This window comes from Ruditapes philippinarum, unplaced genomic scaffold (genome assembly GCF_026571515.1).
Source record: "Ruditapes philippinarum isolate M1 unplaced genomic scaffold, ASM2657151v2 ctg530_1_1_1_1, whole genome shotgun sequence".
NCBI classification, from domain to species: Eukaryota; Metazoa; Mollusca; class Bivalvia; order Venerida; family Veneridae; genus Ruditapes; species Ruditapes philippinarum.
The window spans coordinates 1-133,190 of NW_026863984.1; the positions used below are offsets into that span (position 1 = coordinate 1).

The following is a 133,190-nucleotide window of genomic DNA, read 5'->3' on the forward strand; positions in this document are numbered from 1 at the left end:
TTTCGGTATTTTTTCCTAAATATTTCATGATATAGATAATGAGAACCTATGAATGATCTATGAACACAAACAAATTGCCCTTATTTGATGGAGAAAATCAAGTTTAGAAAGACTAAGGCTGCAGATTTTAGTGATACCATTGATGATTTTGAAAAATGATATAACAAATGGTAAGTGTGTTCACAAATGGAAACAGTGCTCATGTTCTTGGGTGATATCTATAAAAATGTTCATCAGTGGTGCAAACCCGTAGCGATTATATCTACATGTTTTGTGATGAAGGCCTAACAATATATCACTACTATAAATGTTGATTTTTATGATTGTTCATACTTAAATGAGACAGCACCGTTTATAGTCTCGTAAGCCTTATTGTAAAGAACAAAATTCTGACTTCATCAACCTAAAAAAACAAGGCTTAATTTTTCATTACTTAAACTGGAAAGGTCTAATACCAGAATGACTAACGATGTAGCTCTTTTGTGAAAAGTCTTCCACAGAAAATAATTGTTGAGTTTTTCGGTAGATTAATTTTTCGAACTTTCACTGTCGTGAGTTTCTAATGTTTCTAAATTGACAATTTTGACTTTCCACCGTCTTCCATTGTTATTACCTTTTACTCAGCAATACTTAATGCTCTGAAGTCATTGATACGAATATCACAGAAAATATTTGACATAACTTATTTCAAAAGTTTAGAGAACCCCTTAATAGTGAAGTTTCTAGATAACAGATATTTAAATACAATTGCCGTTTAATATTTATCTTATTTTAAACAGCCAACATATCAGTGTGCTTTAATGTGTATTTAAACAAAGTAAACTATCTGACACTTGATACATATATTGTGTTTAGTCTTTTTGTATGAGATCAATCGCATTAACTTTCAAGAAATCTTGAAATATTGTCAGAGAATACGTTTATGAAAAGGTATATTTTTCTTTGGACTACTTGTTAATTACACTATGAAACATAACTTTATCACTCAGTTAAAGCCGCACACATATTGTTGCAGGCTAGTGTTCCTAAAGTACTGTATTACAATTCACTTTAATTAGTTTCAGAGAAAAAGAAATCATCACTTTAAACTCTTATTTAGTATTTACTGTTTTTTTTTGTTTAATGAAATATCCAACTTAACCACACATATATTTCTTGCATCTTATCATAAGATAAACAATAAGACGCTTCATCTATTATAGGTGTACACCGCTATACATGTTATAAAAAAACAAGAAGAGTACGTGATATAAAATTTAACGAGCTTCTACATATAATCAAGGATAAACTAAGCTAGAATGATTCGTTGTAATACGATACTACCGGATACAATAAAGTATCACTGATAATATTTTGTTTATCATATTTTTTAAAATACAAGACCTGCTACAGAAAATAAATTCCCTTTAAACAAAAGTCATCATTTTGATAACGATGATTCAGAATAAAGTAGGTATAAGCATTTGCAATATAAACAATCCTAGAATAAACATCTTTTCTGCCTGAATCACTTGTTACAATGATGGGAGGTTAAGTGTTATTGTGGTGTCATTGCTGGAACAATTTAGAAACTTTGATGTTGTATTACAGCATTATGATGCATAATGTTTGAGACTACCGAAGGCTTGTTCATGTATTATGATACAAGAAGCTAGCAATGAAATATTGTAAAACTCTTTTTTTTGATTATGTTTAATTCGAGGATATTGCAAAACAAATGTAGTTGTTCCACAAATTTCAAGCCACGTATTTTTATAAAGGACATTTCATATAAGGTATTATAATAAAAAAACAAATGACATGATCTTGCAGATTATTGAACAAGCATGCCTTTATAAGAAAAATACCATCTAGGTACTCGAAAAAAATGTTAAGATATCATATTGACCGAATGTGGTGGAAAGGCATCCATTGAGCCTCATATAAAATAAACAAACCCAAAGTAAGATTATCAAGAAAATGTTCAAATCGAAGACAGCAAAAAGTTGTCTAAGTATCAGGTGCTTTGTTTTAAGGTACTTAAACTTATGACGTATAGGTTGCATAAAACATTTTTCAACAGTGTAAGTAAAAAAGGCACATTCAATACCAACGAGTTTGCTTTGTTTCGTGTGCATTTCATATAAATACTTAGTTATAGACTCACAGAATCGTAGAATCCAAGTGGTAAAAACTCTTCGTAATTTTTGCAGTGCAATGTAAAGTGCAACATTATCGAGACGTCATTATAAAGAAATAACCATTATAGTTTCTAGGAGATCGTTTCTAAGGAAAAACTCAATTGGTTTTGCAATCTTTTCAATTGGAATTTTGATGCAGCTGTGAATGACGCGCAGCATTTATATTAGCATAAGACAGATATTGTTCTTCGTTGTCAGTTTCAAAGTCCTCTCGTTCTTCATAATATGAAGTTATTAATTTACAAACTTGTTTTAACTGTCTTCTTAATGTGTTTGTCATAAAAAGCAACATGTCGTTGGAAAAAGGATATTTCAAGTATTGAAATACGAGTAATCATGACGATTATATAGAGAAACCTGAATAATAATAAGCATGCCTGAAAAATATAGTTCAACTTAATTCTATGATAATCGTACGTAATAAACAAGTTATACAAAAGTAATCCTCTAATTTGTGCAGAAATTGATTTTGGATACGTAAAAAATAATGTAGAAAATTATGAAGCTCCACAGCCAATTACTTTTTTAAATTATTACGTTATCTTTATCAGGGAAAATTCTCCTGAATATTTTATGATATAAGTGATAACTACCTACACAATATTGCAAACCTATAAATAATTCATAAAAAGTAATAAAACTGCCCTAGTTAACAACATACATAGCAAATGTAATTTTCATTAAGTATTCAAGATAATTATAGAAAATCAGATGGAGATACATAAAGATTCTAATTTCTAAAGAACGCACAGTACAACAAAACTGAAAATGCTGAAGGTAAAGTTTAAAACAGATGAGAAATGAATGACACTTGATACACGAAAAGTGTTTGCCCTGTTGCATTAGATCAATCGTATTAAATATCTAAAACAATCTAAAAATAATGTAACAGTAAGAGAATACGTTTTTGAAAACGTCTATTTTTCTTTGGACTACTGGATAATTAAACTATGAAAACTAACTTTAATGCATCACTCACTTTAAGTCGCATATATATCATTGCAGCTTTGTATTCCTAAAGTGTTTATTATTTTCTTATTTTAATGAATATCCAATTAAACCATGGTTATTTTTCTTAGATCTTTACAATACACCATATACAGACAATTAGATGCTTTCGTTATTTTATGTGTAAACCGCAAGAAATTTAAACAAACGCAGGTGACCAAGAATGCCTACGTGACAAAACTAACTGACAACAGTCTACATATTGACAAGGAAACTGCTGGCATTGAATCCCTACGTTATATAACTAATTAACGACTGTCTACATATTAACCAGGCTTAACTAAACTAAAATGATTCAGCATAATGCGAGGCAACCTGATATAGCAGAATAGCACTGATATTTTCGTTTGTTATAAGTATAAATTGCAAAATCTGAGAGATCCGTTTCTTCCTGTAACAATACAAATGCTAGAGAAAATGTATGTCTCGTTAAATTTTGATTGCGATGATTCACAATGAAGAAGATAAGCATTTGTAATATAAACAATCCTAAACGGTTTTACTGCCTGAATCACTTGTTTCAATGTTGGAAGGTGAAGTGTTTCTAAGGTGTTATAGCTGGTAATATTACAAAACTATGATGTAGTTTAACAAGATTATGATACGTCATAAATGAAAAAAAAAACTGAAGGCTTGTTTATGTATAACGATACAACGAACTATTAAAAAAATTGAAGATGTCTTGTAAAACTATATTCGTAATATAATTCTTTCGATGGTATTGCAAAACGAAGTTTAACTTTTTTTGAACGTCGTATATTCATTAAAAAAACATTCCATATTAAGTTTTTTAACAAAAACAAACTTCATGATTTATTTGAATAGTAAAAAAGCAAGACTTGAAAAACGACCCCTTAGGTACTCACTAAAAATGAAAGGAGAAAATATTATATATAGACTTAACCCTTTACTTCATATTAACGTGTTTTGACGACTTTTCGACCCCCCCCCCCCTTGAGGCCTCAAACAGTGACAAATTACCCTATTTAGGCCCCAAACATTTTTCGGCGCCTCCCCTATCAAAAAGGTACATCAGGGGATTGCGTCCTTCTGTTTCTGGGGTTTAAATGGGGGCGGCAGCCCCCCTCATCGCCAAGACAATTTTGGACATGTGACAGGCTAAAATGGCCTTTAGGTCGATCGTAAGGTAACGTGTAACCAACGCTGAAAAGCCGTTTACTCCACCTCAATCCATTGTGAAGTTGCAGCACTTCAAAATAGTGATTTTTGCAATTTTAAGATGTCAAGTTGCCATGGTAAAAGGAAATTTAAGATTAGGCATGCTGTTACAGAGGCTATGGTCTAGTCAACATTTGTGCCAAGTTTCATCAGTATTGAAGCATTTTTCATAGTTTAATAGCTGTTTGAACTTGTAACAGGAGGCTTTTCAATGAAAACGGCCATTTTTCACAATATGCTCATGAGGTAAATGGTTAAATAAATAGAAATACATCTCTTGGGCTCATATGCATGTAAAATACACTGTTCTCTATTTCAGTCATTAATATAATACGTCCATGTTTACATACTATTACGCCGACAATTATTCTAACTTCAACCATATCATACATTGCAAAATTATCATAATTCTTAAACACATTTGTGATCTAAACCACCAGTTGGATCATCAACCAAACGTATAAATCTTAAAAACAAAAGCTTGTCTAGCAAGTTCTTTGTTTTAATGAGTTAAGACTTATTACGTATAGGTCACACATTTATCTACGGTCAGTCTTAGGAAAACAAGCAAATTTGGCACACTATATTTCAAGCATAAATTAATATTCGCAATTTATTCAGTACAATATAACGTGCAAGATTACCGAGACGTCATTATAAAGAAGTAAACATAATTACTAGGATTTTGTTTCTAAGGAAAAACCAAATGAGATAATGCAATCAATATATTGCCGTTGACACTTAATGCAACTGGCTTGGAATGATGCGTATTATTTTATTGGCATAAGAAAAAAATTATAATCCTTTTGAAAAGATCTATCGCTTAGCGTTTATAATGAAATTGGAAGGTAATAGCTTTGTTCTCACACAAAATATGACTACCGGCAACTATCGATACCATTTTGTTATATTATTTCAACTGTTTTTCTTTTTTTAACAAGTCCAAACATTAATTCAAGGTGAGAAGTTCCGTTATAAAAGCACAATTATGGTAAATTTTCTTAAGGCTTTTCAGTATAACCATCTCAGAATTTGATGCTAACTTTAGTAAGCCATTCATTCCCGGGTATGAAAGTGTTGTTATTTTTTAATCTAAGGTATAGAGATATTTTTAACAGTTCGATTGATAGATATGTAGACATGTATTCTGTTTAAGGTAAATGGTGTGTTGAATGAATAATTTTACGGAAGTTCATTCTAACCATTGTTATTATATATTATTTGCAGACAGGTTCATATTACAGATGAAGAAAAAGCAAAACAAAAACATGCATTAACGGATATTAACATGCCAGCACAAGGTGCATTATCCCTCTATCATGTTTTATGATAAAGCAAGTAAATGTTGAAATTCATAAAAAATAAACATTCATTTAAAGAAAGTTTTATTATAGTAAAATACATTTGGCAATTCAATAAACGGTTCTTGAACATTTCATTATAAATTTCTATTCACATAATAAAAATTATATGTTCTCCGAAAAACTGTTTACAGTTAAGTTTAATTTATGTATTTTCAAGTAAACTATCAAACATTCATTGGTACACAAAATGTAAAATTTGCTACTCTTGATTCCAATTGCAAAAAAAAATAATTTTGCGCTATATAAATATGTTTTTTATGAAAGTAGTACCACAACAAGAACTTAATATTTATACAGAAACTCATAAAACAAAGGAGGTCAAGTGGGCATTATGCATTGAAAACATAAACAACAGCTGGAACAATTTTCTTAATCTTGCAAATATAATGCATTGTCGAAAATATCAATTGTATTATCAGAAAAAGCTGTAGAACATGGTGTCTATAATATTTAGATCGTTAAAATAATAATGGTTACAAGATTTCAATATATAATAAAGTCGAGTAAATATCATCGTTAACGTCTTTTTCCGTTTCAAAATCTATACATATATGACAAAATTTATTTTTTCTCTGACTTTGTTTACCATAGTAACGTGTCGTTTTGGAAAATGATATCACAAATATTAAATTACAAACATTGAGATAGCGCATAAAAATAGGTGAAAAGAAACGAAAAGCGTATAGTATGTTTCAAGAATAACGCCATGTAACTATTCTGCTGGAAGATATAAAAACTGTATATTTATTTGTTTATTTCGTGAATCAATATATTTTGTTTTCATCTATGTCTTTACTTAAACATAATACAGTCTATAAGAAGCATTTGTAAATCAGACGCGATAAAAGATTAATCACAGCTGCACATCATCGTTGAATCGGTTGTCTGATGAACCACTTAAACAGGATATAAACGCTTATCTTCTCTGGCCAACATCGCAAAGTGTTGCCAATGACAAACAAAATATATCATCAACTGCTGAATCATCTTAAGCTGTTTAAAAGTAATTTAAATACAGTATGTTACATATTGAATATCATTGACATTTGCAATTTGTTTGCATGTAAAAGCCAAAATGTGGAACAAGCAGTGAGTCGTATGAAATATAATTCCAATACCTTTTTGACATTTTGACTTGAGTGGTTACATCTCGATTTAAAACGAATCGTATTACACTTTGACACGACTGTAAGCTTGTATGTCAAATAATGCCCCGTCCCGTATATTTTTCTCAGGATATCCTATGCAAAAAGTATTTAACGACAATTTCTACGTACAAATTGATCGAATATATTTAATTTATTCCCATTGGTAACCATGCTTTTAACACTAACTTTCTAATAAGGTTGATAAATGTATTTAAAACACAATGTCTTGTTTAGAAAATTAATTTCTGATCAATTAAATATAAATGCAAAAAAGCATTACAATAAGACCGTTTCCGTTCTGATAAGCTTTGTTTATTCGTCACTTACATACAAAACAAATCCGCCTCCGTTGTCTAGGGGTTAGAGTCGATGACTTCTAATCCAGTTAACTCTCTGGCGCGGGTTCGATCCCCGGAAGATGCTTTGGTAGTTTATCGCGGAGGAAGGTAGTCTAGTACTGGTGTAACTCTCCAGGAATGATGGTTAGGAAACTACCCGACTATATGATTGAAATACTGTTGGGAAAAGGCGTAAAATGAAACAAACAAATAAAATATACAATACATATTATATAATACGATACTGTTTAATTGAAAGGGCTTTGTTATTTAGGTGTTTACTACAATTGAATTTAAAACTGTATGTTATAGTTGTTGTTGAAATGTTGCTATGACGTTATATTTCTATAACAAAACAGTTACAATTATATTGAAATCAATAAAATGTCAGGTTAGTTGCTGACAAAGCGATACAAGTACTGTGTTCTTACAGACGAGTAAGTTGTTAAGTTGATATTTGTATCAGATATTTGTTTTCAAATTTTGAATTTATATAGCTCCGAATTGCAAAAATTGAGAAGGAAAAATTAACTTATTATGCCCCCGATTACTGCAATTATAAAAGAAGATCGTTTCTTATAGGGGAGGCAATTGTATTTAATGAAATTTAATTAATTTGGTCCTATTGCATTATTTCTTTTTTCTTCATATTTTTTTTGTACTTTTACAACAACTACATGAGTAATTCTGGATAAGAAATTACACTGTCAAGGCTCAATAACTATTGTTATTTTTCTAGTAATCTTAGCTGTTCTAATCATTAGACACTAGCGATTTAACAAAGATGCCTATTCGCTGTGTATGAAAGCTTGCCAAAGGCTTTCCAAACATTGCTAGACTTATGTTTGATTATGAAGCAAAACATCGGGCTGATAAATTTCCAGAAGAAATAATCTAAAACCACACACGATATTTATTTTCTATGATTCTCATTTTCTTCATAGGTAAATGAATAGGAAAAATAACTTTCCTAAAGAAAAGTTTATACTTGATAAGTCAGAAACCAGCACAGGATTTGCACTTACAAATGTAAATTCTGAGATTCGAGACAAGTTTCAGAACATCCTAACTTATTGTAGTGCAGAAACATAAAGAAACAATAAAATATAAATATTATATGCCATAAACATTTTAACTATAGGGGCAAAGAAACGGCCGGTATCTTACAAAGACAAAATATTGCAATAAATTATTTCATAAATGTTTAAATATTAATGTTGTGAGTGTTGTATTGCGTTAAATAAATTCATTAATGTATAAATGTTAATGTCGTTATTGATGATGTTGATGGTATGTTTACTGACTGACAGTTTGTGAATGCAGTAACATAAGCCTATTGTTTAAATAGGTAAACCTCTTTTTTCAACCGGAATTTTTAATTAAGGAGTCAATACAAAAGAGCTTCTTTAATTCTGAGAAAGTTTTGGCAAAAAGGGTTTGATATTGGCATTATGTTGTAGCATATGATAGAAAATTAAGGGAATAATGTAGAATAATAGAAATGTTTTATTGATAATTTCTGAACTATCGTACAATATCTTAATACTTGATTCAATTAAATGTAAATGTATGAAAAGAGTTTGTTTTAAGTTTTTGTTTTCATCAGGTAGTAGACAGAAGACATTTTATACCCTCAAATTTTATTAACTCCCTCACAAGAAATGACATCCATCACGCTGCTCACCTGCATAGAATGTATTGCTGCTCATACACTAAAGCATGCGTCTTTTTTGTTATTTATTTACTTTCCTTGCTTAAGTGAAAAATAGATATGATTTTTAATATGCATTCCTTTTTGTGATTATGATTATAATAAAAATTAATATAAATGCTCTTTATGTCTTAGCGTCAAATATGCTGCCAAAAGATTAAGGAATTATATCTTTTTCACAAAAAGCAATGTCGTGCGTGCTCTGTGCGGATCTGGATATTTATATCTTATCGTCGTTCTTAGGCATTTAGATTCATAAGCTTGCAATATCGTTTATATGCAATTATCTGAACTGATTGCATATATTTCTTGTGGTGAAATGATAAATCTAGACTTGAAGGCATCAGTGGAATTGGTATTCTCCTATAATATCTTTATTGAATTTATGATAAAATTTATATTAAATTATGCTGATTCATTTGGGAAGGTAACAAAACATAGAAGTAAAATCATCACTTAAATAAAAAATAATGTTATTTTCACAAGGCCATACTTTTTTAAATAAATATATTCACCCAACCAATGCCATACAATGCAAAAATGTATTAATTTAAAACGTTTTGCTCGAAAAAACAACGGTTCATTCTTCAAAAAAGCAACAGAAGAAAATGATTGCTTAGGTAATTGGCCAATAAGTATCTTTTTGGTATCATGTATTAATGAATAATGCAACGTAGTTCGCGCGACCTCAAAAGGGTTTAAACAGAACCAAATATTCAATACTAACTTATCGGATAGTTAAGTTTTAAGAAACATTTAGATAAACTCTCGGATGAATCTTAAAAGAAATTGGCATCAATTACAGGTATCGAAAAAGCATTACCATTATCAGTAATATTTCAAGAAGACAACAAAGAAGAAACAATAGGAACCCCTTATAAATTTCCGACGGAGTTTCGGTGCCGGACCATGTTTATAAATAAGCATATCAAAGGTATTAGATTAGTTAATACCTATTCCAGAGTTTTCATTTTTTTCTGGTGTCACGTAACAAAACATTTTATTTTTTATTCTTTATTTTAGAATAACAAATATGTACAGATTTCTGTCAGGCATTACTTGTGATCGTTTGCAGTGTCATTGAAAATGTAGAAACTCATTTAACTAGTTTGATTATACTTTTTATTATTTCTCTTTTTTATTTTTTGAAGGTGAGAGGGGTAGGCGTCGTTAACGCCGGAGTTTCATCGTGGTCTGTGAACAGAGAACTTTGACCTGCTAACGTGATCTGAGGAATGATATATTCTATTTTTTTCTTTCTTAAGTATTATACTACAGAGAATATATATAAATAAATAGAACTCTTGATATGAACTTCAATCGTTCTTTATTACTTTAAAACCTTTATCACAGACATTAAAAATAACACAACATATTTATTTTTTATTTTAAGAAACAAACCATTTAAAATAGTAATTTCTTGCATATCAGACTGGCGTTTCCGTTAGTTTTACCCATGCCGGAAATTTCATCTGGCATGGGGGTTCCAGATGAGTCGCATGCTGTACAATGGCACGATAAAGATGACGTCATTTTACCGTTATGAATGATTTTGTAATTCATACGCTGTTGAATGAAAGTAGTTACGGTTGTAATGATATAAATTTTCATTGAAAATAAAGATAAAGAATTTAAAATATAATGGAATATGGTAGAATATGCAAGAAAAAATATCTGACATATGTTTGCGGTTCGGATCGGAATATCCGTCCCTCGGTCACCCGCCCATGTGCGGTAACTCGGCAAGCCTCGTTACCGCCCAATGGGCGGGTCACCTCGGGACGGATATTCCGATCCGAACCGCAAAATATGACAGATATTATTAATCTTGATGATATGTCTCGAATTGTAATGCATCCGAAAGGACATTTAAATATCAAATTACTTTTTTTTTCTTAAGGCCATTGTCATGTTATTTCATTTGTTTAGAATTTTACGATTTTAAAAGTAACTAAAGGACAGTCGAAACAACAAGAGGACCATGATGGCCCTGAATTGCTCATCAGTGTAAGTAATAACTTTAACATTGAACTTGCCGAAAGGCAAGTCCAGCAACTTAGCCCTCTGATTATATAGTTGCAGGACACTGATCGTTTATAATTAAAACGAAGCTTTCACAAATTGCCGAAGTTCATTGATACTGTACATCTGGCAATTAAAACATGTCAAATCGCTTTAATCTACTTTTTTTTTATACTGGAACATTTTTATAAAAAACAATACCTAAAAATGCTGCAGACAAAGTTTGGTGATCATCAGTCATTTAGTTCATGAGAATGTGTCTTTCCTATTTTAGCTATAGAGGCTCTTAAAAGAAACCATTTAAATTAATATGAGCAATATTGATACAAGACTGCCTAAGAATGTTACGGACAAAGTATTTGGCCATCTTACAATTAGTTCAGTAGAAGATGTTTAGTTTTTGTTCTATTTTTAGCTTAAGCGACACGTAAAAGGCGCCAATAAAATTAATATTAGAAAATTTGATATAAGAACAACTGTGGCGATCATTAATCAATTAGGTCAGTAGAAGATGTTCAACGTTTTTTTTTTCTTTTAGCCGTGTTGACCCCTACAAGGGCGCAATTCACATTATATGAGCAATTCTAAGAATGACTGTTACAAGGAGTCTACAGACCAATTTTGAAGTATCTGTCCAGCAGTTTCAGAGGATAAGACGACAATGACGGAGACCGACGGACGCCGGAGAATCCTTCTTTGATATTTATAGCTCACCCGAGTCCGGTTCTGGTGAGCTAAAAACAACAGCAAGTAAACAACAAAGGCATCGCTGCAAAATATTAGTCATTTTATTTGGAATGAGACAAGTAGGGACTTATAAAGTGCATGTAATATTTTAACATGTGCAGACATTTCATATGAGCAAATGAACAATTGTGTAAAAAATAATTTAAATGAACTAAAAGAGTACACGCATATTTAAAAATTATAAAGAAAAACGGCAACTTTAACAAAGATAGGAAAATGGACATGAACGTGAAAAAAGCGGAAAACGCATCAATTGTGTTACATAAAATAACAAGAAATAATTCAGAGACTTAGACAATGTTGGCAGATTATTTTGAGATATGAATTAAAAACATTTAACATCTTAAAGAATAACGTCCGTAAATAAATCAATCTTTTTTTCTTAACTTTATACAACATGTTACGCCCAAACCTTTTTTATAGAAATGTCTTCATCATTAACTTATCAAAGGTAAAACAATAATTAAATAATCTTAGGAACTCTGCCTCAAACAATAAACAATATTTGTCGTTTGTGAGATTATCATATGATGCGTTTGTAGTTCCATATATAAGTTTATTATTCAGGAATATGCAATGCAGTTAATAATTCACATTGATAAATCATGTGATATCGGCATTTATTTCATGGACACCTATGAAATAAACTAAACTATAAAACATGTCCATATTATCCTATTACATCAAAAATTAATTAGCAATGCTAGAACATGTCAGACATTTCAAATAATAAATTTACATTTTACACTATTAAAATATCATTTTAATTAAAAGAATTTGAATGGGAGTTACAAGGAAAATAAGTAAAACATACAGATGATTATTCATCATAAAAAAGCATTCTCTATAATGTTTGATACAGTTCTGCTGTTTTTGTTTATTCAGATGAAAATACTTTGAGGTAAGTTACTGATTCAATATATAGAAATGCTGCATCAAATGTTTACAGTTCTCATTTTAACCTACCAATACGTGATGCATTATGAGTTGCTTATTTAAATTCAACTGTTACGCAATAATTGAATGAATAACTGCCAAGTTCCGGGATTTCATACAATGAATTATTAGGAAAAGTTAGCTGTACTGGCAACAAAGTCATTAAGGTACATGCTTGTTTTTATTAATAAAATAGTCATATTTAATACATGATTGGGACTGAAACAATGAATGACAGATTCAACAAACATAACGCATTCGTAATAATGAAATTAGTGAAAAAAATGTATTTAAGTTGTTTTATTGGAACGCATCAATGACATCTTTGTCTTCTTTGTTTTATCAATTTTGCTTACAAAATGCAAATGATTTAACCTATAGTCGTAAATATAAATGTGCTGCGCAATTTAATGTCATTTCCTTAAACTCCTAAGTATTAATGTAAATACGCTATAAAGCTTTGTTTCTAAATCCCAGAAAACAGCCTCAACTTCAGTCTAATCAGCATTTATTTTGCTGGCATATTTCCATACACAAAATGTAAATGTCAAGAAAGAATAAAATAACAAAATGACAAATTCCTCACGTTATAAATACAATGCAAGGCAAGTCTTTTTTCTGAGCAATAACAATGTCTGCAATAGCAGGGAAAATACATTTTAGCAAATTACATAATTATGAAAAGCATCAAATGTTGGGTGCTAACCGCCATTACATTTAATATCTTTTTGTGACAGTAATCCCTATGATTTTGTTTCATATTCATGTGTAATAATATATTTACAATTTCTCCTCACATTATCTGATTTAAACCGTTCAATTTTCGTCATAAGTATTATCCGTGTGAATCGGTTTATTATAGCAGGCTTGAATCAGTGCGCTCTTTGGTTTCCTTCTGAACTTATCATCTGCCTTTTTTACGAACTTTGTTGTTTCTTCACTTATATTTGTCTTAATTCCTGAAATTTTCTCATCAGTTTTCTGCTTAAATTTTGAAGTTTCATCTGCAATTTTGGTTCTTAACTTTTTCACTTTTTCTTCAGATTTGTGTTTGAATTTTGACGTCTCGTCAGCAATATTTGTTTTGATATCGGCTACTTTTTCTTTAGCATTTCTATGTGCTTGCTTTGCTTTGTCTCCTATTTTCTTCTTTGCTTCACCAACTTTTTCTTTTAGCACGTTACAGCGGCAACATTAAAAAATTCAATAGCAACATTAATACACATAGAGACAAGCGACAAGCCAATGAACATGTAAATTGACGAGACAACGAAGAACTTTTGATGAGCTGGCAAAATGTCTCCAAACCAATCGTTGACAGTGATATAAAAACAAAATAAATAGCTTCGATGAAATCCCAGTCTTCCCAAATTGAATACAATCATGGCACCAAAGTAGAATATATACAAACAAGATAAGAATAGCGATCAGTGATAGGTACGTTGAACTCGTCATCCACTTCATAGCCGTATATTATCCTTGAGCCGCTTCGACTTCTATCATCGGATTTACCGTCTTCACTTTTGGGCTTCGTCATCCGGGAGATGATCCATTCATTAAGTTCGTATTTTCTCTGGAACGGATTTCGTTCCCTTACCTTTTGCAATAGCCGTAATAGTAATATCTTCTTACGAAGGCCCATAAAAATTTAAGTGCCATTGTAAAATCGCTTACCCAATTCTGCCAAGAGAAGCAGGGCAAGGGGAACACCAAATGCCAGCATAAATTATGCATAAAACTCTCCCAAGTCCAGTTACTGGAGCTAAATTCCATAACCTGGAAACCCATAAAATATATATTTTAGTAAAAGAAGAAATTCATTTTATATTTAATATTTATCCTTGATCTACATATACACTATACAAGCTGAACAAAGGCTTTAAAATATAATTTATGAACTTATTAAATTGTATCAATGTTGTTCTTATCAAAGTCTGTCATTTAAAAACGTGTATGGCGTTGTCTATGCAACAAAATGAAGAAACTACCTGTGACATATTAAGGCTGAAAATAATAATTTCATAACTTTGCAAGAAAGTTACTCTAAGATGTTGATTTAAAATATCCAAGACAATATTATTTTTATTTTATAACATTAATTCAATGCTACCAGAACATTCCTAAACAATCGAAATTCATTGGTATGTATTTCGAACGATCCATATTTGAAAAAAAAACAACCATGTAATTACGTAGCCTGTGTAAACAGACAGTAATCAACACAGTTACAGGGTACATTACCGATAGTTGTAAATTACTGTAAAAACAAAGAATAAGCTGCTCCACATTGTCCAAACCTCTACGGTAGAATCAGAAGGCACATGTTCTTAATAGCATCCCGGATTGGAAACTTTCGGTAGTTAAGTAACAATGCTTTTGTATGATTTTTCCAGCGTCTTTTTGTCAGTTATAGGGGCAGATTTTATTAATAATTCTTGAATCATGGTTGTCCGTATTCCTGTGATATTTTGATTTATTTCGTTATGTCTTGACTCAATCAACATAAATACAAGCGCACCAATTAATGCGTAATGCTATACAAGAATAATGGCCAGTCATCCACTAACGATCTAGCTCCTTTGTAAACAGCTTTTAAAAATTCTCTTTGCCTTCCAAAGGCATGAATTGTCAAGATTTTCAGTCGATTCATTATTTTCGAACTCTCACCATCGTGAGCCTCTAATGTTTCTAAACTGACACTCGTCGCTTTTCCCGTCTTCCATTGTTGTTAACTTTCTAAGCAATACTGAATGCTCTGAAAAAGAAAAGAAAATTTATTTGAGGAATAAAAAAAGCAACAGAGCTATATAATTATAAATCAAAATTTCTTCTGTTATCGTCCGCCTATTCATAGACTATAAACTGTAGTATATAAGATGAATTTTGAGATATAGTAGCTGTAGCTGTAAGGTATATTAATTATATGTAAGCGTAAGACGACAAAAAGTTGTTGCTTTCAATAAATATATTTGTCTTCAGAACGCTTTTCTGTGAGCTGTGAAAACCTCAATAACCATAGGTAATAATTTTGACAATAGATATCACAGACACATTGTTGCAATGTAACGAATTGTTGGCAAAGAATTTCTATTTGCCTCAAGGATTACATTCTTTGGAAGTCATTCATGACGGATATTATCTTCCTTTTTCTAGTATTTTTGCTTGTTTGCTCGCTTGGTTTGTTTTGTTTTTTTTTTCTTTGTTTTATTTTGTTGTTGTTCTTTTTTTTCTTTTGTTTAAAGTGCATTGAAAAGTACCTCATGCACACAATTATAAAAAAGAAAATTGCCCTTATGAAGTGTTTAATATTTCATATCATACAAAAAAAGAATTGATAGTTCTCGGAAGACACTCTTTTTCTATAAGACCAAACTTATTTTTAATAAACGCCAAAGTCATAATAAAAAGTAATACCAACGCACATTCATTAACATTTGAAAATTTAAAATTGAATGTTTTTGGTTTTTTTGGCTTGTGTGTGTATGCGCTCGCGTGTGCGCGTGTGTGCGTGCTTGTGTGTGTATGTCTTGCTTTTTTGTAACATAATATTATATGACACAATAAATGTTTAAATCTAGCAAAAGTACGTGTTCAGTTGCTAGACCTTTCTTAAAAAAAATGATCTGGCCTTTACTATTTATTGGTTTAGTTTGCAATGTAAAGCCAACATATCAGTCTATTTCAATATGTTTATCTATAAATCGTCTATTTGCTTAGACGAACGAATTTTTGTATGAATTTGGTTTAAACATATTAATTTGAGCTCGATTGCGAAACAAGTTCTTGCAACTTATATTAATCACTTTCGAGTCCGCTTCCTGGAACCAACCAGTACTGGTGTCAAATGGAGAAACATGGTCGTGACCCGAGTAGGGCTCGAACCCATGAGCCTTGGGTTGAGAGGCAGACACCTTAACCATTAGGCCACCGCTCCCCTTGTATGATTTTAATGACATGAAATATCTGAAAAATTACACATACTTTTATCAATACGTTATTCGAAAACATCTCTTTCTGTTTATATTACTTATTTAATTGTTTTATTTTACTATACAACATAATCCTAATTATATCGCTTACTTTAGGCCTACTACACATTGTTGCAGGCTAGAATAAGTTTGACCAAATTTACTGTTTTAAAGTATTGTGTTAAAACCTATAAAAACCGGAAAGATATTAACAAGCAGAAAATAAATGATGATGATGATGATGATGATAATATATTAATAATAATAATAATAATAATAATGATAACAATAATTAAATAAATAGATCAATAAATAAATAAATAAAAAACAAATAAATAGCAAAACCCAAAATAAAAACAATACAGAACAAACAAACACAGTCTTATGTACTTTCCAAAAAAAAATCATCTAAAACAATCCTTTTTAATTGTAATCAAATATCAAATTAAACAACACATATATTTTTCATATATCCTTAAGTTACATAACACTATAATTAAACAATTTAAATTAACTAAAATCTTACTATATTCCCCTAAATTAGAGTAAAATACATCAACATCTTATTTCTAGCAACGTTATTTTATGTTATAGCAAATCTGGAAATGCCTCCTCTTTTATAAGTGTATACCGCAAGGTAAATCAATACAGGTGACATTGCATACGTTCGTGAGATGACTGACTGACGAATTTTTACCTATAAACAAGGCTAAACTAGCTCACACTAGAATGATTCAATGTACTACAAGACTGCCGGGTATGATCTAATGTAACCAGAAACAAAATGAGAAGATACTACAAGTAACATCTTCTTTGTCATAAGTCTTAAATGCAAAATTCGACCAAACTGTTTCTTCCCATTTTTGAGTGATTGACAGTCAAGAATTGTAAGTGGCATTTATGATATAACTATGTTCACATAAAATAAAAGCCATCAAGTAAGTATAACTTTTCATACGATGATTCAGTAATGAGAACATAGTAGCATTGGCAATAGATACCTAGAGTAAACGTTTTTACTGCTTGAATCACTTGTTTCAATGAAGTGAGATGAAGTGCTACTAAGGTTTTATGGATGATAAAAATAAGTAATTCTAAAGGTTAATTTTTGCTGCATAATGATGCATAATGATACATTATAACAGACAAACCGAAGCTATGATACAATGAGATATGACAGATATGTAAACTATATGCCAAATACATTTATTTCGATGATTTGGTGAACAATGGGTACAATGGGTATGTTTCTTAAACTTGTAAGCTAATTACTTGCATACATTGACATTTCATTTAAAATATTGTTATTGCTATGTGACCAATAAAAAATCTTAAGGTATAAATTCGCTAAATATTACCAAAAAGTGTCACCGAAATTCTAGCATAAATGTGTTATTGGGATCTTAATGACTTTAACTAAATGAAATGCATCCTATTTAGTTTAAATAATAAACTGTGTTGTATGTTACATTACTTTTTATTATATAATGGTAAGTTAAAAAAATTGTAAAAATGGTAATATACCCCCCGGTTTAAATAAAATAAACCAAATAATGAACGTTAGTATTCAAAATTTAGAGTCTTGCCCTGATATGAATTCAAAAATAATATAAATCTAGGGCAAAGGCTTGTCTATTTAGATTTTTTTTGAGGTACTAAGACTTATTAATAAAGGTAACTGAACATTTACCCCGTGTCAACTTAGAAAAAAAAAGATACTTGGCACATTGGATCTATTTGCACGTTTAAAAGAATTAAAGTGGAATAATTAGATGAAGATATCTTACGATCTTTCACGGCAGAAAAGTACATTGACCTTTATGTGAGAAGAACATTTGTCCTAAAATCCCAATCTTGTAAATGATATATGGAGATAAACAGTATTTATTGACCTCTGGAATTGTTTTAATTAAATAATGGGCAAGTAAAATAAGCGATAACAATCATTTTTAATATATTTCTATGAGCTCTAGTCTTTATGTATTTTGAAAAAGTCGTTTAAATTAGTCCTAAATGTATAATACTGTATATATTTGTACTAAAGGGAACTTTTTGTATTAGAAATTGGTAAGCGTAACGTGTTTTATACATGTTTACAAAAAATAATATCATAATGTATATAATAAACGTAATGTTTTATTTTTGCGACACTTGGCGTTACGTTGTAACTTGGTGTCCCGTCTGTTACATTCTATTAGCGAAACGTATTAAAATAGATACTATTGTTGAAATTTTTATATATGGGGAAATCGTCTGAAACTGAGACTTGCGCTGGGTCAAACAAATCATTCAAGGAATATTGTGGGCTTGAGACACAGTATTAGCCAATCGTGAGAATACATTTCATCTCGATGAAATAAAAATATCCTTTTGCACACCAAAAATATCAGCCATTTTTTTTATCGCGAAGCTAATATGAAGTAAGCATAAGGTAAGAATATTTGAGGACATGTCAAGATAATATTGTATTCTAATATATTTTGACAGCTACTATAATGTTAATATTTTAAATGAAATCATAATGCTACGACTACGGGTGTTCTTTAATAAGTAGTAGAATACTCTTAAATTCGAAAGAACACATATTAAACTAAATGACTTATAATGATTGTATTTTGTTTTGTAAAAGATAAAGATACTAGTACCGAGATTGAAGAAAAAATTAATCGCTTACTCATCTTATATTACACATAATCTTTTCCCTTGTCAGCAATAATTCTTCTAGAATAGTATTGATTTTAGCATTGTTTTGCTTTTTTATAGAAATATTTATTTCACCATAGAAACACTTTGAAAATTTGAAAATAATTGAAAGGTATTGTATTGTATGGCTACTAAGGTTACAGTGTTTGATTTATTCATACGGGCATTATTATTTCTATTAAAAATAATGTTATTAAAGAAATAAAGGTTGCTTTTAGTCATGATCCTATATCAAATTTTTGTTTCACAATCTGGTATCTACTGGTTTTGTTTAATGTTTTCGTTTTGAGAAACTATTCTAGTTATATGCAATTAGCCATCCTCGAAAAGAATTTCATTTACATTATCAAGATTCAAAGTATATTGTTATTTTCCTTGTAAGCTTGACTGTTCAAATCATTAGACAATATCGATATAACAAAGATGTTTGTTTGCAGTGTATAATATCTTGCCAAAGGCTATTCGAGCATTGCTAGAAACATGTTTGGTAATGAAGCGTAACATCGAGTTGATAAATTCCCAGAAGAAATAATGTAAAATTTTACGAGTAAATAATCAAGAGTTGCTTAAAACCAAAACAAAGACTACTCTCCTTGATGTTGATTTTTTTCTTGTTATTATAGATATATTAATTGGAAGAAAAACTGTTACTCAAAATAGTAGATATCACTTCACATGGCACAGATTATTTACAATTTAAAGAACTTTAATGAAGCAAAAGAAAGGACCAGCATCTTGCAATTTTTGGCATTTTTGAAGGGAATACTTTTTTGAGTTTTCCCAATTTCGTCGTATATCACAACACTTGTAACTATATTATGGCTTTTTTGCCTCTAATTAAATATACAATCATACTATGAAAGATATAAAGTATTTAAGGGGTATTATTCTGTACTACAGACAATTAATAAATGAGAAAACTGATTGTGCATTGGATTCTAGTTAAAGGTATTCTGTCAATGAATGGCAATGGAATATTATTGTTTCCAACCAGAAAATACTACATTATTTCCTAATGTAAAATGTATTAAGTAAAGAAACAGTAAATCATATTCACAATTAAGCATACAACTATTTTTTTGCCATTTTGCCTGGTCTACAACTCCTTTATTATCATAATTATGATAAAGAAAGTTATATTTTTTTTCAAAGAAATTGTATAACAGTATATCATATGTATAATAGTATATAATATGAATGTCAGTCGGATGAATAAATAATGGTATCTAACCTTTACATTCAAGAACAATATATACATATTTTTGTTTTTGTTTTTTTGTTGTTTTTTTTGTTTATACAAAAAGATTTTAAATTATGTATAGATCTATTGTTTTATTCTTTGTTATTGTTAAATCAGAAGGCCATACTGAAAATAAATATACTTCTTACTGTGTAAACTTTGTATGTTACCTTCTATAAATAAAGATTTAACTATTGTTATTATTATTATTATTATTAAATATGCACACTTACACAAAAATCCTTCTTCATACCATCAGAAAAAGATATATTCTTACATGATTAAAATACTTAATTTCCCAGAAGTATAATTGTTTTCTTTGCAAATTCCCATAAGTCATAGGTATATCAGTAATATGCATGATAAATGAACACCGATATTCTCAATATTATTACATCTAATCAATTTTTCATAAACAAAATGTGCTATTTTATTTCATATTTTAACGTTTTTTTATATAAACGCCGTCACCAGAAATCAAAAGCGGTGTTAACAGAGAAAGGTTATTTAGTCATGACTTTTCAGTACAATTTTGAATTTAATAACGTTTTATTATAAAGTATAATACTAAATTTATATCCGGTATATAAAGACACGAATGCGTACAGAAATACTTGAACAGGTTAACTGTACACTGTAATAGAAACTTTCTGTTTCCGCCAATAAAATGTTATGCTAAATATGTTAAGGGAAATTACAATTTCAGAGCCTACAGTAAAAATGATTATTAACATTCCGAAGATAATCTTTTCTGTTGGGTTTTGTGTTTGTGTTGATTATTTAATGATTATTGTGTATATGTTGTTTCTAATTTGATATGCATCGTTCAAAAGATAACATAAAATATTATCATCATAAACGTTCAAAATGTGCAAAGTGTTTTCTTTGGAACTCCTTTTTCATATAATAGAAAAAAAAAATATTTGGATGTAACGAAGCGCATAAACCCAAACATGTGTGCATTTTTGTAATTTATTTTTATTCTTCTTTGCTTTAACGTCAACAGTATGTTCATCTAGAAGCTCTTATTGTTCTCAGATTCATTATAGAATATAAAGTGCTCTAGATTTTTGTGGCATGTACAATGCTGTCCAAATATTAAAACATTATAATTATTCCACCATGGAAACATTTTCATGCGTGCATCGTATACATTTTGCTCTTTATATTTAAACAATATGTCCTTGAGCGTTCAGATATAAATGCAGGCACTATCTTTTATCTGCATTAAATATTTTTACGATATAAAATGATAATGATTCAACACTTTAAGATATTAGAATGAACATCAGCAAGAAATACTTTAACTTCAGCAAATGAAAATTGATAATTGTGCTGATTCATTTTAGGAAAAGAAACGCAGATATGACCATCATGTAGCGTTTTGAAGATTCCTTACGCTCAAATTTTGTTTGGTTGGTTTGTTTGTTTGTTGGTTGGTTTGTTAAATGGTTTGTTTGTTGGTTAGTTGGTATGTTTGTTGGTTGGTTGGTTGGTTGGTTTGGTGGTTGGTTGTCTGTCATATTATGCTATATACTATAAGTATTTGCCTTATTTATTTTGAGACAAAATCAGACTTTTTCTTACAAAAATATCGATATTGCATTACCGGATATAATAATTAATAGCTACATTTTGCGTACGATTTATAAAAAATAAGCATTACAAATTACCATTGTTTTCTTATTTTATCATAAAATATTATAACCATTTAAGGATCATTTATAAAAAACGAGAACATTCTTCCTCTTTTATAAAACAAACGAAGTAACATTCAACATTAAAGCAACAATTGTATAAAATTGTTTCCTGTTGATCGAAACTTATTAATGCATGTTTAATGATTATTCTTAAGTGATCCTACTGTTTCAACAAGAGTCATACATCCCTGTGTCTTAACAATTACAATATAATGTAAAGAAATATTCTACGATCTTATAATTATATATATAAATATACCTTGTTTTCTAATAAATCACAATCCTTTGAAAAGGTAATTGTTATAGAACTTTGAAAATAATGTTTTGTTCCAACTTGTTTATTAACCATATTCACTTTAATTATTCTACGGCACTTGCGCAAAATGAATTAACGTTATATTGATTATTATTAAAAAATTAGAATTGTAACGCGGTCTGTTTCTGTAATATTGCAAACAGGAAACTAAAATATTGTTCATAAACTCATGATGGTAATTATTCTTTAGATTTGAATAATCTATAAAATACGTAACTAAAGAGAGGTGTTGAAACTTTCCTCATGTATCATGCAAATATCTAGGTTGCAGTAAGAGACATAAATGTATTATCATTTTTTTTTAACATTACTCTAATGTTTTCGTTGTAGAGGCAATTTCCTGTGTAAATGTAACAAAAAATGTTATTTTATTAACTTTTATTTTTTTTCTGAAGAAGTCTTAATGTCGAAAGCTTAAAAAGGCGTTTGTGTTTCATTGAACTGTGTAAACGTAGACATATTTAAAGATTAAGGTGTTTTTGTACCTAATGCTTTCCTCCTTTTGTGACATGTTGAGAAATAAGGTTTCTTTATATTTCAGAACTAGAATCAAAACCAACAAAATTGATTATTCCAAAAAGACATCTTAGATTCAACAAACTTGTTACAGCGATGCCAATGATATTGCCTCTCTTAACAATTATTTAAATAGCATTTTCCGTAAGACGTCTGGAATACTTTTAAATATTAAAGAGCAATAGAAACCAATATAGATATGTTAACAATGCAGATCTTATTTGTTTGTAACTCCCCAATCTTAATGTGACAAACCACGAAATGTCATGCCCACAAAATTTAGTGAATTCACAGGTACTAAGTTTAAACAACTATGTCGAAAAATTTTGAAAGCAGTGACCGAATGCACCGTGTTCCGTGGGTGGTCTTGTACTTTCGTAGTTTCTTACGGATTACCAACCCTAATCTTCACCAATAGGAACCAGCCTTTTTAAAATCTTTTATAATTCTTTTTAAATGGTATAAAACATTTATTTTTTAAAAAATATGAAAATTTAATCATCCGAGTTTTTAATTATTAATAAATAAGTGCAACACCGCGTCTTTGCATTTTTGCTGAAATTTAAATTACCATTGCAAATTTAGATAAATTATTTTTTGCAGAGGAAGTAAGACTTTTTCTAGAAATTAGTTTTTATTTTCATTTTGGACCTATACTGTTACAAAAAAGACTGTAAAAACAAAATCATTCTCTTTTACATTTCTTATCATTTAAAATAAAAAACATGCGAGTATAATAGATTCTCTTTTTAACAGACTCAAAACGACACATCTTTTCAACAACTAAAATCAGTGTTCATACGTATATACAAAATTTAATAAAAAGTAAAGAAAACAAATACATCTTCATATATATACATATATAAACAAGTTTCTGTTTTGTTTCTTTTTGTTATATTTGCATTTATAAATAGAATGCGATTATTTCGTCAGGATATGAAATCCTGTTATTTGTGCAAAGGTATTAACAGTTATGTGTTAGATATGTATTCCAGACAGAACACAAAGCAAATCAATTTCCAAAGCTATTAGCAAATCTTGCTTCAAACCATATGTGCTTTCTCTTTTACTTTCATAATATTTCCTGTTATCATATTGTTTGCGTCTTGAGTTAATAAGACGACAAAGATGTTTCAAAAGAAGCGATCATCATTAGCGCTAGAGTCATGGAATATGTTATTAAGAATTATCTTTAATGTCATAATCACTCTCATTACTTTCGCGTGTCAAGGTTCATCAAATTAATAAAAAAAATATACCGATAAATTTTATGAGTTACAAATACCTCTTCTACACCAACAAGTACATGATTTGCTTTAACATCTTTGTTCATAAACACACGAAGCTTTTGTTATTATAATTATACCAAAGGATTAATTATTTATTAGCACTAACACCTTACTGTTTTGCCAATTAATGACAATACAAATCTAATTACCAGCGACATTCATGATGTAAACAATATAATAAATATAGGAATGGAAGTATTTGCTACTTTTGTTCTGCGCCAAACGAACAATGAGTAATGGGTTGACTGATGAAAAGTGTAATATTACAACTTCTTGCAGGTCATACAGGATTGTGTACTACTTAAACCTTTGCTAGTGATTCTGATACTCATCTTACATCCCTAACCCTCTCATATGTTAGACAAATCGCGTGGCGGCGTGCATTAAATGACGTCATTTCGACGACGCGTGCTTATGGTGACTTCATTTTCCCGTTATGAAAGAAGTTGGAATTACATAGCTACTTTAAAAAAATGTTAAAAAACAAATTAAAAAAACACAATCAAAATGGTATCTTATCTTGCAGTGCACATTGCTTTTGACATGACATTTATACCCATTTATCATATAACACTCGTGTTGCCGCTCATTTGCCTAAAATATACGAGTTTTCGATATATATGTTCGTATAGTTGAGAGATCTTTGACAATAAACATGAATTTAAACAAGTTCAAAAGAAAAAACAAGAATTACAAATCAAAACATCAAAATAAATCTAATTCATTATTTAATATATATATATATATAATTATATAATATATTTTTATTATTATAATTTTTATTTGATTTGCTCTTCAATTAGTTCTTAAACATGCAGTTTACAATCACACCATAGTCATCTGATGCAGATGTTATTAAATGATTTCATTATGGAAATATGACTCAGCAGTTTTATAATCAAAAAGAAAATGATCAAAGTGTAAATTATGTAATGGATATTCATAAATATTACTGTGTACACTCCAGGAGAGATAGTTGATTAACCTGAAAATGTTGATGATGTAATGTTCGGACTGATTAGTTCTCTTATTAACAAAACTGAACTCAAATATAAAGTATATTAAAGAACATATTCAGATATTTTAAATTGAAACGAAAATGTCGAACTAACAGCTTTTGGAATTGTATAATGAATTGAAAACAAATTTGTAAATATATTTGATTTTGTTGATTTTCATTAAATACTCGCCTTTGTCTCATTAAATGTCCGATAAAGAGGTTGCATCGACCACCTTGTTACATGCATTAACTATTATATGATATTCGAAAGAACGGAATGATGTTATAAATGCCACTTTTGTCTATGGCTAAAATATGTATAAAAACCAACAACGAATAAAAACTTAGCATTTATAAAAATAGTTAAAGCAGTTTGCGAATAAATCAAAATTATCTTTTTAAATGCAACAAAACTCATTTATCGGTCACATATTCCTAAATAATTGAGTACACTGTATAAAAAAAGAAAATAAACGCTTTCAATTAGCAAAGCCGTACCATTCAGCCACCAAAATAAACAAATAATATACATATAGATAAACATACCTTAGAGACCGTTACGCTATCCTTTTATTACAGAGCAATTCACAAGTAACGTTATCAAAGCATGCAATTTCCATGTAATATTGTTTCTAAAGAAATCTGTTAGAAGCTCCTTGCAGAGAAATACAGGTTTATCGGACAACTGAACATTGATATTCTTGCTATATTTGTTAACGTAATTTCTTACACTAAATAAAGTATATTTGTTTACAAGTAGTCTACTTAAAAAATTCTTCTTAAAATTCTACTTAAAATTATAGAAATTTCGAACGTATTTTAGGATAGTATATTTGAGGACTTGTATAATTATGTATCATATTTGACGAAGTGCCTACTTCCAGGTCACATAGTTAGTACATAAGTAATGTAGTGATATGAGTGACATATTCGGAGTCATGTAATAAACTGTGATATAAACTTTGACTAAAATAACTAAAGATTGTGTATTGTGATTTAAATAAATTTCGATGTCCTTTAAAATAAATCACCATTTTCAATATACTGTATAAAATGATAACAAAGTTATTTTATAGCTAGTGTAAGATCATTATAAAATTCTTTCTTTCTTTTCTTTCTTTCTTTCTTTCTTTCTTTCTTTCTTTCTTTCTTTCTTTCTTTCTTTCTTCTTCCTTTCTTTTTTCCTTTCTTTCTTTCTTTTTCTTTTTTTTCGATTCGTTTTATTAATATGTAAAGTAAGGTGTTTAAGTGTATTATAGGTTTTTAGACGTCCATTATTTTCTCTCATTCCTTTTTCAAACTGAGCAAGATAAAGGTATCAAGGTGCAAATAGAAATACTACTTTAGAAACACTACTATTGATTCTTATTGATGTGAAAAGGTTTATAATGTTTTATATTTCCCTGACAATAGTTACCAACCTCTTGACACATGCCATCTTAAAGTTGATAATTACAACATGCATGTCAATATTGCCTATAATTGCTACACGCACATTTCTTCTTAAATTGAACACAACTTTCTTCTTTTATTGAATACTACTGTAAATTCTTTATTCTTTACAAAAAAAACAACAAAAAACATTTTGATTGGTTGTTAATTACTTTTATAAAAATGTTTTTTTTGTTTTTCATTTGCAGATTTGAAATTATGGAATTGTGTATAAGTACGGTGCATTACTAGATATCTTTTCGGTAGTCTTGTGTTGCAGGATGTTTTCAGGGAATAAATTCATTACGCGAAAGGCGGTCTGCCTTGTTGATCTTTATTTCGATTATTTCCATTATTACTATAGTGTTGAATAAAGAAAATAAAAAAGAAACCGTTCTGTTAAGGTCTTTTATGTTTCCTTAATAAGTTTTGTTACTGCCATGGAAGACTAAAATCAATAGTTATCACCATTTTATATACGATGTTATTCTTGAATGTTGACTTACACTCTCAATAGTAGACGATATGTTTGCAGATACGTTTACTCGGACTGGAATTTGCATTAATCTTTTATCCTAAATGCAAATGCATTTGAAATGAGCTTGTTTCGAAAGAGTGAATCACGACATTTATTTTCTAGGCATTCTTCTTTTTCACTATTCGTGCAAATAAATGTTATGATTCTCGTGAAAATTGCGCATGAAACATCAATTTGAAAGTAAATATCACACTTATCGAATGATATTACCGAAAATGTTACTAGGATTTCACAATTAAAGCAATTAAATGTTTCGTAGAAATCAGTACTTCATAAATCAACAAATATCTGAATATCAATAAGAGGTTTTAAGTTTACAACCTTGTTTAAAATCAGATGAAACCAAGATCATAGTTACAAGATAGTTACAATATCCGTGATCGTAAAATTTACGGTCCTTCCTTCGATATAAATATATGCTTATGTATGCGGAAAATGAAAATTGCATTTGATTAGTGATAGTGATATTGATTTCAACGAAATAAAGGTAGTAACAGATAAAATGGAATACATATTTCATAATTTTCAAAACTTCTTGTAACCGAGAACAAGTGATCCCCAGGAAGCATTAATCTCATAATAACATGAAAAGTACATAGTTTGATTGAGTCTGTACATGAAGGAAAATACAAAACTCCAACATCCCTACCCCCCTCCCTATCACAGGCTTGATAGGTACTACACGATATAAGCCTATAAATAGATTGAACAGTAAATAGAATCTATATATTTCATAACTGACTTTCAGGCACGACATAAACAAATACAATTTAATATACTTATAAAAGTCTACTTATGTCACATGCATTTGATAATTGATAATGTCTAGAAATTAAAATAAACAATAGGATTCCAAATGAAATGAAATTTGATTGTTTATAACCACTGCAATTCTCCGCCTATTCCGATAATAAGACTTAGATAAGTTTCAGATACATACATATATAAGTATACATTTATAAGGAGAATAAACCAGTCAACTTTACATGGACATTGGACAAATTGTAACAAATAAAAACGTATTTATTCTCAACATTCGTAGAGCACTCTTTTACGATCTGAATATTTGATTTACATGATAATTGTTATCATAAATCGTCGATGTGTAATTTATTATTCATGACCGTGTTTTAACGTAATGAATCAAGAAAACCAGATACAAAATTAATGAATGCAATTATCGGATGTATTTTGTTCATGAATACGAATAGAATCTAACAGTGGTTATCGGGTATCGCGTAAGTCTGTCTGATCATTTGCGTAACTTGTGTACAGGTAAATCTTTGGATCCTATTCAATGCCTATGTGGATATTGCGAAGATAATTATGTTTGATGGAAACACATAATGCTTTGGTTCGGTCATATTCAAGCCAATGTGTTCGGGTAAAGTTTAAGGCGTTGGCTATAGCAAATATATGCAAGATTCAATTCAATGCCTATGTGTTATAAGAAAATATTAGGCGTTGGCTATAGCAAATATTGTCTTGAAATTTTCTAAAATTCATTTACTATGCAAAGCAAACTTAATAATGAAAACATAGAAACTATTAATAAGCAGGGGAAAAAATAACGTGCTTATCTCATCTCATTAATTGATCTATGTCGTTTCGTCCGATAAAATATAATGCCTTAAACTATAATAGCATTTCATAGTTAAAGTGACAAAATGTGTCTGAATCAATTTTGTGCTCATTGACTTATATCATAAAACAGTAAGACAATTGCTAGTTATTTCTTTGGATTTGGAACAAACCATAAAGGTATTGCAAGTAACATGTGTCTTTAAAAGTACTGCATTGAATAAAAATCTCCAGAAGTAACCTTTCTTGCAGATTTGCAAACTAGGCGTTTATCAAGACACGAAATAGCCGCCTGGAAAAAGAAAATATATGATAAAAATGCATCAATTTTGAACAACACAATACTTATATAGCGTCTACATGGTAAAACATTAATGTTGGAAAAGGAATTTAGCCTGTCATATGTTATACATGTGCATACCAAAAGAGCAAATATGCATGAACGCAATTTTATCAATTTTATCTTGAATATAAATGACAACACAAATGTCATCACCGGTACTACTATGACGTAAACATAGCTATAAAGAATGCAACACAAGAATGTCTTTCTTCATGTGTTCCAAAAAATGACTTTTCGAGCGACTTATACGACAGCCTAGCATCTATATCTAGGAAATCATGTATCTAAGCCATCACTGTCTTTATTCCAGAAACGATAAATTGTACAGTCATAAGGCATTTAACTGTCGTTTCACTGTTCAGAAAAACTAATAGACTTTTAGAATACCATTGGCTTATATCAAATACATGCTTATTTAAGGTTTTATTAAACATATCTAATCAGGCGATTGCAACTGTTTCAATGCGTTTGTGTCAACGCAATTCAACTGTATTTATTGTACCGTTCTTTAAATTAAATATAACTTCAATATGATTTGTATATCACCATCATCATCTATTTTATTTATTGACTGATTTATTGAACTGTAATGTAAACGTTTACTACCTAAATAGTATGCAAATAAGAAATATTCCCTTGTATTATCAATTTATATCGACTGAAATGGAACCCGTACTATACAGGTTTTATAACACTTTCATTATAACTCCTTATTTAAATGTTAAGTCTATACATTATAAAAAAAATCTTCTGTAAAATATCTGTATGTAACACATTTAGAGAAGTGCCCATTTACAAATTGCTTTTGTAAGATAAAAAAGGTAATACAATAAGTGATACAACATATAACTAGTTATTCTAATTTATTATATATTATTCACGAAAACCTTTGTTTTTTTTTCATGCACAATGTTAAAATCATATATAAATCAATTAAGTGTATGCGCGGGGTGGAGGATGTATAAAACGAAAGAAAAAATACTGAATATATTTAAAAACTGGATCTTCAAACTTTAAACGTAAAGCAGAACATTATTTAAAACAAATGTTACAGTATAAGATACTTTTTATTTTAACAGACAGTTGTGTGAATATATTGATATGCTCTTCGATCAAATTACTGTAACAAAATACTTACCTGAAACAAAACCCATTGGGGAAACGTAACCTGTTTTAATTCTGATGAAATTATAAAATAAATGAGAGAAAATTTCTGGAATTATCAGTCTTTTCCAGTGAGTTTAATATGTGAAATGCTGGAGTTAAAAATACAATTTACATAATCATAATAAAATTCAACTGTTGCTAGAAATAAATATTTTTGTCAAATTTATAAAAAAATGATCGATTTAATTTTCAAGATAATAGGTCTCTGCAATTATTAGAAAAGATTGACATAACGGCTGATAACGTTTCGTGCAAGACACATTTATTTGACGTTAAATCAATACGACCTCTTGCTAAGAAATCGCTTCGTTTAAATCAATACGTTTTGGAAAATAAGATAATATCAGATGAGTGTTTCAGTAATGAACAGCCAATTAGCAGATAAAGTTGTGACAATAGAAACATGCATAAATAGTTATTCCAACAAGTACAAATGTTTTCACACTAAATATATTACAAAACGCTCTAATATATTATCTCTTACGATAATCTCTATCAAATAGAGAAGATAAGAAACCGGGTCTGCAAGTTTTATTCATTATAAAGATGTTTTTGTTCCTGGAACTAGTGACATACGTATTTTTATTCATAATCGTATTTGTAAGCAGGCGACATAATATAAATGCAGAAACAAACTATTAATGCCCAGCTATATGACTTTAAAAAATTAGGTATCTTTATTTTTTTATTTTTTAGATGAATTTAAAACTCAACAGACGGAGAAACATTACGTAAACATTTCGCATTGAGTAATTATTCCATTTTCAGAACTGTATTCGAAAATAAAATTTAACATTTATGGATATTTTACAACAGATAGAAGTTAATAAATCTCACTAAGTCTTAAGTATTCATAACGTTCAATAATAGTGTCGCATCAGCAGTAAGTTCGCAAGCGCTTAAGGTCCGTTACTAATAAAATATTATTGGTATGATTAAAAACGTATTGATAAAATAACGTATGATGATTGTTTGTGCAATGAAAATGGTACTTTATTCGTCTACAGAATATTTTAATATGTTTAATAACAAAGAAGCTGCTATATTCAATTTATGAAATCTTTGTAGGATAGAATGTGAACTCGAAGTGTTCCCTTACAAAATCTTATAGTCGAATTATGGAAAGTTGAGGTATTTGATAAAAAAGATCTAACGCACATTATCCTCAACAGTTATCTTTACCAGAGAATTGGACAATCATGATGGCTATATTAAATATCCCGAACACTTATTTCCAGTATGATGGAGAAAAGATTTACGGGCATCATGTATCACCGTTTAATACACTTGTTACTATATATAGTAACAGAATTGCCTATGATTTCAACTGATTATGAGTGTCACGTGACCTATTATGAGTTTGCGGCCCGGGGCCGAGAACTAGTTATCAGCCCGCAGAACATGTGCACGTGCACAAACTGAAACAATGACGTCATATTTTACGTCATCAAACAGTTAACTGTGAAAGTGAAAGTAGGTTGTCAGCACGAATCGCTTTATTTTTATTGTGAGAGCTTAAGCGTATTTAGTACAAACACATATTTGTTACTATTGAAATTTGAAGAAATAATACGACAAATTCATTCCGAAAAAAAAAATGAAAATAAAACTTGCTTCTAGATTCTACTGCTTTGAACACACAAACAGTAAACATCTCTGTATAGAACAGTAGAAGAGTACAGTAGACAAGAATTTCAAAAGTAGATCCTATTTGTTGTTGTTGTTTTTTTATTTTTTTTTATTTTATTTTTCTTTTAAATGCTACTAGATCTATTAGATTTACCAAGTGTATTAAAGACATTAATACACGTCAGAGTAGGGCCAGAAGGTGATAATCGGCCCTGAATGAATAATGGCCCTCGGGCTAAAGCCCTCGGGTCCATTATTCATTTTGCGGGTCGATTATCACCTTCCGGCCCTCTCCTGCCGTGTATTAACCTCTTAGTATTATCATCACCTTAGTGCAGTAACGTGTTAACTCCTATTGAATTCTGTAAGGAGTTAACCAGTTACTGCACTAAGGTGAGGTAAATTATCCGTTTGGCTGATTATGTACTTAATTATGTGAGCATATTATATAAATAGGGAGGTGTTGATACAAGAAATTGTTAATTATAAGGCATTGTCATAACTGGTGTAGTGATATGCAGCTCTTCATAAGCCAAACTGTGTAACAATGAGAGTAAGTTAAGAATTAATTTGCCTCTGACCTTTCAATTTAGTAAGTAAGCAGGCAAAATATAATTAATATTAAAAAATAATGATAATAAAGGAAATAAAAATATGTGACAAATGTCCAAGTGTAAGAGTATTCAACATCAAGTAAATAATTAATTATGATGAAACTAAAGTTTCATGTATACTAGAAATACAACATGATGTTATTTCACTATCTCGGTTGTTTTCAGGAAGTTATATATGCAGGAAATGAGTTTTATATGTATTGTATTAAAGTCCCCAAGTGGATAATGTTATCTGCACAGCAGATCAAATATTTAATCCTGTTTTTTATTTGGTATATCATGTTTCACAATAGAGTTTGAAATAAGAACTTTATGATTATATTTTCAAGCGAATATGTAAATTGTGATACCGTCGCTGAAGATAAGATATGAATCGTATACTCCAATCTGGATCGGAATAATTCAAAGGCAGACACACATAATTGCAAGAATTCTTGTCCTCAAATAAAGCTTATTTCTATTTTCTAAGTTCAGTCGTATCAATACATAATTTGCTATTCTGTTTCAACGGATTGATTTTAAATAATTAAGTACCAATAAAGTAATAACAGATGCTATCTGAAAAAACAAACTTATTGCATAATATTGACAAATAAAAAATGCGGTACTGAAATTACTAAAGATTGAAAGAACGACAATAAGACCATCTTATAAATCAGACAGCAATATTATTCAACCAGAAAAAATGATTAAACAATCTCCCATAATGTTTCTATGTAATGTGTTGACATTTATGTCAGTTTGTAAAAGGATATACGAAATAACCAAGTACGTGTAAATTCATTTGCATGTATAGCATTATGCTCTACTAGAACTAGAATTGAATAAAAGACGGGTATAAGTGTTTTTCTCAACTTTTTTTATCGTAGGTAAAAGACTGTTCAGATGTGAAACGAGTGGTTTGAATAGTACGAGCGCATCTTTGCCAATGACCGGTAATGTACCACATTCCTACTGCCAATTATACGACCGGAAATTGTGTATTATATGTTTGTCTCAAAATAAACAAAGATATGATTACTGTCAGGTCTAAATGCAATATATTCGTTGTGTAACTAAGGTTAAGTGAACATATTTGCAATGCTGATGGGACTTTACAAATACGATTTTCACATTTCATGAATAAAATGGTATCGGGATATAAATCAGTCAACACTTAAATTGTTTCATATTAAAATATGTGTTTGAAAATTATTTTAATAAATAAACAGATTATTATCCAGTTCTAAAACCACGACTTACATGTTGCACTTATTCATTACCCCTTATGTACACACTCAATTAAACCGAGTCTGCAATTCTTATGTTATTTTGTTGTGATTAATGCTTCACAGGGATCACTTTGTTTCCAGAATTTTTTACAGAAAATCGCAAAGGTTTACATATTCAACATCAGTCAGTTAAATCATAAATCCCAAATAAGACTAATGATGTTGTACAAATGTCTCGGACTAGAAAAGTCCTCATTAATAACAATAAAACGTTACTGTTGACAAAGTAGCTTCTTGAATATTTGTTTTTTTTTGTTTTTTTTTTTTAATTTAAATCCCGTGCATTTATGTTGCTACTGGGGTTAGCATTTCTTCTTCTATTCCTTTATTACAATAAAAGTTTCAGTGAGTATGCTTAACTTTCATAAAACTGCGACAAAGACACGACATTGGTGCAAACCTCTTCAGCTTCAAATTAAAGTTGTTCAAAGTGATTAAGTTTCATGCAAAATATAAATATCGTTTGCGTTATTTTGCTTGTTTAATTAACCAGTATTCTGATATTAATAAACGCTGTCAACGACTTACGTTCTATTTGTATGTTATTCCTAAGAGGTCATCCTATTAACTACAAATGGCATACCATGTTCATATCAAAGGCAGACAAATTATATATTATGTATTTTATGATATGTGTTCCCACGAGACAGCAAAATCTACAACTTCTTCAATGTACAACATAGAAAAAAACACCTAACACTTGCATAGAATAAATTGTTTGATATAATGTTCGTATAAGTGTAAGTTCAGCTTTTCATTATACATTTGTAGTACAAATTGCATCGTACTTGCTTACTACTCATGTTAAATTACAAAACAGTCAGTGCAAGGGTTATTGTCGAGTTATATAGTATGTGAACTATTTAAATGAATATGAAACAAAGAAACAACTATAAAACAAACGGCTGCTTTAACTGTTATCAAATAAGAAACCAATTTAGCATGTACTGAACATGCTTTCCAGCAACATTTCATCTTTACCTTTTCCTAACTTATCAATAATTTTTTCTATAAAAGCCGATCTTATACTCATTTTTAAACTGTTATTTTCTCCGTCCTGGCCTAGTCCAAAATTGTTACGCTTTACTGTGTAAAAATGCATGTAGATTGTTCCTATTTCTTTCCAATGATCATAAATACAGTCTGTCCAGACTTGCTGACATGCGATTACATTAAAACCAATTAAAGTATGCCAAGGTGTAAAGCTCACATGTTTTGTTACCCTAGACATACTAAACATATTAAATATGCATTCAATAATCAAAATGAAGGAAAAATCATCTATCGACTATCGGCAAAAAATTCAGATTTTTCGTCTACTTTGTACAATTGTTGAGAGCAGTAATCCTGCAGTAGGACTCGTGCTTTTGTATCTAGAGGTGTGCAGTTCGAGTTCTTTCAAGGACACTACCTACATATATTACTATAATGTCGAAAGTTACTATACTATGAATTGTTAATTTTACACATGTGTTAATGGATATATGAGGAGCTTATACAATTCCTTGGTACCATAATGCAGACAGATTCAATATTGGATTGATGGGATTCTAGTAGCCTAATGGCTTGGGATAACTGCAGACAAATCAGTGAAAATACCATTTTGCCTTAGACGTAGACTATTCAATTTTTTATAATCAGTTAACGATACTAATATTTCATTTCAGAGAATACCAAGCAATATAACCGGTGCTGAAGCATGATGCATTCTTAACATACCATCTTGCACAACTATAGACAGACAAAGATTATCAAATACTACCCTGTACAATGCATGCAATGCTCATTTAATTCGTGTTTTTCAAATGTCAAAAGATAAGAGGATCCAGGGTTTTGAGAGTAAAACATGGATAATACATTAATGAAATTATTTTGTATTAAGAAGCCTTTGATTTTACCTCTATTCATAAATAAATAAATGTAAACTAAACTGCAGTCCACAGAAACTGTAAGCGTAAGTGTAAGCGTAACTTTAAAAATTTTAAATAGTTTCCACATGATTAAGCATTGAACTTCACATTGAAATATTTATAACTAAACTTGCACTTATGTGTTTAACTACTTTGATTTATTAGAAAATTATCATGAAAACGTAGTTTCCATCTGCAACATTTGAAACAATAACAAAAAGTACTATTTTTGAATTTCTATATTTTTTGACCCAGTGTATACATTTATCAAAGTAATTTTACAATCTGTAAGCAATAATTGATTTTAGATTTCATGGAACATTCATTGATAACGTTTTTGTTTGGAATTTGCAATGAAACAAATCTGCAACAATTAAATGAAATTTTCTTACAAAATCGATGTGATATAGAACTAATTTACTAGGTACCAATAATAGGATATAAAATGTAGTCGTTAGAGAGGTCTTAAAAACTTTAGGCAAATAGAAGTCTGCGTAAACTATCGGATGTGATAGCTATATTCAAATATTTATTGAGTGCCCGATGAAACGCTTTTCAGTTTTGGGTCATTTTTCATGATTAGAATAATTATTCCGGTGAAACGCAGTAAGCGAATGATCTGAAACTTTGCACACGGCAGTAAGCGAATGATCTGAAACTTTGCACATGGCAGTAAGCGAATGATCTGAAACTTTGCAAACGGCAGTAAGCGAATGATCTGAAACTTTGCACACGGCAGTAAGCGAATGATCTGAAACTTTGCACACGGCAGTAAGCGAATGATCTGAAACTTTGCACACGGCAGTAAGCGGATGATCTGAAACTTTGGACACAAGTTATTCGTTTAGACCTTCATAGAAAATTAATCTAAAAAAATATTTCCAGTCTCGTTATGTAAAACAAGCTCAGGGGAGTCCCTTTAAATGTCTTAATTACAGTCAAAACAAAGTACTTGAAACCCGTTATCTTACCTACCGCAAAATTATGATAACCATAAATCCATGATGAAATTCCTCCTCAAATTTATCATAAATTCACTCATAAAGTATAAATATATAATCATAACACAAACTTTAAACGTGCATTCAAATAACAATAATGATACTAATAAATAATTGCAATTTTGACACAATCCGTTATGTTCTAAACAAAATATCCTCCAACGTTCCTATCAGTTCAAAACGAGATACATTCAAAGATATTCAGAACATCAAAAATAAAAAAATAAAAAGAAAACACGATCAGATAAAGCTCCTCAGATAGGCAGTAAAAACATTTACAAGTATAACAAGATAAATTCACATGATAGCATGTATGTTTTTTTTTTCCAAGGAATATCATAAGTCTTTGTAATACTTACAGAATATATAGTTGTTTTTTAAATACAAAACCGATTTCCCGTAGATACACAATTGATTATTCGATACAGTTGTCTCTTTTTTACCTTCTTTTAAAAACGTTTGCCTTGAATCAGTATACCTCCAGACTAATGCTAATTTTCATAAATATATTGACAAAATATAATCTAAATTTAAAATATTGTGAAGTGAGTAAGGAAAGTATTGTTCGTATTGAAAACGACACTTTCAATCGACGTTAATAACCGAACAGAGGTCAAAATCTGAAAAAATAGGCCTTAATGTGTTCGTCAAGCAGTAGAAGGTTCATAAATACTGCAGAATTATAATCCACAATCATATAAATCATTACTTGAATCTTGGTTCTTTTACTTTTCTTTATATCAATGAAATATTTGTACATTGTCTTCAAGCTTGGTGTTCTTAAAATATGTTTTGGCTCATTTTGAGGTATGCAGCTTTAACCATACAACATTTACTGTATAATTAATCATCAGGTATATGTGTAATAAAAATGAGACACAAACAGTTTGATAGTTTGATATTAAAGCATATTACAATTATATTATAATGATGACGGAAATATTGACATTATATGTCAATGTAAGTGTTATCACAATTGCTTTACAATTGAATATGTATGTAATGCGTAACTTAGTTGTTTTGCATTCCGTACGACTTTTGATATAACGAGCAAACAACCATACAGGTACTTCATATCAATGATAATAAAAACTGTAAATTTATGGTAATTATAAGTTGACAATAAAATATTCATGCAACATAGATGTATGTTTACACACTCATATAAATCACTTGAAATGTAAGCAATAAGTTTTTTCTTAATGTTTTTTTTTTTTTTTTTTTTTTTTCGATTTGTTTAAACGACAACACCGGGATTGTTTTACATGCTCAGCATATTATTAAATATTTAATATTTTGTTTTGTTTCATATAATCCAGTTTCTCATTATAGACCGACCGTTAATTTAGAATAGAAACTTAATGAGCAGTTATTCCCATGAGACAGTGGTACAAAATGAAACAAAATTGCCCTGTCCTATGAAAGTAAGATCGGAGAAAATTGCCACACAAATAGATAATTAAAATTAATTTAAAAATGCAAGATGCTTATCATTTCACATGCCTAAAGCTCATATCATATTTGTATTTAATAGTTCGGTCTTTTCCCCACTGTGTTTGGACATTTTGCCTGAAGAGATTCGGTTCATACTAATTTTCTATTATATTAATAAGCTGTTTTTCATATCAGCTGTAAATCTAACGATGTGAATAGATGACTTTTACATATCAACATGCATTAGTTACACCTTTTGCCATAATGAAAGTAATTTCAAATACATTTTATGCATCAGATTAGATATATATTGTATATTCATATAACCTGATAATTTTTTTTATTTTAGATATTTGTGCTAAAATGATTTTCCTTCATATATACTACATTGAAAAAAATTATATTACACCTTTTTGCACTGATGTTTTCATATTTTGCCATTTCATATGCAATAGCTTATAATCATAAACAACAACAAAAAAGTGATTTATTTAATATTGAAAAATACCTAAGGATGCATGAAATATTGTATTGATACAGACATTGATGAAGTATGACCGGCTATTGTTTCAGAGTGTTATATAAACACGAAAACATATGTAAATATTATAGTATCTTTAGGCATTATACAGTTGTAGTGATGTGTATTTATAAAATGAAAATGAACAATACTTTATAATGTTTACTTGTATTGTTAGTTTGCTTGTTTGTTTTTAATCTGCTTCTACAGCAATTTAAAGTTATTGTTTGGTCATATCACTTCGGCCGATCCACCTCTTCACACGCATGCCCGAATAACTAACCATTAATTACAAATTTCTCCGTAAATGTGAACGACTTCTTATCATTCATGCATCTGTGAAAATTACACTAAATGACCGAGATCAGTTTTGCATTTGATACATTCAAGTAAGTGGTGCAAATACATTTTTTTGTCAATGACCCATTTTTTACTTTATCCAGCTGGCAGCCTATAACATGTTAAGAATAATGAAAATAAGTAATTGCCTATCGTAAGTTGTTATCTTAGCGAGTGTAGCGATATGTACTCCTGGACATAAACAAAACAATAATTATTTTCAGGTCAGATAATTATGTACCGAGACCTTATTTTCGCATACCATTTATATAATTATGTATTTCACATAATTTGAAAACAACGCAGATAGATAATGGATATAAAGAAGGCCATAATATTGTCACCGTGCTGATGGCATTTATACACTTCAAGCGAATAATTCTGTACAGACGTGACATTGAAAGACAGTGACGTCTAAATGATCATTGCCTGGTTCTAGCAATTAGCCCAAAACTAACAAATAAGATACATGTAATTTCATTGAATAGACTAGCTGGGTTCAAGATGTATTCCTTTGTGTTTCATCTGTATAGCCACGAAAACATAACGTTGTTAATTAAATTATCAAATATTCAAATGCACATTGATTTATATAGATTCAAGATTCTATTTCAAAAGGCATAAACATATTACAATGTCCGTCGCCACCAACAAAATGACGAAATGAGAAAAGTAAGAGGTAAACTGAATACAACTTATTTATACAATAACTTTTTTATATTATAAATTACCATATATACATTGTATTTCAATATATGTTTGTAAATATAACAATGTCATATAAGCAAATATATCAATACATAATAAACCAATCATTCGTGTTATCACGTAAAACATTTGCGAAGAAGATATACTTTGATAATCTGTTAACATTTTCATGCTTATAAATTTCATTAAAAATATTTTATTTAGAGCAATAATTGTTTGAATGAATAGTGTTTCAATTATAAAAGAAGTAAATGTAATGCATAACACTGCACTATCAACATTGCCTGAAGCGAGGACACATGGCGACGCTTAAAGGACTAGGTATTAAAAATAATAACCCTTATGGAGCCAGATACCATCAGAATTCACTCTACTTTTATTTTGTGTGGGCTAGGTTTTGCCTAAAGAGCTTAATTTTCGTGCAGTTGTTGGAATAATATACATATGCAAACAGCAATAATATTGTGATATTAACACGATTCTCGTGCAAATCCCTTCAACAACAATTTTATAATTTATGCAACTGATAAAATGTCAAGTAATAAAACAATTTTGCGCTTTCGTTGCATATTAACCAGTTATCTTAAACTTATAGTAATAAAGGCAGTAAAATTCATTACTGTTGATAAGTACATCCCAAGAGAAACATGCTATTTGCGCGGTTGATTGTAGATTGAAAGTTTCATTTCACGTGATATATCATGTTTCTTATAAAAGGCAGACAGTATACAGACATATTATGAGAATTGCCTCCCACAAGAGAGCAACAAACTGTACAACTGCTACTACAAAGCAAAACAATTATTTAATACATACTCGTCTCGTTTGTAAATAAACAAAGTTTATTTTTGCAAATTTGTTAAGAGATAGGAATGAGGTTAGTTATTACATGTGCATGTGTTATTATACCATTTTCATAGTTCTTCCTCGTCCATATTTAATTTAACACATGTGAATATTAGTATATCTTTTGATATTATACTTACAGGTGTGGTGATGGGTATTTATTGCATATTTGAAGTTGTTTTGTAGAGTTAAACGTTTGTTTAATTTCTAGCTTTTACAACGATTTAAACTCTTTTATTTTAAAATTTATATCCCGGCAGAATAACCTCACTAACATGGATATCTAACAAGTAATTAGCAATTGCTCCCCAAGTGACCGATGTCAAAACTTATGCCGGAATCAGCGGTGAAAGAAAATTACACTCAATGACCGATATTATGTACATCGATACAATTGGTGTGAATACATTTCTGTCAACGGTTAGCAAGTTATTAACTATATCCTGGCAGCGTGTTATATGCTAAGAATAATGGAAATAAGTAATTGGCTATCAGAAATTGTTATCTTTACGGGTGTAGCGTTATGTACTTTTGGACACGAACAAACCAATGATTATTTTCAGGTCCCTAGAAATTATGCGCATACCATTTTATGTATTTCATAATAAAAACGCAGGGAGATGTTGATATAAAGCAGGTCATGATATTTTCATTGTGTTTATAGGTACACAACAAGTGAATACTTCATAACAATGACGCCAATGTTATGTGACGTCTAAATGGCACTTCTCTGGTCCTAGTAATTAGTCCATACCGTACTAATAAGATTATAACATTTATCAGACTAGCGGGTTAAATATGTTTTGTTTTGAGTTACATCTATTACACAACATGAGCAGCATTCGTTGTTCATAACATATTTTAAATTTTAATTGCGTTTTGATTCATACGAATAAATACGGTTCCAAATTTAGATAAAAAAATCTATAAGAAATTGCATGGATAAAATATAAATCTGAAGCGCTAACAAATGTCAAAGTTTGTTCACAAAAATAATAATAACAACAACAAACAATAAGACTGTAATGGAGCCAGATACCATTAGTAATATTTAAATTGTTTTAGGTGGGAGACTCATCATAAGTTTCCATGCATTAGTTTGAATATTTTATGTACTTAAACTACAATGAAATATTGAAGACAACATGATTCCCGAGCAAATCTCTTCAACAGCAATTGTGTAATTTATTAAACTAATAAACCGCGAAGTAAAATGCTCTCCCATTTAGCATGCTCACATAACTATGTATCTGAGAGTAATAAATGCAGTTAACAAATTCATTTCTGTTGATCAGTAAATCCCAAGGGTAACATATTATTTTGCGTGGTTGATTGAAGATTGGAGGTTTCATTTCACATGATATATCATGTTTCGTAGTTATGCAAGGCAGGATATAGAAATTTTATGAGACTTGTTTCCCACGAGACAGCAACAAACTGTACAACTGTTACTGTAAAAAGTACAATCAAACAAATTCCTACTGAATGAACATTGTCAGGTTCTTGTTTTAAGATAAGAACGAAATTATTCTTTATTCATTTAAATACATTTTTTGTATACGCATACGTGCAAGATACCATTGTATTTGATGAGCAATATTTCAAAAATAGCATCAGTGTGAGTTTAAAAGAACAGAACCCAGTTTCTCTCTCTCTCTCTCGAAATATATTATCATTTAAGCGATATTAAAATAAGTGTTGAACACGAACTAATTGCGTTGGGCCCTTTGTGTTTAGATCAAATAATACAAATGAGATACAAAATTTACAAACTAAACCTTAAACAGTCAGCAGCATAAGTTAAGTAAAGATAACATATTATATAATGTATATATACTAAATCTAATCGTTTTAAACAGTTAGTAAGCTACATTGTTCTCAATTATCGGCAATGCTGAATTTACGAAACACCCTCTTTACCAAAATTGCTAATATGTAATATACTTCATCAAACACAATAATACAAATCAAATATCCCCTGTATGCGATATAAGAAAGCAAATTTCAAATAAACCTGACCTGAGACATTTGCCACAAATATGCAATTCATAATCCAAGCGCTGAGAATATGTCTTAAAATGATCAATATCACAGCGTTAATTTGTCTGGACCAATGTTAGCAATTTAGGATGCTGATAGTGTCAGTTAATTCTAAGGAATACTATATTACTCCATGCTAACAAATGTTTTATCCTGCAATATACGAATTACTTGTACTTTTTAAATTATCTATATAAACAACAACAAACACAAGACAAAACATACACATGACATGTTGTTTGTTTTTGTTTTAGATTTTAGGTATACCATATGTTTTATTAAGTACAATAAACACATCTCCAAAAGGCATTTGAAACTTTATATGATTAAACTATACTATATTTTGGACATAAATACAAAACATTACAATAGTTTGCCATCTTATTTTAAAAATATTGACAATTGAAGAAGAACTTTTTTATCAGTTTTTAACAGCAACGAACAACAACAAAAATATGCTTTCATTATCTAAGTTTTAATAGTTTCATATTTTTTTTAATTGAAAAGTACCAATTTTTAAATAAAGAACCATAGTTTTTAAATAACTAAAAATTAAACCAATGACAAATGTCTATGAACAGATTTTTTGGGGGGTTTATTGAGACAGGTACTTGTTACTTAACATCAAATAAGAAGAGGGTGGGGTAGGAAAATCTGTTACATTTTGTCATATAAAATAGAGGCATCAAAAATTATTGAATAATGATTATCTTGATACAAATCTAAACATTTGTAAAAAATATAAAGAAAGTTAATCATGCCGATTTCAAATAATTATCATTTTAAGTTGTTAACCTATCCTATTTCAGACAATTCAGTGTAAAATAATGCATAAAACTTTAATTTATTCTTAATTAAAAATAAGAAAAATAAATCAAAATCTAGCTAAAAAAAGAAGAAAAAGAAGCAAAAAGGGGGAAAAAACGCCTCTTTTTGGGTTTGAACCCGTGCCCTATCGAAAGTGTTCTCGACTGAAAATGAATACTCTTCAGAGAGGACATACTGCATTAGGCATCTCATACCTTAAGTTATGTTCATTTGATCAGTGTGTATAAAGAAAGATCCCATCCCTGAAGAGATAATTATTGACACAGTAAACCATTTGCAGAGCGATCCCCTGTTAAACAATCACATCATTACAGCAATATTACTTTAATCCCAAAGTAAAACATCAAACACATTTAACCCTTGAAATTAACACCATTGCTGTGCCAATATGCTATGCTATACATTAGGTATAATTTCGCTGTGTCATGTGTTTTCATGTATGCAACAATAATGATATAACTAATGATAAACATTAATTGCCTTCAACAATATTGTTATGTTGCGCAGTTTGACAAAATCTATATCAATATGCAACAATAATGATATAACTAATGATAAACGTTAATTGCCTTCATCAATATCGTTATGTTGTGCAGTTTGACACAATCTATATCAATTAGATAAATGTAAGCTTAAAGTTATTGATATCATAGTTAGTCAAATCGAATACGTATTATATTAAACAAATTAATACAAGTCACACCGAATACGTCTCACTCGAGTTTTGAAACCTGTTGGGACTAGGTTATGGTAAAATGCGCTCTCAAGACAAATATGCATTACAACAAAACATGCTCTTTCAAACAAAAGTAGTACGTTACTGTCTTTTTCAACTGTTTAAACATTTCTTACTTTATTTTGTAGAACACTTCGATTAAAATTGAAAAAACTGTGGTTTGAGATTATATATAATACAATTACAAAACTTGTAAAAAAAGGTTAACTTAGTCGATTATCTTAGACTTACATACATATTTTACACTTTTAAATGGTTTCTTTTTTTCATTAAAACATCTTTTAATATTAGAAGCATACATGAATTGTTTATATCTACTTTTTACATATACATCGATTGATTGAAAAACAAACAAGGGAACTTACTTTTAATCAGCGACATTTTTTGAAAGCCAATTTCTTAAAAATGACTCGAAACACAGATTTGTTAGTTTTATGTCAGCAATGATATATATTATTAAATCAGTAATAATATTTTTTCAATAAAATCAATCATTTACTTAATATATAAACCTTTTTCCTCATTCGCGCTTTACATTTTGAAATTTGATACAGTAGCAATGACGCATGCATTAAAAGTACTACAATAATTGTTCTATTTTTAATCAATACTATTTTTCTGTTTGGGCTTTACATTTGACAAAAACCGTTACGTGTTTTGGGTTATACCCTGTTTATCGAAACCCAATCTTTTCATGTAGGTATTTTTGTACTAAAATGTAAATTGGGTTACAAACTTTGAATACAGTTGTGTTATATATGTTCAATTCAAGACTGGCGGTGAGCTAACAAATGTTTCTTTGTTTTGCACGAATACAAATTTCAAACAATTTAACTTTATCCGTATTACAAATATGAATTCAAGTATATTGTCTTTGAGAATAAGTATTTGAAAATCTTGAGTTGAACTATTTAGCCAAATACATAAATAAATAAGTGAATGAATAAATAAATAAATAAATAAATAAATAAATAAATAAATAAGTAAATGAATAAATACATAAATCAATAAATAAATAATTTAATAAATAAATAGATAATTAAATAATTGAATAAATAAATAAATAAAAAATAAATAAATATAAGCATCATGTAACACATATCAAACATTCAAACCAGCTACATGGTTGCGTTTCGGAGTTTTCGCTTTATTTTTTACACATTTGAAGTTGTTTATCTGTTATTTGAAAATTGATGTCTTTGTGTTGTGAATCTAAGAAATACGAATATGTGGTTTAATGATATAATTTTCAATCATAGTACATTAGCGATTTAGGATATTATAAATAGTTTATCTTATACACACGCAATGAAAAAATATTATAAATTCAATTGCTTCTATGCATTTCCTCGAACATCTTGTTGAGCGACATAAATGGTTTGTGTGATGAGTTGTGATATAGTCATAAGTGAAGGAATTAAGTAAAAAAGGGAATACCTTAAGGGAAATATAAAAGGTACATACGATCCCGGTGCTCCAAAATATCAAAAGTCCATTTATCACACTCTCTATATGGTATGTACTTTTAGCAAGTAGTCTTTCTAAGCATGTGAACTTTCCTTGACCTTTATGCACTATATAATGATTATATAGATGACATATCTATTTACTTTGACAGATGGCTAGTCAATGCATATTTTTGCGAAAGAATACTACCTCCGTGAAATATGTACTGTCACTATTATCTTTTCATTTCAACATTAATATACTGAGAAAATTTAAAGAAAAAATACCACTGCTAATTATTAATTATATTCAGAAAAAAAAGGTTTATAATGTTAACAAATACTTTGTAGTATACACATCGTCATATTCGAATAGCTGGTTATATATTCAGTTAGATGTACACAAAATAATACATTTCGTTACTGACGTATCCAAAATTTATATAAATTTCATGGCTCAGAAGAAGTAAAATTTGTTTGTAAACTGAATTAAGAACTAAAAAACAAAATTCAACATTTTAAGTTTTAATCTTGACTTAATATGCGTAATAAATGTCTGACAAAAACCAACGCACGAGTTCTAGAGACATTCGTGTCGACTCGCGTGCTCGTTTTATATATTTAAAATGTTTATATGCGTGCGGTAAAATTTAAACAAATGATTTCTCGAGAACTGTTTCAATTAGTTTTAATTCTGAATTATTAACAAAAAAAATCCATTCACCTTTAAATCATTATCACGCATAAATGAAAATAATAAAAAAGTGAACGATAATTCAACTTTACCGTGAAATTAATCCAGCCAACGATCAAGTTATAAATCAGTAATATAATCTTAAACTTTGGAGACCGCAACATTCACTGTGATATCACTTTTCAAAACAAACAAAAACTTACCACAAAAAGATGAACCTAAGAATCCATAATGCAATTAGAATATATACAACACTAACTGCAAATCATGTATGTCCAAGAACTAGTACAATATCTTTGTCCATAAAATAATGCTGACACGTAATTTAAATGACACAAAATTTTCAGCAGCCGACCCCTATCAGTTCAAATCGAGATTCATTCCGCGCTTTACGGCATAAGAAAAAAGCATATGTAAAACCTGAAAAGCAGTGTAAACAATAAAAAAACAATTGCATGTATTTATCTAGTTCTCACAAGATAAGGTTGGTATTTTTCTTCTTCGTATGATAGTGATTACCAACGTCGCACGTGTATATGATAAGGCGTTGCGTATATACACATTCCGCTTACAAAACCAAGTGACTGTGTTTTAAAGGGATACTCAGGCAAAATAATGACAAAATATTAAAACGATCGTACTGAAATCACACTAAAATGACATTTTGTAAAGTCCCAGCATGAATTTCTGTATAAATTCTATATAATTATTTTGGGTTTGAAGCGTAAATATATTTATATATGTTAAACGAAATATAAACGCCAACAGTATCACCGAATAGTTTTAAAACAAGCCATGTGACTTAAACAAACCTTGGAAGTTACATTTACAAATATTGTGGATATTGTATGATTAAAAAGTCTAAGTCTTTCATTTGACATGTTCTTTAACGTTTCCAGAGTTCACTGTGACAACTATTGTGAAATCTTAGCGCTCTAACCTGACCCACGCGGGTCAAGTTAGGATTTTATTCTTTATATGAAGAAAAGTTGTGTTCCTTTGACTATCTAGTGTATTCATTTTGAGGACAATTACAGAATAATGAATGAATAATTCAAAACTAAGACATGAAAATTTCGCCTATGTCTCCCTTTAACTACATGTATTCATGCAGTGTGAACACAGTTACATTTTTATAGTGTTTAGTTATGTTCATATTGAGAAAACCAAATACGATTTAATAAGATTGATTTCACTTTAATTTCCAAAATAATTTTCTATGGCTTAAAAATTTATAACAACTTATAAAATCTGATAAAGAGATGAGAAACATTTTGATTGACGGTTAAATGTAATATTAATTAGCCTACAAATATTGATTGTGAAACAAAAATAAAACTAAGAAATGACTTAGATTTAACAGTCAAATCATTATCATGACAATACTTTTTTTTATCTTAATCAGGCCAAATTATAGAAATCTCATAACAAGCAAGAATTAAAAAAACAATATTAATAACACTGTTTCATTTCGTTCACTAATTCAATTTCAAAGACCTCTGAAGATTCATCAATGTAGACCATCTATGATTAGCACGGAAAGATTATATCGTATATGAATAAGTTTGGCATTACTTTTGAATCAATCTAAAAACTTTTTTCAAAACCTTTCAAATTGTTAAAATTGCAGGTTTTGGTGTTGCTGTAGTTGAGTAAATTACTCGTTATTAAAATATCAACTTTGTTTCAGTTTTTGTTTTTAAACCATAGTCATCAGTCTTTTATACGATATAGATCTCAATAATTAAATTACTTCCATTTTGGTAACATCGATTCCGCAAAAAATATTGAACAATTGAAAGAATTTTTGGAATAACTTATTTGCAAAATGGAACAAAAATCTCCGTAGTTACTCGAAAGAAACTCACGTTGTAATTAACTGAATCTTAAGAAGTCAGTCTTAATCTAAAATCAAAGGAAACTATTGAAATGTTACTGATCAATGTGTAACTTTAATGAAGGAAAAGATCACGTTGGTCGAGATACAAACAAAAACATTTGTAGATAAACATGTTTCCTGGCAACAAGTTTCATTTTAACTATGGCTTAGCTTTGTAGAATCCTTCCATATCTAAAATTGCTTTTGTTACGTTAAACGACAATTGCATTTTGAAACTATTGGCGGGTAATAAGGACTTCATTTCTTCGGACCATCATACATTTGAAACACGAGAGTTCCTTTATAAAAATGTTATCCCTTTTAAAAAGTTAAACAAATTCATTTTATTTACATCACCATGCATATGAATTTGCAATGAAAAGCCCATGGCAACTTTTTCAAATATTTGATACGAAATTGAGTATTGAATTAACTTGAAATGTAACAGGTTAGCATTTCACCGAGTACTTTGTTTCTAATATAAATAATTTTAATTGCGAACATATGTTGTAATTAGCTTTACATTTGGCTCCCACATAAGTAGTTATCATTTTTGAAAAGTTATTAAAAGTATGCACTCAAACAAATTTTAACATTCTGACTATATTTACAATTCAATGACTAATTTAAGCATTTTACAGATCTCTATAAATATTTGTTTTTATTTTAGAAACAGACATATATCATCAAAAATTTCTTAAATATATAAAATAAAAGTTCGACTAGGACTATTTAGTAAAGTTTATTTACTAGAAGTAAGTCATTAGTATACTAGAATACAAGTTATTGTACCATCCACGGCATTTATAACTAAAATGAATATAAAACAACTTTCCATAAACCAGAGGCAATACATATAAATAGTTTAACCCATTGACTAATGATTATTATTTCTAAAAAAAAACTGTAGTGTGTATTATGTATTTTTTATGTTACAATGTCTGCATAACGTAAGTTTACAATATTCTACACATTCTATAGATACATAACCTAATAAACACAGATCATTGATTGCAATGAAAATTAATTACAGTAAATTCATTATACACTGCGCATAAACATGCTCTTTACTATTTATCAAATACGTATTGAACTGCTAGACCTACTTGCATGTAAGGTAAAGCACAGCTAATTACTACTTGACAAATCCGTTATTTATTTATTATACATTATCTATTGATTCCTTGCTCAAGAAGTTAAATCATAGTACTTTTAAAGAAGATTGTAATTTAATATCTTCATATTAATAATGGCGGAAGATAGATCATTATGTTACATTTTGAAAACATTATTATGGAAGACAACATTTAAAACTCAAGAATATACAAATGCATTCAATTTGTCAATATAAAAAGTAAGGTATACAAAAGTCACGTGCATAGTTATTTGCATTGTATAATAAAGAAACAACAATAATGAAACATGAATTACTGAATTCGATTTATTTATACACCAATTGCAATGAAGGGGGAACAACTATCTATATTTGATAACCTTTTCCATAAGAAATATGTTGCATGAGTAAGTACTTATGATTTAAATATCATCATCTGTTTTTCTCCTAAATATGAATAAGACACAGGTTGTACCTTTTTAAAACTCAATGTTTAATAAAACAACTTAAAAAAACATTGAATTTTGATATATCTTCTAACAATCAATACATAAATACATAAACCGTTTTTATTATAATTTTTTTTTATGTGGGGGGGGGGATTTTGAAAAAAAAGTTAATAAACATCTGAAAATAATTTCAAAGCTGATATTTCAAAGACATGGTAAATTATTCTGCAACAGGTTTCTTTATTTTCAAATTGAGATTTACCGTATTTCAAGAATCAGGCAGAAGAAACAACACGAAAAAAAACAACACAAATACTGGTTTCTCCTCGTCATTTTACTACAATCGCAACTTGTCTTGTTCATGTAATTAAACTGTTTACCTACAGAACACCCGCTTACATACTTTTTATTAATGTGTATCATAAGTATTTTAGTACATTCAAATTGTCACAAAATAATATGTAACATTATCCGTATATAAATTTTCATATCCATATTCATTATAGAAACAGTTACAATATTTTTGAAAAAGATGTTAACTAATGCACATTTCAATACAATACGATTGTCTCTCTACAAAACCACTTAATACATAACTGCATATTGAACATCCACTCTCTGATAACGTGATAAATTGCAGTTTGATTGTCGATACAATATAATTATTACAACAATTATATTAGAACTATTGCTAGTGACAAAGATTGTACAAAAATGTATTTTGTTTTGTTTTTGCATTTTGTCCTTAGACTGAAGTTGCGTATGTTATTTGTGATTTAAATATAAAGCTGTTCTTTTTGCAAGTAGTAGAATTTATACTTTAAATATTGTTGGAAAATGTTCACTTGCTTTAATCAATACCGTCAATAACCATTAATCAAGGGATTACTGAACTGACTCATTTTGCATAACGTCATTGGAACAAAGTGTTTCATCATTTCCTAAATTAACTTTAATATTCTCTTAAAATAATATTAGTTATTATACATAGCATTTTGTAATTACTTCATGCTTTCTCTTCATTAAACTTACTAAAATCATCTACACCAGCTCAATTTCTGTTGTTATCGTTTAACTTATTTTACGAACCAATATTCAAAAAATGAAAATTAATACAATTAAAACGATTGGCTATGAGGCTTATCCTGCTCATTCATAGTAACACATTTTTGTTGTTGTTTTGGTTTTGTTTGATCTCTAATGCCCTCGATGGACCTTACTGTCTAAGGTTTTGCCTCTTTTTATTTTCCTGAATTGGCTATGAAATTTCGCCCAGTTGTTATACGTGTTATAATTATCAACTGAATCTTATCTGACTTGATAATTCAGTCTTCATAATTAAATCATAGGAAACTATCGAGAAGCTACTAATTTACGTATATATTTAATAAAGAATAAGATCACTTTGATAACATTATGCGTCATACAAACAAATGTATTTGCTTATCACTTCTAGGGACAAAAAATGCTTCTCAGCAGCAAAATTATTGTATGTATCCTTAGTGCTTAAATAATTGCGATATACGACTTACATGAATTTTGTAAAATTAATGTTGATTGAAAAATATACAGAACTTTCATTTTGAAAAAAAACGGACTTTATTTTTTCGAGCCACCATTTATATACTACACATAAGTAACTTAATTTAAAATTTTAAAACGATTTCTTTCCGGTTACATCAACAGATTGCAAAGTAAAGCAGATGGCAATTACTTTTACTGACACTTGAAAATTTATCGCGTTTTGAATCCGTTTGAAATGTAAAACTTTAAAGTTTCATGACTACGTTGTTTCTTATATGCACACATTTAATAGCAAACATATGTTATAATTAGTTTTCTATATGTTTTCCACATAAGTAGTTATGCCTTTTATAACTTATTAAACTTAAATACTTTACAAACGTAAATTTCATAACATTTTAACATTTGGTCTATAGATAATTAAATGACTAATTCAAGCATTCTATAGTATCTATATTGCTGGATTGGAAATATAATATTTTTTAAGTTAACATAGATATTGTATATTTACTTTCTAAATACATTTGTATAATTATGAAGAGAGGTCCACTTTACTTAATTCCTAACATTTTTAACGACATTCAAATCACTGAACGAGCTACGACATTGAACACCTGAATGCAAAACAATTGTCAATAGTAAACACATATCGATGTAAATGTCACCATGTTTTATTTCTGAAATTATTTCGACTTTTTGAACTGGGTATATATCATATTGCCTTAAAATGACGTCAGTAGATTTGTTATAGCTGTTATTATTATCTAACATATAAATAATATAAAGGTTTCTGATCAACACCGATCTCAGTAACTAGTTGCCAGTGTGAAAAATCAAATTGTCATCAGCTTAATTATTTTCTACACCAATAATAATAATTTAACTTCATTCATATGAAACCTAATTTTATTGAGTAATCAGATATGAACTGGCAATGAAAGGAGAAATTCTCTCTGTATTCGATAATAAGCATGAACAATTTGCTGCATGAGTAAAAACACATGCTGTAAACATCAAACATCTGTTTTCCTCCTACACATAATTAAGATATACAAGAGGCTGTACTTTCTGAATATTGTTTACTATCTGAATCTTTAATAGAAAAAATAAAACAAAATAAAAAAATATCATTGAATTATGTTAAAAAATGAGAACAAATATCAACAAAGCAAGACGACGTTCACAGAATGAAGTCCCCGACACCACCAACCGCAAAAGCACGGCACGCAGAAGGCAACGACCCTAAAATACGGAAGGACACAAGAGTGGTGAGGAAGGGACATGTTTTTAGTGAGATGATAAGAACTTAAAGTTAATTAAAAGGAACAAGAATTGGGTGTAAGGAGGGTGGTTATAGCACAGAACGTTATACGAAGGGGACTGGAAAGGAACGCAATGCCATTTTGGCAATATGTTAACTAGTGAATGTAAAGTAAAACAAACATCAAGATAACCTAAATGCTTAACCTTTATCATCATGTCTATCAATACATTTTTAGCGTGGGAGTCTATTAGTTACTCTAAACACAGCTTAATGTATTCTTAGATAATGCATTGCCAGGCTAATACATAGAAACAGTAAGTGGACAATGCTTTTACGTGTACGTCAGTAATTGAATACATTGCAAAGCAATTCTCCAGAGAGAAAGTGAGGTGCGTACTGCAAATAATGATTAAAATCTTAACAATTTAAATACTTCAGTCTGTTATTTATTTTGACATGAACAACGGTAAATACTCTTTTGACGAAGAGTGGAAAGGTTAAAGGACATGTATTGAATCACTTTTTAGAAATAATCATTTTAAGAAAATACCGTTCAACATTTAATAAAGAATCTAAAATATACATAATTCCTAAACGAAATAATTTCAAGAAACTAGGAATCATTCACTAAAATTACCGTAAAGTTGTGATCAATGACGTCATCAGCACAAAAGATAAACAGTGGGCCAATAAATAGTTTTGTTTGCTCGAATATATTCTCCTAGATCATAGTACAGTCTTCGCAGCAAATTTTTAATGACTTGTATGTATTCTTTATAATATATAATATAAAATCACATATAATCTGATAATGAATTTCAAAGCAAAATCACAATATGTTCACAATCTGCCCCTCCCTTTGATATAATTTGTTGCAATATCCGATACTATTAATATAAATTGTTTTATTCATTGAAAACAGGATGTCAAACAGATTACCGAAATGTGTATTCAATACTTCTAAGAAACAAAAATCAGATTATGTGTTTTTGTTAATTACCGGAACTTATAATACTTTTAAATGATGCAATACCAATGTATTACTCACTTTTATGTTGTTTTTTTTGCAGCTCGTGAAATTCTGTATGTTTTTGTATATTACCAAAAAATAAAGAAACTGGCGTTAGATAAAGCTTCGCTCAAAGAGATAAAAACATCATTAAGAAACAATCATATTGCTTCCTTTGAAAAAAAAAAACAAAGATATTTTGAAATCAGTCGCATATGAGCACCCTCATTGAAATGTTGTAAGTTAATGACTCGATTTATTTTTCTTTAAATAAAGTTTACGATCGGATTAATATCTCTGATTTATTGTAGATTTACATGCTCATCAGATACTGTTAACTAAATGTTAAACAACGATAATCTGGCAAAAATGGCCCATTTTACCTAATTCCTAACATTTTTAACGACATTCAAATCACTGAACGAGCTACGACATTGAACACCTGAATGCAAAACAATTGTCAATAGTAAACACATATCGATGTAAATGTTACCATGTTTTATTTCTGAAATTATTTCGACTTTTTGAACTGGGTATATATCATATTGCCTTAAAATGACGTCAGTATATTTGTTAATTATTTTTGTTGTTGCTGTAAATTTGTGGAAATATTGTGTCCGATTGCGGTAAATACTCTTTTGACGAAGAGTGTAAACTAAAAGTAAAAGGATATGAATTTAACCACAATATAGAAATAATCATATTAAAAAAAGATACCGTACCACATTTTATAAAGAATTTAAAATATTCATATTAATTATTTAATGAAATCATTTCAAGAAACTAAGAATCATTCACAAAAGTTACCTTAGTGTTGTGATCAATGATGTTATCAACACAAAAGATAAACAGTGTGCCAATAAATAGTTTTACTTGCTCTTATAAATTCTCTTAAATCATATTACAGTCTTCACAGTAAAATGTTAATGCATTGTATGTGTTTTTATTATAATTATTATAAAATCACATTTAATCTGATAATGAATTTCAAAGCAAAATCACAATATGTTCACAATCTGCCCCTCCCTTTGATAATGAATGCTTTTACATCCGGTTCCGTAATATAAGTAATTTCATTCATTGAAAACAGGATGCCAAACAGATTACCGAGATGTGTATTCAATACTTCTAAGAAACAAAAATCAGATTATGTGTTTTTGTTAATTACCTGAACTTATAATACTTTTAAATGATGCAATACCAATATATTACTCACCTTTATGTTGTTTTTACAGCTGATGCAATTCTGTATGTTTTTGTTTATTACCAAAAAAATGAAACTGGCGTTAGATAAAGCTTCGTCCAAAGAGATAAATATATCATTTAGAAATAATCATATTGCTTCCTTTGCAAAAACAAAGATATTTTGAAACCAGTCGCATATGAGCACCCTCATTGAAATGTTGATAGTTAATGATGTATTTACTCGATTTATTTTTCTTTGAATAAATTATACGATTGATTTATTGTACATTTACATGCTCATCAGATACTGTTTACTAAATTTCAAACTACGAATATCTGGAAATAATGGCCAAATTTACCTAATTCCTAATTCCTGGCATTAAAATTACTGAACGAGCTACGACACTGAACACCTGAATGGCAAACAATTGTCCATAGTAAACACATATCGATGTTAATGTTAAAATGTTTGATTTCTGGAATTATTTAGATTTTTTGAATTTGGTATATATCATATTGCCTTAAAATGACGTCAGTATATTTGTTATGATTTTTTGTTGCTGTAAATTTGTGGAAATATCGTGTCCGATTGCGGTAAATACTCTTTTGACGAAGAGTGTAAAGGTAAAAGGATATGAATTTAATCACATTATAGAAATAATCATATTAAAAAAAAGATATCGCACATTTTATAAAGAATCTAAAATATTCATATTAATTATTTAATGAAATAATTTCAAGAAACTAGGAATCATTCACTAAAGTTACCTTAGTGTTGTGATCAATGATGTTATCAACACAAAAGATAAACAGTGTGCCAATAAAAAGTTTTATTTGCTCGAATATATTCTCTTAAATCATAGTACAGTCTTTACAACAAAATGTTAATGCATTGTATGTATTTTAGAATAATTATTATAAAAAGACATTTAATCTGATAATGAATTTCATAGCAAAATCACAATATGTTCACAATCTGCCCCTCCCTTGGATATAAAATGATTTTACATCAGGTTACGTAATAAAAGTTTTATTCATTGAAAACAGGATGTCAAAAGAAACGAAAAAAGTATGTGTTTTTGTTAATTACCTGAACTTATAATACTTTTAAATGATGCAATACCAATATATCACTCACTTTTTTGTTGTTTTTTGCAGCTTGTGAAATTCTGTATGTTTTTGTATATTACCAAAAAAAAATGAAACTGGCGTTAGATAAAGCTTCGCCCAAAGAGATAAATATATCATTAAGATATAATCATATTGCTTCCTTTGAAAAAAAAAAGATATTTTGAAATCAGTCGAATATGAGCACCCTCATTGAAATCGTGATAGTAAATGTTGTATTTGTTCGATTTATGTTTCTTTAAATAAATTATACGATCGGAATATTATCTCTGATTTATTTTACATTTACATGCTCACCAGATACTGCTTACTAAATTTCAAAGTACGAAAACACAGATAATGAACAGAAAATACTTGTTTACAAGTGTTTGGAAACATTAAAAATGTTAGACAAATCCTGATCATTTATATAAATGAAAGATTCCCCCCTGTCCTTGCGGGACTTTGTTATCCAAAGATTACATTTTTATCAATTGCATATCAGCTTTGTAAGTCCTGTTATTATATATACGGTCATGTAAATTGATAACAATACATTTACAAGTTATATGCAAATAAATACTGATTTCACATGATCCAAAAATGGATCGATAAAATCAGTATTAATATGCACTATTTTTCGTTCTGAACTCAAACGAAATTACTGAGAAGTGTTATTTATTTTTGTATAAAACTTATGCTTTTTTATACTAACCGGTACACGAGTTATTTATTGCAGCCAAAAGCACCATGGCAATTTCTTTATACAAACACTTTAAAGAATATCACATATTAAATCTGCTTTAAAGTTAAACATTTTTAATTTCATAACTACTTTGTTTCAAACACAAACAAATTAAATTACAAGCATATGTTAAAATTAGGTTTTATATTTAGTTCCAACATCAGCAGTTATGCATCATTTCGAAAGGTAATAAAAATTATTTACTTACACCACAAAACTTCTGTAAATTTTAACAACCGAATTATATATAGTGCAAGGATAAGTTTAGACATTTTAACTATTCAACGTACTTTTTACATAGATAATTGTTCAGATAACTGACATATATATTCATCACGTTTCAATGATATATAAAAAATACAATTTTATCGTTTTTGTCTTCTTTTCGACATAAATTCATAGTATATCGATTAACGGTTCTAAGAACTAAATGGAATGAAAATAGTGTTACGTAAAAAATCAATTTCAATATGTTTATCAAATTGACTAAATATTATGACTTTCGAAATTGATTTCAATGTAAATATGTTATCATGAAGAGTAAAACGTATAAATATTATAATAACGAAAACCGTGTCGAACACTTGTTTTATACTAAACCTAATGTACATTAGCTAGTCTGTATAACAAAAAATGAGCTGCATAAGTGTAACGTAATTTAAAGAAGTATATAACGTAATGCGTGAATTTTTGTAATACTGTGTGTCGTTTCATCTACAGATTACAATTGATATATAATTAAAGAGGAATGTACTTTGATCATTTTAAATATAGATAGCAGTTAATACGATTATAATCATAAATATCGATTACAATATTAAATCGGAACGTATATTAGTGATATTATATGATAAAAATATGCAAATTTAACGTCGATATTAAAATAATTTCAAGACATTAAATAATCAAATAGTCACAAGCGGTGATATTTTCTATAATATTAAAATGATTTCATCTTCATTTCATATGATCATGGACCATTATTTTATTGATGCATTTGAAATAAAAGAGAAAATAATTCTCCTTGCATTTGATAACCGTTTCTATGAGCAATTTGCTGCACGGATAAGCACATATGTTGTAAACATTACACATCTGTTTTCCTCCTACATGTTCTTTTAAATAAGATATACAACAGGTTGCACTTTTAGAAGATTGTTTACTGTCTTAATCTCAATGAAGTAATTTACAGAAATGTTCTTATACTAGTAATTTAGAGAAATATGGCAACTCACAAAAATTATTGAAATCAATAGGTCATATTTTCTTGCAATTTGAAACAAAAAAGTAATTTGTTTACATAACAAAACATGCATATCAAGAATGTATTTAATATATGTTCTGCTTTTTGGTTGGCATATACACTTACTCGAACTTAATACTCCGGTCATAAAATTTCGCAAACATTTACAAAAAAGTATATTTTTGTAGTTAAATATATCTGTTTGTACAAAAATATGAAAATAATTAAGCCTAAACTTATTTCAGTATTTACAATCCTTTAAGCGTGTGTTATTAATCATTAACAGTAACTATAATAAATCAAAGATCAAATCAAAAGTGCACCTTAAACCTGCTGGTTGCAACTGCTTCCACTCAAGTGACCAGAACAGACCTTGAACAGCCGCCACATCTGTCATTAATAATGTAAACAATCTCCCAAAATGATGAATTGCCTTGTCTACATTGAAAGATGGTCGAGTCGAGTTTAAAGTGTTAAGTGTGGAAAGGCTTGATAAAAATACATGAACAAATCATCATTGAATAAGCATGTATCCGCTTACAGTATTTATTTTTGTAACAGCTATTGTTCATACAGCCCAATGAATCTGCAGTCGATTATCGAAATTTATCAAACTGATAATAAATAACATTTTTGTATGTTTAACAACAAAGTTAGTAGATAAATGCACACATATTTACATGTTAAATATTGGCATACAAGACACGTAGATTTGACATAAACTCTAAGATTTCATTAATGTGCGGCAGTGCTATTGGTTTCGAAACATCATTATTTCAAACGAAGTGAAATTATTATTTTAAATGATATCATTATCTCGACATGGAGAGTTGTTTTCGAGTAGGTTGGCCTATACCTTTGGGAAAGATGCCAACGCAACTCTTTTTAAAGATATAATACAAAACATACAAAATTTCATTAGCTGCAAAAACAACAAGACTTTTAAGTTAGTAATATTTTTGTATTGCGCAATTTAAGAGTATTGTTCATATAATTAACAAAAATACATTTCCAGATTTTTGTTGCTTCAAAGGATTGAATACACATCTTGATATATTTTCCATCCTGTATTAAAGAATGAAACTATTTATATTACATTATCAAATGTTACAGCAATTTATATCAAAGGGATGGGCAAATTGATAACCAATCAGACGTCTGCTTTCATAATTTCAATTTTTATTTTCAATAAATAGGAATATAGGATGAACTAATATTTTACAATGAAAAAAAAAACACTTAGTCTATATATCAGCACAATATATATCCTAAATTAACAATTCACTTTTAGTTGTTAATACGTCTCATTTTCTTATAAATACGTGTTATACGTGTTTTGAAGTTTCTTTTCATTTCTTGCTTTATATTTTGTTTTCAATTAAGACAATATATTAAACTTATATGACATTTAACAGTATATATTTGACTTGGCTTGGCTTTAGTTATAATCATTGGATATACCGGAACACTTCACAGAAAAATGTAGTAGTATATTTCGATTTATATATTTATTTATTTTTGCCAAGTGAGAATCAAATTTATGATTAACGTCAGGTTTGATTAAGACCTAATAAAGTTTTTATGTTGTTAAACGCTGAGATTAAATTAATCAATGTTTGATTTGCGTTTATTTATAATAAGTACTGAAGTTCTCTACGCATTGAAAATAACTTATTTGAAATTGGAACTTATGTACGTATGTAGCATGAGACATGTTGTGAAAAGTGTCATCATGTCATTCAATAATTTCTCTCATGTCAACTAAGAAAGATTGTAACACTATCTGATTAAATTATTGCGTGTGTTTTGTACCTGTAAAGGGTGGGTTAAATAGAAACTGAATTCTAAAAAAATACAAAGGATTGGTTAAATAGAAACTGAATTAAAAAAAAAGGGATTGGTTAAATAGAACCTGAATTTAAAAAAAATGATTAAATATTGTAGTGACACACACAGTCATTTTGTTTAAATAAGTTTCATGATTTGAATATTAAACATATAAATGAACTAGCAAAGGGACAGTACTAAAAATACTTAATATGCAAAACAATTCTCGTGTTTTATATTAGGTTGTTTCCCTTGAAACTATCCGATATACTTTGGAATGTGCAAAACACTTATAAATAAATGCTCATTGTGTATAACGAAAAATGAATATAGACAGTTTGGGTTTTTAAACCATTTTTCTAAACTATCTATTAATAAACAAGTTTTACTTAGACAGATATACTGAACACTTTTACACCTTTTCTAATTATTGTTACTTACACATATTTGTAATACCTTAACTTTTGTAGTGAACGGTTTTATGACCGATGCAGAGAGAGTTGCTCTTTTATCATTTGACTGTTGACTTTGTGCTTGATGCTAGGGACTGAGGGCTGTTGCATTTATTCATTATCCCTCATATACAGACTCAATCAAACCGCGTCTGCAATATTCATGTTATTTTGTTGTGATTAATGCTTCCGAGGGATCACTTTGTTTCTAGAGTCTTTGTGAACAATGTTTTACCGATTTATCTACCATATCCAACCAATAAATTGAATATGAAACTTATGATTATATGAATCATTGTCCACTTCCAATGAATTGTTTAGTGAATGTTCACTTACCTAAATCGTCTTGAAACTCAGTTGGAAGAGTTAGCTTTCGATGTTGCCTAGGTGATCTGTGCGGCGTTCTTGGAGACCTTGATCCAGGACTGTCAAGCATGTTTTCCTGTTTATGCATTTTCACTTCCGATAATTCGCACTACCACATTATGTTGTTCACATGTGAGTTTTGACAACTGTTGCGCTGTGAAGTAAATATTGTAATTTTGTTGACCATGTGATAAGTGGCATAGAAATCTAACTCAGATAATAAATTGCTTATTTAATGTTTGTGTAATTCAAACATTGTGTAGTATATAACATAAAATGTAAAATTGTCAAATAAATTTCTAAATAATAAAATTTTGATACAGATTTTTGAAATTCAATAGAAATATTAGCGAAATAGCTTGTCAAAAGCTTTCAAAACCCATATACATTGATACAATATATTATTATCACTTAGCAATCAAATCTTCCCCACACCGCGAAAAAATTTACAACTTAATCAAAGATAATTTTATAACAAAATTTACTAGTCCATAATAAACTTAAAACAAACAACACATAGTAATCGAGATACAAAAATGTAGGCATAAAAATATAAGATGAAAAAGAATCTACTGTTTTCTCCCGAGTGATACAACTTTCAGTGTCCGAATGCAACATAGCAAAGAAAAATTCATTTTTATAGAATAACTTTGTGGATACTCATCAGACAAGTATGTTTCCTGCACTAAACCACCTAAAAGTCAAGACGTTCAACCACTGGCATAATGTTCCAAGTCTTGATGTATAGGATCGCTTAATTAAGTTTCAAACAAAACACTCAAGATCTATTAGAACAGTATACATATTTCTTCGCTCTGATAGAAGCTATTCTATGATTTATGCACCAAGCATTATGAAAGCTTTTAAGACAATCATATAAGTCATGTAGCACTTGCATACACATGTTTGTCGTAATGGCGCCAAAATCTTTTGAAAATATATGATACAAAGGTACTACATAGTATGTCATGTTTATATCATGGAAAACAGTTACAAGCCAAGGAAAGAGTAAAATATTAACAAAAACCTTCCGATCGTGTTTCGGTCGATAATCTGCATTTTATGCCGATATCAAATAATAAATATGGACAATCCCTTGACAGATACGAAATGCTGTAATCCATTAAATGATTATAAAAGTACAGATTTAATAAGGGGCCTAAAATATTTCTTACTTTAGACTTTTATTACACTATTTAAGGTTTAATGGGATACTTGAAAGGATAAATGACAAAGATATTCAATTCATCTTATTTATTTAAATCGTGCTTTAATGACATTTTTTAATAGTTCTAGCATGAATTTCTGTATAAATATAATACATTTTGGGCTTCAAACGTAATTATTTCTTCATATGATAAACGAAATTAAGACGCCGACAGAGACACCGAGTAGTTTTAAAACAAGTCATGTAACTAGAAAAAACTCTGAAAATTACAATAACAGAGTTTGTGGATATTGTTAAATTAAAAAAAGTCTAAGTAATTCATTTGACAGGTACTTTAATATTTTCATAGTTCTCCTAAAAAATTGAAACAATTGAAACTATTGAAAAAATGAACAACGATGTAAAGTGGAATTACTTTATAATAATAAGTAATTAGCTTTCTTATTCGTTGAGCAGAATCGTTTGCAGACATAGTGTTATATAGGGCTGTATAGTGATGTTGTTCTCTCTCTCACCCTGTACATAACTTCTTCCTCCTCTCAATTAACTTTAGCATATCTAACACTTTTCCTGTGTCACATTAGATTAGCGGGATAGGAACAAGTCGTCATATTCCTGGGTATTTCCTTTGCTTTGCTGCAGAGTGAACTTTGCAATTAGCGTGGTACTTACGAAAAATGTGAATGTGCTACCTTTTTGCTTTGAACATTTCACAATGATTTATTAATAGTTACGTTTTTCTAGTACTAGTTGAAAACATTTTGATATGAATTAATTTGTTTTACTTTCTTAATGTTTCACTCTTTGCAAAATGTAACGCAAAGTATTAGGATATTAAACTATTTTAAAGTATATGTTGTCAAAAACTCATTTTGTACAGGATACATACTTTTTGTAAGCATTCGGTGTCCATGACAATATTAATTAGAATCGACACATAAATGCTGATTATCCTTTTTGCTGATCATCCTTTTTTCTAAGATCTTTAACTTATCAGTGTAAACAGAAACACTTTATTTAAATTGATAAAAATCCAGACCTAATGATTATTGTTTAACTCCCAAAAAGGAACTTTTTAATGAAATCAATGCTTAATGGTATCATAGTTATCTTAAACACCTATTATTTTAATTATGAGCTCAGTCATTTTCTTTTCAGCAACATTTCTAAATGGCAAACGATATTTTAAACCAGAATTCATAAGCTATTTAATCGATTTAGATTCAGGTTTAAAGACTTGAATTGATACTATACCACAATTCATTATTTGAGCCCCCTTCATGGCAAAACCAACATATTGGGTTTGCGATCAGCATGGATCCAGACCAGCCTGCGCAGGCTGGTCTGAATCCATGCTGGTCGCAAACCCATTATGTTGGTTTTGTTGTGACGCGGCTCATTTGTAAAGAATAGAAGCTGATTTAATTTAACTCGTATTTCGTAGGAAACAACACAAATATGCGCGAAACCTATTTCAATATTCATAACCCTGTGGCCACAATTCTTGTAGTTACTTCAACAAAAATTCACTTACTCTTGCTTAATAAACATAGATACTAATTGTTAATACCCTTAACTACAATAAAATGTTCAAAAAGTTCGAAATACAACAAAAAAATAATAGCTCAAAGTCTTGATGACACCATACAATTTCTAATATACAAAAGCTACTAACCAATTTATATGCTAAGCAATCCCCTTGTATATGTTTGTTTCACATAAATCCATTAGAAAATGTCTGATGTTTTGGTAATTAGAAAGCAATACCGGTATCCTATATACTTCTGTTTTATGTGGAATACAGCTTTATTTCCGGATAACAATAGCATACTAAATGCTTTAATCAGAGGATAAATCTAGCATAGATGTTTCTCTATGTATGAGTGATTCTACAGGCTGTATTTCTATCAATCAAACATAGACTGAAGTGGAACATAAGAGTACACTTAAATGAAGTGATTGTCATAGCATCAACAATTAAAATAATGTGTCATTATAATATTATAACATTGAGTGCAATATATTATTGATGACATAATTGATGATATGAATATAAATTTATTATTGCTACCGTTTGCATTCATTTGAATGAAATAAGTATGATGCTTCAACAAATTACACTTTATATAACAAAAATTGAAATGATATATCGTGCATGATTAATACTTATATAACAATCTATAGTTCCATTATAATTTGTTCAAATGTTGAAATTTGTTGAGACATTGATTATTTATTGATGCAACTGTCATCAAGAAACATTGCAAAGCGTAATCGAAAATTCGAAAATGTTTCCCGCTGGCCGTGCTTGGTTCATAGAAAATTCGATTAGTTTGATTTAATTGATGCATGTTTTTTTAACCATCTAAAATATAATCTAGTGATTTATATTGACACTGTTTTGGTGTCATTAAGTACAAAACATCCCCCAATTTTGAATGTTTTGAAACTTTAAGATATAATAATTCTTTTATTTTATTTTGTTTTGTAGCTAGTACATAATTTTTTGACATTAGTTAACGTACTTGGGGTTTAATATATTTGATAAATGCAGCTCAAATGAAACAAAGTACAGAAACATGCACGAATAAAGATGCATGTAACAAACATTGAATTGGCTACAATATTTGCCAATGAAAAAAAAACCGTCAAGATAGTCATCATAACTGTTATCAATGACAATTAAGTAAGATAGTTATTAATGTGAACATAAGCATTTTAACGTACTCTACCTTGACAGCACATGTACTTTAACTGTTGTTTTTATTATTGTTCAATGTCATTTATTTGGCAATGTCTAAGAAGCCACTTACCGCTGGTTACTCAACTCAATGTTAGCGGGTCTGTCTAATAGTACAAAATTACTGAATCAGTGTAAAAAGTACCATGTTATGACATGTCACAAACATTCATTTCCTATTCCAAAAAAACGAAGAATAAGTCCGTGTAATAAAGATTAACAATTAAAACACTAAACATCTAACTATCAAATTACGATCGTACAACGTTCAAAAATGATATTATATTGTTATCCGTTACGTCTTATTCTTATAATGACAAGGATAAATGTACAGTTTGTGTTATTGAAATCCACCTGTACACGAATGTTCATATGAAGCAGTTAACATGGAGCCAGACACTTGTTCTCCTAAATCAACCATACAATTCAAATTCCTTTCTAAACGATGCACTTCAAGTTTAACTTTGATTTTGGCGATTGAACCCATGTACCATCTACTACAAACTATTTATGCATGAATAAATAAATAGAGAGATCTCTTTGTGGAACTTCACATAATTTTATGTTTATTTTTTTATTTACTTTATGTTAATACAATACATTATGGCATCTTGACAATCATGCTGCACATTTAACTTTGAGAAACATGTCTGTTTTTTATGTTGAAAATAAAACTACCCTTTAACAGATTTATGTCTATCAATTTTAGTGTAAAATGAAAAGGAAACCAACGTACATAATACATCAAATCCTGTTCAAACATAATTAATGATTCAGGATCAAGTTTTTAATGTTTCCACCTCCGCTAAAATAAATAACTAAAGGCGATATTAATTTTCTACCGATACCCTCCGTTTTTGTTATGTTTTCAACATACATTTTGCTAAATATATCATCTCACAAAAACTAATGAGGGGAGTTTTGAATTTTCATCCCTGTTTTCTCTAACATTAGATATTTGAGGAATCATAAGAATCTTAGATAAATGACGTCATCGTGCGCAGGCACCCCATTTAAACTTATAAAAGGCTCTAGAATAATCCTGATTTGAGGCTTTCGATTCATCAGTTTTTGACATGGATTGTACTAGTGCTGTGTAAAAACTTGTCAATCTAGCTGATTTGCAAGTTTTAATTTAAACAGTACCAGGTGAACACAGAAATGTATTCGTTTTGTATCTACTTTGAAACAGTTATTTACCTTCGTGTTTAGCTGAGCAAAAATTAGGGTGCGGCATAACATTTACATATATGTCATGTATTTCTTTTTTGTAAACTCTTGTTGTAGTGACACCCGTCAAGCCACGTGATACATAGTTACATTTAAGATGCACTATTATTATAATTAAGTCTTCAGTTTCAAGTCCAGTGTCATAACACGGAAACAGTTACAGCTTGGAAAAGAGAAAAGTAATCACCTTAGTTCAGTAACGGGTTTATTCCTATTAAATTTAAAAGAATTTAACCCCCTACTGCACTGAGGTGACGAAGTGTTTTGAACATATAAATGAACATTTACTCGTGCTTCACTTGGTCGTTTGTTCCTTTAGTCTGAACACATATTGGTGTTTATTCGTTTATTTATTCGTTTAATGTTTTGTTCAGTGCTGTTTTTAAGTTAAAACATCAATATAAAACATGTAGCGATTTTACAAATATACTAATGAATCTGCAAAAATCATTTAATGCGCAGAACTCTGAATACATCTAGTAAGCAGATATTAATGTTTTCTTGACAAAATTCAATAAATGTTATGAAATTCACCTCCAACAGATGTGTGTATTTTAAGCATTCTGCTCTTATCACACTAAATATTCCCTTCTAGAAATTCTTTAAAGGCATTGACATTGCTTTAGATATAATTCCTTCCCCAATTGTACGTTTTAAAACCAAAAAAAAATTAACTTGGGTAACGTTTTCTATTCCGTTCATTCACGAGAGTCAAAAGGTACAGTTTAATTATTGGAAACTTGATTTATTGGTGATGTTAACAAGTGGTGCTGTGAAGTTGTTTTACTAATGCAACGCATAATTTAGCATTCTCCTTTTAGATGGTTCAATACCGATCATTTAATATTACAGATGAAGTGACTCTTCACTAGACTCGATTCTTTCTTTCTGTTCAAATTTTATTGATTTAAATTTTATTTGAATTAAACAAGCTCTATTTATATTTCTGATGTTGTGTACAGTAAACATGTAAAACACGTGCATTCATTTATATTTCTATTAAAATTCCAGATTTTATCACGCTGTAAGTTCTCTGCACCTACTCATCTATTGGCATTATATTAACAGAAACAGTTTGGTAGTTTGTAACTATGCAATTTTAATTCTGGGCGTTTATAATTTGTTTATTTGCAACACAGATAATTAGAAAATCAGATTGATGTTGTATTCCTTTGCTCCTTTAAACCATGTATTACAATAACAAAGCTGGACATGTTTAATATAAAAGGTAAATGCATTAACGACAAACCACATTAGATAACCTTTTAAATATTAATTAGTTGAAAATGTTCACTTAATTATGTTTTATTGATAATAAATAACAATATGTATTTCCTGTAAATTAGATGCTGACAATGATATTTCAAATACAATGATCAGGTAGTGTATGCGTGACAGGAAACTTGCATCAGTAATTGTAATTGTATGTTTAAGTAAAATTGTAAATTTCTAAATTCTTATAGTAGTTAACTTCCATGTTTTTTTCCGAAATATGGTGATAGGTAAGACCTCAATGATTGATTCAAAAGTGCTTGGAATTCAATAAATACACTTTTGGTGGTATGTACATAATGTTTATCTTGATGGACCGATGCTCATCTCATACATGTATCAACTTTATACATGTGTTAAACGTCATGAAACAGGTGTTAATACAATTCGTGAACTACGTAGCAATTAAATGCATTAATATCATACTTAAAGTTAAGCCACGATATCATACTAAAAGTAAACTATGACGACATTAAGCATTGAATCAAAAATCATTTTTACCAATAAATAAACAACACCGGTATCAACAACTACATGACGTAGTATTACATTGCAAGAATAAGGAAACAACTTTCACATTCATTAATCACTAGCTTTACGGGACGTTATTATAGTAATGTTGATTCTCTCTCACCTTTATACGTGCATATAATTATTTTCCTCCTGTCAATTAACTTCAGAATACCTAACACTATACCGATGTCACTTTAAATTATCGCGATAAAATGTAGTTGACATATTTCTCAGATATGTGTTGCTTTGCTACAGAGTGAATTTCATCCAAGCAAAAGGTGCTGCTCTCTGTCTTACTTGGTAGTTTATGTTTATTATATGCACACAACTTTATTAATACGTTTTACTATGAATAAATATATATTGTTTTAAATTCTAAAATTGCACTTTTTACAAAAGTGAAGAGCAATTATGTAATTAACTATCAAATGATTCTTAGGTATTAGCTACAAGAAATCAATTTATGCAGGAAGCGAATTGTTAGCAAGGACAAAAGAAGTCGCAATATAAGTCACGTCGTGCGTGCTGATCAGCTCTTTTTTCCATAAATGTTTTTTTTTGCACCGTTCATTTAAACCGATCTAAAAAAATTTATACAAATATACAAGATCTTCCAAGGAGTAAATCGTTTGATAGAATAAATATCATGATAATGATAATGTTTCAGAATTAACTTTATCATTTTACTTTTGACCAATATTTCATTTACAGTTAACACGACATTTTCAATTTTAATTCAAATTGATATTTTTTGTTGTTGTTGTTTTCTTTAGATTACAGATAACAACTTCTACAATTTTAACTTTTTCTTGGTCATTAATAAAATGAATATAATCAAAATAAACAAAAGTAACAAAACAATTTCGATGTAAAGCACTCCCCTTGCATATGTTATTTCATCAGAACATGTCTGGTATTTTAGTAATAAAAACAAAATACTGTCTAGTGGAAAATTACTACTATGAATTTAAAAGTAGGGTTTCTGCACAAGCTTTAGAAAGTTTATTAATTTGAACAAAGTAATTTTTTTCTAGAATTCTACTGAAGCAGGAAATTATTGAAAAAACCTTCCTGGAAAAGTAAAATTACAGTAGGGTGAACGTTTCGGTTGTCAAAAATAGCGTTTTTCGTGCGTCCGTTTTTCGTGTAACGTGCGTGCGTATAGCGTGCAACGTGCGTTTGCTGAAACGCTTTCTCAAGCGTGCATCGTTTACAAGCGTTTAACGTTTATCGTTTTCCGTGTATCGTTTTTCGTTTATCGTGCGTCTGAAAGCGTGCGTTTCTTATTCCCAGAAACGTTTAGCGTGCGTCTGCGTTCGTCTAAGCGTTTTGCGTCTGTTAACTTACTATTGAGAAGTAAAAGAATATCTTAGATATATTATGTAAATTTCTTGTTTCTTAAACATGTAAGAGATGTTCTGTGTCCCTGTCAAAGAATAGAAATATTATATAAAGAAGTATTATTGTGATATTTACATTAAAGTTTTAAAGTTTGTGACCTCGCGGTGAATACTGGTCAGATTTCTACATGCTTTACGCCGAAGATTAATTAGTTTTAATCCTATTTTACATACGCATAAGATATAATTACTAATTAATTGCAACATTTTTGATATTCAATTCAGCAAACAGGTGCTTATATGCGTACCAATATATATTAGATATGAAGTTCGTCAGACATCAAATGATGGTAATCAGACTAGCACCCCACCCCCTTTACAAGTTCATCTTCTGACTTTTCATCAAAGACTGTCCGAATTTAATTTTTAATTTAATTTAATTCTATCCGAATACTATTTAGGGTGATAATTTTAGACAGTTCCTTCCTATTTTTCTTGACAGATTTATATTGATATGTAACAGCCTGGCAGGGACTCGAACCCCTGACACTCGGAATACGATTCCGCGGCTCTTGAGTTCCTCTGAGCTATTCGGCCGCTTACACGTTTTACTTGTTTAAATACTGAATAGTTATAAACCTACTGTGTATGCAAATATTTCTTCGAATTTCCCAGGGTTACTTAGCATTGTGAATTAATTTCTAGCTGGGCTATACAAATGTATGTCAGTCACAGGGTGACCTGACATGGACTCGAACCCGTGACCCTCTAAATACCGTACCGCAGCTGTACCGACATTTGTTAATAGTTTCATTATTTGTACATGTATAGTGAACATTTTAATAATTATACATTGTACATTGTACTATTTCTATATTTTTGTACAAATAAAAATAGCTAGATTTTTTTCTAGATAAAAAATTCTATGGTGGCTAATATATACCATGTTGTACATTTTAGACATGTAATCACAACAGACAGGCTAAGCCACCCTTTACAAAATTCCCCTATCTGACAGCTCATAATCAAGTCATAGACTACTATTTTTGTATGTGGCCTGGGCTTTTACTGTTCACTTACAAACCGTATAACACTGATAGCGAACAGATGCGCAGGCTGGTCTGGATCCATGCTGGTCGCAAACCCATTATGTTGGTTTTATCGTGACGCGGCTCAAATATATCTTAATCTTATATGAGGTCCATAATATAACCCACTTTAATAAACATATATAGCTTTCTTGATTTTTTTCCTGTATATTATCTAAAATCACTTTTACGGTTTATCAATCCGTAATCATTACTTAACATAATACCCCTTTGAGATACCCGAGATGAGCCTGTGTCGCCCTTTGCTAACTTAAAAGTATATAACCTTTCCATATATAACCATATAATTCTTTGAAGATTTTTAGATAGGTATGCTGTAGTCCCAAGTCACTTGTTTAACTTCCCTCAAGTAAGTTATAAACCTCATAACTGATAAAATTCTAACTATAATATACTTAAATATCACCTATGTATTTATATAAATTTACAAAAACCCATTTTGCATACTAATATATCTTTTGGGACCTGTACAATTTCAATTGATTTGTAATTTTAATTTTCCTACAATATCAATTTTATGCTTCATAGGTAGGTCAGTTCATTTATTAATTAAAAGCTTTAATAAGATGACTTAAACAAGAAGATTTCAATAATTGTCCATGAAAAATATAAATGTTATAGTAAATTCTATGTGGACCCCAACTATTAAAGAAAGCAGTGCCACATAAAATGATGATACACCGGGTAATTTTACCTTAAACTTAACCTCTTAGGAAATGATACAGAATTTTTTTTATATAACATAAATCTATTATATTAATTAACAAACATATCTAATTGACTAAAATAAGGTAGTCCTAACAAATTTCATTACAAAATATGAGAATTATGGCAAATCTCCTAAGATGCCTAAATGTCCAAGATAATGCACTAAATCACTACAAAATATGAAAATTTTATCTAATTATAAGAGCCTTGGAAATTAAACAAAGCTATAAGAGGAACATTAATCTATCATATTAATTAACAAACGTATCTAATTGACTAAAGTAAGGAAGTCCCACCAAATTTCATTACAAAATATAAGAGTTATTGCAAATTTCCTAAGATACCTTACTGTCTTAAGATAGAACACCAATTCACTACAAAATGGGGATTTTTACCTTATTATAACAGCCTAGGAAATGAAACAGAATTATAAGTGCAACATAAATCTATTATATTAATTAACAAGCATATCTAATTGATTAAAATAAGAATATCTCAATAAATTACATTGAATATTCAAAAAATTATGGCTTATTTCCTATGATGTATAACTATACAAGCTAATACACACTAATTCATTAAAAATGGGAGTAATATTACCTGATTATAACCTCATGGTAAATGAATCAAGTTATATAAGCAACATAGTATTATTATATTAAGTTATACCTACATCAAATTGACTTATATAAGAAAATCCCAACAAATTTCATTGAAAATTATTAAATAATGGCTAATTTTCTATAATGCCTTATTAATAACTTTACCACACTAAATCATTGAAAATTTGGGTAAGTTTACCAAGTTATAACCTTCTGGTCACTGAAACAAAGTAAGTAAAGCCAAATAATGTTATACTATCAAGTAACTACTACATCTAATTGACTAAAATAAGAAAACCCCATTGAATTATATTGACAATGAAGAAAGATAGGGTAAATTTTCTATGATGCCTATTTGTTCAAGCAAATACATTACATCTTTAGAAAATGGGGGTAATTTTACCTTATAATAACCTCTTAGGAAATGAAACCAAGTTAGTAAGGCAACATATTACTATAATATTGAGTAACAATTACATCTGTTTGATTGATATGGAAAAAAGTCCACCAAATTTCATTGAAAAATAAAAAAAGGTATGGCAAATGTCCTATAATGCAGACAGAGGGGTTCAGATCCACTATCAGTAAGGAAGTGTTCCCTTCCCCGTCAGGGGACCATTACTTGCATGGTATATGGAATCACAAAAAAGATACTGTAAAACTGATTTTTTCATTTTTACAGCTCAGAACTGTTCACTATTGAGGGGAGAAGATGTGCAAGCAGACTGATAGCTTAGCCGGTAGTCAGCTTCGACACTGTATTCAAGGGGTCCCTGGCTCAAGTCCCAGTCAGGCTGCATATTTTTCTCACCCTTTGACATTTGACTTCCAACAGTTAGTAATAAAACAATGTGAAATTGGCCTTGAAGTTTCATACCATCACCTATTCCAAAGGGGATTGTGATGGATGGTATAAAACTCAAAGTCCTATTTCACATTGTTCACTGTACCCATTCAAGGACGAATTTCAATAAAGCAGGGGAATATGTAATGGTTCCGAACTGTTCACTATATAGGGAGATGATGCGTAAGCAGCCTAATACAATATAGTTCAGTCGGTTGAGTGGCGGAACGGTATTCCAAGGGTCCCGGGTTAAAGTCCTGGTGAAGCAGCACCTTTCTTTTTTAACTTGTGACAGTAACAAAAAAGGAAGGTATTAGGCATTTAATGTTCCTTAATAATAATATAGCATATTATAACATATAGTGCATAAAATGTCAATAAATTTCAATTTCAATACTATGAAACATATTTTCTGATGCGCTGCTCTTTTGGTAAATCCATATACTTTACAGTTTACACATGATTCACAAATTATTGGAGTCCAACACTCCTCCCCTCCTGGCACTTATGGATCGCGGTGCATGAGGTTGACAAGTTTCTCCATTTTCCTCATTTTTTTCTCGCTTACAGTTTCGGGCCCAAAATAGAAGTTTATTCTTAATTATATACTTTAATTCAGTAAAATTTCATTAGGCTTTTCACACTTCTATAATCGTTCTTATCTGTTATATTAAAACATATTTTATCAATATCTTTTTATGGAATTTAATTTTTTGAAAAAAAAAAGAATAAATATATGCATGTAGTTTTACAGCTGATAATTTTTTCAGAACTCATATAAAAAATCAAATTAATATTTATTTTCCCAGGGAAATTTCATAATATGTTATATCACCGAAAAGCTTTTTTATATCAATCATGTTTGCAAGGATGTTTTATATTATATATATTTAAGAAATAATATATCCCAAACAGTGATTTTATCGCTCAATAACATCACTGTTTGGAGTTCGGATGCGAGGAATTATATCACGAGGGTGTAGCCCGAGTGATATAATGATGCACATTCGAACGACAAATAGTGATGTTATCAAGCGATAAAATCACTGATTTGGATATATTATTTCGATTCTAACACGACATCAACAAATAAATGTTGCCGTACTTGATAGTTAAGCAAATTTGCGCCTGATTTGTTTCCGTACTTATTTTCAGCGCGTCAGATTTTAGTGGTTACGTCACGTGTATAATGATTACGTCACATGTCTAAATAAAGAATGTCAAACTGTGCATCTGTTGCATAATAACACACACTTTCTGTTCTTCTATGTTCAATAGGGTAAATGCGGGTCATGTTAGAATATATTATAACCCATAATGCATGGTATTTATTATATATATTTATCAAATTGAAAAAAAGGTGGTTAAAAATTGAGGTTGAAACTTTCAGGGCCGAAACGTCCAGGAGGTGTAAAGTCCTGAAACATATAGATTTAGCCCTTGTCTGGAAAAAATGTTGGGCTGCCGGTCTGCAATGTATGTTTTCCTTTATTTAAAAAGGTCATGTATTAATTTCGTTCGCCTGTATGTAAATGATTTGATAATTTGATCGCTGATTTGCTAAAGTTACTACCATTCGTTTTATTTTGTTTACGCCAGAAGAGGTGTCGAAGTAATTATTATCTATCTAAGAGATTCCTGGTATAAAGCAAAGTATTTTTTCAGAAATGTGCATAAAGACGACCCTGTTAAATCATTTTTAATGCATGTATTAGTGCTTGATGGCTTATAATTGCAATAATCATTTGTTTCGGCTGCCCGACAAAATATAATATTGTGCCAGGTTGAGTGCATTCGCGGATTGATATCATTACAGCTCTAACCTGGGACATAAGATAAGTTAGTTAACATAAACCTGTTTAAAATACATGAATGGCTAGCTATCATTTAATCAAATCACTAAACGATCTAGCTAAAGTTGTTAAAAATTTATATGATAAGGATATTTTATTAACGTTTAGAAACGTTTTCTATTTTGCGTGCGTATTAGCGTGCGTATATCGTTTAGCGTATTTCATTTTGCGTGCGTCTGCGTATTTCGTTTCATAAAGCGTGCGTGTAACGTGCGTTTGTTTAGCATGTAACGTGCGTGCATTTTTTCCGGAACGTGCGTTTTGCGTGTAAACTGGAACATTCACCCTACTGTATCACATACACAAAATAAAGACCGTTAAAAGAGAAATAAGAGTAGTTTTTCATTTACGCGCCTATAGTATAACGCTAACATTTAGCGCGTCTTTACACAATGTTTGTATAACGCTAATGACGTCACTTCAAATTATATGCACGGATGTGCAATACCTTATTACTGAGTGGCAAAATCGGCACCGGTGTGTGATAAAGCATATTAATACATATTAAGCGCATGTCAATAAATTTCAATTTTAAGTGATATGAAAAATATTTTCTGTTGTGCTGTCTTTGTAAATCCAATAACTTAACATGATGATGATGACACAACCAGTTTCCTTATTTTCCTCATTTTTTTCCTCTCGATTACAGTTTCAGACCTAAAATAAAATTGCGTTCTTAATATTTATACGGGGAAGTCAAAGACCGGGCCCGCGAAGCTGCAGGTCCGGGCTTTGGCTTGCCCGGCTATAGACTACACGTGAATATTTAAAAGAAAATCAAATAAAAAACAATTAAAAAATATATAGAATTCTATACCTATCAATGAAATTTTCAGTGTCAGTTCTAGTCGGGCGCCACCATTTACAATGTATGTCAATGATAATAGTATTCCGATAACGGAACAAATCTCAACTTTTCGGATTAGTAATAATCGTCGAGTGTTCCGAGTGAAAACGGAAGCGGTGTATGTAATATCGAATGACACCTTTAAAACGGAAAGAATGAAAGGATTTTTTTAACGACTTCCCCGTTCATAGGCTTTGCCTAATTTCATATTATATACTCATATATTGTAATGCCCTAGAAATGTTACCTTTTTTAGTGATTTCACTGGATTTCAGTATTGTTTATTTCTACTTTCACTTTCGTTTTGAGAAGCTTTTACTGGCGACAACACAGTAAATATTGCGGTGTCCCAATGAAACATACAGGACATCAACTTAAATCTACGTATTGTGCCAGCAATTTAATCATTCTTGATTCTGGAAGCTTTTCCTTTAATGTTATCCATTTCCCTTAATGTTATCCGTGGTAGAATCCTGTGTTTTTAATCTGTTTTCGTGACTTCTGTCAAAATAGTTAATTCCTTTATTTCACACTCAAGATTATATAGTTCGATTGTTTATGATGCAGCCTCACTTAATATATAGATTTGCCTCTTAAATCCATCTGAATTTAATTGTTAGCACTGTATATTTATGAAACATTGCAATGCATTTTCAATGTCGGCCATGTTGGACTATTACGTAGAGATTACGTAGTGAACGCAAGGGATAGTTCTTTATCCGATTGCGCATAAAAAGGAACACGTTACCCTAACTATTTTACTTTCGATATTAGCGCATGATAGCTTATAAATATTTCTAAAAATCATTTGTTGAGGCTGTGACAAAAATTAATTTCGGTGCTAGGTTGAGTGCATTTCAGTTCTTACATAAACTCGTTTAAAATACATTTCTAGCTACCATATATATGATAATCAAAATTTATCACTAAACGATCTACATGTAGCTAAAGTTGTTAAAAACTTAAAATGATTACGATATTTTAATAAAGGTTTAGAAACGTTTTCATTTTGCGTGCGTTTTAGCGTGCGTATATCGTTTAGCGTATTTCGTTTAGCGTATATCGTTTTGCGTGCGTCTGCGTATTTCGTTTCGTTTTGCGTGCGTATAACGTGCGTTCGTATAGCGTGTATCGTGCGTTCGTATAGCGTGTAACGTGCGTTTTGCGTGTAAACTGACACGTTCACCCTACTGTATAAGGTTAATATTTATAAACCAATAGCATCAAACCGACAATTAAATTATTGAACGATTTAAGCAATATCATTTTTGAAAAGTGACCCACTACGTGAAGTGAAATTACTTTTCAATTAGTAGAATAAGTAATTAACTTTCACATTCATTGATCACAATCGTTTCCAGACATACATTTTGTAGTTAAATAGGACTGTATAGTGCTGTGTTGTCTCTCTCTCCCCTTTACACATGTACATAACTTCTTCCTCCTCTCAATTAACTTTAGCATAGCTAACACCTTTCCTGTGTCACATTTGATTACCCTGATATGTGTTATGAACAACTCGTCATATTCTTAGGTATTTTCTTTGCTTTGCTGTAGAGTGAACTTTGCAATTTACGTGACACATATAAAAAATGTAAATGTGTTACCTTTTTGCTTTGAACATTTCACAATAATTTATTAATACGTTTTTCTAGGACTAGTTGAAAACATTTTTGTATCAATTATTTTGTTTTACATTTTAAGCATTTCACTCTTTGAAAAATGTGACGAGCAGTATTATGATAAACTATTCTAAAGTATATGTTGTCAAATACTCATTTTGTACAGTAAAAAATACTTTTTGTAAGCATTCGGTGTCATTTTGTTGACAATCGTAATTAGAATTGACACGTGAATGCTGACTTTCCTTTTTTTCCAAGATCTTTAACTTGTCAGTGTAAAATGGAACACGTTGTTTAAATTGATAAAAATCCAGGTCAAATGATAATTTTTTAAATTCTAAAAAGAAACTCTTTTAATGAAATCAATAACGGCATCATAATTATAATAAACAACTCTTATTAATTATGAACTCGGTCATTCTTCTTTTGAAATTGCTAAAAGGCAAACGACATTTTAAATTGGATTTAAGAAGCTATTTTGAACGATTTAGATTCAAGTTTATAGACATGATACTATACCGTTATGTATTCTTTGTAAACAATAGAAGTTGATTTAATTTGACCCATCTTTGAAAGTTAACAACAAATTACGTGAGAAACCTATTTGGATATTCACAACCCGTTGACCAGAATTCTTTTAACAACTTCAGAAACCTTCACTAATTCTTGCTCAATAAACATAAATGAATATGAACAATTATATATAAATGTATATTGAATACTACTTACTACAATAAGAACGTTTTAAACAGTTCGACATACAATAAAATAGATAAATAGCTAAAAGTCTTGATAGCACCATACAATTCATTACATATAAAAGCTACTAACCAATTTATATGCTAAGCAATCCCTTTGCATATGTTTGTTTCACATAAATCCATTATAATATGTCTGATATTTTGGTAATTAGAAAGCAATACCGGTATCCTATATACTTCTGTTTTATGTGGAATACAGCTTTATTTCCGGATAACAATAGCATACTAAATGCTTTGATCAGAGGATATATCTAACATATCTCTTTCTCTATGTATAACTGATTCTGCATGCTACATTTCTATCAATCAAACATAGACTGAAGTGAAAAATAAGAGTACCACTTAATTTAAGTGATTTTACTAGCATCAACAGTAAAATAATGTGTCATTATGATGTTATAACTAACAGACATTGAGTGCTACATGTATATGATATTGATTACATATTGGTGATGTTTATATAAATTCATTATTGCTACCGTTTACCTTCTTCTGAATGAAATAAATGTGTTGCAACAACAAAATGTATTTTATATAACAATAATTGACATAATATATCGTAGATAATTAACACTCTTATTAATATCTATTGTTCCATTACAATTTGTTCACATGTTGAAATTGTTGAGACGTTGATAGATAAACTATTGATGAAACTGTTACCAAACAATAGTGCAACACGCAATCGACAATTCGTTTGTTTCATGTTGCCCGTGCTGAACAAATTGAAGTGCTACCATTTCAATTTATCGATCATTTTAAACGTGAGGCCATAGGATAATCTGGACATATACAGATAAGATAATCTTTACAACATAATTATAATCTATTTTCGTGTCAACAATCTTTGAAATGATAAACCTCTCATTAGGATTGTGCCTTTTTTCAAGAATAATTCAACTTATTGTGCACACGCCGTTACACATAATAGTAATCTATATTTTAACAAGAAATCAGAAATGATAAAAAAATCAGCAAATGAACTTTATTAAGTGTCTGGCTTGTGAGTACAATTGTTTAAAAATTCAGTAATTATATTAATGTCCATGTGCCCCAAATAAGCATAATTTGTATTACTTCTAAATAAGCATAATTTGTATTACTTCTAAATAGGCATAATTTGTATTTCATAGAAAATACAATCAGTTTGATTTAATTGATAAATATTTTTATTGACCATTCTAAAAAAAACCTAGTGTCTAATATTGACAAATATTCGGTGCCATGAAATATAAAACATCCTTATATATCCCTTTATTTTGAAAGTTTTGAAACTTTCAGATATTTATGATAAATTAAATAAATAATTCTTTTATTTAGTACATAATTCTATGATCATAAGTTAGCGTGCTTGGAGTTAAACATTTTTGATAAATGCAGTACTTATCAAACGAAACAAAGATCAGAAGCGTGCATGAATAGAACTGAACGTGAAAACAACTTAATTGGCTACAATGTTTGCCAATGAAAAGATTTGCCAATATATTGTCATCATAATTGTTATCAATGACAATTAAACAAGCTAGTCATTCATGTGAAGATAAGCAGATAAGCATTTTACGTACTCTTAACTTATATCCTTTACCTTTAACTATTTGTTTTTATTTTGTGTTCTGTCATGTATTTGGCAATGTCTAAGAAGCCACTTACCGCTTCTTACTAATCAAAAGGTAAGCGGGTCTGTGTAATAGTACAAAGCTACTGAATCGGTATTAAATTTTCATGTTTTTACACGTCACATCCAATCACTTTGTGTTCCAATTATGTGGAAAAAGTCCTGTGTTAAAATTAACTAAAACACTTAACACTTAATTTTCAGAATAGCAGTCGTACAACGAAAATGATATTTTATTGTTATTTGAATCCGTTACGTCTTATAATGAAAAAGATAAATGTACAGTTTGTGTTATGGAAATCCACCTGTACAAGGAGGTTCATATGAAGCAGTTTACATGGAGCCAGACACTTGTTCTCCTAAATCAACCATACACTTCAAATTCATCGAACCCATGCATCATCTACTACAATATAATATAATAATTATGATAAACAAGATCTACAAGGAAAGGCGGCGTTCAATGAACGCAGCCCCCACACGATCCAGCAACAAGAGCCAGTGGCAAGGAGCCCATGAGGACCCCAAACAAAACAGGACAGGACACAAAGAAGAGCCTAAAAAACTATTTATCAATTAAATATAAATAGAGAGATCTCTTTGTGAACCTTCACATAAATTTATGTTGTTGTTTTTTTATTAACATGGTGTAAATGCAATTCATTAAGGCATCATGGCAATCATGCTGCACATTTAACTTTGTGTAACATGTTTGTTTTTTATGTTGAATATACAACTACTCTTAAACAGATTTATGTGTAGTGCCTATCAATTTTAGTGTGTAATGATAAAGAAACCATCATATCCTTTTCAAACAAAGTAAATGATTCAGGGTAAAGTTTTTAATGTTTCCATCTCCGCTAGAATGAACAAACAAATGCAACATTAGTTTTCTACCGATACCTTCTTTTTTTGTTATGTTTTCAATTTAGATTTTGTTAATACATGTAAAGCACCTCACAAACACTAATGAGGGAAGTTTTGAATTTTATCCGTTCTATTTCTACTATGAAACAGTCATTTCCTTTAATGTTTACCTGAGCAAAATTAGGGTGCGGCATATGATTGACATATATCTCATGTCTTATTGCGTGCATGCTCTTGTCGAAGTCACACCCATCAAGCCACATGATACTTAGTTACATTTAAGATGCTCTATTATTATAATTAAGTCTTCCGTTTCCAGTCCAATGTCATAACACGGAAACAGTTACAGCTTGGAAAAATGAAAAGTAATCACCTTAGTTCAGTAACGGGTTTATTCCTGTGAGATTTAAAAGAAGTTAACCCGCTACTGAACTAAGGTGACGAAGTGTTTTGGACATATAAATGAACATTTACTTGTGCTTTATTTGGTCGTTTGTTCCTTTAGTCTTACCACATGTTGGTGTTTATTCGTTTATTCATTCGTTTAATTTTTGTTTGTTCAGTATTGTTTTTAAGTTAAAACATCAATGAAAAACATGTGGCGACTTTACAAATATACTAATAAATACTGGTAATAACATTAAAAATATAGAATTCTGAATACATCTTGTAAGCAGATATTAATGTATCCTTGACATAATCCAATAAAATATGAAGCTTACTTTAACATATTCAACTCCAACAGATGTACGTATTTTAAGCATTCTGCTCTCATTACCCTAAATATTTCCATAGCCTCTTTTAGGTGTTCTTTAAAGCATTGAAATTTTGCAGAACCAATATGTTTGTTTAAGATATAATTCCTAATTCAACCGTCCTTTTTTAACTTTGTACCAAAACAAAATTAACACGGGAAAATGGTTTTTTCCGTTTAATTATAAAAACCTTGATTTATTGATGGTGTTAACAAGTGGTGCCGATTGTGTAGTTGTTTTACTAATGCAAGGCATTATTTCAGCATTCTCCTTTAATATGAACCAATATCAATCGTTGAATATTACAAATGTCACTCGACTCGTTTCTTGTTGTTCTGTTCAAATTTTATTTGATTAAAATTTATTTGAATTAAATAAGCTATGGCTATATTTATGATGTTTTGTACAATTATCTTGTAAAGCACGTGTATTTACTTATATTTCTATTAAAATTCCAGATTTTATTACACTGTAACTTATCTGCACCTACTCATCTATTTGCATTTAATTAACAGAAACAGTTTGCTGGTTTGTAACTGAGCAATTTTAATTCTGAGCGTTTATCATTTGTTTATTTGCAACAGAGATACAACATTTCAGATTGATGTATAGCTTTGCTACGTCAAACCATGTATTTACAATAATAGATGAACTGAACAGGAAAATTAAAGACAAATCATGGATGGTATACCAAATAAGTTGAACATTCAAAAATTAAGTTGAAACTTGAACTTTAATTATTATATTAAGTATTATTGAAATTTATTCATTAACTGTTCAATATTAGGCACGTTTCCACTCCAAATGTAAGGCTAAAATGAAGCTCACCACGACATTATGAACATAATACAAGGCCAAAAAGTACGGCTTTTATGAAAAAAACTCGGCTATTTGTTGTTTTTTTTGTTTTGTTTTTTTGAAAAAGCGTCATTTTGAAATCCTTCAAGGTAGGTTTCCGAGATATTTTTAAAACAAGAATCTCAGTTGCAATACCTCACAACAACGGAATTCCACATTAGCTATTTTTGTTCAATAAGTATTCTTTTAAATTACGTGTAGTTAATAAAGAAAATTGTCAATAATTAAGTGTTTTCATAATAACATTGTTATTGGGCTTTAGACTGTCATATTAAACCTCGGCCTTTTCAATTGATTGCATGCTTTAGTAACTTTGTAAATTTCTTCAATCTTAAAGATGTTAACTTAAAATGTTCTTCCGGAAACATCGAACTAGGTAAGATCGCAATGATTTATTAAAAGGCGCTCGAGCATTTAAAAATACCCTTTTGGTGGAATATTGATACCACCCTTGTGGTGATCATCTGAAATCATCATGAATACATATCGTCATGATACAGATGAAAATACAATTCAGTAGCCATTATATGCAATATTATCATTCCTAAAGTTAATTATGACAACAATTCAATGAGTGGCTTAACATCAGATTAAAACAGCAGTTTACCAAAGATTAAAACAATATTATTGTTGTAAAAGAACCAACTACATTTATTACTTTGTAAGAATAAGGAAACAACTTTCACTTTCATTGATAATAATTTCTATAGGACATTATAATATTAAATAAATGTTGATTTTCTCTCACCTTTTCACGTGTTTATAATTATCTTCCTTCTGCCAATTAACTTCAGGATACTTAACACTAAATCAATGCCACATTAAATTATAGTTGACATATTTCTCAGATATTTGTTGCTTAGCTACAGAGTGAATTTCGTCAAAGCAAAAGGCGCTGCTCTCTGTCTAATTTTGTTGTTTATGTTTACTTTATACACAATTATTCATTAGTCCGATTTATTATATGATAAAAAAATATACTGTCTTAGGTGTTACCTACCTGAAAACCTCAAATTATGCCAGACACAAACTTATCGCAAGCATATTATCTTGGTGACAATAAAGTCACGGTATAATTCACATGCGTTCTGATCAGCACTTTTTTATCATAACTGTTTCGATTCAATGTCAAAAAAGAGACAATTCATTTGAACCGTTCCTATTTTTTCTTACGAAATATACACAAACTTCCAAGGAGTAAATCGTTTGATAGAATAAATATTATGTTTTTACGGGACATTTCAGTACTTAATCATTTTACTTTTTATCAATATTTCACGACATTTTCAATTTAAAGTTAGAATTTTTTCTAAGATTATTTTGGTCATTGGTGAACAACTTAAAGAATTAACAGTAGAACTTAGTTCATCAATAAGTACAATGTGATTTATAGCATATTTTTGTCAAAACTGTGGTATATTTAAAATTCCATAACTAATTATTTAAAGATCCTGTAACACAATTTTTTCATGGTTTTATTTCATGAATATGATGCTTAAATTAAGATTTGTCAGTATTGTAGGTTCCAATAAGCATTATTTACAAAGATATTACCCAATTTAACATTTCATGTAAATAAAGGGAGGTAATTAGAAATTTATTTTCTATAAATTCTAAGTCAAATTTTCCAATAAGAAATGAATGCATGTATTTTATTGATTAAATATAAAATGCACAAATATTCGCAGTACACATTTTATATTACATATTCTTCGATGTTTGAAAATTGTTTGATTTGCATAATGATATACATATATAATTTTTTTTTGCAAGTGTGGTATACACACAGTCACAATATCAGTCTCAAAACATACAGCATCTTTAACAACTTCTACAACTTTACGTTTTTCTTGGTCATGTATATGCTGAAAATTATCATTTATTATCTACTTAAATACTACTTATGTCACTAACCTAACAACATTTCAAACAGTTCGAACGGTAAAAACAAAGCACAATTATATGTATTCATAGCTAAAAGTCTCGCTGGTGCCATACAATTCAATATACAAAAGTTACCAACAAATTTCGATGTAAAGAACTCCCCTTGCATATGCACATAATTTAATCCAAAAATGTCTGGTATTTAAGTAATTAAAAACCAATGTCCTTTATCGTGATGATATATATATTGCCGAATAACAAAATTATTCTAAAAGCTTTAATCAGATGTTAATCTAGCATAGATGATTCTCTATGGCTGATTTCCTATCAAAAAATACAAATGTAAAATTGATTACATTATATAAGTACACGATTTTAAAGTGATTCTAATTGGATCAACACTCATTATAATATTATAATTTTGATGATACTGTCTATAAATATATTCATTGATAACGATTGTCTTCTGAAATAGAAAAATGCAACACTTCAATTAATTATTTTGTGGCAGTCATTGAAATGATGAAACGCAAATTATAAATACACTATAATTACTTATTTTGTCTGAATGTTATAATTATTATGTTTCTGTAACCATCAACTCGTTCCAGTAAAATCTGCATGGATTTGTTTTCGTTGTGCGCGCTAAATGTCAGGTAGTACATGCTACAACTTAAAGTATTTATTAAAAACCAATAAATGCCCTTGACGGAAACATAAGATAATTTTTACACTAAATGATTTATATATTTGTTAAAATATTTTGAATTGCTTTACCTAAATATTATGTAATGGAACTTTTATCGAGAATCATTTGAAAATAATTGTGAAATTTACGTTATTGTACGTAACAGTTTTCTTCATAATTATATATTAATACAAGTTAATTAGAAATGAAAATGGTATCTTTCCGCAAATGAACTTATTATACTCGTCTTTTAAAATAATCAGTTACCATATATAAGACGCTGTGGCGCAAATACGTATATTTGTATTGGTAAATAGAACTGACAATAATTTTGATAAGATTTATATCTGATTTTTTTTCCTAAATATGATAAACTGACAATTTGTCGGTTTAGTAAAGAATTCATAATATATTTCTTTTAGTCATGACTCTTTCAGATATAAATTTATTGCAATGTTGTGACGTAGCTGATTGATATGTATATGCCATTATTAGTTCACATACTCGACGTTGTTGTAATAAATGACGTACCATTCAAATGAAACGAAAAGTGCATTAATAAATTGTACATGAAAGTAGCAGTCTTTCTTAATTGACTACTGGAAAAATATTTGCCTATGAAACAATTTGCCAAGATACACAAACAGTAATTATCTTTATGATAAAATACATTTACAACAATCGACTATTGTGACTAAAAACGTTTGACCGTACCCTTATTTGACACCAAATATTAAATGTACTTGTATTTGTATGTAAACTATTCTTATCTTGATTTTAGGTAGTAATATTATTCAGTTGTGTCATTTTCATGTACAATGTAAACAAAAAACTATTTTCTGTAAAACAAACTACAGACTAAGTACAAAGATACCATGTCATACAGTCAATTGCTGAGCGATAATGATTAAGAATTAATACACTTAATACATTTCAGCAAAGATGTTATACAATTCAATTCATCAAAATATCAATTTTTAGTCCATAACGTTTTTGAATGAAACGGCAAAATGTTCGGTTTGTCTATTTGAAATGCACCTGCACGATGAAGTTCATTTGTAGCAGTTAAAAATACCAGACACATGTTCTCCTCAATCAACAGTTCACTTTAAATACCTTTCTTAATGATGCACATCATTTTTACTTTAGTTTTTTATTTACTTTCTTGATTTATCATCAAAGAGTAAATATTTCGAATTATTTTTTATTTTAATATTTATCTTCTTAGGAAAATGAAATACATCGATTTTGTTCTCTAGTTTAAATGAAACCTTAATGAGGCATACATTATACATCAGTGAAATGATTTTACTTAATATGTTATTATTAAATTAATATAAAAGCTATCGCGAACCAACACATTCTCCTGAACTACTCGTATATATTATAGAAATATCTTTAAAAATCATTTTAATCAATGCTTACAGTCTTATACCTAACAAAACTGTCTTAGTCAAAATCTTTTTATTGTTATCATAATATTTATATTTTAATCAAGATTAAAATGTAACCCGATTAAAGGGACTCCACTGAGGTTTAAAAGCCTAAAAACATAAAAGCCTAAAAACATAACATTTGAATTTCTTACATAAATGAACTGGGGCACTTTAAACAGAAATATATGCAATGATAGTTAAAAAAATATACTTTGAAATAACTTGAAAATGGTATTTTTATGCTTTTCTTAGCCCGATTTGAGTGAAAAGCGTTTACACGCTTTTCATTTTGGGTCATTTTTTTACATCAAATAGTACATTAATCTTGAAAAATATTTTCAGTCCCATCATGTCAAAAAACCTCAGTGGAGTCCCTTTAAGTAGGGTATTCTTGTATTGAAACAAACAAGTTTCTTTTTATTATCATGAAGTATGCTTTCAGAATTTAAATGTTGTAATCATATTCTAACTGCATAATACCTTTTCCTGTTAAAAGTGAAAATCTGGAAACCATTAGCATGCCGAATGCTTTAATCACATATTAAATGTTGCACAAATCTTTTTAATTACACACATTGTTTCTGATTCTGCAGCAAATACTTCTAAACATGTTAAATTGTAATAAATCTAAAATGTTAACTAAGAGAAAAAAGATATAGTGCAACTAGATGATTCTGATTGCACCCTTTCACCATAATGTTTAAAAACAAAGGATTTTTTAATGTTATACGGTTTGGATACTGCTGTTTATAAATTCATTTATAATTATAAGTCCAGTTTTCCATTTAACATGATCTGAGAATTGATGCACTATTTCAACAATACAAAACTGATATCTTTATTTAGACAAGAACAACTTAAAACTGATTTGTTCATCATAAGACCAAAGATTTTACATAAATACATACAGGGGCCAATATGTTTAGATGTTTTAATGACAACAAATTTATGAAACATTTAATATTAGTTTAAATAAATGTTTGTCTATGATTCTACATAAGCGTGAGGTATGTTTTAAATAGCACATACATTCAATGAAAAGAAAATCATTGTAAAAATATCAGCATGTTTACATAATACCTTTCACTGACGATATATAACTTTGTATGTATCATTCTTAAAATTATTTATTCTGATATCTCGTTGTGTACTTTTGTTAGCAAATTCTAAGTAGTAGCTTAATATTCATTACTTACCACAATACCACAAAATAAACAATAGTACACAAATGTTGAGTTAAAGAGAACATATTGTCATGGCGTTGCGATTCCGATAGTATAAGAGAATACCACAAAAAACGTAGAATGTGTTCAATCAGATTAACTTCTACAACTATCCAGATTTGATTCAGCAGTAATCGTTAGCTGGAAAATGATAATATCCATCAAAGTCAAAAGTATTTAGTTTGTCCATTAGAAATATAATTCTACATGCTGGAAATGCATATACAAGATTTGGGCCCTCGATATTTTCAATACTAAACTACACTTTAAAAGGTCTGACTGTCCAAGTGTTTTTTTTTACTTTTGATTCGGATAAAAGTCTATACCTTTAAATTATGCCATAAAAGCTTCAACAACAAGCAATGTATCATATATTTCAACAATATATTTAATTATTGATTTATTGTTTTAATTAAAATTCCATATTTTATTACGCCACATCTTGTCTACATTTACCCATTAGTGTTGCATATATTGATCGCATAGCAGAAAGTTATCCTAAGAATCATGATCAAATTTTCATTATGCGTATTCTTATTCTTAAAGACACGATAATTTAATTCAATGTTGTAACATTGTATCTACAATACATTTTTTGCAGATTTTTAACAATTCTCTTGCAATGTCTAGTGCAATTAATGGTATTTGTTTCAGGAGAAGATCAGTCTCTTATGCTCTCAGATCCAACACAAAGAATGTTTTTGTGTCGAAGTATATAATAATATATTTGAAGCAAGATACGGCTATAAAATCACTAAAAGCGTGCATAGAATTATAATATCTCAATCATTTAAAGTAGGGAAATACAACGATAAAAATCACAGACTGATATAAACTATTTTCAATAGTTTCATAGTTCGCCTACTTTGTTATAATAATATATTTCTACCATTCCGATGTTGTGTATTGAACTATACGTTTTAATAATATCAATGCCATAAAAAAATTGCAAATAGGCTATAGATAGTGTATTTTTGACGGACAATTTTCTATACATTGTGCACATGATATTTTTATAAACCCTTTTAGAAACAAGACAGTATAGTTTCTGAAAAATACCATAATTGAAAAAAAAAAGATTTCTTTCTTTCCAAAATATTCTTCCATACAATTCCGATACAAATATTGTCTCACTAAAGCACGAGTTTGATGCTAATTTCAGTAAATTTATTGCATTGCACATTATTAACTGCAAAATTCCCTTCATAATGAATGAAGCCTTTTTATGAGTGATTCTTCTGGCATTTGTTCGAACAGCTAATAATGTTTCATGTTTTCTAATCGGTGTTACATGATTCAACACTTAAGTAACTCTTGATTTGCATTTGCCTCAATATTTTGATTACTTTTGGCATTCCGGATAGAAAGTGATTCAATCGCTCTTGGCGGAAAATATAGTATTAAACAAAGTCCTAGATAAACTTTTTAAACAACTTTGTTCCGCTATTAATCTATTTCAGACACAGTATCGCATTTATCAAAACAATGATTAAGTACCTTTATCAAATATACTAAACAAATACTTAAAATATTTACCTTTATATTTCTTTAATGCAACCCAGAATATCTTTTGCTAAATTATCAAACGCATCATCTATATGTTCATTATTTATTTATTTTGGGGGCGAGATGGGGATGATCGGTTTTAATGCAATCCGAAACTGTTTTTGTTCTTTAAATTGTTGCGGTAAGCCTCAAGTGCCCTATATGTATTCCTTCTTCAGGAACTGCAGGAGCCTAAGTTTAACCTCCGGTATCCTATAAGCTAGCTTGATAGCGTCCATGCATGAGAAATACAATCCCTGGGGGTTTCGAATCAACATCTTTTAGTGGCAAGTTGTTTTGGAGCCAGCGACCTAAACCGCTTGGCAAATGATGCCCCTTATAATTGTTTAATTTTAAATCGTCTTTTATAATATTTCTTTGCAATATGCCCTATTAAAAGAACGTTCATATAGTACGTTAAATTAATTAAAATATTAACTTAAAAAATCATAATTATACTCGGAAATAACATTGCGTTTCAATTATGCTTGATTGCCTCTGGCGTAATAAATCATTAATACGAAAGTCCTTTGATAAATTTATAGATGCAAGTGTGCAATGTCGTAGAAAGATGATCGGAACATAATATGTTTCAGTAACAGAAGAACAACAGCGCGTAGTTGTGCAAAAAAATTTATTACGCTAACTTCTTTTAAATCAGACAAATTGTTTTAATGAATACATACTTCCAGTTATTGTATCGGTATTTTACATGCGGTTTTACAGTTTCTCCAATTCTATAAGACTTTTCGACGTATTCCGTGTATTGCCCAAGTATTAATATCTGGCATACGAAATTAAAAGGACCGTTAAATGTTATCTTACATCAGCTAACATGTGTATGGAAGGATTTTTATTTAAATTCTTAATAGTATTACAGATCATACCGAAAGTTTCGGAACTTTAATATTGTATCTAATTGGTATATACCTCACTACGTTGTAATCAGATATGTATGGCTTCAGATATAAGCTTAAACTGATAAAGTATTGACATATTTGTATAAGATGTCTTGCGTAACGACATAGCAGTTTGAAAAGTGTTTGCAAATTGTTATCTAAAAACGAAATCGAGGACCCTTATGGTCAATTTGATTCGTTTAAACGCTTTCTCATATAATGTTTCAGAGTCGAAAAAAATCATATAAAATTTAGAAATATCCTTTCACACACATTTCTTTGAATTAATATGTTTAACATAATATAATTATGAAAACTCTATTAAAGTATTACGAAAAGTAAAAAATAAACATGTCAAATAAATGCGTACCTTTGTCATGTTTTTAAACATATAAATTCATATGGCTTTTATCTTGTTTACAATATTGAAAATATTGTTATTAAACTAAGAAACTGCAAGTAGTTATTACAATGTAATACCATAATAATAGTAATTACAGTTGTTCTTTATTTGGAAAAGCTTTTAAACTATTTAGCCAACCGGATCGTTCTTTAAAATGATTTGTTCATAAGGCGATTTTTCATAAGTTTGTAAATGAAACTTTGCTACTATATACTTCATTAAGTGCAATTTTTCTATGGAAATTTAAAAGCAGGATGTATTCATTTATGATTAGCAGTCGTCTATTAATAATAATAATAATAATTATATACTCACAAGACATTAATGCAAATTCTTTTAGCAAAATGCATGTTTTATCACCTACTTTGTCATAAATAAATGATGTGAAGTGAATCATGAGTGGTTGTTAAGTGTTCCTACAGGTTAATTTTTGCCATGCAATTCACAACACATGGTCAATTACGACACTTACCTCATTTAAAAGATGAAAATCATAGCTCTGACATTTCTATCCCTTACTATTAGTTTTACACACACCATGCCGACATAACGACTTTTATTTACTTGAGATACCAATTTGTAATTCGTAACGTAGTTTTTCTTAGCAACGTCAATAAATTTTACAGTAGTCAGCATGTATGCTTGTAATACTATTTTAATCCGTGAGAACATCCCAGATTGTCTGTTTTGAAATTGTTAAAGTGTATGAAATTATTATTACGATATGAAAGCAACATATATGATTTTGATTATTTTTAAGAAATAATGGGCACTTTTGTGTTATCATGCTATACTTGTTTGTGAAATAACCTTAAACGTGTGTGCTCTGTTTCAGGTCATTCGCAGAAGGCTTTGAATTAAATTAAATGACCAATAAAGGACATAGCTTTGAACGAAATAAAATGTCTTGTCAGTTTTATTATTTGTAATATGTCATAACTATATTCTTTTGATTTTAAGGGTCCCAATGGATCTATGTACGCATTTCAAATTTAATGCTTCTAGACTTTGGACCCCGGTGGAGTTCCATTACTAAAAATCCAATAGACATCACAGCCAATGTTAAAATTACTAATGGTAATTGAATAAGCAGTGTCTTGGCTGAAATTCCTATTGCACCAAGGGAATTGTTTCCGTTTTTATGTTAGAAACAGATTCAGAAATACCTTGGATTAATTTGAAAATCTGTGTCTTGAAACGAGTATAATTTAACACGCTAAAAGAAAGCATTCAAGCAATGTTGATAAGACCATATTGCCTGATAGACATATTTAAAAATTTATTGCAACGTCCTTTGACATGTTTGATAACAACCTTGATGCAAGCATGCGGTTTCTGTGTATCGTAGATAAGTTTTCATGTATTAACTAAGAGGTCAATGATGTGCTGTACTTCTTCGTGGGATATATTGAATGTCGGCGACGTTGATAACATTGACCTATCAATTCAGAATATATTGACAGAAATGATTTCGTCATCATCACCATCACCCTCATCGTAATCGACATTATCATGATGTGTCAAGAATCTCATGATTATCAATTTCATACAATTTTCAAAATCAATGTAAAAACATTATTATTATGGCCAAAATCAGTATCATCAATTTCATTATCAGATCTATGTTGGATGTTTTGATCATTATGAATGATGAAGTGAGGTTCCAGATAAGGTCAAATATTGAATCTGGCAAACTAATCGGATTTAAACCCAAAATATTTTATTTGCTAATTAATGAAAGCTACATTATTATTTATATGACCATTGTCATATTTAACAGACAGACTAATCACTTAAATAATACTTAAAAAGAAATAATTGTAACCGACAAAGAAATTAAAGAAAACAAATGATTGATCAATAGACTCACAAAGTCAAGGGCACAGGGGAAGGAGATTCGATATTCGGGCAAAACTGGAAAAATAAATGCGCAAAAGGTACGATACGCACCGTAGACGAGAAAACAACAAGGGCACAAACAAGTGTCAAAAAAAGATATACATCTGAGGAACACAGAGGGGTGCAATAATGTTCAAGTACTCAGTGTATTTATTGCTCAATAAATGAAACAAAACTTATAAAAACATTAGATTTACAAGCCTGTAAGTTTTACCTATAAGGAATTTATGTGATCCATACATCAAAATTTAGAAAGAGTTAATTACATAATGAAGGCTTCTGAAATTAAGAAATACTTAAAATAATTTGTTTTGACTCCCAACATTTCTTTATTGTATCAATGAAAAGTGAAAAATCCTATCTCAAATAATTATGTTAACGATATCCAATTATTATATACATCTTGTTAAAAAAATCCATGGCAGATTTGAAATGAAAGCATGTGGCATTTTTCAAAAGTTCAAGTAATTGTACGGTAATATCAAAATCAATCGGATTCTTAACAGTAAGAATAAATCAACGAATATTTTCTAAACCGATTAGCAGTATACTAAGACATACCTTAAAATCATGTATCATAAAAGTCCTTATTCAAATCGAGAAGTAACAGTTTACTGTTCTTTACCGTGTCAAGATATCCAAGCAAGTTGAATTAAACCCACAAAAAACGAATTACTGACTTATTCTTTTTCCTAATGACTCTACTCTTCACGGCATGTTCATTTTATTGATAAAAAATATGAAATATTCAAGAACTTGTATGTTCATTTTTTTCAAAGAAATTTTATTGCATGTCAAGCACTTACGATCGCATGTGAAAAGTCGGTAATTTAAGCACTTGGGAGCAATATTATAGAAATTAAAAAAAGAAAAACGATAAAAACACAACATACGTTTTATGCATGAGCGAATTTGAACAAATCAATACGCTAGTTCATATCGTACCTTAAAGGACTATAGGATACATTCTCTGAAAACATTTATAATGTCACTGACTTTTGTTTAAAATAAAGGCAGTTGCCACCATTTTGTGATTGATTAAAAAGTCCATTCCTTGCCATGAAATTTCTAAAAATAAAATTATTATAATATTGTTCGTTTGATCTTTTTTTCTTTTGGTTTAATTTGTTCTAAATTTGATTAACAAGATAGCTGAATCAAATATTAAAAAAGGTAAACGTCATGAATGAAAGTTCAAGAATTACATGACGTCAACAACCAAATCCATAATTAAACATTCAAAAGGTTTTACTTCTTTTAAATATAAGTACTTATCATGTCTGTTATATTACTTTTTGTTCAATATTATGTGATAAGCTCTTAAGATTAATGTAAAATTATAATATAGGATTATCTTACCCATTTTTTTGGGTAAAATTACATAAATATGTCAATTCTGACATTATACACCTCCTCCTCCTCACCATCGTTGTTCGTATATTGTGAACATATTATGTATTTAATCTGATGATATGATATGATATGATATTAGAGACAGGCAAATTATTTGGCAATTAGGCCGATTAGTAGTATATTAACCTTTTTCTAAACCTATAAAATATCTAGCGCATTCCCGAATAAAAATATCAATACATTCTAAAAATAGGGCAATAATGTTAATAGGTTTCTTTGAGGGAATGGAATATCGTGGGAAATTAGTTGAATAAACAAATTAATTATTCTATAATATTTTTTGTCTGACTTTATACAAATATCTTACTAATATTAATATTGTTGGTTTGACCGAGTTAGAAATGCATTAGCTGGAATTGAATAATATCAGCTAATATTGACATTTAAATTTTATACTGGCGTTCAATATAACATCACCAGTTATAATCATTTAAGGTATTAGCACCCTAATGCATTACCTCCGCTTTGAAGAGTATTCAAATAGGCTAGAATTACTGTTAACTACATTGAAAATTAGGGCCATGGGTTCAATCCCCAGAAGGGTCAACTTTTTTTTTCTTTCTTTTTTTCTTTTAACATTATTTATGTATCTCTCATGTCCCATATGGAAAGAAAAAAGTGTTTAATTTTTAATTTTTAATTTATATAGGTATCTATTGGCTAAATTATGCTAAATCTAGTAATAAATATGGTACCTGATATTTTCAAAGTGTAATATAATCAAAACTAGACGGTAAAAGTATTTCATATTTAACAAGATCAACCAATATACTTTTTTAAAAATTTAGGGAAACTTTGAAAACAGGCACTCATTTGGGTAAATTTTAAGAATTTTTTGAATTAGGCTCCCTAAGTAGAAAAATGGTCAGACATGTGGTAAAAATGGGTGGGGAAGGGTAACATTTTTATACAGATTTCATAAATTTTAAGTAGAAACCATAATTTTGCTTATGTGGATTGTTAGCTGAATGGTACTTTTTGTTCCTTACCAAAAATTCATGGGAAAACATTTTTCATTAGAATGTTATTGCAGATTATTTAAAGGTTCCTCATTTCTATAAAAAGGCTCTCATAACATCCTAGCTGGAATTCAGAAAAGTGGCCATAACTTGATTTCCGTACGGTAAACTTTGTTTAAATTTTGCATACAGGTGTACTTTAAGGTATACATCTGACCTATGATGTCAATTCTTTAGTTCCTGATAGTGCACATTAGGGTCCTTATACCTTAACACTAACAACATACGTTTTATCAATTAATAATACTTCTTTCAGGGGAATATTAATCGCTAATGTTTTCAAGATTCGGGGCAACTCTAAGATTGTTGTGTACTAGTATATTTTTTCAATGAATGTCTTCTATCGTCAGAACTTTTGCATGTTTGGCTTATTAAAATAAGGCAAAGTACCGCTTGTGCTATTTATATCACAGGAAATCTGACAATATTGAAACTGCACAATACACTAAACGTCCAGATTTAATCAATTTACATTATTATTCATGAATTTGGAATAAATATATATAATATATAAAATATAATATATAATATAATATTATTTGAAGTAAGTTATTTCTATAAAATAACATTAAGTGTACATAGAGTTATATTATCTAAATAGTTTAAAGCAGGTCTAAGAACACAAGGCAAAAATGCACAGATATTAACTTTTTTATTATTTTATTTGATTATTCCATATACTCGTATATATAAATAATATGACTGTAAAATATATTTGAAGCAAGTCAATGCTATAAAATCACAACAAGCGTACATAGAGTTACATTATCTAAATGACGTTAAGCAAATCTAAAAGCACATGACAAAAATACACTGATATTAACGTTTTTAACACATTTTGTTATTTCATATTTAACCTATTTTGTTTTAATGAAATACTTACCATTCCGATGCTGTATTTTAAACTTTACGTTTGTTATAATACCAATGCCACAAACAGTTACAAGTTCATAAATATGCAATAATTTACTGTTTAAGTCATACAATTTTAATGTTATCAATACTTTAATCATATATAAATATGTTTCTTACCAGAATCTTTTTCCATACAATTCCGATATCAAAAGTGTCTGTTATTTTATTTAAAACACGTGTTTAATGCTTAAATCAGGATACCACTTGCTGCAAAGATTGCTTTCAAACAAAAAGTGCATGAAGCATCTCATACGTGATTATATATACAGACGTTTATTCGAACAATTAATCATATTCTCATATTTTTAAAGTGGTTTTCTTCTGTCAACACTTCAGTGCCTCATCATTTGCATTTACTTGTAAAGTTATTTTTGGCATACCTGGTGGAATCTGATACATTTGTTCTTAGCGGAAAAATAGATAACTAAGTTCTAGATAATTTTATAAACAAAACGTATATATTGGACTGATCACTTAGTGTCGTTGTCGTACTTCATTTTAATTCTAATCTTCTCTGGTTCAGGAAATCTTTGGGTGCCATTCAGTGTATTTTGTCATACACGAGCATCAAGCTAAATGTTATTATTGAGAAGCGTAACTTACATGTACAGACTCAATCAAACCGAGTCTGCAATTCTCTTGTAATTTTGTTGTGATTAATGCTTCCGAGGATATTTTGTATTTCAATGCATGTAATTATAATTATATCAAAGTGTAAAGACAATTTCATAGCAAATGTGTTAAACTCAATGCAGTACTCATAAAGAGATTACGTGAATTAGATAAATGTACTCCAGTTAATACACAGCCTGTATAAAGTAATGAAGTAACAAAGTTTAAACTCAATCAAGTTTAAGAATAATCTTTAACCGAAATCGTCGGATTCGTTTTGAACTGTAGATGACATTTAGGATATAAATAACTTTAACATTGTTCATTTGAAAAATCTATATCTATTTTACAAACAAAATCTGATATTTATGTCTGCATGCTCGCAGATTGTCTACATGTTTCGGAGATTTAATCATTATGTAATATTTTAGTTATTATATATTATTGGTTGCATATTAGAGGTCAAATATTTTTAACGAATATGTATCCTGAAATACGTAGTTTACATGTAGTTGTGTACATTATTTTAAGATTGATATATACAACGTAAATCCCGGAATGGACTTCTAAAATCTTACCCGAACAATAGCAAACGCATCTAGAGTATAAAATAAGAATAATATTCGTACATGTCAATTCATTAAACATTTATTTTAGTTTTCAATATATTTACATGTTTTTAAAGCTTTAAATTAAAAAAAAAATCATTCATAAATGTTAATTTGATTAGTATGTAAAAAAATATAACCTTTTCATATTCATTTCGTTTGTAGTATATTTTATTTTGCATGAATCTATTAGAGCAGGACGTATTTCCACTTGTAATAGAACATGTCAAAATTTGTCATAATATTCATAGATCTCACAGGCAATGTTATAAAATACTAGTTTAATTGCATTAGACGTTTCAAGGCAGAAATTCGTATTACATCAAGGGAATTGTTTCCGTATTTATTCATATTTGAAATAGATTCAGAAAGACCTTGGCTTTATTTAAAAGTCGGCGTCTTGAAAGATGCATAATTGAAAACGCTAGAAGAACACATTCACGCAATATTGGTAACACCATATTGCCTCTAATGCATATTTAACAATGTATTAAAACGTCGTTTGATAACTGCCTTGATGCAAGCATGCAACTGCTGTGCATCGTAGATTAGCTTTCATGTGCTAATTAATGAATGAAAAGACGCGCTACAAATATTTTGAGAGGTAAAAAGAATATATGTGTCGTTTATAACATTGAGCATACATTCAGAAGATATATAAGATACAAAAACAACAACAACAACCGAATTCTGTAGTTTTGAATGTTCAATGAATATTTGGGAGTAATATTCCAACCAACGAATACTATAATTCATGCTTGTCTATTTTCTTTCTTTTCTTTTTTTTTGCTCAAGTTATATTTAGAGATTAATACTTGGTTGCTGCTCGCCATTATGCGATAATGGACATATGATGTGCATAATGGCCTGAGGGCCGCAGGCCCGAAGGACATTATGAACTCGAGGGCAATTATCGCATAATGGCGAGCAGCAACCAAGTATTAAGGTCTTTAATACCTATTTCCGAAATACGGCGTTTAGACATCGCCGCTAATCTTGGTTGTCGCCCTTTCTAAGAAACGAACAGTTGTCAATGTAAACAAATACATGTCATGTACAGTTTAACCCTCCCATTAACTTGGAAAACATGACAACACAAAAAAATATTAGTAAATATTGTTTTATTGTTGTTTTTATCGATAAATACAGTATTTTTCTTATCTTTACATTTTTTGTGAGAATTACAATTAGATCAAGTGCCAGTTATTTATGAAATTTAGTTCCTTCAATCTTGAACGGTTTTTGAGACTGATGTCTAGGTCTGAATGCCACCGATCCGATCTCTTTCCTACCGTCAATCTTAAATCATTTTTAGAATTTCTCAGGGTCATGTATTGTCTTGCGTTTATAATTCTTTAATGTCACTGAGAGTTGATTACGTCATTCTGCATGGAAAATTAATGCCGAGTAGCAAGTCGGCCGAAATTGGATAATGACCTAGATCTTGCCATAATGGCCCTGAAATACCCTAGATTTTGTTACTATATATAGTAACATAGGTATTAAAACAAAATGTTAAGGAGTGCATTAAGATACATCCAAAAATAATTACAAGCAACATAAATGTAATTTATTAAATTTCTGCATTTGTAATGAATATGAATATATTCATCAATCGGGGTTCACTTGTTTTAATTACAAATCAAGTCTACTACTTTATTTATTGTTCAATATATAGTGATATGATCTAAAATCCGAAGCTCTTAGTTATGTACTTGAATATGTTGTGCATTTAGTCTGAAAATGATATGACAATGTATTATCCTAAAATATTGGTATTGAAGGAAGATATAATATTATACCACCCTGTTCACCTATCTAAATATATTTCTAGCTTGTTCCCGTTTAACATTATCCATATATTCTGAAAATAATGGAAATAATGTTATTACTTTCACTTCGGGGAATATCGTAAAAATTGGTCTAATATCTGTAGGATCATTTATTCTTGTTATATACAAAATACTCTTATTGATTAAACTAAATAAAAAATTTATGAAGCCCCAATTTAGTACATCGGCTTATATTATCATTTTAACATTTATATTGGTATTTCATGTGACACCACGTGTTAAATTATGCATTATGGTAAATTGTTTTATTACTAGACTTAGATAAATATATATAAACAAATCGTTAGATTTTTAAAGTAAAGTATACTGCACCAAAAAAAACATGTCTGTTACATCAGATTCCAAGAAATAAAGTCATGTGGAGTTTGTATCTTTTAAAAGTTGTTCATACTTTCATTGCTCTCGATGCTTCATCCCTTTTCTCAGAATATTACAACTATCGTGTAAATATTTAGTTTTGCTCCGAATAATTAAGCATTACATAGAACGATTGGTTATCTACAAATATCAAACATGAAAAAAACCTCTCACAATTGTTTCGAGAACTAAGATCTTACGTTGACTATGCATCTGACATTTTGTTCCAGTTTATTACAAGCTTCTGTACTATTATGTATTTTTGTTTGGCGATAGCATATATTGATGAATGAATTCCATTAATAATCTAAACCAGATAAATGTAAAATGTGCAATAACGAAATATAGCACTGCATTATGACCTGTTAGAATATTTATGAGTGTATGTAATAAATACCCTCAAATCAATTAACAATTAATTTATCTATCTGTTGAACTGCACTTAATCTGTTTAAAATCATATCTAATACACATCCAGATGTTTAAAATCGTTCTTTAATTTTGATTACAGAGAGAAACGGATGCTTTTCGGTATATTGGTATGATAATTGAGCAGATAAAGTAAACGATAAAACGTATTTAGCCTCGAGAGGTCGTCTAGATATTAAGTTTGTTTGGTATCTTTCCAGTTTATTCATAATCATTGAACTTCAAAGACCCATAATACGGTCACAAATCAATTTGTAATGAATTATTTACGCAGATAAGTAGCAAATACAAAATGCTCTAAATAAGTAAATGTCAACCAACTGTTCTGACTAACGTCTGAAAATAGCACAAAAATATTCAATCTGAATAATGTTCATGGAAAATGAATAGAAATATTTGATATGCAGTTAGCTCTTAGAACACCTATTATTTTCTATGCACACCTGGATGAGATAAATTAAAAACACATTGGGCAAAGTTAGATAAAACGGACGATTGAGAAAAGATCAGAGGTAATAATGCCGATAGACGAATGGAAAAAAAAGCAAAATATCTTAAGGATTACAAAAACAATATTAAAATTAAAATATTGGAAATACCAAAAAAGACAATATTATATTGAAGAAGTCAGGTTATGTCAGTAATACAGTATTGCGAAAGATACAATTTCCTACATAATTCTTTGGTTCTTTTCAACTTAAAAGAATTATCGATTTAAGCATCACGATTACTCGAAGAAAATCGCTGTTACAAACTTGAATGAGCATGCCATTTATATATGTAAATATGGAAAAAAACAGCAAACAGTTTGTGAAAATCCTTTACTCAAAATCTGACAATAAAGCATGAATTGAACTTATTTTAAAAGTCTAAATGCCTTACCTGGAGCTAACACATTTAATTTTGTTCTCTATTTTTGTCCGGTAGCAGTAAAAACTCCTTCCATACTGTTTTGCACATTGTATATATAATGTTTATATAGTGTGCACTTTGTTTTGTTTCGACAATGAGCACACGAATCGATTACTCATCCATTTAGAAATTCAACGATAACTTTCAAAAGACGTTTGCAATGTTATCGAATGGAATTAACTCGAGGTTGCTGACGTTTACATGTTAATTTTCGAATACAACATACAAGACTACATTCCTGAATTATCTAAACGCGTCGATGAGATAAACGTATGATTGTATAAAACCACAATGTTTCACCATGGTGCCAAATGGTGCCAAGCGGTGATGATGGAAAATGTATTGTCTTGTTGTAACATTTACTGATATTAATGTCTTTTCATTGAATATAAATTGTCTCAGTTATCATTATAGGTATTCCAAATATTATCAGTATTATATTTTAACAAATTTGCTTCCGGAAAAGTCTCTAGTAGTAAAGTGAGCCAATGAAAAGTGTTGAATGACAAAGAACAGCTTGGTTCGTTTTTTTTCTGTGAAAACAATTGAATGATATTCTATTATATACATTTATATGATTTCAATAACGAATAACTAAACTAATATTGTTTGTTATCGGACGGAAGACATTCAATAGAAATAAAGAAACTAATAATGATCAGTTTTTGCTACTTTCAATTAAAAGCATATCCTACTTTTTCCGAATTCAAAGTAGGTGACACCAAGTGAATGACTGTGACAACTACCAAGCATTTCCTTCAATTTTAAAAACATTCCTTCACTGTTTTATGTACTGGTATACATGTATTTGCAATGAAGACAAATGTTCCATATCGTCAATTTTTTCATGAAACACATATAAAAGCTAAGATAAGACATCGCTAATTCTATTTTCGTCAAAGACAATCTCACGAGCTTGATAAAATTAATACACAATGCACAATTAATGTCCCGATTAAACCAATCTTATACACAATTAATGTCCCGATTTAACTTATCTAATACACATTTTCTGTCCTGATTAAACCAATCTAATACACAATTAATGTCCCAATTAAATTAATCTTATACACAATTAATGTCCCAATAAACTTATCTAATACACATTTTCTGCCCTGATTAAACATATCTAATACACACTTATTGTCCCGATTAAATTAATCTTATACACAATTTTGTCCAGATGAATCCAATCTAATGGTTATTACTGACTTTTTGTTACAGTCAATTTATCTCAGTCATAACAACATGTCACGAAAATGCACGATATAAACACAGGATATAAATTACTTCTTAAAATTCTATGATTTGTCGATCTAATTATTATGATGAAATGGCTCCACCATTTCAATGCGATGTACAAAAGTATGCCCTTCTTAAAATATCATATCAAAAATTAATACATGTCAAGCTTAATATATGCGTAATATAGCTAACATAACATAAACGTAACATTAATTACGCAGCATTTTTATAATTTGCGCAAATAAAATCTATATAAATTTCTTAGAAACAAGTGCCTTTTATTGAAATAATATAAATGTTCTAAAAACAAAAGAGTTCTTCCTTCTTAAAAAAGTGGCCCAATGTTAATATGTATTGTCTTACCAAAATCCTTTAACAAACACTTCCTATGTAAAATTTGTCTGTAATTTACTTTAAAACACCTGTTTGGTGCTTATAATAGGATACAAATTGCATTCCACATTATCAACTGCAAAATTTTGTTCACATCACATTGAATGAATTGATCCTGCAGGCATATGCTCGAACAATTAATCATATTCTCATATATTTCTCATAGAGTGGTTTTCCCACATTCAAGACTTCAGTACTCTTGATTTTAATTTACATCAATGTTGTGATTGTTTTTGGCATACATGATAGAAACGGATATTTTTTCTTTTTGCGGAAAACATGGTTTAAAAATCCCTAGATTAACTTTTAAAACATGTTTTATAGTTTTAGACTTATCACAAGATACTGTAATGAATCTCTTTCAGACACTGATAATTTGCCATTAATCAAGCATTTTTTTCTATGAAAGACATTTCACAAACACTTCACATGAAGAACTTACTTTATAATGCATTACGTATGCAACGAAATATATTTCAGTATAAATCATGTATAAAAACAGTCATTTTGTATTTATTTACTACTTATTTATTCATTTTTTTATATGAGGGGTTCGGTATTAAGTCACACAGATACTGTAAAAGTATTTAGATGCTTCTCCTGTATTCAAGTATGAACTGCATCTGAATAAAATCATTATTATCCCGTTAGCAAGCTTGATATTTTCGTCACAAGACAAATACAAAAATCCATGGCGGATCTGAACGGTCAGTGGCAAGAGGGAAGTGATTTGGAGTCAAAGGTTTGTATCATTCGGCCAAGGATGCAGCTATTTGTTTACAATTGCTTAGATTATATATGATAGCCAAATTTATTTTATGCTTTTCAGTGGATTACTGATTTATCCGTGAAAATTATATTTGGTAATTTCACAGTGAAAATTATCAAAATATAATTTCACTTTTTTCAATGACGAAACTACTTTTTTAAGATTTTCCCCATGTGGTACCTCAATTTTATTTTTGCTGACAATTCAGACAATGTCAGGCTGTTTAAAGAAAAAGGAAAGCTGAAATTGATAAATACCTTAAACTTAAAAAGTAATAAAAAGAAGAAAACTTACTTCTATTCATTCAAATTCCAATCACCAAATTTCGTCTCTAAATTTTTTGTTTCATTTTTACAGTCTGAAAAATACATTCCTTCCACATGCAAACTGCTCTTGATGACATTTGGGCATATTAAAGTATCCTACGAGTAATAACTGCCGTATGCTTTATGAAAAATTGAAAAGCAATGACAGCTACAGCTCGTAGAACAAGTAAACCAACCCAGCGTTCCGAGCAAGTTCCAAGTCTTCCATTTTCATAGCTGCTTTTTCCATGTTTTCACATCTGTCAACACTTAATTTTTGTCTGTTTCAATCCTCAAATATGTTTTCTTTCTTTTAAAAGGGTGTATGACTAACAATTCCAAATGATATCCCTCTGAATCAAACACAAATTATTTTCCTCCCGTGAAATACACAACTTTAAAAAATGGCTGCCGCTTACATTTAACAAAGCCAGGTCTAATATAAATTCGCAGTAGGTAACAGAAATATGGATGGATGGTTGGAATTTTCTCCTTCACGAATTGTTTGTTTTTATTATTAAAACAAGCGATCATTCATATTTTTTAAACAAAATAAATAATATCACTGTCATTTAATGTTGATTGTCGGACTTATTTTTCAGCTCAAGACTTCTTGTTTTTAATGAGAAATTCGCACGAAATGGGGCTCTCAATGGGGAAACAGATTTTAATATTTATGTTAATATTATGGAAATTTCGTTTAAACTTGTTTTTTAGCATAAAATAAAAAGAAAATTTGTTTGTTTGTTGTGTAAGATGTAATTTTATTTCATCTCGTGAACTTTAAAAACAGTATTCTCACTCGTGGCTACGCCACTCGTGAGAATACTGTTTTTAAAGCCCACTCGATGAAATAAAATTTCATCTTACACACAAACAAACAAATATCCTCTATATATTTGTTGAGGTTTCAGCAACTTACATCTATTGACATTTACTTCCAATCACAAGAACATTAAATTTTTATTGTTTCCAAAAAAAAGAACAAAACATATAAAGCAACTGTGCTTTCAAAACGAAATACATGACAGCAAAAAGCACGTACTTGATGGTTTTATTTAGTTTATCCATAAGATTTTAGTACATATTTAGGTATAAAAGTATCAATAGAAAAAGAAGCAAATCGTAACAAATAATATAAAAGAAAACATATGACTCACATGATCAACAAAGTGTATGTCCTCCTAAAGCTAAATTGTCCTTTGTGCAAGCTAACTTATTTTCAAGGCTTTTTTGCGCTTTACAAAAGAATATCTAGAACGTTAAAATTATATCGGTTTATTCAAAAAAAAATTATCTTGAACATTAAAAGATTACCGACTGCAAAAGTTAATACCATTTCGTAGGAATTAACATACATATTTCCAACCCCAGCGTAGCGTCTGAAAGGCAAGATTAATCAAATTGTTTTAATTGTTATTCCGCTATCAATGTTTTATCGAAGTTTACTGTTTAAAAATAAAACTTGAATGTATGTTATAAAACGACCACTTAATTTATTCATATAGTTGTGCTCAGAATAAGATGTTAATATGTTTAATTGTCTGTTTAAAAAATGAAAGAGTGCAATGTCTTACATCGAAGATTTGCTTTGCCTGAAAAATGTTGAGATCATAATACACATGTATGTTTTAAGACAAAGGAAAACAAATGCGCAAGTCTTTGCGAATAAAACTATTGAGATAAATTTATATTGAAAGTGCGAATAAGCAAATAAAACTGATGCTATGGTTTCACGATATTTATTCAATGTCGTTGCTTTTATTTCATCCATATTTCGTTTGAAACTTTAACAAAAGAACAAAGTTACAGATCATCATCTTAAAATCTCAACAGTTCCTCCAATTCTACAGGTTTATATTTGACTTATTCTTAACAATACCCATTTGTGACATTTCTGGCATACAAACCTTTTTGTAGAGTTAAAGGCATCATAAATTAGCTAATGGTTTTTGTTGATCTAAATTCAAAATTATAGTATTACAGATCATTCGGAAATATTCTTAACTTAAGTAATTCTTTATGGCGTTCTATATAGTTCGTTGTTCAAGTACTGCATCTTTGTGGCTCCAGGTACAAGCATATACTTACTAATTAAGTATGGAACTATTTGTATCAGAGAATTATTTAAAAACCGAAGTTATATCAGTATTTAGTCCATTCTCTTTCACAACCAAAACGATTTATAATCAGTCATTGTCAAGGCATAAATGTCATCCAAAATTCTTTAAAACTTTAGTAAAGTATCTAAGTATCTCTCAGAAACATTTAAATGATTAAGAAATAATTTGAATGATAAATTTCGTCGTATCAATATAATTTATTGTGTATACCCGCATATTTATTGTAAGAGGGATGTCCGGAAAATTCATATACTTCTTCATTTTTTATTGTATAACAATACATAAGTTGTACAAATTTTGTAAGCAAAAATATACATATCTAGAGAACACATTTATCAAAAATTACTGAACGCTGACTTACGTGTGTAACAGTAATTACATACAACATATAGTATATACACCATCCTCGAGCACTTTGACAACGTCAACGGCGTCAAATTAACTTCATGTTTACCCGCTATTCAATTTCTTCCGATTTCAACAGCCATGGTTCATGTCTGGCGTATACTTTATACATGTTATGTTGCTTTTACTTTATGAATTTCATATTTAAAATTATTATTAAAAAACAAAAATGTCACTGGCTCCCATACTGTGCGTGAGATGTCTGTCTTTTTCAAAGGCTGTTGTTAACGCAATATACGATATCTCGCCCGCCCATGCTACCTTTAGGCGTCTGGAGCGTTTCTTATACGATATACTGTCATCACCGCTTCTTCAGCATTTCATGGTTGGTTTTGTTTTTAAAGTAAAGATTAAAATCTCAGTTGGTGCCATATTAGTGTTGCTATGAAGTTAAATATCATTACGTTGTTCCGTCCGTAAATCTACGTAATTTTTGCAACACAAACTTCATGCACCTTCATTGCCTATAATCGTCGTTAACAAACTGTTTATTTGCGTATTTGCGTATGACGTCATACTTTTCACTAAATATCATGTAATAGTATCTCATGATGTCACAAAATTAAAACGAGAGTTTGCGTTAAAATTACAACTTTTAGCAACTTATTACTCGAGTAGCTATCGTCATAAAATCAAAGTGCTCCGTAATTCGTTGATCATGTTGCCATGGTGATCGGCGCTTTGCGAATATTACTGTTATCATGTTTTGTAATTTACAAATATGTAGCAAATAAGTACTTTAGCAAAATAGTCAACCTTCATATTGATAATGGCTGTTTATAGTAATTTAATAGTCTTGTCTACGAACTTTCCGGACAACCCTCGTACATCTTATACTCGCAAGTCTCAGTTTTGCAATGCAATCAAGCCTTTTTATGAATAACATATTGTGGTTGTTTTATGAGCAATTAATCATACAAGAATTAAATAAGAGGAAATGATATAAAATACGACTAAACCAAGTATTTATTGCATTAACTATTTACTTTATCATTATTGCATACAATTAGCCACCATTATAGTCGTTCATTACATATACTGTTACAGTGTATGTAATTATTATTGCATTATAGCTTAAAAATATCTTTATTGGAAATATGTTTTGCCCAATGCATTACAGTGATTTATTTGAGAGTGTGCGCGTATTAAATATCTACAATACAGTTAATAGAATGATAAAGTAAAGCGCTTTAGCGTAACTAAACTGTATTCACTTTTAGAATTCATTAGATCTATAAATGAGATAAAGGAAGAACTTATTATATGCACTGCTTATGATCAGTTTTCATTTGAAAAATATAAATCGTATCATTACATACAAATAATTTATTTTATGCTTTTCAGTGGATTACTGATTTATCCATGGAAATTATATTTGATAATGTCACAGTGAAAATTATGAAAACATAATTTCACACTTTTCAAAGACGAGACTACTTTCTTTTTAAACTTTCCCCCCGTGGTAACTCAATTTTATTATTATTATCTGACATTGTCAGGGCAGTTTAGAGAAAAGCAAGCTGAAATTCATAGATAACTTAAATATCAAACCTAATAAAAAGAAGAAAAACTTACTTCAATTCATTCAAATTACCAATCACCAAATATCATCTCTATTAATTTTCTCATTCAATTCCGTCCACATGCGAAACTGCTCTTGATAACATTTGGGCATATTTAAGTATCCTACGAGCAATGACTGCCTGATAACTTGAAAGGCAATGACAGCCATCAGCCCAAAAAATAAGTAAACATCCTAGCGTTCGTCAGGCAGCCTTTCACAAATGCCATGTTTACCAATTTTCTAGCCGCTTTTTTAATGTTTACACAGCTGTTAACACTTATTTATTGTATGTAACAATCCTAAAATAAGTTTTCTTTCTTCTGAAAAGATGTATGACTAACAAATCCAAATGATATTCCTCTGAATCAAACACAATTATTATCCTCCCCTGAAATACACAACTTTTAAAAATGGCGGTCCTTCACAAAGCCAGGTCTAATACAAATTCCCCGTTAGCACGCCCGTTTAACTCACAACGAGTGAAAAATGTCCATCGGTAAAAATGTTGTGAGCAACTTCCGTTCCTCGTTGTGAGCACCCATCTATGACGAGTGACACGATAAACAAGGTGAGTTTTTCATAATTTTTGAAGATTACAGACATTTATGTAAAAATATCGGAATGCATTTAGCTAGCGATGTGTTTTCCGAGTATGCACATGTAAAGATATTGCCTGTTGGTGGACAATTTGATGGAAATACCGTGCGACGCAGTCACTCGGGGTAGCTGGAAAACTGGAGACAACTTCTCTTTGGACCAAATTTAACATTGAAAACGTCGATTCTGGTGACGTTTTGTGCATTCTAACCTAAAACAGATGCCCACAAGTCTTCAGCGTAAATTATTATCTGAAAGTCTTTGTAGAAACGAAGAAATACCCTTTTTTGCTTTAATCCTCGTTGTGAGCACCATAACCTCGTTGTGAGCAAGACAAGCGCAGTGCTTGTCTGGTTTTAATATGTAATTCAAATGGCAAGAATACAATTTTCAATCTACCAAAAGCAATCAATACGTTTTTTACAATAGATTTTCCAAGCAATAGTTCTTTTTTTTCTTTTTTTTGAAAATTATTCTTCATATTCACAAGTCATCAGATTAACAGAAGAACTAATCAGTGGAGGTAAATCAGGTATTTTATTTCGTATACTCTAGTGTGGCACGAGTGAACATCACGGGGTGTTTATGAATATTTCAACAATTTCACAATCTGTGTGATACACACATACATGGGTTTATCCTGAGCTGAAGACTGACCAAGTTATGTAAAACAAGAACTATAACGGTAAGTTGACAATGCTCCTGAAGTGGTGTTTTTTCCTTTGATTTATGGACCAGGTAGATTATTTGTTTTTGGAAAATTAGATCTTCAATGTGAAGGTAATTCAAGGTCAAGGTGAAATAAATATAGGTCAGTTGGAAGGTCTTGTCCAAAGGGGCATTGTGTCCAAATATGAATTATTTCCACTTACTTATAAAGAAGTTGTGATTAATGTTAAAGTTTTTGGATGTTCTAGAAGGTCATCCACGGTACAAGGTAAAAAAAATACAGATCAGTTTGAAGGTCTTGCCTAAAGGGATGTTGTTTCAAAATATGAGTAGAATCCGTATACTAATAAGGAAGTTATGACCAATTTTTAAGTTTTTGGACAATTTGACCTTCAAGGTGAAGGTCATTCAGGGGTCAAGGTCAAAAAAATAAAGGATAGTTGAAAGGCCTTGTCCAAAGATGTGTTGTGCCTAAACATTATGACAGGACATTATGGCCAATCTTAAATGTTTTTGGACAATTTGACCTTCAAGGTAAAGGCCATTCAGGGGTCAAGGTAAAAAAAAACAGGTCCGTAGGAAGGTGCTAAGGGATGTTGTGTTCAAATATGAATCAAATCCGTTTACTTATAAGGAAGTTATGGCCAATGTTAAAGTTTTCGGACAGATTGACAGACTGACAGACGGACAGTTCAAAACTAGTATGCCTCCCTTTGGGGTATGCACAACGTCTTGCAAAGAAATGCTGCTGTGCAAAAACGTTTTAATTGCTGTGGTAGATTGAAAATTATATTTTCACCATCTGAAATACATATTAAAACCATACACGCACTGCGCTTGTCTTGCTCACAACGAGGTTATGGTGCTCACAGGATTAAAGCAAAATAAGGTATATCTTCGTTTCTATGAAGACTTTCAGATAATAATTTACGCTGAAGACTTGTGGGCATCTGTTTTAGTTTAGAATGCACAAAACGTCACCAGAATCGACGTTTTCAATGTTAAATTATATCCAAAGAGAAGTTGTCTCCAGTTTTCCAGCTACCCCGAGTGACTGCGTCGCACGGTATTTCCATCAAATTGTCCACCAACAGGCAATATCTTTACATGTGCATACTCGGAAAACACAGGGTTAGCTAACTGCATTTCAATATTTTTACATAAATGTCTGTAATCTTCAAAAATTATGAAAAACTCACCTTGTTTATCGTGTCACTCGTCATAGATGGGTGCTCACAACGAGGAACGGAAGTTGCTCACAACATTTTTACCGATGGACATTTTTCACTCGTTGTGAGTTAAACGGGCGTGGTTAGTAACAGAAATAAGGTCGAATGGTGTGACTTTTTCTTCTACTAAAAGTGTTTGTTTTTATAATTAAAACAAGCGATCATTCATATGAATTATATTATCGCAATTTAACGTTGATTGACGAACTTATTTTTTCAGCCCAAGACTTCTTGTATTTTATGAGCAATTCGACTAAAATGAGGCTACCAGTGGGGAAAACAGATATTAATATCAAAGTTAATATTAAGGAAATTTCATTTAAACTTGTTTTTAAGAATAAAATAGAAACAAAATTTGTTTGTTTGTTGTGTAATATGTAATTTCATTTCATCTCGTGAACTTTAAAAACAGTATTCTCACTCATGGCTACGCCAGTCGTGAGAATGCTGTTTCTAAAGTTCACGAAATGAAGTAAAATTTCATCTGACACGCAAGCAAACAAATATCCTCTATGTCATTCCCCAGTAAATGAAATGGACGAACTATGTTTTCCAATATATGTACAAGCTTTAAATAGAGGAAGCAATAAAACTTATATTTATATTTGCATGCTCTCAGAATGTCTACTTGTTTCTTAGGTTTACATTTTGTATTATTGTTGTTGTTTTATGTAAAATATCACTTGTGGCATGAATGATGAAGATGTTTCTTGGAATATATTAGTCAGTATTATTTACATTACTATAGGATTTCTATACAATAAGAAAATCACCAATTGAACTGATAGAAAATTATCAAACATGGTGGCATTTGATAATACATTGTTTTCAAGGATAAAAACAGCACAGAAGAAATATAAATAAAACTGTATGTAATAATTAAATTAATACATTTATAACCTGTATTGTATTGTCAAATACGTTTCGTCCTACCAGAAACCAGTCTTTGCACGTTTATCTTGCTGTAAGATCCTATCATTGCAACAATTTGTTTCGGAAACAATTTAAGGGCAAATAACTCAAAAAAGGTGGTGGACGACCCCGCCCCAACGATTTTCATGTCCAATTTGTTTCATTTTTTAATTATCAAATCTAAGAACAAACAAAACTTCAATTAATCATTTAAACACGATAATTTTTGTTTCAATTTATTTATTTAATTATTTTGTATCTATATTAAATGGAAACTCTGGCAATTGCATTCAAATTACCACGGAAAAACAAACCATAAATCCGGTACAATAATTACGTAGTTTTCTCAATGCATAGCATAGAAAACATCGATTTGCAGTTAAAATTCTTTGTATATCTCTTTATCTTTATATATTTTGTAACTGAAATATGACAACTAAAATACCCGATTGATTTTCAAAGAATGTCAAAGGTGTTTTTATCTTTTTGACCTCATTTGAACTCCTTCCATACTCAGAAGCAATGATATAAAGTATTTGAGCCGCGTCACGACAAAACCAACGTAATGCATTTGCGACCAGCATGGATCCAGACCGGACTGCGCATCCGCGCAGCCTGATCAGGATCCATGCTCTTCGCTATCAGTTTCTCTACTTGTAAAAGAGTTGGTAAGCGAACGGTATGGATCCTGATCAGACTGCACGGATCCGCAGGCTGGTTTGGATCCATGCTGGTCGCAAACGCACTATGTTAATCTTGTCGTGACGCGGCTCAAATATTTAGTAATACTTTAATTAGATTTGACACCTCAATGTTGAAATTTCATTGTTTCAATAGAATTGTTTCCATATTTCTTTCCATCGAAAACATTTTCTGAAAGACCTTGGCTTAGTTTTGAAATCGACGTCTTGAAACGCGCATCATTTGACACGCTAGGAGAAAGCATTCACGCAATGTTGGTAAAACTATATTGCCTACTATATTTAACAATTCATTAGAACGTTGTTTGAAAACAGCCTTTTATGGCTTCTGTCGCTATTTTGTTTTGACAACTTTAAAAAGCAGGCAACATATCCTAAGGGTGATTATACAGTATTCAAGTAGGAATACTGGAACCACCCAAGTTGAAAAAACGCCAAATAAAAGAAACTAAAAGTACCACAAAACATGTATAAACAACAATAATGTTGTGCTGAACGATTCAAGGATCGAAAATATAACATCATTGACTAAATGTACGGGGAGACTTTTTACAGCCGCCAATGTTCTAGATCATTCCCGTATAATATTATCTATGTATTCTAAAGAATAAGGCAATAAATTTATTACTTTCACTTGAGGGAATATCATAGATAATTAGTTTAAAGGGACTCCACTGAGGTTTAAAAGCCTAAAAACATAACATTAGAATTTCTTACATAAATGAAGTGGGGCGCTTTAAACAGAAATATATGCAAAAGATAGTTAAGAAATATAATTTAAAATGAATCGAAAATCGTAGTTTTATGCTTTTCTTAGCCTAATTTGAGTGAAAAGCGTTTAAACGCTTTTCATTTTGGGTCATTTTTTTACAATTTGAATAATTATTATGGAAAAAACAAGTGCGCGAATGATCTGAAAGTTTGCACAAAGATTCGTGGTCTAAACCTACATCAAATGGTACATTTATCTGGAAAAAATTTTTCCAGTCCCATCATGTCAAAAAACCTCAGTGGAGTCCCTTTAATATACAAATTAATATCGTTATAATCATTTATTCTGGATATACACAAATATCATAATTGGATACACTAATTAGAAATGTATTAGCTAGAATTTAGTAATAACAGCTAATAGTAACATTTAAAAGGTTCATATTGACATTTAATGTGACATCACATGTTTAAATATGCATGAGGCATGAGGCTAATTGACTTACTGTTTTATGGCCTTTTTAGCACAAGTTTGTTTTTCCATTTATCCGGTTTGAATAGTTTTATCGCTTTAATATTAAACTTACAGTGTTATTTTTAATTCAGAAATGTTGAATAAGCCTTTTCCACTGAATTTAAAACTACTCTTGGTCAAGAAACGGACATTTTGTCACTCTCAAAATATTGGTAGTCATTTTGGTACAGACTGGGAAATAATCGTTATTGCAACCCTTTCACAAGCGTTGAGTCTTAGTATACCCAGACATGGTGTAAACAACGAGGATACTTTCCAATTTCTTCTGATACAAAAGCTATACCCAAGATGTCACCCTATTCTTTATTCGTGGCACGAAAAGGAAGTTTAGCACAGCTACAGCGACCTCAGCGACAAGGTAACGAATGCCCTTAAAAATTATCGAACTATCATTGACATATCAATTGACTTTTATATCTATAATAATAACATTTTGAAATAGAAAAAGTTTGATTTCCTACTAAGTACATATGATTTGTAAGATATTTAGTCGAGCAAACACTATAGATGTCATAAGGTTACTATGGCGACACTATTGTTATCGTTCCATTAGTATATATACATGTAACATGGGTTTTCGAGGAATTGTTGTGTCAATTACAAAAATAATGAAGCTAAATATCTTTTGAGTTTTCATAAACATTACCTACTGACATCTTTTAAATTTTTAATTATCAAAATAATAATTGTATGCAGCATTTTTTTAAATATAAAATTTAAATACCTTTTTTATGATTAAAGTTAACGTATTCCGGTTCAGGTTTTTATTAAGTATTTGTAAAATCCATAGTGATTTCATAGTTATTGTTCTGAACACATATGTCTAAAGTTAACTGTGCATTTTGACATTTTGCTAAAATATTATCCAACATTATACAGATTAAACTATGTTACAGTAATATTGTGTTGCCTTAGAACAGATTGCATTAATGATTTAAACTGAGATAAATGCACAATGTGCAATACTGAAACGTAGCAATACTATAACGTGTCTGAATATAAATGAGTAAATTAAAGAATACTTTCAAATCTTTAGAGAATTTATCGAAACATAATATATCTGAAGTTTTCTGTTTAATCTTATATTAAAACATTACCAGATGTTTAAAATCGTAAAGATTAGATAATGATTGAGGAAATTAAGGGATGTTTATTTTTTAATAATTATATATATGCAGACTAATTTAGCATTGGTTTGTTTGTTATGGCACATAAAATAAAGGATAAAACGTATTTCCCCCGGAGAAAATGTCTAAGGTTGAATAAAAAATATGCACGGTAAAGTACTTAAAATGCTTCCATCATGCAATTCAAAAATACACCATAAGGTCCCGAATCATTTTTCCAAAGAATTACATAATCTTCTACTATGTTCTATGTTCTTAAAGTAGAAAAAAGAAATACTTGACATTGAGTCGGCTCTAAATATAAGTACCAAACATATAACTCAAAATATGTGCGACCTAAATGAAACAAATCAAATACAATAAGATAAATCTAAAACCTTTCAAGGGTAATGGTCCTTTGTTGGGGTTTGTGTTCATTTAATACCGCCCTTCCTTGTTGATCTTGATTTTCATATATTATAATGGTACTAAAAGACTGATTATTAAGTAGGTACTATTGCTTACTGGTGTTCAAACAGTCCATAATTAAGAACGCTAGAACCACAAAAACATTAAGGGGAATCCGAACCTGTAGTACATTTTGTAAAGAACAATCTGCAAAGGGACCTGTAAGTTTTAAAAAGTTTCTGAGTAGTCAAGTCAATTTAAAGTCAAAAACTATTTTCAAAAGCAAGTATATACTTTTGCATAATTCTGTTTGTTAATGAAACTTTAAGAAATTTATATTTGCACAAACAATGCATATCTTTTTATATGTAAGCATCACAATCGATCAATTAAAAAAACATCAAAAACCTGGAAGAGTATGCTATGAATATAACTGCTACTGTAATGTAATTTAATAATGTTACTTCTTAATAAAAAAATCAAAGCAGTTTGTGAAAACCTTTAACACAATTTCATAAACTATTTACCTTGAAATAACGGTAAATATTTCTGATATTTGCTCGGTACTACTTCCTATTGTATTGCTTGGTACAAAGTGCATGCATTCTTTATAATATATACTTAGCAATTCTTCGGATATCATTAACGTACAACATAAGAGTAAATTACTAATTCATTGAGTAATACAAAGAGTAAGAAGCAAAAGACTCTTGCTATCAATGTAGAATAAAATCAACCTGATGTTGCTGACATTAACACGTTTATTTTTGAATACCACATTACATACTACATTCCTCAAGTATCTTAGTGCGTTGATGAGATAAACGTATGTACAAAAACACAATGTTTCATCATGCTGCCAAACGGTGATGATAGAGAGATTGAAATGTATTGTCTTGTTGTGACATTAAGTGATTTTAATGTTTTTGTCATTACATCTATATTCTCTCAGTAATCAGGGATATTTTCTCTTTAACTGATTCAGTATTTTGGTGGTAGCTTTAGATTTTTGTAGTATTTTGGTGGTAGATTTAAACCTTTGTATAACAAAACTATTACAATGATTGCAAGACTTAGAAAATTGTACAATAAATCTGCAACTTAAGAGATATTCATTTACAGACTAATTTATGGTATATTTATCTCCAAAGACTTATGATGTAAAACAAATTATTTACCTATCAGGAAACGTGTTTTAGAAAATACGCAAATCACACAAATCTTAAAGGTCAGTACATAGTCAGTTTATAAACGCATATATTTGGGCCATCATAGGACTATCTTGATCTGAAACTTGTATTTGACTGAATTGATATTAATAGTGGATCATACGAGACACGGTACTTTTGAAACATATGCAATTATGGAATCGGCAAATATTTTACTTTCAGAAATATAATAACTCCATTTGAGCTATAATCTGTTTGTTTTGGGTTGAACACAGATAAATGTTGATGGTAAAGTGGAATTCGAAAGTTTGACATTAACCTTTAAAATTTTAATAACTGCAGCCAAAGAAATGTTACAATTATGAAACAGTATCTATCTAACTGAAAATCGTATGTATTTCCGTTTGAGTTACATGTAATGGATTAAAATCAAAGAAATATGACGATAATTTCATTCAAGCGTCTTCTTTCTTAATCAAAAGGAATACGTTTTAAAGGATAGAATGAATAAATCAAGTAACTTTAAAGGATAAAATATTCTTTTACAAATACCATGAATCTTTCGCATTAAGATAAGGGTTTTATTTTTAGTGAAGCTTTGATAAAGCTTAATAACAGACTAATTCTACGCGCGCCATATATAAGACAGGCAACCTTACCCTGATAGGAAGTTTGCCAAACGAGTTATCCTTGACATTGATGATATTAAGCAGATAAATTCAACTTTCGATATTAGTTTTATAAAACAAAAGGCATGACTTAGAATAGAGAAAACAGGATCCGTAAAGAAATATCAGCTCAGCAAAATTGAAATGTTCCAGGCTAGGTTTGACTGATCCTGTTCCTTGACGGTAGTTGTCCAAGCCCCCTAGAAAAATTTTACATTTAAAATGACTTTAAAACTTCAAAAGTACAAAGTGTTTAATGTAACCTGTTGTTCTTATTCACTGTCTTACGTTGACTTTTGATAAAAATTCGTGATCTTGTGATTGAATTCGTGATCAATGAAAAGACCCAAGCGAAACAAAGAAACAAACAGCATTTCTAAATCCAATGTAATGTTTAATTTATTATACTTGTTTCTAAATCCAATGAAATGTTTGAATTATTATACTTGTTCAATCAAAGTTAGACGGCATAAATATTCACGTTAGGTAAGAGAATTTTACTTTTGTTCTCGTTATCTGCAAATACCGATCAGTGAACACTGTCACGTTGTCATTTTGTGATAGTTCAAAATTATCTTAAATGGAAACTAACAGCGCATTTATCGATAGGTAAGATAATTATATTATTATTCTATAGTTCCGTTATCATTCTTTCCTGATAATTTTAAAATAAATTAGACGCCTATATTAATAAAATAGAGAAAATAAGACCGCTCAAGAGCATAAAACGGAAAATTGAAAATGTAAGAGTGAGCCTGTTTATGGACGAAAGTGGAAATTGAAGGCGCCATCTACGCCCCTAGCACCAGCTAATACAGAATTCAACTATTAAAAATTTTAAATGGTGATACACTTTTAATATACTATATGTGTATAGAGCCTGAACAAAAATCGGGCAAGCCTTCATGTATTGTTGATGTACACACGTGAATTTAAAACATGTCAAATGTAGCAAACATAATTTTTTCGAGATAGTGTTAATATCTTTATCCTTTTAGATCTATAACGATCGCATTGAAGTGTATGAAACAAAATTTATAATGCATTGGACGACATATTTAATAATAAACAATATTTGTGATGTAATTAACTTTATCTTTATATATAAAAATAATAGAGACATTATGTCGTGAATATAGGTAATTTTAAGTGTGATTTGCATGTTAAATTATAAAGCACAGTTCCAAGAAATATTCAACATTTTAACATTGAAAAATATAAAAGAGCATCAGATTTTATTAATAAAGTTAATCTTTACTGTATCTTAATTTTTTTTGAAAATTGTGTCAACATTGATGATAAAATAGATATGAATTAATAATTTAACGGTATAAATTTGACTGTATGTCATCCGCGAATGACTACCGGGAGAAAATGGCATGATAGTGAGAACACGATGGAAAGATTGTGAAATCGTGATAGTGAAATAGCACGTCTGTGATATCACGACAGTACGATGGTGATGCACGATGGTACGATTACGAGGATGTGGTATTATATTTCATTTTACTATCCTATGGTACAACCGCATCATGGACTTAAATTGTGTGTGAACTAATCTTCGTTATCGTGCCATCGTGTTTACATCTACTGGTATCGCATAATCGTTGCACCGTGCATCACGGGTTGGGGACAAATAAATCGTCCATATTGTCCAAAACGAACACTGCTGTTTTAGTAAAGTGATATATCTGTATTGTATATTAACTTTATATACTTTTCATTGCTAAGTAAGTTTCCGTCCAGATATAGCTTTATTCACCACATGTTTCAGATAAAGTTTTTATCAATATTTATTTGCATTAAAAGGAAAGTGTACAGACTACAAAAACATCACTTGTTTTCGTGATTGCTTAATAACTAGCACCGTGCATTACATTCAGTGTACTAATGTTCATAAAGACGGCTCAGTAATATTTTCAGTGATCTTTGCAGGTTATGATTGAGTTTTCTAACAATGGAAGTCTCTGGTAAAAAAGTTCGCAAAGTTGTTAAACTATGCAGCCAGTGCCATTCAACTTATGCCGATGGATTTTGTACACAATGTTCTAAGCATATGTGCCAACCCTGTTTTGACACGCACAAACAATTAAAGTTTAATCAAGGTCATCAGTGGGTTAATGCTCGTGAGAAATCATCTAAAGGTAAGCGATTTTAAGATTTCGTCATATGCGAGAGACATACGAAGAGGTTTATCAAATTCTTCTGTTCTCGCCATGACCAAGTTGGTTGTGGTGATTGTATGACTGATGATCATAAATCCTGCAAGGTCGAATATATTCTAGATAAGTTAATTGACCATGAAACTGATGACAATGAAACATTTAAAAAATTAACAAAAGATGTACAGAAAAGCAGACATGAGGCAAATACGCTCCTGACCTCTATCAGAACTAACAGGGATCAAATTAAATATATCAATAAAATGTTCAATTGTGGTGTTATCACGTTCAAAGAAGACATTATTGCACACATCACAAAGTTGACGAGTTCAATGTTGTCTGATGGCCATTATATCATGATGGAAAACCTAGAAAACATGGATAAGTTAGAAAAAGAGAATGAACGTATAATTACTGAAATGTCTACTATAAGTGAGACGCTGCAATCATTAAAAGATCAGCATTACAAGATGTTTGTGAGCTCAATAACGCACAAGGAAACACTCCATCAAATTCAACACCAACTTGAAGAAATCAAAGAGAAGAACAAAATCAGGACTTATGTGTTTGAGCGTGGCGTTGACCTAGAACGATCAGTAAAGGACACTGACAAACTCGGAAATCTACGTGACGTCATAGAGGAAGAAGCAACAGGTAGTCCTTTTCACCCGCTTATGTTTAATGGATTTTAATATCATGATCTCAAGTTTAAATACTTTTTTTTTGAGTGCACATTATATAATATAGTGTTACTTTCTATTCTATTATAATTATGAACACATGAGAGTAAATGCTATCTGGAATACCTCATAATCATTTAATTCGTATAATTCAAAGCAATGTTTTAAATTAACATTTCAGTAATATTAAATTTAGTATCATGTAGTTTTTCCTTAGACTTTTCAGTTGTATTTCTTTTTCTTTTGTTGTCTCTTTGTTGATAAGGATAAGGGATTCATTTAGTTTACTCACATGTTATTATAAAATACCACTATGGAGAGTAATATAGTTTTTCTTGTTCTCAAGAATTAGAAATCAAAGAGGGAATTACAGGACCAAAAGTAAAAACTAATGCGAAAGAAGCGCCAGCACCTCAAAGACGCCAGGTACATCTATTAAACTTTGAAGTTGAGTGAATTTCTCTTGCTTTACATTTGAAACTTAATTAAACATTAAAGGGTAAAAGCAATATTAATTAAATATTCTTTCAGATTTAAAAACGCTAAAGCTATTTTAATATTGTATGTAAGCAAAATAAAGTGACCGGAACAAAATACAATGCTATAGATTTTGAGTAGGCTTTTACCCGTCCAGTAATTTCGTGCATGCAACATTTTGTTTTCAAGAAAATACAGTATAAGACCACATTTCGTTCATACAGGCAGTTTCAATATCATGATCAGAACCATTTTTGGGAATTGCAGGTAGCAAAGATACAGCTTAATGTTTATACATTCAATTGACATCATTTATGGACATTTTTAATAAATTAATTTTATTGATCAATCTGTTGAAATCATACTGTTAAGGAATTAGATTTTAATATGTGTTTTGATTAAGAATTTATCATGTAGATCGAAGGTACGTCTTTGGTTTAGCAAGCTTTATAGGTTAAATGTTCGGTCAATACAATTTTATGCTTGTTTTAAATGAATTTATTTCTTATAACTCTTTTTATTCACAGTCTTTGCTTGACAGAAAATTGTTTTGTAAAAACCTCAGTACCGACGACAACTTTATCGGGTATAATTTTTCCATATCTCCTGATAACAATTAATAAATAAATAACATCCTCGGAATGATAAGTAACTTAATGAAATACAAATGCAGAAAACACTGCTCTGCCGCATGAGCACTTTACGTTCATATATTTAGTGCTGTAAAATATATTTATACAAATTTAAGCGTGCAAATGTGTGACTATTTAAGTATACATTACGGTATTTGCAAAAAAACAAAATCATATAATAACGAAACAAGGTTTAGATGATTACATGCACACGCACAATATATATGCATCATTCAAACAGATTTCATGTTGTATGGCTATATTTCCTTCTAACGAAAATGCATTTATTAATTATAATACTATGATAAAACAGTCAGCAATTGAGAAAATAAATAATGACGAAAAGAAAAAAAAGCATATAATTATAAAATGAATTTTTTCTCGATAAACAGCCATCAGTCAATATTTTCTATTATACAGGTACTCTGGAAAAAGATTTTTTGGTGGTGTTGGGATATTCATTGACAAAATACACGTAGACAAAGGATATTCCTGTAATGTAGAGATATTGAATAAGGGAAACAACGGGTCTATAGGTAACATCATACCTATTAGTATACGAGTTTTTATTGATTCTTTTCATTTGTCTTGATAAACAAAATGTGATAAAACTTCTCTTTAAAGGCAACAAGAATTTCGGTTTGAACAAATGATTTTAAAAATAACAACACATATTTCACACTCGTAAAATATACAAAATATGTGTGAGTTACCTATCAAATCTATTTTCATTTTGTGTAATGTGAAAGCTATATCTAAATGTGAAATCAACAATCCTCACTTAAAAGTATTTAAATTATCATTTTCTTTCATGTGTGCTAATAAATTGTAAATCAATATTGTAGTTCGATGATAATTTAAAAGGAATATAATAAATTATTTTTGCGAGGTTTGTTAATTATAATGTCGATGAAATTCTATTTTATGTATCTAGAGTTTAGTCAAGATTTCTATAAATACGGGATTCCTTGATATTACATTTATAGATATAATTAATATGCATTCCAACTTTTTATGCTATATTTCAAATTCTCATGTATTCTAGCTGTTGGTATTGTAACTGAATTCTATCCTGATAAACGTCTACCAGGACTTGTGGAAAATTCAATTGGACACCATTCTAATGGCAAGTACGTATACAGTTTATTGTTATGGAATGGTCTTTTGTTTTTATCATTTTATGGGTCGGACTATTGACAAAAAGCCATGGTACTCAAACGAGATCCGAAGAACACTATCTACGCAAAGTGAAGCAGGACTTCTCAAAGATTATATACATGTAATTATGTAACAGGTGGCATTTAGTAAAACATTTATTATTATAATAGTGGAATCCTTTGTCGAGTGGTTAAAGTCGTTGCCCTCAAATATTTCCCCTCTCACTGCTGTTAGTTCGAAACTCGTTAGGAACTTGAGATTGTTTAATGTAAAGAAGATAATTTGTCTATGAACAAGCACTTAATACCTACTTCTTACGTATATTGTTAGTTTTACACTATAAACAGCTCGTGTATCGTGTTATTTTAACAATTTAATAAAGATATATTTATATTTGAACGATATTTAATGACATTCGTTGGTCTTTAAATAAACGTGAACAAATTAACTCGTAAATTTTCCCTTCTTTCTTCATGTGAAATGTTCAATATAATAAATAACGGTGCTATTAAGATTGTATTTCTCAAATCAGAAGCGCCACTATTTACAATACGTTTGTGCTTACACAAAGCTAACATCTCGGGTTCATTTTGAAGCTCGTTATCGGATAACTTTTAACATGGTATCAAAATGATACTGATATAGTTATTATGAATGTAACGCGATTTCATATAATTATATTATATGTTATTTGTAAGCAGAGTCCTATATTAAAGAGGAATAATTTTTGCATTAACTAAATCAGGTGAAAGTACATAGTTATGTTTCTTTTTGTCAAATATACCCGTCGGAAACTTGCATACATAAGTTTTTATATCTATTACAAACATTCAGACATTATAATAAGCTTTTATTTTTTAAGTTTTTGTAGCAGCATAATAGCCGGCACATACGCGATGACCCTTTATATCTTACAATCACAATAAAAATGAAGCACACGATCACCTATTTTTAAAATAAAATACACCTGATCAATTTATGAAGACATAATAAATCTCAAAAAGTACTTTAATTAAATTGATACAACTCGGCTTGTAAATAAAACACAATTAGATGAAAGCAAAATGCATGATATTCAAAACCTAGTTGATTTTGTGAAGTATGTTTATAAATTATACTTACTGTATTTGTCCGCTTTGAACTAAACCATATTATGATTTATGCTACTTTAAATGCGTAAGAAAGTTCAAAGATATCGGATAAGAATAAATTCAGTATTAAAGAAATAATTTAAAAGTGATATCATTGAATCATAAATTAAGAAATAAGCTTGCGCTTATCTTAAGTTTTGTATCAGATATGTACATGATTATTTTATATATCAATGCACGAGAACTTAGCATGATAAGGCAGTCATATACACAGTATGCTTTTTACATTTATTTCTTGACTCGTTATAAAAGTTTGTTTTGTATTATGTGTTGTCTACTACAACTAAGAAACACACATTTATGATGTTTCCATACCGATTTAATCAATTATTACATATTTATACTTAAATGTCCATTAAACCCACAAAATTACTTGAATTTTTATCTCTTAAAAACTTCTTATTTTTGGTGTCCTATTATAGATGCCAAAAGGTTTATCATGATTGATATTGATAAATTAACTGAACTATCTTTTGCTTCTACTGACTTTTGGCAATTAGTACAGATATTTCATACAGATTTAGTATTTTGCTTACATACGACAATGTTACATAAATAGTTGCAATATTCAACAACTATATAACTGTATCGAGTTAGAGGTATCATATTATCAATTTCAACACCCTAGAACTTTAAAAAAAGATTGGACTGTCATGGGATCCTAGCATTTCTGAGTAAAATACATAATTAATTCTAATGTGTATAAATGATATTATTATATTATTAATTGCTGTTTCTGTGATATAATTACAGATTGTACATAGGGGGCGTGTCACAAAAGACATTATTAAATGTAAGACGAGCGTGGAAAATAGGTGATTCTATAGGATGTCGAATAAAAGATAATAAAAACGGGTAGGTTGAAAGGATGAAATCATTTTTGTTGTTGTTGTTGTGTTTGTAGTTGTTGTTGTTTGTGTGTGATACTGAGATTTTCTTCACGTTGAACCTGGGTGTTCATACAAGTTCTGATGTAATCGAATTAAAATGTCAAAATGAAATAAATAAAACTGTAAACATCTTTATAAGACAATATAATTTGTTTGCATGTGTGTGCAGTAAGGCTAAAATATGATAGCCCTAATGCACACACATGACTTTATGTGTACCTCTTTATTTCACATTGCAATGAATGTGTAAACAAGACACAAACGTTCACAGTAACATATGCGTACGAAACCAAATATAAATCAATATAAATATCCTTTTGTCGATTACTAATAAAATAACGTTTTTATCATTATTAACTTTTTTTTATTGTATTTTTATTTTGATAACTAAGGTTAGTTGCATAGTTATAATAGTTCACACCCTTTTGTATCAATATAGTCATGCTCAATTATTCTATCAACACGAAAGAAAGTCACAAAATACAGTAACATTATTTCCGAATTGTAAAAATATAATCAGTCAAACACTTCACAGAGTGAGTAAGAAAAGAAGAAGAAAAAAACAGTTGATAGTTCAATAATAACAACAGCATTTTTACTATATGTATGATTTCAGCAGGCAATTTTGTACATAATCGTCACTGCATTTTGTTTCTGTCATTCTTTACTTCAAATCGATGACATAAAAATTCTAAAAAATACAGTTAATGGTACTAATAATGCTTTATTAACGATACAAAATAATTTATATTTCAGAGGTTTCAATGTGACATTTTTACAAAATGGACTACGGGTAAGAATTTTCGTCGAGTTACACAATGTTGCATAGCTCTGCCAATTTATTCTTGCGCCATTCACTGATCTTGCTCTGTGCTCTGTTTGGCTCTTAACCGATTGTTCTGTGTTTCTTGATTTTGTTGGAGGTCTGCGTTCATTGAATGCCGCTATTCCGATGTTAATTATACCATCGATAATATGATTATCAATAAGTACGAAGTATTTACTTATTTATCAATATAATACCTTATTTTTTCAACATTTTCCTCTTAAGATCTCCCGAGTATATTTCATTCTATCGATGATAATAATATTATTTACCGCTTTGATTAGTATAATCAGTTATTTGTAAAAGTTATAAAAGTACCTAAGTGTTTACTTTGTTATCTACATTAAGTTATAATTATGAATATTTATGGATGTGCTAAGTTTTTGTTGAACTTACGATTCATCCATCCATAATCGGGCAGAAATCATGTGCTAATTATACAGTGCACACCGCTTAAATATGCAAATTCGTGGATCTGTTAAAAGATGCTATCCTTATGGTATGATAATGAGCTGGGAACAAAATTACACTAATTTAGAGGTTTTACATGTCACCTAGTTTTACTTCATACTTCAACAACTTCATTCTCGGATAGAAAAGACAACAATTTCAAATCTGATTTCCATGTTTAAAATAAACGACACGAATACACTTTTTTCAAAAGCCTACATTGACTTGTATTTTAGCTATGTTTTTGTTCTGCTATAACAAGAGCATTTAATCAATCTACGAGTCTATCAATCTATTGATGACTATTTCTATAGAATAGTCTCTGTTATTTGGGGAACAACTTATACCCTGCCCTGGTTATGACGTAGGTACTGTATCTACGTCATATCCTTTTAACGCTGGCGTCGAATATTGTAACAAGGAAGAAATGAATTGTTGAAAAAAAATGGAAAAAATCGCTGACCAAAACAGCAATCGATAGTAATATCTTCTAGATATGAATCGATAAGACGTCGGTGATTTTCTGTGTGCCCTATAAGCAGCAATTTTGTTGATATTTTCCACGATTGAAGCGGATTTGTTCTTGATGTCTTTGGTGGGAACATGGAACACTGAATCAAGCAGGATATTATATGGACAGAGAAGTTTTCTTATTCAATTCAGATTTAGATCTTCAAAAGATTGTTAAATTTAAATTATTTATATTCATTGTTTTGTGAATTGTACTTTGTCTAGCTTTATGCTGACTGCTGCCGTAAATTGACAATTTTATTATGACGATCCATGGATCTACTCTCAGCTATGTCTGTATTTCGCTATTCGATGTATTAGTTATGATGGTCACGATGATGATTGTAATGAAAACCTTTTAAAAAAAAAATATGATAGATCTACATAAATAATACGATGATCTAGCTAGGTCAGTAGGTGCACTTTGCTATTTTCAATGGCGTTAAGAATGGTGGAAGCAAGAAATTTTTGTTAACTTGTGCTAATTGTCCTGAATTAGGAAAAAAATGTGTCTATTAATCTAACAGGTTCATAATAAATCAGTTATTATTAGCTAATCAGTTTTAAAATATATTTTATTTGCTTTTAAATCTTCAAAATAGATCTATAATTTTCTTTTTGGTGGACGAGATTGGAAGAATGTGATTAAAGACAATACACTACTGGTCTGTATGGGAAATGTGGAAATAAATGCGATGGTGATCAGCAGCGTCTTGTGATGACTCCTGATATTTGATGAATTGTTGTATGAGATAAATTGGTGTCTGATGTTAGTAGAGCTAGTAGTTTAGTTCCTTACAGTATTAGGTGAGGTATTTCCTGTTTAAATGTTTATTTTATACATTATTTTACAATGTGAAACCTAGGTTTAGATCTACAAGTTGAACAAATTAATTATTCAGTTATATTTCAGTATTTGTTATCATAGATGTGAATACATTGCCTTATTTTAGGGCCTATTGTTTTCATGGTAAAATTAAGTATGCATAATAAGCAAATTATGTTGGATAAGAAGGGGTTAAAATCACATTAAATGGAAATTGATAAATTAATAATGCACAAATAATAAAAAGATGCAGACTTCAATGCAACATCAGTCACATGATTAAGATATTAGATAATAATAATTATAGTAAATTAATAAAGTTTACATTATATAAAAATAAAATAATAACAATAAATTAATAATAATAATAATAATAATAATAATAATAATAATAATGATAATAATAATAATAATAATGAATTGATAATAGTAATAATAATAATGATGATGTGATCTAATGATAATAATAAGACAATCATGAATTCATAATTATAATAAAAATAAGAAATTATTAATAATAATAAATTGATAATAATAATAATTTTAAATAGACTATGTTGTTTATAATTCATGGTGTAGGCTACATTACAGTACAGATTTATAACAAATTATATTTGTCACACAATTTATTGCAATTTTTAGTTGACAAGTTGTAGTTCACTTTTCATTGTAAAATTTATTTTCCATTGCACCTTTTATTTACTTTACACAACATAAAAAGATAAATATTTTAATATAATAAATGGATAGCTAATTTATTAAATGATTATGAACCTCTTTTGATGATTTAGTCATAGTGAACACCATCCAAATATAAAACTTTAAATTTGAAAGTATATCATTTACTTTTTATTTTTTCTTATAGTTTGACAATAGATCTACACATAATTAAACTTAAAACTTTAATTTAGAGGGTAGAAGTTTTAAATTTAGAGGTTAAAAGTTTTCCATTTCTTAGGATTTCTTGTAATCTCATGCTATATGATAGGTACTCATTCCCCTAAGCTAGTGATAAAAGTGAACACGCTTCTTAAATTTTAGTGTTAAACACTGTTGATAATATTTACACAAAATCAGGCATTCAACGTTTAACTTTTCTTTGTTGAATGTTATTCAAAGGAAAATCATTCAAGACAATTTTCTCTTGGCTTTAGTATAATACCCAACTTTGGTTGAATTGCAAGACCAATTTTTATGTAAACTAATAGAGGATGTGAGGTTTGATATTTAAAAAGTTAATATAAATCGTCTTACTTTAATTTCGATGTTGAAACAATATTTTATTGTGAAAAAGTACACCCTATTAAATTTCAAAATAACATGGTTATGATATTAAAATGACATTGTGCCTATTTTGTCATGGTCAAGTTATGCTGAATTGTCTTTATGTTTCAAATAATTGACTGAAAAAGGTTATTGACCTACAGCTGATATTTTAAAATGTTAAGGATAAAATATAAGTATGCCTAAAATATAAAAAGACTGTCCCAAACTTTTTATAAATTGAACATTTTGGGTAATTTCCAATGGCATTGATTTATCGTTCATAAATGGAAAGTACATAATATTGTCATTATAAAAATTGAAAGGAATTATGGCAAGATTTAAACTTATTTGACTTTCACCTGTTCATTCAATACACTCATTATAATTAAAGCCTTGGATGGGCATTATGCATTATGTCAAAAATATCTATTACATACTGTTTAATACTGTTTACATTCTATTAGTGTCAATTAAATGTACAAATATTTTTATAATTTTGTAATAAATTATTATGCACTTCAGAGTCCATCTAAGCTCTTGATATTTATATAATTTTTGTTCTTAAAATGATTGCCTTTTTATCTTCATGGTAATTATTAATAAACTTTGTTGATTTCTGTCTGGATTATTTTATTAACAATAAACATAATAAGGCACATGAAAAACACTAACTTTACAATGTTTAAATAAAATGATGCAAATACTTTGGCAATGTTCTAAGGTTTCACTTTGTTCAAAGCTTAAATTATCATATTATTAGGCTATTATTTTTTTTCAGCAGCTACTTAATTTGATAATCAAAAATGTCTTGGCTGAAAATCAGCAAATGCTTGGCTGAAAATCAGCAAATGCTTTCTGTATTGCAGATAGATTATTGAGTGTGGCTTTCAATTAAAATAAAATGTAAATACATGTGTATTATTATAATCAATGTTTATTTAAGTCTATTAATTGGTTGAATTGACTAATAACCAATACAGAATCAAACAACTTTTAACTGACAGTATAGCTGGATGCTGCAAACTGACCAGTGAAAGAATATTTTGTGTAATTGCTGATAACACTGGCAGTAGAATTTATGTCCAACAAAAAGCTTAAACCATTTAGTATGTTTTTGGCCAATAAAGATATTTCATTAGTAAATATTCCATGAAATCTATTATTAATTGTTTCAAATCTTTTTACAGCTCAGTTAAGTATATTAGTATAAGTACCTATTTTAAATAAGCGCTTCACACAGTTGTAAGAAAGACAGTTCAGGATTGACCAGGATGGGTGGTGTGAAATGCTGCAAATTGAAAAATATAGCTCGAACCTATGTTCAATTGTGGCAACCTATGTACAATTGTGGGGTAAAAAAATAGGACAATTTCTAACACGTTAATATTGCATGCTATTCTAATGACAATAGCTGCTAAGCATACTAAAATGTAATGCCAGTGTTCTGCCTTGTCGAAGATATGATGAATTAAATTGTTGCTAGTTTTCTTTACGCATGGAGCGTAAGTGTTTACATCATGCGATTTAACCTGATTAATGTAACATTATTAAACATGTTGGTTGAATTGGAAGGATTCGAACCCATGGAGTGCAATTGGAAATATCTGCTATGAGTCATGCAGGTCTCACGATCTTGATGGTCACTATTGTATTGGGCATATGTTTTCGGCGCGTTGGTTGGTGGCTGCCCCCGGGGGACCCTCGCCCACTTTGCGGCCCTCCAACCTTTCAGAACCATAATATTGAAAATTGGTGAAAAAACGTTGGGGTTATGGAGTTCAATTATTATTAAGATGAGTGCTGAAAAATGTGCAGCGAGTTGCATACCTTTACTAAATATGTATATATAAATCAATTTTTTATTTTTTGTGGGAAATGAAGGTAATTGAATTAAAAGCATATACCAAATATTAAAACATGTTTCAAATGAAAAATACTGCAGTTTACATGGTTTTGGGGGGTGGGAGGGTTGTGGGGTGGGTGGCTGATCAGCGCGCCGAACACCTATGGCATAGAGTGGTTCAGGAAATGTATATTTGAAAAGTTGATGTGTTGATGCATAATTTATAGTTCAGTTGATTGAATGCACTTATTGTATACATGTATCTAGCACATATTTGAAGCAGTTTGAACGTTATTGCTAAATTAATATCTCGAAAAAATGCACTGTCAAATGTTTATACATTTAGCTAGCACATATTTGGAGCAGTTTGAATGCTTTTGCTAAATTCTTGTCAAGAGAAATGGCACTGAACTCGAGATCTTGATGGTTACTACCCAAATTATTGTGTTTCAGATAGTGTCATATTTGATTATGAGCGCTAGTATATGCATATTTGTTGGAATGCTGCTTTATTTGCTAAGTTGAATTACCTTCATGGCAGTGTTGTATTATAAATCATAGAATGGCTGGGCACGACTAATTTTTTTTTAAGTATTCAATTCGCCGGAGCCAATAATAGTATGATATTGGCGAAGCCAATATTATATGTTATTGGCGGAGCCTTCGACTGGAAAACGGGAAATCTCCCGTTCACCATCCGAAGTCTAGTGGCGGCCGGCGAATAGACATTTTGTGATACTGGCGATACTGGTTTCTGCTTCCCAGAACCAATTTCGCGCAACAGTGTCAATGCTGTGTTGTTGCTCATATACATTTGTGAAAATTGACTATTTTGTGAATGAAGAATTGAAAGACTAGTATTGCTTTGATCAATTATTTTCTAGAACATACTGTTCCAAAAAGCTATACAGTTTGTTCCATTTGCTTGTTTTGATTTTGTGTCATTTGTTTGCTTTGCTATGGATGCCCTAACAGGGTTTTGTATGCCCGGTATCCAAACTTTTTGGCTTTTATTAATGGAGTCGTGCCCATAAAATGCCAAAGATAAACTAAGACATTACTCAGTGAGATAAATTACATATGCCACTATGTATGACTATAAAATAAAATTAGTTAAAGTATGATATTGTTTTGTTGTTGTCCCAAATAACAATATTATTATCAATGTATCAAATATTTTTAAGTCTTTGTGTACAGTGATGTTGAAACAGACCGTTTCTGATAAAAACCCGTTCATTTAAGGCAATGATTTATATTTTCGTAAGGCTTCAATTATGAATTACACAGTTATTAGTTATAAGTTACCACTGCTTAGAATACAAATTCAAACGTAAATATCTTCTTATTTCTATTTTACATAGGAATCAATTACAAAGAGAATCTATACTAGCTCAAACGTCTATACGCTACAATTTCGGAACGATGTTTTCTTCTTCTCCTTTTTTTTTTGGGGGGGGGGAGGGGAGGGGAGGGGTGTTGTGTTGTTTTTTTGTTGTTTTTTTGTTGTTTTTTTCAGCATTCATAATAATAAAGAAAAGTCACTAAATACGTCTATATTTAAACGAACCTTGATTATTAAATATATACAGACTTTATAAAAACTACTCGTATTTTGCAAAAGAAATATTTGTGTGCACACACAAAGCTACATGTACTTATCTATCCTATATTTCTCACGGTAGTCCTTCTGTTTGGCCGGATGTTCTATTTTCATTCTTCATTCAATAAATAATAATAAAAATTAACACTCACTGTTTATCAATTAGACAAGTTTATGGTACGTCCTATAATTATCTTTTTAATATTTTCACTTCGATTATTCAATTTACATAAAAGAATCCCCTTTAATCCTTTTATCAATTTTAATTGTATTTATGTCATTCTATTTAATAATCACGAACGAACTCTTTATCACAGTGTTTTCAGCGTAAATGTATTTGCATCGTATGCTTTAATTTCCAGTATCAAAAAAACTATTATAATACTATGTTTATGATTTCAGATGGGACAGTGCGATGTTTTGAGAAGAAAGTATCATTTTGCTATAGGGATGAAATCTTCCAAAGATGAAGTTGAAGTTATTTTGGACGCATAGATGCCTACAGAGTAGATACAGAAGCATTTATTGACAGTGGTGTTTATATATTAACCCGCGTCACGACAAAACCAACATAGTGCGTTTGCGACCAGCATGGATCGAGACCAGCCTGCGCATCCGCGCAGTCTGATCAGGATCCATGCTGTTCGCTATCAGTTTCTCTACTAGTAATAGGGTTTGTAAGCGAACTGCATGGATCCTGATCTGACTGCGCGGATGCACATGCTGGTCTGGATCCATGCTGGTCGCAAACGCATTCGTGACGCGGCTCATATAACTAATGTTTTTATTTTTTTAACATTTCATACTGAATTACTCATCATATTTTGGAATCAGTGATTTTGCAAGGATATCAATTGCATAGTTATGAATATAATACTTATTGCTGATGCAGACAAAAAGTATTATTTTTGTTCCAAAGATACTTTTTATTCAAACATTAATACTTTTTTGTTTTTCATTTATACTTTTAGAGAGAGAAAAAACTTTTTGTAGGAACCAGTTTTAATGAGTTTCTTTCTCATTTAATATAGATCTACTTGTCCCGACAAAGGACACAGGAAAGTAAATCAGCAGTTTTCACGTATTTTGTCACAATCAATAATTCATTAATGAGCCGTGTCACGACAAAACCAACATAATGGGTTTGCGACCAGCATGGATCAAGACCAGCCTGCGCATCCGCGCAGTCTGATCAGGATCCATGCTGTTCGCTATCAGTTTCTCTACTTGTTATAGGGTTTGTAAGCGAACAGCATTGATCCTGATCAGACTGCGCGGATGCGCAGGCTGGTCTGGATCCATGCTGGTCGCAAACCCATTATGTTGGTTTTGTCGTGACGCGGCTCATTTATAGTACATATATAAAGTTATTTTGTAAAGTACAATTCATTGAATACATTAAAACCTATGAGTATTTTATAAGCGTACTGAAGACTCATCATAAAAAAATCGAAATTCAATACAAAAAATGAGCTGCCAACAGTAAAGAGCCTGATTGGAATGCGCGAAAAAGACTTGCCTAATTCTTTTGTTGGTACCAACGGCTTACCGCCTAGTTTTCTACAGGTTGAGAGCTAAAACTTTAATGTAAAGAACACATGTTTGTTTCAATATCAGAAAACCAAAAATTGGATACGACTAAGTGTAGAGCCTTGTCATACTGCCCAGTCTGGCTCTAAACTGGTGGTAAATGTTTCAGTCCAAACAGATAAAGGGATACGATAATTGAAAAGATAGTTGTTGAAATGTGTAATGATGCAAAAGAGTACCATCATTAGAAGTTATTCATCCGCGTGTGTATCTGAATTTCTGTTTTCACAGAGAATGTATAATTAACTTGTTTATGCATAAGCTGCATATGTTTAGCGTCTGGGTCTGATAAGGGATTGAGTAAAATAACATAAATATTATTGTAGTTTAATTGTGAAAAATCATTAATTATATTAATACACATAACATATTCATGACAGGATTTTATGAAGTTAAGCTGTTTCTTGGTACTTATTATTATTGGTAATTATTACTTACTTATTGGTAATTATTTGAATGTGATATAAAAATATCCCGCTAAGTCAAGTCCTGTTGAAATATCAAATGGTCCCGTTTTTTTGTTTTTTGTTCATTAAACAGATAAAAAAAATTAAGAACGTCTAAAACGGCAAAATTAAAACACTGCAGTCTTGGTTTGATTGTGCCTTCTTTCTTTCAAATATGTAACCACTGGATGCTATAAAGGAAACATATTTAGTGCCACTTTAAACGGGTGACACCTTAATTACATTGAAGTCACATACATTTTATTTTTATCACGTTCTAAGGGAACATAAATGATTACTAGCAATAACCAATTGCCTAAAGATATTCGTAACTATGCGTTTAAATATCGCTCGTCTATACAAAGTTACATTACGCATAACATGATGTCAGCAAAAAGAAATAAAATGTAATTCTGTTCACATTTTATAATTTATCGACTTATTGTCGCGGATACAATTATTTAGATTACATTTTGAACCTGATTAAGATTTTGATATTCAGTACCTTTGACATAAAAAATATTTTTTCTTCGGATCTAATCATTTCTATAGCTATAACTATGTACCATAATGACTTCAACTTTGAACTTTTTTGCCTTCAATCATTTGATGAAAAGTAAGATTTCACACTAATAAGTAGTGTAGTTTGTAATAAAAAAGTCATACGATAACACAATCAACCTACATCTATTCATACAATATTGTACCAGTTGTTCAACCTAATATAAATGTCACTACCGCAGAGAGGTTTAAAATTACCACTATGTGACAATTTATGACAGAAAATTCAAAATTTGGAAAAGAGGCGTACATACAAATGTATATTATTTAGGATGTATTTGGTTTTCTTATGGTTTCTTTTTATACTGTTAGCGTGTTCTATATCAATTTGTATAGGGAGAAGAATAATTAAAAAAAATGTATTTTACCATTTTCATATGGAAACAATCCTACACAATTTAAAATTGCTAGTAAGTTCAGTACTAAAGATGATATACTCGTATTAAGGATGTAAACCTTCCCTTCTATGGAGTATTTGAGCCGCGTCACGACAAAACCAATATAATGTGTTTGCGACCAGCATGGATCCTGACCAGGATCCATGCAGTTCGCTTACAGACCGTATAACAAGTAGAGAAACTTATAGCGAACAACATGAATCCTAATCAGACTGCGCGGATGTGCAGGCTGGTCTTGATATATGCTGGTCGCAAACCCATTATGTTGGTTTTGTCATGACGCGGCTCATATAACGCCTTTAATAGTGCTGTGAATAAAAATAGAGGGTTAATGCACCTTTTTTCATGCATTAAATCTGCAGCAGCACATTGATACATTTGAAGCTGGCAATGTTCGCTAGAATTCCGAGTGCTTTTGCCGATGTTATTGCACGAAAGAAGTGCATAAGTAAAATATACGTCTGATTTTGGAACAACTACGCGAGGTCGCGTTATTAAATCCGAAAATATGCGTTTTCTTCTCATTTAATGTATGCGTGCATTCGAAAAGGCACAAACCAATTTTTTTATTTAATCCCGACAGCCCAGCATTTTTTATTTGTTTTCGTTTATTTGTTTAATTAGTTTTACTTTTATTTTCTTGATTTTTTTTCGTGTGTTTCTTTGATTTTTCCCCTTTCCTTTCTATAGACAACCCGGATATTTGTTGAATGTATAATTGCTGCAGATGTGGCTGGTGACTGATATTTACGTACATTTGCTTTGCCTAATTTTATCTTGACATGTAAACACACATTGTATGTGCAATAACG

The 133,190-nt window shown here is 29.9% G+C and overlaps 2 long non-coding RNA genes and 1 pseudogene across 3 annotated transcripts; all 3 read right to left on the minus strand.

Moving 5' to 3' along the window:
• Nucleotides 1-13,805: 13,805 nt before the first annotated feature.
• On the minus strand, nucleotides 13,806-15,192 carry LOC132724012 (potassium channel subfamily K member 9-like; annotated as a pseudogene).
• An 8-nt stretch (nucleotides 15,193-15,200) lies between these two features.
• LOC132724015 (uncharacterized) lies at nucleotides 15,201-112,506 on the minus strand. Of its 2 annotated transcripts, none has more exons than XR_009624831.1 (3): nucleotides 112,286-112,506; nucleotides 60,575-60,758; nucleotides 15,201-15,388 (listed from the first exon to the last, which is right to left on the minus strand). It is a non-coding gene; the product is annotated as an uncharacterized LOC132724015 (long non-coding RNA). The 2 variants fall into 2 exon arrangements; XR_009624830.1 differs by lacking the exon at nucleotides 112,286-112,506 and adding an exon at nucleotides 63,448-63,652.
• LOC132724006 (uncharacterized) lies at nucleotides 69,370-76,029 on the minus strand. The gene is made up of 2 exons (XR_009624829.1): nucleotides 75,505-76,029; nucleotides 69,370-69,454 (listed from the first exon to the last, which is right to left on the minus strand). It is a non-coding gene; the product is annotated as an uncharacterized LOC132724006 (long non-coding RNA).
• Nucleotides 112,507-133,190: the final 20,684 nt, after the last annotated feature.